General features: G+C 47.5%; 2 protein-coding genes across 5 annotated transcripts; one reads left to right on the top strand and one right to left on the bottom strand.

Annotated features, from left to right (window-relative positions):
- Positions 1-1,269: 1,269 nt before the first annotated feature.
- GDPD5 (glycerophosphodiester phosphodiesterase domain containing 5) lies at positions 1,270-100,537 on the top strand. 4 transcript variants are annotated; one of them, XM_041420989.1, is made up of 16 exons: positions 1,270-1,383; positions 41,749-41,923; positions 72,165-72,268; positions 75,610-75,703; positions 76,260-76,319; positions 78,265-78,363; positions 79,537-79,630; positions 82,181-82,326; positions 86,298-86,380; positions 89,182-89,332; positions 89,726-89,944; positions 90,560-90,717; positions 92,469-92,616; positions 93,520-93,602; positions 97,868-97,980; positions 99,227-100,537. In XM_041420989.1, the coding sequence occupies exons 2-16, from the start codon at positions 41,807-41,809 to the stop codon at positions 99,340-99,342; spliced, it is 1,785 nt and encodes a 594-aa protein (XP_041276923.1). In that variant the 5' UTR covers positions 1,270-1,383; positions 41,749-41,806; the 3' UTR covers positions 99,343-100,537. The 4 variants fall into 4 exon arrangements, with proteins under 4 accessions (XP_041276923.1, XP_041276922.1, XP_041276921.1 ...); XM_041420988.1 differs by lacking the exon at positions 1,270-1,383 and adding an exon at positions 8,890-8,961; XM_041420987.1 differs by lacking the exon at positions 1,270-1,383 and adding an exon at positions 29,972-30,048.
- A 20,089-nt stretch (positions 100,538-120,626) lies between these two features.
- On the bottom strand, positions 120,627-128,532 carry ADAMTS1 (ADAM metallopeptidase with thrombospondin type 1 motif 1). The gene is given in 10 exon segments (XM_041420853.1): positions 120,627-123,389; positions 123,621-123,796; positions 124,580-124,755; positions 124,856-125,042; positions 125,263-125,549; positions 125,777-125,944; positions 126,333-126,465; positions 126,937-127,283; positions 127,528-127,569; positions 127,572-128,532. Coding segments are annotated over 10 exon segments (2,691 nt in total). The 5' UTR covers positions 128,002-128,532; the 3' UTR covers positions 120,627-122,644.
- Positions 128,533-141,005: the final 12,473 nt, after the last annotated feature.

Consider the following 141,005-nt stretch of genomic DNA (forward strand, 5'->3'; position numbering starts at 1 on the left):
AGATTTTCATCAGGATTTAAGGTAATCACAGCTCTCAGGGATGTGATTCTGAAATCTCTTCTGTCAGCAGTGCTGGAAGGAGAAGCACTTGGCAAAGGGCTGCCAGGACAGCTGTCTGTACCTCAACCCTGCAGCTCCTCTGCTGTGCTTGGATCAGACTCTAAATTCTGATTTTTCACCTCCAGTCTTTCCCTACTGCTGGCTGCAGCAGGATTATTTCTGCTTCTCGGAGGAAAAGAGCCAGTTGCCAGCGACCTCTCAGCTTAGTCTGCCTCAGTAAAGAGGAGTCTGGCACTTGGCTTGGGCTTGCTTGTTATTTTGACAGCACATCCCTTCTTTTTGCTCTGCTTGGATCAGTCTCTACTTCAGGGCTGGGCCAAAGACATGGGAAATAGCCAATTTGCAGGGAAAAAAAATGAATCCATTGCTGTCAGCCAAGTGTTTTGTCACCTTGCATCAAGAAGGGCAAAGGATTCACAGCCAGGACACAGCTCAGTTTTGGCCACAGTGCTGGGCAGGCCTGGGCATCCTTCTCATCCCAAATATCTGTGCTGCTGCAGTGTGAGGAAAACAAGCCCTGAGCATGGTGTAGATCCAACAAAACACTCATCCTTCCCAAAGTGCTACAGGAGGGTGATCAGATCCACCTACACACTTGGGAGTTCAAGATCTAACGTAGGACCAGGTGATAAAGGGGGTAGAAAAAGTGATGTGTGAGTGGGAAAGGTGGGGAGAAATCAGGAGGCTGCAGAGCCCAAACCTGCACCTGATCCTTTTTATCCCCCTCTATCCACCCAGGTAGGAACACCGAACTCCCCTCCTACCCCGAGCTATGCCTGCCCCATCCCTGGAAGTGTCCAACACCAGGCTGGACGGGGCTTGCAACAACCTGAGACAGTGCAAAGGGGGGGTTGGAATGCGATGCTCCTTAAGTTCCCTTCCAGCCCAGCCCATTCCGTGATTCCCGGCTGCTCGCTGCCCTTTAGGGGCTCAGCATTCCCGAACCCCCCGGCACAGCGCCAAGCACTCCCCACCCCAGGGGTGCCCCAGCCTTTCCCTTACCCCCCAAACCAGAACCCGCAGTTCTGGTGGGGAGTTCGCTGGCAGCCCAAAAGAGAAGAGCTCCGCACGGCTGGGTGCAGCTTCCTTTTCTTCTCCTCCTCCTCCTCCTCCTCCTGCCGTGCCTGCGCTCCTCCCGGGGCGGAGCCGCCCGGCCCAGCGCCCGCCCCGCTCCCGAGCCGAGCCGAGCCGGGCTGCGGGGCCGGGGCCGTGCCAGCGCTGTCCCTGCGCCCTTCCCTGCCGGCCCTGGCACTGCCCTGCCGCCGGGGCCGGGCTGCCCTTCCGCGGGGCTCGGCAACCCGGCGGATCTCCCGGCGGCAGCAGGTAAAGGGAAGGGGAGGGGAGGGCTGGCTGGGCTGCGGGATCCCGCATCCCCCGGGCTGCGGGGCTGCTGCGGGTGGGACAGCTCTGCCGGGCCGCTCTCACCCCCGGGAGGGGCTGCGGTGTGCGAAGCCGCCTTGCTTTGCCCCGAAAGGTGTTTCTTTTGCGTGCCCCAAAGGCGTTTCCTTGCCCGCTGTGCCCCCTCCCTCCCCGCGGGTGCCTCACCTGGCCGCCAGCATCCCGAGCGGAGTTGGGGATGCCAGCGGGTGCTCCCGCTGCTGGGGGGCGTGGGTGGGAACCCACCCCGGGAGAGGTCCCGGGGAGCCCCTCTGGTCCCCGAGACCCCCAGAGTGTCCGGCTGTGCATCCGGACGCCGCCGTTCCCCTTCGGGTCCTGCTTGTTTAGCAGGGAACGCTTGGTTTTGGTATAAACCGATGGCATCTGCAGTGTTCCACCGTCCCAGGGCTTCGCACCGCTGCTGTACGGAGCTGTAAAATCCTGAGGCAGCCGAATCCCAAGAGGGATTTATTTGTTATTGCTGCTGGTCCAGCTGGAGGAGCGCTCAGTGCCCGTCCAGCTCCCTGAGGATGCTCAGGGATGTCCTGGATGGCTCCTGGCGACATTCCCCGGCAGCAAAGCCTCTGCTAAAGACCCCAAATGCCCAGCGAGCACTGGGCAGAGAGGGTGAAAAAAGGTGAATGTAAGAGGGTGTCACTTTCTCTTGGTTCTTGGCAAAGAAACTTAATTCAAAAAAAGAGTAATTCAGGGAAAAGAGGAGAAAAATCGCCTCGTTGCTGTTTTATTGGAACCCTCACCCACGTCCTTTCTGTTCCCCGCCCGGAAAACTGGGCATGGAGGAGTTGCAGTCGGCATGTGAGGCTTGCTCTGGAAAAGGGCTGCTGGAGCAATTCCTGGTGTGGAAGCTGTGAAATTTCACCCCTGGCCAGATGGAAATGGGGATTCTCCAGCCAGGAAAAACCTGGCTGTGTCAGACTCGCTGTGCTTTGGGATTTTAGGGCTGGGTCCTTACAGCCGCTCTTGTTGTGTGTAATCGTGTTGGCTTAAGGGTTATTTTGGGGCTGGAGAGGGATTAGGGATAGATGTCAGGAACAGGCAGAGCCGTGCTGCGTGTGAAACTTAAAAAATAATGAATGATGGTTCTCTTTGCTGGCTCTTTGTCCTGGTGGGAAGGAGCCCGTACGGATTTTTCTCCATTAGAAAGTTACATTGTACACGGAGAACGCTGGATCCAGGGTGCTGGAGTCTCCTCAGGATGCTCCAGCTGCCAGGAAATTTCGATTGCTGCTGATTAGCAAGTACTAGTCAGAGTGGTGCTGCTTCTTAAAGAGCTTTTTTGGGATTTGGATCGCCCAGCCCCATGCAGGATAACAGCCTTCTCCCTTCTTTCCCCCTTACAAATTGCCAGCTTACACTTGGCAGGTGTGGCCGGGGAAAAGCTGAGGTAAATGGATTTCCTGCCTCGCATTTTGTCTGGCATGTCCATTTTCCTCGTCAGATTGCTATGGAAAATGGTCCATTAATTCATTAGCCAGCCCTTCTCCACCTGAGCAGCGATGCATCCTGACTCCTTAAAGCTGTTATTTTAACATATCCTCCTCTGCCAAGCTTTGAAACATCTTCACGCTGATATCCCATTGTGGAGCTGCAGAATATTTCTCTGTGATTTAGGAGGTTCTTCTTCAGAGGCAAATACAAGCTCTGCTTTGATGGCAGAGTTAATTTTAGAGTGGGTGTCTCTGTCAAGCTGTACTTTTTTTATTAAAGGAGCGTGTTCTGCTTGTTACACTTTTCCCTGCGATGAATTCGGCAAAGCACGACTGGTTTTTGTCTTGGAAGGAAAATGAGTCTTGGTCGGATCAATTGATTTGGTGTCAGGTTGTAGATTCAGAAACTGCTGGCTCAGAATTAATGATAAAGGGTTTGGTTTTTAGCAGGGCAATAAATTGCTTGATAAACCAGGAAGGTTATGAGACACAGAACCAGCTGTGAAGGGACAGCCCTTTGTTGTACTTTTACCCATTAACTGTGTACCCAGGTGTGTTTGATCTCAAGTAACTGCTTTAAAATCGCCCTGCCAAAATCAGCGTGTTTAGGGGTGTTTTTTTGTGGGTTTTTAACGTATGGGTTGGAGTGGCTCACAGGTGCAAGTGCTGTTGTGGGTGGAGGTTGAAGGTGCAGGGAGCAGGTGGCTCCTTCGCCCTCATTTGTGTCAGAGGCACTTTGATGCTCACAGGTGGTGGAAGTTAGGTCTGGGTGCCCTTTAACCAGACACACCTGGGGGGAATATTGTCCTTTGACTCGCTCTGTGAGTCTTCCCGAGGGTGAAGATAAAAGGCAATGCTTGTACCTTTGAAATACTCCTGGTGCAGCTCCGGGCTTGTGTGGGAAGGTGGGGCTGGACCTGGAGGGGCACTTAGAGCTCCTCCTGAGAGCAGCTTTCCTACAAACACAGTGAGGTGGGAGCATGCTTTCCTTGGAGTTTGCAATGCTGGTTTTTAAGTCCTTTTTCTTGAGGTGTTGCTCCCATCCCTGAGATGCTTTGCACCTTCACGCTGATATTTGTGGGATGGTTTGGGTTGGAAAGGACCTTAAAGCTCCTCCAGTTCCAACCCCTGAGATGAAGAGATGGGATCCACCTGGCAGCCACTTTGCTTCATTAGGCTGCAGCTGCTGCTAATTAGGCTCCAGTGAGCTCAAATAGGGGTATTTCACCTTGTCCTGCACCCCAGCCAGTGCTGCGAGGTCTGCTGGAGCTGCTCTGGGGTGAGTGTGTCTCATTTTCCCTATTTGCTGCAGGGTCTTTGCTCAGGGCTCCCCAAAATCCTTGTTCTGGGCGGGGTGTGAGTCCCCTGTGCTCAGGAGAGGGCAGTGTCACACCGAGGAGCCCGTTCCTTATCCACGGAGCTGCCACCTCCTCCAGAGGAGTTCTGCACCAGGCTGGGTTTAGGAGCCAGGCACCTCATCCCCCTCCCTTCTTCCCAAACCAAATATTCCCCCTCCAGCTCTGCTCTCAGTGCTTAACAGCCCTTTGCAGGAACATTCTGAGCATGGTGCTGGGAAAAGGGATTTAAAAGACTTTATGGCAGTTGCTTTTGCCTGTATAAACAGTGATTAGATACAGCTACTTTAATGCATGTCTTGACTTTAAAAAAAAAAAAAAAGCTGCACATTGGTGTTTGGCTTTGCTGCTTTTTCCTCTTTAGCAAACCACTGTGTTCTCCCCACTTCCTCCAGAAGTACCCACAGATACTGGCAGGACAACTGCCTGAATATTTGGTGCAATAGTCTGTCATTGCTCAACAGCCTGACAAACAACAACAAAAAAAAGGTTTTATTTTTTATATGCAATTAAATATTTGTAGAAGATTTCTGCCAAGGAGTGGCTTCAAGGTACAGAGTGTTCCCCTGAAGGGTGTTCAAACAAGGAGCTTTTGGGGTGGCATTTGGGAAGTTTTTTGTGCCTGTGCCTCCATGCATTCCATGTTTGGAATCCATCTCAGGTGGGGATTGAGCTCTTTTTTTGTTCTCTTGGGGAGGATTGGTCCTGATGATGAAAAAACGAAAATGAAAATCTTTCTTTTTGTGCCTATTTTTTGTGTGTGTGGCTCTTGATCTGGTTTTATTTCTTTTTTCTCCTTGCTGGTTGAAGGGTGAACTGGGGATAGGAGAGGGGGAAATTGCACCTTTCCTGGGGTGCAATTTGGGCAAATCTGGGCACCAGCTCTGTCCCCATCTGTGCAGAGCCCTGCTGGTGGTTAATCTCTTCCTTGCAAAGAGCCTGGGCTGGTTTCAGTGTAATTCCTTAGTCGTGACAGACCTGAACCCTCGTGCCCTCCCTGCATCTCTCTGTGTTGGAGCCACGCTTTCCATGAGGAGCTTGGGGTCCAGGCTGCTGGATCCTGGAGGTGATGGACTGTAAGTTTATTCTCTTCTTGGCTGGGAATGCTCAGAAGAATCTGTTTCACTTTCAGAGTTTTGCCACGTGGTGCTGTGCCAAAGCACCTTTTTATCTCCCACTTTCCCCCTTAGATGTCAGCTTGCCTTGAATTTATTTATTTATTTATAATGCTGCTGCAACTTGTAAAACCTCTTCATAAATGTTTGGCCCCTGTGTTTTGCTTCCCTTTCCTCCTCGCTGAGGTGAAATGAAACTTGTCCCTCCCCCAGCCCGAGGTGAAATGCACAGAGCAGAAATATTCTGGTCCTTGGCTGTTTTTAGCTGTGCTGAGTTTCAGGCTCACGTTTGCCCAGGGAAAGCAGCTTGTGACTGAAATAGTCCAAGGTGAAACCCAGAGTTTCCTCTAATAAGTATTTTTGGGTGCAGCCTCTAAAAAGATGTAATGGACTGGTTGTACCCTCCAACATCCACGTGTGTTCTCCTGAGCCACTCTAGGAGATTATATTTGGGCCACTTAGCTGGTATTGATGAATCTCTTGAGCTGACAGTCACCTAATCATAAATCAAGTCTAAAATCAAGTCAGCGTTCTGCAGGATTGCAGCAAAACAAAATGCATCAAATTTCCTGACTTGGAGCAGTTGGGAATTGGCACCTGGTGGTGGCAGGGGGTGCTCAGGGTGTTCCACAAGATTCTTGGGAAGCTAATCCTCAGCAGGGCACTTAAGGGCTTGGAGAGGATTTGAAGCTCAAGTCTGGCTTGCTGTGCTGTGAAATTGCCCTGGACCTGGCCCTTTTGGGGGGTGTCCCTGTGTGTGACCCCATCTCAGCCCTGTGTGCTGACTGCAGGGCTCTTCTCTGCGTAAAACCTTGGGGAGTGGGGATAAAAGTGGGATCTGCATCCCCAGTGCTGCCCCAAGGGGCAGGATGGGGCTGGGGGCTGTCCAGGTTACAGCTTAAACCCAGGCCCTGGGACGGGTAGAGAGGGCTTAGGTTTGTTTACAGGGATTTACCCCCGTGCTGAGGGCACTCTGTGATATTTGGGTGGATTTTGTTGTCTGGATTGGCTTTTTTTTTTTTTTTTTTTTTTTTTTTTTTGCCAAGTGGTAATTAATGCTTTCCTTGGGATTAAAATATTTCCTGCATGTCCCAGCTGTTGGTGTAGCAAAGAGTCATCCAACCCCCTGACCTTTCTCAGAGGATGAAAAGGCTCTTTTGGAGAAGGTGGGAAGTGTATGTTCAAATCCAGGGTGTCTCTCTCATCCCAACTACTCTGAGCAACCTGGGCTAGTGGAAGGTGTCCCTGCCCATGGAAAAAGATGATTTTTATGATCTCTTCCAACCTAAATGTTTCAGTGATGATTCTGTAATTCTCCTTTCTCGCATGAAGCAGCTCCATAAAGAAATTATTCCTCAAGGCTTTCATGTAGCTGATGGTTTTTAGGCAGTTTCCTGATTAAACAGTGATTATTTGCAGATATTTTGGGAATTTTGGTATCCATCTGCCTACTAATTATTCAGGAATCTTGTCACTGAGACTTCAGACTCTCAGTCAATCCTGTTGCAGTTTGAAACCCAGCAAAGAGGCAGCTCCTGGGTCCTGTTTTGGGTGTCCAGGCATGATTTGTTCTGTTTCCCTCAAGCATTTTGGGCTTGGATTTCTCCATGCAGGGTTGATCTTGGAGATCTGCACAGCAATAGTGCCTGAACAGTCCTTGAGATCTGTGCATTTGGGGGGTTTGGGAGCCCTGGAATTCATCAAGCCAAGAGGGGAGGTGAGACCTTCTCCAACACCTATTTTTAGTTGTGTTCCTGTTCACATGCAAATTACGCTCATCATCAAGGATTGCTCTCCACTTGGGACACTGGATTTGTAATCCCTGTTTTCCAGCTCTTAGATACCAAAATGCCTGCCAAAACCACAGATATTGCTGTTTCCTTTTCCCCTGTGCCCTGGAGCTGGGGACTGCCAGCTCCCACACCACTTGCTGTGCTGCATTTGATGCTCTGTGAACACAGAGTGATGGCAGGCTCTCGTTTTTGGGGTGATTTCCCCTCCCTGCATGGGCTTTGGCATCAGTTGGTGGTGGCTGACAGCTTGCAAGATCATCTCCTGCTTTCCTGCCCCTGCCTGGGTCCTGGATGTGCTTTCGGAGTGAAGCAGCTCAGCTCCTCTTTAGCTGCGAGTTAATCGCCCAGAGGCAGAGTGCTCGCAGCCCTCATTAAAAGCCTGATTTAAAGTGCAAGCTTGACAGCTCGGCTGGAGATGCTTTCCCTTATCACAGCTGTTCCCTAATCTGTCTCCTCTGCCTAGGGACGTGTTTGGCTTTGGGTTTTTCGGTTTGGATCTGCAGCTCCTGCTCTGTGCGCTGCAGGAATGTGCTGTGAGGCAGCTGTGGATGTGCAGATGTTGATGTGGTGGGAATCAGCCTGATGCTGGCAGGGACAGCCCTTTGTGCCTCACAAGGTCACTGGGCAGCGTGAAACAAACCCTGCCAGGGCTCCTGGGACGGTTCTGCTCTGCCAAGAGAAATAAAGCTGCTTGTGGGATTAGAGGGATGGGGCTGCTGGCCCTGAAGGAGAGCAGTGTGGGAGGGGATTGTCCTTCCCTGGATGTATACCTGGGCAGGTTTGAGCTCCAAGCCTTGTCCCGGGCTTTGCTGAGCCTCAGGAGCTGCAGAGAATCGTTCTGCAATGGTTCTGGGAAGGGAATCTCTGCCTCAGTGGTGCTGGTGCCCTGTCCAGTGTCACCTGGGGCAGGGGGATGGCTCCTGTGGGTGCTCCCTGCTGGGGAAAGGTGTCAGGAGGAAGGTTGGCTCGTTCTTGGCAAGATTGGATTGGACCTGGGAGCTCCTGCTGGGCTGGAAATCCCTCCTAGGGCTGATGTGATGAGCACCCCAGGGTTAGAGTGGGAATGTGGCTCAGGAGGGAAGCCTGGGGGCAACTTGGGAAGCTCTAACCGGTGTCCAGGCTTTCAGAGCTGCCCTGTAGTGGGCAGGTAGAGATCCACTTCTAGCAGCACAATAAGCTTAAATTTTTGAGTCCTCTGTGTTTCTGAAAGGGTCAGCTCACTCTGTTAAACCTCTTCTGCCATGAGAGTCCTTAAATCCAAATTTCTGGGGTAATTGGTTATATTGAGCTGTATTGGCCCCATGAGGAAATCCCTTTGCTCTCTTGGCTTCCTCTCTCCCAGCTTGGGGGAAATAATGGCTTTTTGCTTATTTCCCTGAACTTTGCAGCTCACCTGCAGGGTTCCCTGGAGGGACAGCTCTGAAGGACTGGCTTGAAGCCTGCTCTGCTCCTCTCCTGGAGCAGTTTTGGGGTGGGATGTGGAGCTGTGGGGGGGACACGGGGTGAGCAACAGGGGCAGCTGAGGCCAAAGGAGTCAAAAACCCCAAGGTGTCTGCTCCAGTTTCTGCACCTTCCCAGGCATTTTGTGCCTCCCCTTATCTGGGCTGATATTTGCAGTGCTGATAAGAGAGGGTCTGTAACAAGTGTGCTGTGCCACAGATAAAACCTGCAGTGCGTAAGAGCTGTTCCAGCTCGGCCTTATCAGCACTATTAAACCTGAATATCAGCAGGGCTTCAGGGATGAGTGAGGCTGCCCTGGCTCCCTCAGCACACAACATCCAAGCAGCAATTGTGCTGGGACTGCTGCTGCTCTGTAAGTCCCCCTACAATGTGCTTCTCTTTTATTTTCTGGCTTTTTCTTTTTTTGGTTGTTTGTTTTGGGATGGTTTTTTTATTGTTGTTGTGAGTTTGGTTTTTTTAAGTTTTTTTAAATTTAAATTTTGGGATCGAGGTTTGCGTACTGAAATGTTTCAGATCCAATTTTGGGATAGAGGTTTTTGTGTCTGAAAGGCAGCTGCCTGGTGGTTGTGTGCTCTGTGTGGGTATTGAGGTGGTGGCTGCTCTGCTCGTGGATTGAACAGGCTGGGTGGAGGTGTCACATCTCCAAAAAGAGGTGCAGATGTGGCACTTGGGGACGTGGTTTAGTGCTGCAACCAGCACAGTCAGGTTCCTGGCTGGACTCGAAGATGATAGAGGTGTTTTCCAGACTTAAGGATGCTGTGAGTTAAATTTAGGGGTTCTTGCATCTCTCCAGGCTGCTCTTTGCCCAGAGGAAGAAATCCTGGGGGTTTTGTGCAGCCACTGAACACCTGTGCAGGCAGCACAGATTTCCTGCACCACCTTGGTGCTCCCTCAGGGCTCTGACCTCTGCAGGGGTGGGAAAACACTGGATTGAAGCTGCCAAAGGCTGAAGTGGTGGAGAATTGCTTGGCCTTGGGCACTGCCAGGGATCCAGGGGCAGCCACAGCTGCTCTGGGCACCCTGTGCCAGGGCCTCCCCACCCTCACAGCCAAGAATTCCTTCCCAAAATCCCATCTGGCAGTGGGAAGCCATTCCCTGTGTCCTGTGCCTCTCAAAGCCAGGCTTTAGGCTGCCTGAGCTGGGTTTAATATGAGGAGCACCAGCCCTGCCTGGAGCTGTTGGAGGAGATGGCTTTGGGATCCAAAGCTGGCTGCTGATCCCTGCTGCTGTGCCCAAGGTCAGCCTGACCCTGCAGCTCCCAAATTGTTCCCAGTTTTTCCTCTCAGCTGTGTGAGCAGCTCCTGGGTTTATCAGCCCCTGGTGCTTCTGCCTGGGCTTTGTCAGAGCAGCCTGATCCCCAAGGGCCAGAGTTACAATGAGTGGGCACAGGAGCTCCTGGGGCTGTGCAATTCCAGAGCCATCTGATTTCCCCCAGACTTGATCTGCTGGTGGTTGTGTCTGGATTGGCTGCAGAGCTGGGGAGAAGGAGCATCCTTGGTGCTTCTGACAGCTCCAGCCCCTCCGGCTCGAGGCACTGCCACATCTCTCTGCTTTAAAAACCACAGCCAGGAAACACAAAGCAGCTCTGGAGGGAAGGGGCTGCAGTGGCTTCAGATCTCCTTTTAACATGGAGAGCTGCAAACTGGACCCCTGACCCAATTCCTGCTTTTTAGAAGGGGTTTTTTGGAGACTTCAAGCTGGAAGTGAACTACAGCTGTGGGGCAGTCTGGAGTCTGTCCTCTGCTTGCTTTTGTCTGGCCACCCTAAAACTTATTGCTGTGTTTCAGCATTGCCTGAAGCTTATGAAATATTCTGCTCCCAAATTTGCCACATTTGGTGACTGAGCCCATATGTTTGATTCCAAATGGCTGTTACATTTTTTTTCTTGTTTTTGTGTAATTTTTTTGGGTTTGGTTTTCTTTTTTTTTTTTTTTTCCTGTGAAGGAAAGGTATGAAATAAATACTGCCTGAAAGACTTGTGGCTGTCAGCTCTTGGACAGAGCTGTGAGGAAAACCCTGTTCTGTCTCATGCCCCATCAGGTTTAATGCTTGCTAAATGGCAGAGCTGGGCTGAGGCACTGGAGCTGGGATTAAAAAAAAAATAAATATTGCTGCAAGTGGCTGAGCTTGGAAGTAAATTATGCTGTGAGTGGGTACCCAGGGACTGCTGAGGTGTCTGGATTCCCCCCAGGGCTCACTGCCAGGTGGGAGGCTTGGGAATTTGGGAAGGCAGCTTGTGGGGAAAGTCCTGTGTCCCAGCAGCAATAAATCCTCTTCCTGCCATGCTGTATTTAAATATTTTTCTTGCTCTAGAGCTGAAACCATTTGTAGAGTCTGATCTTTTGATTTTGCCCATCATTTCCCAATGTGGCCAAAAGAAAAAAGAAAGGGTTTGCCACTTGTCTGGCTTTTAGGGAACTCTAAAGTGATGAAAAATCAAATTAAGACCTGTCTGCCATGGTCATCCTGGAGCTCTGGGGGTTTTGCTCTTGCTTGTGCCATCTCCCTCCTGTTTCTCCATGGGAACAGGGAAGGACTGAGCTTTTTATCCTGCCTTTGACCCTGGAGCACCACAAAGAAAGAATTTATTTGTTGTGAGATAATGTGACATAACTTAGGGTGATGCTCTGATGATGGCTCTGAAAGGAAAGGTGTCAGACATTGAAAAGATTTGGGATCATCCCTCTTTTCCTTGCAGCCATCAGTGGTTTTGGCCAAGAAAATAGATGTGTTTTCTAGTGACCTAAAGAAATAAAAAATAATAAAAATAAAGATAAAGGACGTGGCACTGCCTCGGGGAGGCAAGGTGAGGGTGTGAACACTTGGCTGCTGCAGAAAGGCAGGCATGAGATTGATTTCTTCCCTGAGGTTTGTTGCCATTAATCCACCTTTGTGGGTGCTGCTCTTTGCCTTCTGACAGAACCTCTTTGTGAGGTTTTTAGGGGGTGGTGCAGGCTGAGATGGGGGAGAGGGTCTGGAAAATTCTGGGTGGGAGCTTTTGCCTGGCTCCAGCTTTTTAGTACAGGATTTTTACTCTGCTTTGTTTGTCACTCTTTGCCATGAGCAGTGACACAGGCCCTCTGAGCAAATGGAATGGGACAATGCAATCTGTAGCAGTTTTTCTCCTTCCCTCTTCCTTTCTAGCAGTTTTTCCCCAGTGCAAAAGCCTGGAGATCACCCCTTGTTTTGTGATTGTTTATTATTTAGTTCCCTGCTGTGATGGACATTCAGCAGATACCAGAAATACCTTCAGCTTTGGCCACAATCTGCCCAAAATAGCTGTGGGAGCTCTGCAGGGGGAGGTGTTTGGCCTGAGCCAACAATCCCAGCTCCCAGAGCATCTTTGGGACCACCAAGGTGTGAAGATGCCAGTGGGGAAATGCTGCTGCAGCAGTGACACAGGGAGTGCTTCACCACCTCGTGGGATGCTCACCTGGGGAGTTGTGTGACTGAAATCCATTCCTTTCGTGTTGTTTGTGTTCATCCTGGTGGCTGAGTGCACCTCGGTGCCCTGAGAATGTAACAGAGCTCTCCAAACCCACTCAGCTCCCTGCTTGGAGCGACTGAGGGGTGTGGAGGAGGCATTTATCCCATGGATAAGTGGGATAGGAGTAACATCCCGGTTTTATGGGGCTGGGTGGAGGTGTCTGAGCTATTTTTGGGCACTTTTCCCTGAGAGCCATTGGCACGTGGCAGCTGAACCTGCCTCTGCTGCTCGTCCAGCCCTGGTTCCCAAACTCTGGGGTGGCTCTGGGAACAATTTGGGAGCAGGGAATGTGTTGGCTCCTTGCTTTCCATCTGGAAGTGGCACTTTCCCCTGGTGGGGGGATGCTGAGCACAGGAGATCCTCTGGTTCCCAGGAATAACCTCCCTCTGGTGGTGGAACAGCATGGGGGTTGTTCCAGTGGCAGCACTCAGCTCTCTCAAGTGTTGCTGGCAAAAATGTGCTGCTTCAGACTGAACGTGGGTCTCCTCAGGACAGCCTGTGAGCTGCTTTTTGGGGGAAATAAACCACAGAATCAAGTGAAAACTGGTTTGTCAGAGAGAGTGTGAGGCTGCTCTGGGTCCAGTCCCTGGGGGAATATGCAGCATCCCCAAAGAACTCAGTCCATCCAGACTAAAAGGTGAGAATAAAGGACATTTTCTCTTGAGATGCCATCTCCCCAAGGTCTTCCCTGTGGTGTGAGTTTATTTGCTGCCAGGCTGGGGACAGCAGTGACAGAACTGTGAGTGTCACTCAGGCTTATGGTTTTTTTTTTTCTGGCAGCACAGGACCTTGCACTGCTGCTCCAGTGAGATCCTGACCTCATCCCTGCACTGGGAGCCATTCCCTGTGTCCTGTCCCTCCATCCTTGTCCCCAGTCCCTCTCCAGCTCTCCTGGAGCCCCTTCAGGCCCTGCCAGGGCTCTGAGCTCTGAAGAGCCTGTTAGAGCTGTGGTCTGGGGCTTCTTGTGCAATAATCAAAGGTTAACCCCTGCAGTCCTTGCTGGTGTTTGCCTTTTGCTTTAGAGGAAGGAAATGGGATCCTAATCTTTAGCTCAAATGCCATCTGTACATCCACTGACAAAAGTAAATTTGTGATGTGCTTAATGAAGCCTAGAAAGATGTCTCAGATAATGGACAGAAAATATCTGCCCTTTAAGGACTTCTGCTTCCCAAAGTTATTGCAGGGCTTCCTATTATGCTTAAGGAAGAGAAGCCTTGTTGTTTTGGGGGTGTTTTTTGTTTGGTTGGTGCATTAAACTGGGAGTTTTCAGAGGAGAGAGCCCCCTTGGAAAGCAGATGGCAGAGCTGGATCACGTGCTGCTTCCCTTGACGTTTGGGTGGGAAATGTTCCCTGGAAACGGGGCTCTGCCTCTGTGGAGGTGCTGCAGGGAAAATGTGGGGGAGAATTCCAGAAAGGGGATTTTGCTTTCCAGGGTCTGGCTGTCAGCCTCCCTAACCTGGGAGTGGAGCTGGGTGACAACTGTGCCTCAGCCATGTCCTTCTCCTTGCTGGGCCAGATCAATCCCCTCAGTTGGTGCCTGTTGGGGACAACCACTTCCAGAGCATCTCTAGGAACCTGGGGGTGTGGAAAGAGTGGGGTGTGCCCTGGTGTTGCTGCTGTAGCATTGAAACATGGGGTATTTGTAGGGAAAGGTTTAGAGATAATGGGGTTTGTTGGTGGTAAACACACGTGTCCACTTGGCTTTGGGAAGAGGTGCAAAGATTTGATGTTTCCAGCACTTGGAGAAGAGCTTGGAGGCTCCTGCAGCATTTGAGATCCATTAAAATCCTCTACTTTGAGGGACTGGGAATCATGGAATCACAGACTGGTTTAGGTTGAAGGGACTTTGAAATCACCAGTGCCTGCTGTGAGCAGGGACACCTTCCTCTAGTCCAGGCTACTCCAAGCCCTGTCCAGCCTGGCCTTGGACACTTCCAGGGATGGGACATGAGTGATCCAAGGTAGGGAAGGAGGATAGTGCAGGGCTGGGGAGCTTTGGGATTAGCACTAAATCCTGTGCACAGAAAGAAGCCTGAAGGCTTCAGATGTCTTGGATGTCTGGCATTTGAAGGACTTCTCCTCTGGTAAGGTTTTTGCTGAGCCTGCCAGTGAAAATCCCCGGAATGTCACAGTTATTATTGCATGAGACTTACGCGCTAATAGGATTTAATTTCTGCAGAGCTTCTGATGAGGGGAAGAAGCACCTCAAAGAAGCACAGGTATTTTGGGAAAGGCTTAAGTGGAGTAAAATTCAGCTGCAATCATGTTTCAGCAGGGGAGCTTGGAGTTGAGTGAGATGGAGCAAGGAGTTTTATCACTTCCACACGGGATGTGCACAGCCCTGTCTCTCCCACCTGTGCCTCAGCTCTTCCCTGCTGGAAAGAGAGGGATTGTCTGAGTGAAAGGTCTGCTTGCTTTCCCATGGAAGCTCCTGCAAGGCTTGCAGAGGTCCTGCTGTGCCAGGATTGGAGTTGCTGGCCCGGTGGGGAGCTGCTGCATTTTGCTCCCATTTCCTTACACTGTCAGGGCTCCTGGGGGCTGGAATGAGGAGAGGGCTCAGCCTTTGCAGACTGGAGGGGAAGGGGAGTGTGGAAGGTTTCCTTCCTGGGGAAAAGGGCTGGTAATGCAGCTTGGGGGGAAGAAAACCAAACAAAGCAGCTTCTCTTCCCTTCTGGCTCAGAGAGGGGTGTGATGTCAAGGTGGAGCTGAGCCTTCCCAAAGACTATGGGAATGTTTTTTCTTTCCTTTTTTTGAGGGACGGGGGATTGGTTTGTATGCTTTTCTGTTAAATCTCTCAAACAATGCTGCTTCCCCTTCCTTGGAGCAATTGTTCCCCGTGGCTCCTTCCCCTTCCTCCCCATCGTGGGAAGAGCTCTCCTGATGATGATGGATGGGCTCAGATTTAGTCTCTGCTTTACCTTCCTTTGTCCTGCTCAGCTCTCTTGTTTTCCTTTGTTATTTCTGATCCTCATCACAGGGTGGCCAAAACCAGATGTGTTAGTGCTGATGGAGGGAGTGAAGTGTCAGAGCAGCTTCTGCCTTCACCCTTGAACTTGGCAGGGCTGGGTTAATGGCTCCATGATCCTGGAGGGCTTTCCCAACCTCAGTGATTCCTGATTTTACATGTGACTGCAAAGTCTAACAGGCTTTCTAGGTTTCGTCCCTTCATCCCTGAGTCCATGTAGTCTCCTCCTTGGAGAGCAAGTTTCTTCCTTAGGGGGGGAAAAAAAATTGGTCTTTTTGTGGCCAGCCTGATCTCAAACCTTTTCAAATGCATCCATTTTGGGAGATAAGATTAACTTTTTTAATTGATGTCATTTTTCAATGCCCAAGAATCCCAAGACAATGGTTGGGCCCTGGCACAGGGTGCACAGAGAAGCTGTGGCTGCCCCATTCCTGGAAGTCATCACGAGATAAGATGGGATTTGTTCTTCAGGAGCATTTCCAAGGAAAATCTGTCATAAGAGAGATTTCTGCTTAGACAGAGCAGCATGGGAGAGATGATGATCTCTCCACTTGGACTTCACTGTGGGCACGTGAATTTAAGTCAGAACTGAACAATTCCATGTGCCACATGCAGGAATGATAAACCAGTGGATATTCCAGGCTTAAGGATGAAAGTGACCACCTGATTCAGTAGTAACTCCACTATGACCTGATTCTTCTGGAAAATATCCCCCAGACTCCAGATAAGAACTTCCAGGTCCTTCCAGCCTTTATCAGAGGAGCTTCCTGCAGGGATCTGTCAGTGATTTGTGCCAGGGAGGAAAGGGAAAGGCAGTTGGGAGAATATTCCATGACAGGCTTTGGAGGACTCATGGAATGAACTGGGAAAGGCAGCAGCAGCCTGGGGGGCTCTGCCCTCTCTGCTTTGGAGGAAATCATGTGGTTTTGTGTTGATGAGAGCCTGTTTTAGGGGATTCTATCATGCTTCAGCAGAGCCAGGACAGTCATCCTGCTGATAAGGCCAACACCCACTGTAAACACAGTAATGAACAGGCTGAGCTCCTGAGAGGTGCTCTGATGGGACTGCAGGACAAAATGTGGTGGATATTGAAAGCCCCATTCCCTTGGGCAGGGGTAAAGGATTTTCTTGCATGGAAGTCTGACAAAAACCTCCTTTCTGTGCCCTTTTCTCAGCCTGTGGTTAGGAACTGCAGGTAACCCCCTGGAATAATTACTGACTGGAGACCTGGAAGTGCTGCTGTTTGCTGTTTGTTTTATCATCTTGACAGATGATAAAAGCCTGTCCCAGTGTGATCTGAGCATCTGTCCTTGCTGCAGCCCAGTCACTGAGCCTTCACCTGCATCTGGGCCAAAGCCAGCTGTGTTTTTAGCCAGTGTTTAAATAGTGTCTAAACGGTTTGGTGCTGTCCCAGGGGACAGGAGTGGTTGAACAAATGACTTTTTTGCACTGAGAGCTCACTGAGGGGAGCACAGGAGCAGTGGGAGCTGGGCTGGTGGTGGCTGCTGCAGCAGAAGTGTTGGGTTGTTCTCTGTGATTCCTTAGTGCTGTTTCTAAGATGATAAAGAAAATGCTTCTGGGAGCAGTTTTAAAAGAGATCTGGGATGTGGAAATGGTGAATCTCTCTTTAGCAGGGGGTCAAACACTGAAGTGTTGAGCTGGTGCTGGCCAGGCAGAGGATCTGGAGCTCTTGGTTGATTTCTGGGAAGCAGGGTGAGGTTCCTCCTTCCCTCCTCTTGGGAGACCATAACTCCCATAGTGATGTTCCCCATTGCTTTCCTTGCTGGAGGAAGATGGCAGAAATTTGGGACAAGTCCTGTGGAGTACTGGGCACTCTTCCCAGCACTGCTTATGGCTAAGGGATAACAGCACTGGAAATGTCCAGAAATGGCAAAAAAACCTGGAGCCTGCTTTGGATCAGCAATGCTCCACAGACCCAGCTGTGGCAGTGTTGATTTTCTGAAGCACTGATCCTCTTCCTCCCATTGCAGTCCCTCAGAAGAAAACAAATCCACCAGTTCAGGTGCCAGAACTCGCTGCTGACTCTGCAGAAGTTGTTTGCACTTCTCTTGCATCCCTTTTATTTTCTTGCCCCAGAGTTTGGGCCCCAGGGAAGGGATTTTGGAAAGTCTTCAATGCAGAGCTGATCCAGAGGCGTAGGAAGGAGCAGAGGAACAGAGTTACCAGATAAACATCCCCAGCCTCCAGTTGTTTGGAGACCTCTTGCATCGGTGTGTGATACTCGTGTCCCAAACATAACAAGTGACAGGATGGGAGGAAGTGCTGGGGGAAGTTTAGGTTGGATGTGAGGAGAAATTTCTTCCCTAGAGGAGTGGTCAGGCATTGGGGCAGGCTGAATAGGGGGACGGTGGAATCACAGCCCCTGGGAGTGCTCAGGAGTTGTGTGGATTTGTGGCACATGAGGACAACACTGTGGTGCTGGTTAATAGCTGGACTCAGAGGCCTTTCCCAACCTTAATGATTCTGTTTCAATACAACTTTTGTTCTTGTTTTTGCAATAAATCTTAGTGGAATTTGTTCTTAAAAGCAGATAGCCATTAAAAATCCAGGAAACTTGGTGTTCCTAGTGTGGGATCCTTTGGGCTTTAAAAGATTGTGATTGTTATCAAGATTTATGCCTTGGAGCTGTGTGCTGGCTGTGTTGGACCTGCTGCTCTTGGTGGAACCGTGTGAGGACTCCAGGGGGCTCCTTGCCTCTGGTGGGGAGTTTTTGGCTGCTGTGCTGTCCCTGTTTGGTCCCAGACAGGCCATGGCCAGAGGTGCCACCTTAGCTGGGCGTGCAGGAGGCCGTGGGGAGCCTTTGTGTCCCATCCTTGGGATGGGGGCTGAGTTCCGTGTCTTTGGGGCTGCAGGGACTGTGGTCCAGCTCCTGTTTGTTCAGGCTGCCCTTGGCCCTCTGGATAACCCCCTTTAATCCCTGGACTTACACAAAATCAGTGTCACCAGAGAGTGTCTGAGCAGAGATTAGCCACGGGTGAATGCGAAAGCGCCGAGGGGAAACTGAAACATTTCTGTTGCTAAAAACGACTCCCAAACTCTTACTCTGTGTTTTGGTTTCAAATTTATTTATTTTTTGGCTTGCTGTTCTGAACCAGAGCTGCTCAAGGGCTGTAGTGCCACGGGTACCTCACGCAGAGGCTCCTCCATCCTGAATCAGAAGCGTCTCTGTCCCCTGCTGTCCCCTGCAGAGGGCTGGCACGAGCCAGGTGCCATCGAGGTGACAGCTGGGGGTGGCCTGGCTCTGTGCTGCTCTGGCTGATCCACACTGATGCAGTGTTTGCAGAGTGGAGCCTGGCTTGCTAAGGACAGGCAGCTTTGAGGGAGATAAACACCAGGCTGCCCTGAGCTGTGCCCAGCTCGTCTGACCCAAGGGCAGCTTGACACCTTGTGGTGCTTCCTCTGGGAGAAATCAGTTTTTAAATGGAACTTTTGGAAGGGGAGGGGTGCTTAAGAAGCCCACAGGTGTGCTGGTAGCCCCTCTGAAATGTTCACAGACACCCTGAGTTGGGAGGGACCCGTGAGCTGAGCTGAGCTCAGGCAGGCTTGGCCTTGATGGTTTGTGCTGGCACAAGCTGGATGGAGCTTGGAGCAGTGTGGGACAGTGGAAGGTGTCCCTGCCCATGGCACAGGTGGGTCTGGATGAGCTCTGAGATCCCTTCCAAGCCCAACCATTCCATTATTCTAAGTCATTTTGCCCCTGAGACCTTCCCACCCCCGTGGGATGGGTGACAGGGATGCCCCATGCCACAGGAGGAATACTCAACCCATCACCACCAGCTCTCCACACTTAAGCTCATCTGCTCTTCTCAGTGTTTGCAGCTCAAAAAGCAGCCTGGGAATCCTGACTCTGCCTCCTGGCTATGAATTTAACATGAAACAGGGCTTTTCACATGTTTTAAAGGCTGAGAGGAAAGCTAACATCAGGGCAAACTTCCTGGGAGATAGGAGAACATTTGTTTGCTTTTCCTTTGGTGGAAAGGCTCAGAGTGTGTTTGTAAAACTACACATTGCTTTATTCACTCCCAGAGTCAGGTGTCTCCTGGGCTGGTGGGATCTGCTCTCCTCTGAGGAACTTAAATGAAAAACCAAAAAGAAGTTTGGGAAGATTACAGCAAGACAAGGCACCAAATGAATGTTTGTCAGGAATAACTTCTTGGGTGCCCTTGTCTCTGTGTTATCTCGCTGTGCCTCTGGAGGAATGCTGTTCCTGGAGCAGCAGAAGGTCATGGTGACACGTGTTAGGCTGCCACTGCCCTCAGACTGGCAGCCCTTGCAGGCTGATGCCTGAGGGGTCCTTTTTGTTCAATATCTCACTGGCAGCAGTGGGGCTCTTGTGGCACAGGAAACTTGGAAAGTGTTTAAGAATTTGTGGTGAGCGAAGCAGCAACTGCTGTGGATTCGGTGGACTGGAATTGGTTCAGGGATCAGAGGATAATAGAAAGCTTCAGGTTGGAATGGGCCTTTAAACATCACCCAGTGATGATGGTGATCCACCCCTGCAGTGGCAGGGACACCTTCCAATGTCCCAGGCTGCTCCAAGCCCTGTCCAGCCTGGCCTTGGACACTGCCAGGGATCCAGGGGCAGCCACAGCTGCTCTGGGCACCCTGTGCCAGGGCCTGCCCACCATCACAGGGAATAATTCCTGGCCAATATCCCAGACTGACAGAGGGGGGGATGGATGAGTCCATTCCCTGTGTCCTGTCCCTCCATGCCTTGTCCCCAGTCCCTCTCCAGCTCTCCTGGAGCCCCTTCAGGCCCTGCCAGGGCTCTGAGCTCTCCCTGGAGCCTTCTCCTCTCCAGGTGAGCACCCCCAGCTCTCCCAGCCTGGCTCCAGCCCTGGAGGAGCTCCGGGGCCTCCTCTGGGCTCTCTCCAGCAGCTCCAAGTGCTGCTGCTGTGTCCCCAGGGCTGGGGTCTCACCTGGGCTCAGGGACACAATCCCCTCACCCAGGGCAGGAGGGGCTCTGGTGCCAGAGCACATGGCCAGGGCTGTTCCTCCACCAGCACTCCCGGTTCCTGCCCTGCAGGGCTCTCCCGGTGTGTCCATCCCCCAGCAGACTGGGAAGCACTGGGCTGAGTCCCTCAAGGAATTCCTTTGGGCTGCCACAAGGCTTTCATCTTGTCCCATCTTATTTGTGCCAGGAGCCCTGTGAGCTCTCAGCACTGAGAAGGTTTTCCCCTGCAGAGTGGAAGGGTTGTGGCAGGGATGCAGGGTGCCATTCCCTGTGTCCCAGCAGGGAGGGGACAGGAGCAGTGGCACTTGTGCAACCACCAGGGCACTGCCCGAGCTGCAAACGCCTGGCCTGGCTGTGGGTCAGCTGAGGGCACTGTTTACATCCTGTAATTAGCAGCATGAGCTAATCACCGGGGCTGGCACGCCCCCAGACGCTGGGTTGGAGTCACAGTGTCTGCTCTTTGAGTTGGATCCCTGTCCCAGAGGTGACAGCAGGCCAGGAGCAAAGATGTGTCAGCTTGGGCTGTTGGTGCTAATTTATCCTCCTCCCCTGCCCCGTGTGTGTTTGCAGAACATAAATCACCAACTTTATAAATCACAGCTTTAATTTCTTCCTCTCTTTGGCCTCCTGGAAAACCTGCTTTGTGCAGCTCTGCAGTTTGTTTGGTTTTTTTAGAACAAGTAGAAGGGTTTGGGTTTGGAGAGACCTTAAAGCTCCTCCATGTCCACTGTCTCTTGTTTGGTGAATGCTGCTCTTGCTGGGGCTGCAAAAAAGGTCATTGGTCCTCCTTGGTTTAATGAAAATTTCAGAGGGTGGCATTAGTTTGTCTCAGAAGGATGCAGAAAGGGAAATTGGGGATGGTGACTTAAAATCTCCTCTCCTATTGTGTCCACAGCACAGCATCTTGCTCTGAGCTATGTGAAAAGACTTCATTTCTGATCTAACAAGGCTAAAAGTGGAGAGGAACAAAATCCAGCTTTCTTATTAGATGCAGAAGTGACCTTCTTGTTAAAACCTGAGGCAGTTCAGGCTCCTAAAACTGCCAGGTCTGTAAGAGACACAGTTAATTAACATTGAAGCAGATATGCTTGGGAGTTAATTTCCATCCTTATCTCCCTCAAAATGTTATGGAAGGGTTGGTGTGGCTTTGTCTCCCAGGTGGTGAGGGAGGTCAATGTCTTCTCCCAGGTAACAAATAACAGAACAAGAGGAAACAGCCTCAGATTGCTCCAGGGGAGGTTCAGGTTGGAGATGAGAAAAATATTCTCCATGGAAAAGGTTGTCCAGTCCTGGCAGAGGCTGTGGGGAGTCCCAAAGGCAGCCCGTGTACATTAGTGCCTGAATTCAAACACAGCAGAGCAGCCTTTGGAAAAGGCCGGGAAAAGATCCCAGCTGAGTTGTGGGGAATCTGGAAAAGGAAGGATGTTGTGAAGCCTTATTCCCCTGAGAACTGGTCACATTCCCTGGCTGAAAGAAAGCCTAGGCATGACATGGAAGAAGGGGCAAGTGTCCAGCCTTTTGAGGCCATTGTGATGGGCTTGTAGCTCTGATTTCCAGCTCCATTTTTGAATCTGCTGGGTTGGTATCCCTGAAATCCTCAGTCAGGGTTCCACAGCAGCTGGAGAACTCTGCCTTCAGTCAAAGCTCTGCCTTCACTTACAGAGAGAAACTTGAGGACACAACCAGGGCAGAATGACCCAAAGCTTCTGGCAGTGCTTTGTCCAGCAGGCACAAAATTTCCTGTGGCTCAAAAATCACTGTGTCTTCCCTGGAGCAACAATTGCCATGTTTTCATGGAGCAGGATCAGGGTGATCTTGGCTTTGCCTGCCTCCCTGGCTGTTCTGAGCTGTGCTGTTGTGCTCCTCTGTCAGCTGGTGTTGTTACAAGAAAATAACTTTTTTTTTTTGAGTGGTTGGGGTGTGATTGTCTCTACTCTTCCCTCAGTGGATCTCCCACCATCTCCTTGGAAATGGAGGCACTTTACTTTTCATGGAAGACTTTTTTTCTCCCCCTCCCATTCTTTATACACAACTTGGGTGTCTTAAACTCCTCCAACCCAAAAGAAAATCCACGTGGAGTTAAATTTCTTCACTTCCCAAATGTCTGGTGGGACAGATCTCCTTGGGAACTCCTGCAAGCATCTAACCCAAAGGAAGAGGGGCTTCAAGTGCCTGGGGACTCCAGCCAGGAGCTGAGCTCCCTTCCTCTTGGGTTGTGTAGGAAATCTGTTCATGGATTAGGCAGGAAGTTCACCTGGGAGGAAAACAGGTTTGAAAGTCTCTTCCACATCCCAGGTGCTTGTCTAAACCCTCAGGCTGTTTACAGTCTGGTTTTGGTGGGAAAGATTAGATGTTTTAATATTCCAGCTCTTTTTTCCTGTAGGGTGAGGGACTTTTTTGTCATCTGCATCCCATAGAGCTGAAGAAAGTTTCCCTGCCCGCAGCTGTACAGAAAAGACAAGGAAAAGGGAATTATTCACGAGCTGTTGGAATGTTCCAAACCCTAGGGAGAGGCCAGGAAGTGAGGAATCACCTGGCAGGGTGTGCTTTGGGTGTTTTCCTAGGTGGTGATGAGCAGGATTTCTTGGATGTTTGGGAGGTTGGAAAAAACCCAAATGCTCTCTGTGTGGTTCTGGTTTATTTAAACATCAAAATTCTACCACACGTGCTTCCAGAGCCAGGTATGGCAGCTGTGGATGGTGGAGGAGGATTTTAAAGCCTTGAAGTGATTCACCTGCTCTCCTTTAGGATAAATCAATTCTTTCCTTAATCAATGCTGATAAACAGACTGCAAATTGAAATTATCTTATTCCTTATACTTTTTTTCATTGATTTTTTTTTTAAATTTTCTTGCAGTACAATCCCTGAACAGCCTTTAAATCTGAACCACATTTTTCTGCTCAATGCTCCTGTGGTGCTGATAATTCTTCTCTCCTTGACATTCTTTCATCCCTGGGTATTTATGTGTGAACAAACAGAGAACAACAATTCTGATTTGCCATCCCAGGGCTCTGTGACTATTTCAAACATAAACTCAGCTTACATCTCAGTTCTGTCTTTCCACATAATAAATTACCAGCATTTATTGGTCTTTTGACATACAGGTTTCCTAAGGGAGAAGGAGGAGACTGGCTGAACAAAGCCTTCTCTATAATCTGGGTTTGCAGCAGGCTTTGGACTTAAATTGCAGTTCCTAGCCAGTGCAGCAAGGATTTTATGGCTCTATCTATAATTTCATTTATGCCAGGAGGAGGTTTGGGGGATGCTGGATCCTGTACCTTAGATGAACATGCGTGATCTATTATAGGAATTGCATGCTAAGCACTGGTGAAAACTCAGTGTTTTTATGGAAATCCATCACTGGAGACAGTTTTAGAGCCATGTAGTAATTTGGGTTGGAAGGGACCTTAAAGACCATGTCATTCCATCCGCCCCCTGGCAAGGGCAGGGACACCTTCACTAGCCCAGGCTGCTCCAAGATGGAGAAGACTGGAATGAGCTGGATCTCTGGTTGGGGTGACACTGGTGGCTCCTCTTCTTGGCTGCTGTTATTGTCACCTTGCACTGGCACAGCTCAGTGCTTTAATGAACACCTTCTGCAGTGACACATCTTGGACTCTGCCCTAAGCTGGGGGTTAACCCGGCCAGCTCCCGCCCGGAGATCAGATGGGGTTTTGGCACCTGAAACAAAATTCCGTACTGGAAGGAAGACTTCTCATGGCTCCTGAAGATCACTGTGGTTTTGGGAAGGCACAGAAAGCTTGACCCTTCTGAGATGGAAAGCAGTGCGTGAATCTTGCCTCTGGCTCCAGCTGGGATCAGGAGCTCCATCCTGCTGAGGTGAGGGCAGGATTTTCCTGCAGGGGCTCAGTGCCTCCTGGGCAGGCAGCTCATGGAGGTGTGGCTGAGAGTTTGGGTAATAAAACTGGGAATCCTCCTTGCTGGAGGGGCTGCTGAGCCAAGCTTCCTCCCCTCTGGAATCTCCCTTGCCCTGGGACAGTGGATGGCCCTCATGGAGACCTTGGCTTTCCATGTGTGGCACTGCATCAACCCAGTGTGTCCTTGGCTTTGTCCCTGTCCCTTTCCCACCTTGGGGACTGGCTTGGAGGGAAGGTTTTTGGTTTTTTTATTTTGTGGGAAGGCTCCAGCCCTCCCAGCTCTCTGGAGGATGGTGCTGCTGGGCTCTGGGGGCTGTGCCTTGTTGCCTGGGCAGAAGGGATGGTGTTGTTCACCTTCCAGAAGAGGCATGGCTGCAGCATTTTGGCAGGGCTCCTGCTCCTCTCCTGTGCTTGCAGAGCAGCAGTAGCAGCTGCCTGGTGCCCTCTCCCAGTCAGGAGGGAGAAGTAGGTCAGAATTTGCATTCTTTGCCTGGATTCTCCACATAACTTGGACATTTTTCCCTTTTTTTTTCCCTTTTAAACTCCTTGTTCCTGTACGTGCGTGTGTTCCTCGGGCTCCCCTGAATCAGAGGGTGAAGGCTCAAATTCAGATGTGTAATTGCTCTTTAATATCAGCCTTCCTTTCAAAAACACTTGTGGGAGACTCCTCACATGCTGACAGACCAATCCCAGCATGTAAAACTCCGAAAGAAATGCTTGGGGCAGCGTCTTCATTTTTGGCTGCTGTGTTGTCTGGATCAGGAGTTGAATTTTCTCCTGTAGTTCTTATTTTGCATGACAAGAGCGAGTAATTGGGGTGAAATCATCTGTGCTGCAGACTGGGATGGTGAGATTTCTTTTCAATGCTTCTCTGTATGGTTTGTTTTTTTTTGGTTTTTTTTTTTTAATACTTTTTTTTCTGTTTTGCAACGTCCTGATGGGGTGGGGGAGGAGAGATGGAGCACAGAAAGGATTGTGGCAACCAGAGAAGCATCCAAGCGTTGCTGCAAGGCAGCCAAGGAAGATTTTGGCGTGGTTTTGTGCACTGTGAGAAAAAAAGAGCTTTGATGTGATGGGACAGGAAAGTTGTGGCTGCCCCTGGATCCCTGGAAGTGTCCCAGGCCAGTTGGACACTGGGGCTTGGAGAAACCTGGGACAGTGGAAGGTGTCCCTGCCATGGCAGGGGTGGGGCTGGATGAGCTTTAAGATCTCTCCCAACCCAAACAATTCTGTGATGATTCATGTGTGATTCAGCATCTCTGGCAGATTTTTCAGTAATCTGGCAAAAAAAAAAAAAAAAAGTGAATGTAACATCCTGAGATTGGGTGGTTTTCCAGAGGGTGATGGCAAGGCAGACCTGCTGCACGATTCTGGTCTTTCTCCATCTGTGGAGGTGATTTTTGTGGTTAAATCCTCCAGTGTGCATTATTGTCAGTCTGAAATAAAGGAAATTGTGTGGTCTGAAGGCAGGTGGATGGGTAAGAGGGACAGAATTGCTGTGACACAGTCATTATTTTAATGCATTTTCACCACATTTTTAAAGTCATATTTTAAAAGTATTTTTAAATACTTCACTGAGATTTTGCTTTGTGTTTCTTGTAACAAGTCCACGTTTTTAGCCAAAACCTCTCTTTTCCCGAGGAGATTTCAGGCTGTTTCTGCTGTGTCTGCTTTGTGCTGGTGGAGCTGCCACCTGGATCTGTCTGAGGCTTGTGCAAAGAGCAGGAATTGTCATGGCTGTTCCCACTGTGCCCCCTTCAGCTGCCAAAAAGCGTCAGCAGCTCTGAGAGGGCTCTGCACAGGGATGATCTTTTGGGAGCTGAGCTTTTCCCCATCCTACCTTTGCTGTTTGATCTCTTTCCTTGGGGTTTTGGCGTTTTCAAGCCTTGGCAGTCAGAAGGCTGAGTAGAAGTAAACAGAAGGTTGAGTCTTTTTCAAGTTAAATCCAAGTTTTTGGGCTTAAGTTTTGAGTTAAGCCCTACTTTTAAGTTGGATGAACTTTATTGGAGGGTAAATTTGGGAGTTGCAGTGAAATCACTTTTGGTTTCTTTGTTCCCTCCTGTACCTGCTGTTTGCATTAATCCCACAGATGTCCTGTTGTTCCCCTTGGATTTTAGGCTGTAATATTCCTCCTCCATTGTGTATTGCTGTTTTCAGCGACCCAAAAGGGGAACTGAGTGTTGTTTTTGGAAATGTGGGATGTGGCTGGAATCCCTGGATCATGCTGTGGTCAAACCAGAGTGCTGCAAAGCTCTTGTTATCCTTCACTCAACATTCCTGTCTCCATAAAGAGCTTTTCTTGGGCTGTGCTGCAGCTGACCTGCTCTTCACCTCCAGGTGGGGTTTAAGTAAACCAGTTTATCCTCTGGCTTAAACTAAATCTAGGCCTAAACCTGCCATCCTCTGCCTGGATCTGGAATCTCCTCTCTGTGGGTGCCAGCAGGCAGAAGGCTTGGGCTGCCCTGTGGTGAAGCCTTGGCCACCTCGTGCTTATCTCCTGAGCGGAATTTCAGAGCCCCACAAGATGAAAATACGCAGTGAAGCCTTTTCTGTCCCTAGGACCTGATTTTAGCAGGAAATCAATGTGAACTTTGCCTTCCTTGTGCAATCTTGTCTTGTAAGTGAGGGGTTGATGAATGGGTATCGGCTCAGCTCCTGCCAGGCAATAACTGGAGATCTAATAAACTGCACTGTAACTTAAAGCAAAAATTCAGGCTTGTCAGAATACAAAAATGGGGATGATCCTGAACACTGTGTATGGATCCTGGCTGCCAAGCTAAGAATAGAGCTCAGTAGTGAGAAGCTCTTGGGGAGGGTGTTTGCCCCATAAAGGAGGAGGAAAGCTGCTGACAGCTCTGCTTTGGGGAGTGCAGGGCTTCAGCCTCCACAGCTGGTACAAAGCATGGCTGAATTAAAAAAATGAAATGAAAAATGAAGATTGGCTGGTGGGTGTTGGCACTGGCTCTGCTGGAGCTGATCCTGTACCTGCTCTTATTTTTTTGCTGTTTGAGGTGGTGAAATGGTTTCGGTTTTCTTTTGGGGCAAAAGAGATGGCATGGTTGGCTCTTCAACATTATATGAGACAGCAGTGAAACACTTCTGGTGATTTGTTGTCTCCTTTGTGCTCTGCTCCTTCCTCCAGTAATATCCCTGGATTCTGGCAGAGGCTTGGAGCTGAAGCTCTGAGGTTGTTGCTGTTTGTGTATTTTTGCTCCTCCTAAACTCATGTCAATAACAGGAGGAAGCTCTGAAAATTAGAGATACTTGCTCTTTCAAGGTGCTTAGGTTGGTAGCCATTTAGCTCACTCCTCTTAAAAATAGTAATAAATAATAACTATATAATGAAAAAGTATAAATAAAAATAAGAATAATCCTAGATCTCCACCCTTCTCTCCTTATCTTGACAAAGAATCCCATTACTCTGCATCTTGTCCCATTCCTGAAGTGTGTGAGCAGGGAACAGCTGAGGTGAAAGCTGGTGCCACAGGGTTGGGGTTTCCCAGCTGAGGGTCAGCTCATCTCTTTTGATCTTACTAGAGAAATCAAAAGTGTTTCCCTGGCATCACCACTGGCTGTTCCTGTCTGAAGGCTGAGCAGCCTTTTCCTTTTGGAAACTTTCCCAGAGATCAACCTGGAGCCTGTGGTTCCTGGAGTGGAGAGACTAAAGCAGGGCTGGAAGCTTTAAACACGTTCATGGAATGGTTTGGGTTGGAAGGGAGCTTCAGGAGCATCCCATTCCCCCCCTGCCATGGCAGGGACACCTTCCAATGTCCCAGGCTGCTCCAAGCCCCATTCAACCTGGCCTTGGGCACTGCCAGGGATCCAGGGACAGCCACAGCTTCTCTGGGTACCCTGTGCCAGGGCCTCACCACCCTCACAGCCAGGAATTCCGTCCCAGTATCCCATCCATCCCTGCCTTGTGGCAATGGGAGCCATTCCCTGTGTCCTGTCCCTCCATCCCCTGTCCCCAGTCCCTCTCCAGCTCTCCTGGAGCCCCTTCAGGCCCTGCAAGGGCTCTGAGCTCTCCCTGGAGCCTTCTCCTCTCCAGGTGAGCACCCCCAGCTCTCCCAGCCTGGCTCCAGCCCCTGGAGCATCTCCTTGGCCTCCTCTGTACCTCTTTCCTGGCACCCACCTGTGCTGGAATTCGGGCATTTTTGGGCTGGTTGAGCTTTCCCCAGCAGTGGCAGGGGAACTCCCTGAGCAGGGACTTCAGGATGTGGCCTCCAGCAGCTGCTCTGTGGTGTTGGCTGGATGTGGGGCTGGGAGCAGCCACGTTAGTTGAGGAGAGAACATTCAGAAGCTGGTGTTTAAAATGCCTCTGCTGGGCTGAAGGAGAGATTCCAGAGGAATCACGCTCCGGCCCCCACAAAACCTGAGCCACCTGTTGCAGGGAGAGAGCCTTGGAGCTGGGGTGAGCTGTGGCTTCACACCTGGGGGCTGGACAGGTGCTGGGTGGCAAGGATGATCTGGTGTGGGGGAGGAAATGTCCTTAAGCTGTGAAACAGCCTCTTGAGAGACAGAGAGACAGAGCCAGACGAGACACGGAGCCGCCTCCGCGTCCTCGCTCCGCCGGGCTGTTGTGAAGCCTGGCAGATTTGGGGACCCAAGAGTGGGTGGTGTGTGAGGAAAGCACTTGGGTAATGTCCCTGGAATAGAAACTCAGCCCAGCTGTCTGCCAGAACAGAGATGGGAAAGGTTTTTCAGGGCTTTAGTCGGTCTGCACAAACTGGCATCACAAAAAAACCCCAAAAAAGACAGAACTTGAATTTCTCAAGGGCTCAGCAGTAGGTTGAACAGCAAAAAGTCCTTTTGAGAATACCTGGAATCCAAGTGGATTTTACTAGAAATACTGGGACAGTGTGTTTGTTTTTAGCTCAGTGAACATGTTCTCACCCTCTTTCAAGTGCTGCTGAGGATGAGCCAAGCTGGGGGTGAGGACTTGAACTGAACTCTCACGGGCTCCTCAGGAGAAAAATGAACCTTCTTGGAAAGCAGCACGGCCCAAACCCCCGGCTTGCTGGAATATGTAGGACTCCTTAAGAAGCTGGAAGTGAATAGCCAGGATTAAAGAGGGAGAAGATGATCACTTGCAGCAGTTTGGCCAGTTGCTGGCTTGAAGGATTTCTGCTGGAAAAAAAGAGATTTCCAACCTGAGCAGCCTCGCTCTGTTGGAGTTTAGCTACAGGCTGTAAACCTCAGGTTGTCTGAAAACTTGAAAAAAGGCTTAGCTCCTCTACTGGAAGGAGAGGGGTAAAATACAAAATCCCTGCTTAGTCCTCTTTCCAGTCACTTCCTTACATTCCTTGAAGAAAGTGATTCCTGCTTCTAGAAAATCACAGAATAAATAGTTCAGCTGGGGAGGGAGCTCAGCATTCCAGCCACCTGCCCAGGTCAGCTCTGGAATTATCTTCAGAGCAAGCTGATGGCATCACCTTGGCAGCTGGATCCTGTGGATTGCCAGAGCCTGGTGTGATGCTGAAGGATGTGCAGGCTGACTCCAGAAGCACTGGATGGAGGATGAGCAGGAGCCACCACAACCCCAGTCTGTATCAAAAGAGTGTGAGCCTTTGTTATTTTATTTTTTAAGTTTTATTTTAATATTTTTATATTTTAAGTGGCTTTTTAAAAGTATTTTTAATTTTATTTTTACTATAGGTAATTTCCAACAGAAGTCACAAAAATTCACAAAATTAAATCAAGAATTGGTTGGAAAAGGTGCCTTCCAGCAGTTGCAGACTTTTCTCCCCCTTAGAGACAAAAAGAGTAAAATCACTGGATTTATTATTTTTTTCTCCCTTCCAGCTTTTTATTGAGCTGGAAAGGACAGAGAGAACATGGGAAGTTTAATTCCTGTCTCTCACCTGTGGGCTCAACCAGTTTAACTCAGTTGCCCTTAGCTGGTACAGAGCATAAAATGACTTTTTTTCCCATGAGTGTGGCATCTTCTGTCTCATCCCTCTTTAGGATTTATTGGTCTGGTTCGTGCTGCCTTGAGGATCCATGGATTTGTTTCTTCTCAGCTTTCTTGGCTGAAGATCTGCACTGGGCAGAGGCAGAGTGCTTCAGGTGGTGCCTTTCCAGGAGAAACAATCCCAGCCTGCCTGGGTGAATGCTGTGACCTAATGCCCCAAAAAGTGAGTTTGGCAGGTGAAGGGTTTGGTTGCTGTCTCTGAAATAAGGAGTTGCAGTAAGGCTGGGGTTGGTGAAGGTCTGGCAGAGGTGCTGGTCATGCCAGGAGTGAGGTGAGGGAAGAAAGTTCCTCCTTCCCCTTGTAAAACCCTCTTACACAACTGTTCTAAACCAGCTGAAGGCAGAGCTGGCATGGGGAGGGGAAATAAAAAAAGCACACTAGGGGAAGAGTGCTGATAAGCCCTGAGAACCCAAAAATAGGATCAGGCTCCAGGGAACAGAGGAGAACGTGCTGGAGGTAATAACCTGGAGACTGAGAGAAATTCAAGGGACTCCCGTGAGCCCTGAGCCAGACAAAACTCAATCCTGGACCCTGATCTTGATGTGAGCATCCCTGGGATGTTTATAAATTGTGTCCTGGCTGGGGAGGACAAAAAAAAAACATCTCAAGTTCTGCCCATGCCTCGCCTGGACCAGGATGCTCCCATGGCACGGGATGCAGGGGGGATTGGAGGGATTGGAGGCCTGGCACTGGCTGCAGTGAGGGAAAGGGAATGCTCAGATCCAGAGGATCAGGGAATGGGCTGGGTTGGAAGAGACCTTACAACCACCTTGTTCCCACCAGTTCCTTTTTTGTACCTTGGCTGCTCCAACTCCACCTTGTCCTTGAAAACTTCCATGGATTCCTCTTTTCTGTTGAAAATGGTTCCTGAAACATGGACAAAGAGCTATACTGCCAGATCTGGGGACAAAAAAAGGCTTGACTCTCCCCCCCTTCCCAGTTATTTCCCTTTTTTTCCCCTTCCCTATGACAGATTCACCTGGTGATTTGTTGTGCCATTTCCTTCTGCTTTCGTATAGCAGAAATATTTCTCCTATTTTCTGCACCCAGTTATACTTTGCTAGTCTGGAAATAAACATTTTTTCAGGAAAAACCCCTCCACCTCTCTACCTTTCATTTTCTTTCTTTCCTGGCCAGCTCTTTTCCTGTGGAATTCTGCTTTATCCAGTCTGGATACTGATGGCTTTAAACCCTGGTGTGCTCATCCAGGAAACAGGAATTTTAAAGTTGATTTTCAGTAATGTGTAAGAACCATTCCAGAAAAAAAAAAGGGTATTGCTGATGTTCTTTTTTTGTTTCCTTTGGGTTTGGGTGGGGTTTTTTTGTTTGTTTGGTGGTTTTGGTGTTTGTTTTTATTTTTTTTTTGTTTGTTTTTGTTTTGGGTTGTTTTGTTTTGTTGGTTTGTGGGGTTTTTGTTTGCCTTGGTTTGGTTTTTTTGCTTTATTTGCTTCTAATGCTTAGCCTCATCCTGAAATTTCTTGCTGAAATTCCCCACTCACAGCAATCATTTTTTTGGGTGCTTTCTCTTCATTTGATGAACATCCCAGTATTTTTCAGGACCTTTTCACTCTGTTTAAAACAGTGCCAGGAACTGGCTTGGCCAGCAAATTACTGAGTGTGAAGTCAATTATTCAACACTCTCCACGTTTTCCTACTTAACCCAAAAATATTGACTCAAGAGCAAGCTCTTTGCTGGTTTCTTTGGGACTTCTTTCAAATCTTTAATCTTCCCACTTCCATCCCTTCCCCTCTCCAGCTGTACTCGCTGATTAGTCTTTGACAGCAGCCTGGGCTGGAGCTGCTCTTCCTTTGGGGGGAGGTTTATTTGATCTTTTCCCACCCAGCAGCAGCTCTTGGAGAGCATTCCAGCTGGGCTGGAGCTCCAGGGAATCGCTGCTTGGGGAGGGAAGGAAAGGTGGGAGAAAGCAAGGAACAGGAACAGAGGCACTTACGCAATCACCCTGTGTTTTGGTAAGAAAATAAGCTGGAAATAAAGATATTTTGGCTGGTGGAAGGAAAAACTGTTTGTCTCTTACCCAGACAGTAGCTGCTCTCAAGGCAGGATTTTAATCTGATGGGATGAAAACATGGAGTGGCTTTGTGGAAGTGGGATAAAAACCACTTAATCCTGGAAATGCTGTGTTTGTGTGCAAGTTCCACAGGCTAATTTTCCTGAGAACCTCTTAAATAAATGTGTATGTGATTAATAATATTAATAATAGCTTTTCTTTGAGTTCTGTGCTCTGGAAAGCTCTTCTCTGCTTCCCTGGGACGTGGCTGCTTTTTGGTCTGTGTTCCAGGTGGGAGATGCCTGACCCACCTGGGCAGGGGGTTCTGTCTTCTGAGCAAGTGTAGCCTTGAAAATTGCACTTTCCTCATGCTTGCCTAGGGGCTGGCTCATCAAAAGTGTGCAGGAAACCTTTTTATTTAATTCTTTTCTTGTGTGGTGCTCAAAGCTCTGCCCCGAGCAGTGTCCTGGTGCCATGGATGTGTTTCCAGGATGGACAGAATGATCCATTAACCCAAAAATATTGACTGGATATTTTTGAATGGATGTGTGCTGTGGTCAGTCTCACTCCCTGAGGGATGTTTGCATGGCTGGTGTGGAGTGTGTACTGCTGAGCACCCTGCTCTGCTCCAAATCTCTTGGATTTTTGTATTTTTTTTTTACTCTTTGATGTCACAAAGCTACTTAAAAAAACCCAAAAAAACTTCCAATTGGTCTTTTTTCCTAGAAAGCTTAGAGTGGTGCAGAGAAGAAGACAGAAATGCTGTTGCATCCTGGCCTCTGGGCTCCTGTGGGATTTAGCTGCTCCAGATGTTTGGATAAACTTCTCTGGGCTGGGAGCAGTTCCCACCAAACTGCTGTGTGCTGATGGACCCTTGGGGGTCTTGCCTTGAGCTCATGTTCTCTGGAGCATGGGGCTGGGGGCCATAAATAATGCCCTGGGTGAGAGCAGTGCTTTGAGGAATCCCAGATGGAGAGAGCTTCGTGCCAGCATCTCCAGCCTCATCCTAGCCCCCCAGAGGTTTCTGGATACCTTTGATATCAATCCCAGAATGGTTTGGGGACCTTAAAGCTCTCCCAGTGCCACCCCTTGCCATGGGCAGGGACACCTTCCACTGTCCCAGGCTGCTCCAAGCCTCATCCAAGCTTGAACAATTCCAAGATTAGGGCAGCCACAGCTTCTCTGGGCAGCCTGTGAGGGAACCTGCCCAGGATGTCTGCAGGCATCCCTGTTTCACTCCAACCCTGGTTATATTGCAGACATCATTGTGCTGATAATGTGCCAGTCTGGAAGAGTGTCACTGGTGCTGGAAAAAGGGCACCAGGACACAGGGAGTTAATGCTCAGAGAATCGATGCTCATCCTGTTAAAAGGTCTCAAAAATGACTGAAAGCACTTGGACTAACAGGCCTTGGGTCTGCATCGCTAAATGAGTTTGTGAATCCCTCATGACTGGGCCTTTCCATAAGGAAGACAAGCTAGGGGCTGATGTAACTGGCAGATGGAGCCTTGTTTTTGTGTTTTTATTAGAGCAGGACTCTCCAGGCAGGAGCTGGAAATGTCTGTGACTCCTTTGCTAACTCTGGGAGTGACCCTGTGGCTCAGGGCTGGGTCCCTTCCTGAGCTCACCCTCTGTCCCCATCCCCCTGTGTCAGGGTGACCTCAGCCTGTTTGGAGATGCTTTTTGGAAAGCAAGGAGCATTTAAGGCTGATGCAACTCCTTGCCAGGTCAGTTGAGAAAATTCCTTTCTCCTGAAAGATTGATGCCACAGCAAACAGAGTGAAATCCTTTTGCCCTTATTCATGTCTTCCTAAAGATCAACAGCAGCTTTTGGCAGGATACAGGAATCCCAGTCAGGACAGCCATTTACCTGAGCTGAGTGACTCTGGAATGGGGTTGGGGTTGTAACCTGTCTCTTGTCCCCCATTTGTTTCCTTGGATGCAGTTTTCCTTTCCCTCATGACAGGGAAGCTCTCCTTGCATTGAGCAGAGACTGATTTGTACAGAACTGAAAAAAAAAAACCCAGTAATAACTGGAAGGAGGCTTTAGGGACATGAGACAAACCTCTGCTTCCTTGGAACAGAAGAGGGATAAAGTGGATGTTAGCCTTCCTCTGGCAGAAATTAAATATATTCTGTGCCACAGGGGTGGAGGAGGGGATGGGGGATGCATAAATCTAATTTTTCCCCATATAATTTTTGTTTCCATGTTTTGCAAGCGATCACAAAGCTGTAGTGGAGGTGATGAAAGGCTGACTTGACTTCTTGAACCTCTCCTGGACTTCCTCAGTTACCTCATGGACCTCAAAGCCCACCCAGTTTCACCCCCTGCCCTGGGCAGGGACACCTTCCACTACCCCAAGTTGCTCAGGAAGGCAAAGCCAGATTTTCTTCTTCGTTTATTTAGCTCGTCTGCTACTTGAGAACGTTTATTTTCGTGAGTAATGTCTCCTGCAGCCGTATGGAAGGAATCAATCATAGGAAATAAAGAGCTTGTAATCCATTTAACTAGGACTTTCCACCTCTCATTAAGCCAGAAACATTCATGCCTAATTCTCTGGGTAGCAGTTGCACAGCAGATGTGCGGGGTATCGATTGGAAAATGAGTCTTGCTGGGTTTGTTTTCCTTTTTTTTCCTTTCCCTCCCTTACGGTTTCCATTCCAGTGCCTGCAGTGGGTGTGGAGGCACTTGGCTCCCTCTCCGAGGAGCCTTCCTGGGGTTCTTGGTGCAGTTTTCTTTCCCTGCTAGCAGGAGCCAGGTTTTCAGCAGGGAATGTGTGGGACAAGCCCCTGCTCCAGCTGCTGGCACCATCCATGGGCAGCTCTTCAGGGCTGTGTTTGGAAAGGGAAAACCAGGAGAGGAGTGCTTGTCTGAAGAGGAAGCTGCTTGTCAGGGTGTGCATGTTCAAACCAGCTCTGTTTCCACTTTATTTCTCAGCAAAAATGTGCTGGTAACGGGTGAGGCTTGGTGCAGACTTCTGGTTTGCAGCTTGGTGAGGATGGCAAAGCTCCTGGAGTGTGGGGAGAGGAAAAATGTTCTGTAACCATTTTAATTCTTTAAACACTTTTTAATTCCTTGTTGGTGCATGGGTTTTGTTGAGAATCCAGCTGTTGTCTCCTCGTTCTTCCTGTGATGGTTTTTCCTGTCTTTTTCTCACCTGGGCTTTCTCTGTTGAGTCCTGCTGATTTTTTTTGTCATCACCCAGACCACACCAACATCACAGGACATTCTCTGACTGAGGCTCTTCAGACAGCAGAGGCTGAGCATGGGGTCTTTTCCCCGAGACACTCCCTTCCCATCCTTCTTCTCCCAGTTTGGTGCTTTCCTGCCTGTCCCTTTGGGTTTGTGGCTCAGATTCCCTCCCTTTCCCTGTCTTCTGCCAAGATCAACAGCCCTGTCAGGCTCCTGGTGGTGTCTCACCTCACCTTTGCTGCTATTTTAGATTTTTAGCTGTTGAGCTGTTGGCTTCTTGTGCTGCTCTCAGTGTTTCTGGAACGCTGTTCCAAGGAGTCTCCACCTGACTTAGCCTTGGAGAGGTGGCAAGGTTTGGCTTTCTCTGCCAAAAATGTGACCTCACGCACTTCGGGCTGCTTCACCTTTCTGTTTGCTGCTTCTAAAAGCCAAGAGCCTTATTAGAATTAAAGATAGGAGAAATTCACAAGTTGTTGCCCATCTCTCCAGCAGCCCCTAGAAAATGAAGCTCATTTTAGTCTCAGCTTGTCAGAAATTCTTTGGCAGAGGGGACCTGAACTTTCCCACGTTTTTCCTCGTGTCCCACCTGTGCTTTGCTGCTTGGAGTTACTTCAGAACCTGCTTGTGTGGACTCACCTGGTATTTTTGGATCTGCAGCAGATTCTGGGTTTTCAGAGCTGTGCCAACACCTTGACCTGCAAGGCTGGTGCAGAAAACAGAGATTGTGTTTAATTACTGCCCTGCCAGAAGTTTATACAGGTTTTTCCTGTGCCCTGTTCCTCTTCTTCCACCCTTTCCAAGTTCCAGGCACCCACTCCTGCCTCACTTGGTGGAAAACATTAAGAAGCTCTGTTGCAGAGGGCGTTAGTCCGTCCTGTGCTTATTTATTTAGGGAGATTAAAGTCTAAGTTTTTCTTTTGTAATCCCTTTGAAGTATTTATCTTTTGAAGTCTGAATTTTCATTAACTGGAAGTGCACAACCCCCGAACTACACGCTGCCCCAGTTTCAAAGCTGTAATTTAATTTATTTTTTTTTTTTTTTTTTTTTTTGTAGAAAACATTTAAGAACAATAAACAACAGGTCAGACCCACAGCGGCTCCACATCAGCCAGATCCTATTTGGGATGTGTCTGTTTGGGTCATCCCTTGGCACTCTGGGGACTCCAAGTGGCTCTGCAGGCTCTCCCTGGGTTGGGATGTAGCTATGGATTTTTGGGATCTCAGGAAGTTCCCTTTGTGAGTGCTCTGCCAGACCAACACAGGACCTGTAGACCTTTCTTTCATTTTTTAAATTTTGTTTTTCTCCCCACTCTTATTTTCTGTCATTGAGGCAGCACCACTCAGCTTTAAAGACGAGGCTGTTGTGCTTTCCTGCCTCAGCTCTCATCCAAAATATTCCATATATCCATATGCACATGGCAGAGGATGCTTTCCTGCAGTTCATCTTTTTTGTTTGTTTGCCAGGGGGAAAAAAAAAACTAGATGCTGTCTGGAGTTTTGATATATCTGCTGCTTTTGTTTGTGCAGTATTATCAGTGTAAAAATGAATGTTTTCAGCCTGGAAAAAGTGGGTGGGAGACCTCTGACCCAACCTGATTTCCAGAGTGGGGAATAACAATGTGTGGGGAAGAATAACCCTGCTGGGTCGTTGCCTGGGCATCTTCCACCCCCAAAATGAATCACCTGAGGCTGTTTTGTGGCTTTGGGGTGTCCCATTCCCGCCTTGAAATGAAATCTGGGATCTTGCAAGCTGAGATGCTTTGGGTTTGTGCCAGCAAAATGTGGAAAATGGTGCTCGGTGTGTGTGTGTGCATCTCGATTTCCTCCCGTGGGAGTGGCCAGAGCAAACAGCCTCAGTAATAGCTTGTTATTAAACAGATGGGGATATTGACCCTCTTCCATTTCCATTTTCCCCAACGTGGAAAATGAAATTGCATTACTTTGGCTTGGATGAGTTCAGTCTATTAATAAAAAATTGTCTACGGAAACCAATGGAGAGTGCATGCAAATTTCAAGAATTTAGATAATGATTTCAGCCCAGGCTGGGCCATAGAGATTTCTCTTCCATTTTTCTTTTTTTGTGCTCAGAACTGTAGAATTTGCTCTGGAATAGCTTAGTTTTTTAGAAAGTATTGAAGGAAAATCAGGATTTTCCAGTATAATTAGGGAAACGACTGACAAGCAGCCTTACAAGCATATCAATAGGGCTAATTGATTATCAGGCATGTTCTCACCTAATTGGCATAGGAAATTATTTGCTTAACAAGGTTTTAAGCATAATTAGATTAATACAAGTTTTAGTAGAGATAGAGATGTTGAATTTACAGAGATTCTTGATAAACAGTGATCCCAGGAGTCACCAACAAGAGGAAAAACACTTCCTTTAATATGGAAATCAGTAGAATCTGCCAAAGCTCTTTTTAAAATGATTTAACATAAAAAATTAACCTCAAATACCCCTGTATTTCTTATGTTTATTTGTATTGCAATTGGGGTGAGTTTCCTTGGGCCCGAATTTTGGGAGAAGGGAGCCTGTGTGCTCAGGGCTTGCTTTGGTTTTGAGCATGTGCTTCTTCCCCTCGTTCTCCCCACAGCTTCTCCTCTCTGGAGCCTTGTGGAAGTCCAAAGTTTTCCATTGGATTGGTCTTCCCAGCCGTGGCTTGGCAGGGGGAGATCCTGTAGGACACCTCAGGTGCCTCCCACATCTGCATGGGTGGTGGGTTGTTGGGGAAAAATGTGTGTCTGCCTCTCTCCAAATGCTTGGCTCTGCTCCGACGTCTCCTGAGACTTCAGGATTCCGTGGGCTGGTGTGGACCTGGCAGTGCTGGGCTCATGGCTGGCCTCCACTACCTTAGGGGGCTTCTCCAGCCTTAATGGTTCCATGATTTTGTTGTTTGTAAGCCTCCATCGAAGCGTCCTTGGCTGTGTTTTGGGTTTTCTCTTGGATGTGCTGATCCAAGGCCTCCTGAGCAGTCCATGGTGGGTGTTCAGAGCAGGGCTGGAAGGGCGGCAGAGCTGCCTGGCTTTTAAAAACCACAGAATACCCTGAGCTGGAAGGGACCCACAGGGGTCATCAATTCCAACCCCTGGCTCTGCACAGACACCCCAGATCCCACCCTGAGCATCCCTGGGAGCTCCTGGAGCTCTGTGGGGCTCTGCCCATTCCCTGGGGAGCCTGGGCAGTGCCAGAACCCACTGGGGGAAGAACCTTTCCCTAAATCCAACCTAACCCAGCTCCAGCTGTTCCCTGGGTCCTGTCCCTGTCCCAGAGAGCAGAGATCAGTGCCTGCCACTCCTGTTCCCCTCCTGGGGAAGCTGTACCTGCAGTGGGGTCACCCCTCAGTCTGCTTGAAGGGGGATCAAAGGGGAGCAGCAAGCCTTGGGAAAGGCTGTTAAAGCTGCTCCCCTGGAGCTGCATCCCCACTGTTACTCAGAGCACTTTAGGACTTGTGCTGTTGCTCTTCCCCTCACCAAAATGAGGGCACTGAGATGCTTTAGTGACTGCTCTTGATTGCTGCCTTCCCTCTCCAGTCCAGGTTTCTGAATATTGCCCCATGAGGCTGCAGGGATGGAGCAGTTAACTCAGAGGGAGAAAAATCAAAAATTTTTAGGCCAAATCTCCCCAGAGAGCTTCACTTTTAAATTTGCAACTCCAATTCTCCCTTTTTTTTTCCCCTTCCAAAGCTCTTTGGAAAGGAATAATGTGTAACCAATACTTCAGTATCTCAGAAGTGCAGTGTGTGCTAATTAGGCATCCTGGAGCCTTTGGAAAATGCTCCCATTGTATTTCTAGATGGAATCTACCCTGCTCCCCCTTTTTGGACAAGTAAGCTGGTTATTCAGCTCTGAGAAGCTCATAGCCATTGGCAGATGATGCATCTTGAAAGTCAAGGTTGAGAGCATGAGTGGGTTTGTGCTTTCTATTTTATATCTTCCCCCCTCCCTCCCTCCCTCCTGGTGCACGTTGCTGGATTTGAATAATTAATGCCTGTTGTCTTGCTTCCTGTTTTCATTTCTGTATGTAATGCTAACCAGCAGTGGGCTGAATCATTCATAGGCTGCTCTCTCCACCTCGGCAGCTGGAGATGTCATGGGAACAGTGACTGGGAGGTGCTGCAGACTTTCTGCTGCTCTCTTGACTCCCTTTCTGGAAGCAGGAGCAGTAAGTATTGAGCCCCTGCTCTTGGCCAAGGCGGGCTCTCTGGGCAGATGCTATCAGTGTGGTTTCTCTCCCCGCAGCTCCTGTTACTGCTCAGATGTCCGTGTGCCTGGAGGGGAGGGTGCCTGCTGGCTGTTGTCCTTTCCCACCTGTTTCAGGCTTTGATGGATCCGGTTGTGATGCTCATGGAGAAGAGGGAGTGATTTTTGGCTTGTTGGTTGTGCCTCATGCAATTACATGGTATTTAGGAGTGGATTTTTTAAAACTAGTCTTAGATATTTTTTTTTTGTCATTGTGTTTTTCCTGAGGTTTTATGGAGAGCCTGGAATTCTGGGCTACCACAGTGCCTGCCTTTGCAGTGAGAGGAACCAGGGTGGGAGCTTCACATGGTGTCTTACAGAGCCTTTTCAGCTGTCTTTTCCCTTGGGGACTGACAGGGATCCAGGGACACCACAGCTCCTCTGAGCACCCTGTGCCAGGGCCTGCCCACCTCCCAGGGAAGGATTTCTCTCCTGTCAAAGTGATCAAATGAAATACCCAGTGAAAACTTTTGTGGATGGAGCTGGTCTGTCTGCCCTCCTGCCTTGCAGGACTAAAGCAGGAAGAAGTGGAAACCAGGAGAGATGCTGTCCTTTGGAGAGGAATTAGTGCAGGATTACTTGGAACAGCTACAGCCTTCTAGGTTTTCAGGGTGGGAATAAGAGCTTTGGCTGGGGAGTTGTTAATAGGCTGTGAATGATTTTTACATCTTGTACAGAGCCCTCAGCATCTTGTCCATCACGCTTGGAATCTTCAGGGCAGAGAGAGGATGGTTTAGCCCAAGACCTTTAAACAGCATCTCCAGTTTTGCACATCCTCGGTGTCTCTGTGCCATTGTGACAGGTTTTCTGGGAAAGCTCATTTCCTGGGGATGGTCTTGAAGCTGAAGATGGGGAGGCAGCCTGAGCAGTGACTAATGCTGAGCTTTATAAATAGCAAGAGGAGAGGTGAAGGGCGGGCACAGGGAGGTGACCTCGACACGAGGCCACCGAGGTGGCACAGCAGCAGCACGGGGGGGACGCGAGCAGCAGACAGCTCTCGTGTCAGGCTGGCTGTGCCCGTGCCTCTGTCCTGCTTGTCACCCCCAGGGGACGAGCAGAGCCACACGTGGGTCGTGCCCACCTCGTGTCAGCGCCCCGAGCAGCACGGGGAGCTCTGCTGGGAGCACAAAGCTGCCTCTGTCTGGGGCACAGGGCTCTGGGGACAGCCTGGTGACAGGAGCCACAACAACCTCCTGCCCCTGGGATGCTGAGTCCTGAGTACAGTCAGGGCAAGGCTGTGCTGGGCTGTCAGCACGGAGTGTGAATGGACACAGACAGGCAGGAGCTGGGAGGACTGAGCTCTCTGTGTCCCTGCTGACATTTCCAGGCTCCAGCATCCCCTGGTGCATCAGCTGGAGTGAAAAATACAGTCAGCCCTGCTTTTGGAAGCTTCCTTCCATGGGATGTGTCAAGGAAAAGCTTTTAGGTGGCTGGTTAATCTCCCTAAGCCCAGCCACGCTTTGCTGATGCCAGCGAGGATGTTGCTGCTCATCTGTCACAGCTTTGCCCAAGACCTGAGCCTTGGGAATACCACATGTAAGGAAGCAAAGTGTTTCCCCTGGAGAGGGTGGGATTTACACACCCTGCCCTCTCAGGAAAGGGGGGCAAGCACTGTGCAAGCTCAGCTGCTGTCAGACTCCCCTGCCAGCCCACTGGTGATGCACACAGCACAGCGTGGGGCTGTGAGTGCACACCTCTGCTGCAGGAAGCTGTGGGAAACCTGTGGTGTGGGATCAAGCACAGCATCCAGCTCTGCATCCTGTGAGTGCCTGAGAGGTTTGTGAAGGGAGAGGGAAATATCTGTAGTATGTATTTTGTGTATACACACTCTATATTCCATGTCCTGTGCAGGGCCAGAAGTTTGGTCCTGCTGGATCCCTTCCAGCTCAGGATAGTCTCTGATTCTGTGATGCCCCTTCTGCAAGAGGCATGGAAGTGTTTATTCTTCATCTGGGACTGTTTTGCAGGCTCCATGGGATGCTGACATTAAACTGCTTTAGCTTGGCTCAGCTTCAGCGTTGTGGAGGTCTCTGAATCAATTTTCAGGTTTTCTTGCAGCTCTGCCTCTTTACACTTCAGTCACTCAGAAGAGCCCAATCACCTGGGCTGCAGATCCTCATCCTCCTGCTTTTGTCCTCACGTGGCTTTCCCTGCCAATAACTCCTGCGAACACATTTGCTTTTGGTGGTGTGGGAGAAGCTGCAGCAGGAAACCAAACTTGCAAACTAATTAAACTCCTTGGTCTTGTTGAGTAACGAGTGGGAGATGCTGGCAGGGCTGGGAATAGATGTGATTCCCATCCCTGCTCTCAGTAGCCAGAGGACACGGTTAATTATTAAATTGCTTGCTAATGTATTGAAATATCGCTCGGGATTTTAATTTCCTTTTTTTTTGTTTGTTTTTGTTGTTTTCTCTGCCGCAGGGCGCTCCCAGGAGCTGATGGATTAGTGGCAGCTGGCTCTGGAGGGGCTGGAAGGAGCATGGTTAAACACCAACCCCTGCAGTACTACGAGCCCCAGCTATGTCTGTCCTGTCTGACCGGGATCTACGGCTGCCGCTGGAAACGGTACCAGCGGTCACATGATGACACCACCAAGGTGAGCAGGGGACAGCAGCTGCCTGCCACCTCTTACCTCTCATGCTGGCTTGTGGCTCTTGGTGGAAAGGATGAAAGATTTGGGTTTTTTCCTTATTTATTGGCTCGGATGGTTGATGGCAGTTGTTGACCATGTCTCCATTTGGCTGATGTAGAGACGGGCACAGTGAGGTTGGTCGTGGGGCTCCAGGGGATTGAACGTGCCCAAATCTGTTTCCATTGTGGTAAAGGAAACATTTTCCTTGTGTTTTTTTTTTTACTCCTGCTGGTGCTTGCAGCACCTTTGGCTGGATATGTAGGTCCTGTGTTTCTGCAGCGTCCCTGCCTTTTTGGTGTGACAGTGGGCACGGTGGTATTTGGCCCCAGAAGGGACTTGGTGATCTTGGAGGTCTTTTCCAACCTTTTTGATCCTGTTCTTGTGTGTGACAATGAGTTTGTAGGTAGGTGAAAAGGGTGCCCAGAGCAGCTCTGGCTGCCCCTGGATCCCTGGCAGTGTCCAAGGCCAGGGACAGGGCTGGGAGCAGCCTGGGATGGTGGAAGGTGTCCCTGCCATGGCTGAGGTGGCACTGGATGATCTTTAGGGTCCCTTCCAACCTAAATCCTTACGGGGTTTGAAGAAAGGCAACAGAAGGTGAGAGCAAGCTGGGGGTGAATGGGAAAGCTGTTGGAGGTGACTCTGTCTTCCCCTGGATAAATACAGATTGTAAGAGCTCTGCCAGAGGGCATCCAGGCTCGGCTTGCACCTCCCCTCTTGTTCTGGGCTGGGAGATGAGATCTTGTAGTGTGTTGATAAGAAAAGTGTGAAAATATTGCTGTCAAAACCACCCTGTTACATGTGGGTAAGGATTTTGTTTTACTGTTCTCCTGTACTCCCATGTTGCCTGGGATGGTTTTTTAAAGTGTACTTACAAGTTAAATTTGGTGGTTTTTTCTTTCTTTAAATCCTGTTTCATCTGGAAGTGCTCTCAGGGGACCCTTTGGTTGCCTTTTGAATGCTTAATTTCGCTCTCCTATTGCTTGGCTCCTCTGTCCTGTTTTTAAGCCTATAACCAGGGATCTTCTTGGCTCTGGAGTGCTTTTCCTCTTGGAAAAGCAGCTGTGAAGGAGCAGGCAGGGCTGTGTGGCAGGTCCTGTGCCAGAACTGCTCCTGGTTGTGAATTGCAGCCGTTGTTGGCGGTGCAGCATGGCCGGGAGTTGGAAAGTCACGCCTCGAGTTTGTGCAGCCTAAAAACAAATTTCCTTTTGCAAAGTAGGAATGCTGGTGCTGTTTTCCCTCTGATTTCAGCTTGGTCTGGGTGACCACTTCAAGCCAGCAGAACATTGCAGTTCTTAGCTAAAAATTTACAGAAAAATCGCCATGAATTTTTCAGTGAAATCTGCCTCTGCTTGCATTACCAAAAAATACCAGTGGCAGATTCCAAGTCTGCTTGGAATTTCCATTGGTTTTTGCTAGTGCTGGAAAGGAATTCGTTGTGTTTAAAGGTAGCTGATCCAGGCTTAAAAACAAGTCCAGTCTGAGCTGGTCTTGTTTAAGTCTTTGTGAGGCCTCAACTTCCACTTTGGTACAAGAGAGATGGAGACAGCAGCAGGAGTAGGAGAAGAAAGCCTAAAATGAGCTGCGGGCTGTGTTATCTGCTTTCTTGTTCAACATCAAGCTCCCCAGAATAAAAGGCTTTCATCCAAATTTGGATCATGACCCAGACTTGCCTCCATGGTATCTTCAGCTGATGCCTGTGAATGTTTGTTGTCTCAGTTGTGCTGCACCTCAACAGCCACAATTTTAATGATTCCTTTCTTTTTCCTTCAAATGTGTGTACATCAAGCTTTCTACTCTACGTTAACAAATTGAACAACAATGAGAATTTTAATTGGACACCTAGTTCTAGGGGGTATTTTTTGAGAGGCAGCTTGCTGGAATTGTTATTATCTTTTGCTTTTTTCTGACCTTTAAGAATGAAGAGAAGGGCTGGAGGCACACAACCAATATACTCTGATGTCTTTTTAAAATTTTGAACACTTGCAAAATTCCTTTTTTTTCTATTGTGGGCCCTCAGCTTTAAAGGCAAGATCCCCTTTCTTTTTTTTTTTTTTTAATGAAAGACACATGAAGGAGGAGAAATGGTCTTGCTGAGATTCAGATCATTATAATCTCTGTAGCTGGTGTGAGGAAGGAATTTCTGATCTAACCACAGCTTGTTCATCACATATTCAGCCAAGGATATTATGAAGTCAGTGCATGGAAGCAATTTTTTTTATTGCTTCCAAACCCCTGTTGTTTGTACACAGCAAATATCCCACCCTGGAAATCATCCTGGGTGGGAGAAGGGACAAAGATTTCCTCCCAAAGGAAACAGCAATGATAATTTTTTAATCTATCCAGTAAAAAGAAGCCATCTTTATTGACTGGCTGGGCTGAGCTGTCAAACATGGTCTTTCTTTCTAACACAAATCTCCTAATCCTCTTCTTAATTGCAAGTTGTCTGAACTGTGAGGATGTGGGAGGGGGGAGATAGCCAATAAAGCCTCTCCCTGCCTTCATCTGCTGCTGCTCATGTAGCTGCAGATCTGTAAAGGATATATCGACCCCTTCCTATGAACTGGGCAGTCCCTGTCAGGGTTGATGCCCTTCAAGTGAGATGTGTGTGATTGCAGATAGTCCATTTGGTTAAATGCATCACATGACCTCCAGCTGAGGCTTCTGATGGCTTTTTGGGGTCCTTTTGTGCAGAGATAAACGAGGAGCTGTGATCCATCAGCATAATGAATTGCAGTGCTGTGTCTGGGCTGCGAGTATTAATTCACTCTCTGGTGAAATGCTCTTGTAATTCCCGCTTGGCCAGAGCAGTGAAATGACCTGAACAGATGATCTAAGCCACGGGCTTTGGAGCTGGGACTTTGTCAGGGCTCATTCCCAAATGGCCAGAGGTCACTTGTCACAGAAATTGCTTGCTTTGCTGAAATCTGCCATTAGAGGATGGGCTCATTTGCCCTTTTCCGTGTGTTTTTCAATCTGTGAGGTTTTCAGGCCATAGGCCTGAAGGCACAGGAGCTTTTGAGGGAGAGGGGCTCTTTCAAGGTTGTTTGATTTGAGGCTGGGCACTGAAGCATTGGATGTGACCAGTGACTCAGAGCTGAGTCCCCATGAATGGATGTGTCCAATTGATGGGCTAAATGCAGGGAAATCCAGTCATTCCATTAAATATCAACGTGTTTTTTCTTATTGTTTCTGCGGGTGCCCCCCTCATTAGAGGGGTCTGGGCTAGATGATCTTTCAAGGTCCTTTTCAACCCAAACTATTTTATGATTCTATTTTTTTTTTTCTCCATGATGCTTGGAAATGAAAGCAAAACCAGGCTGTGTTTAGGGTTTTCCACATCACTTAAACATCTTGTAAAATTCACCTTTGAGCCCTTCACTTTACAGGGGGGCTGTGAGGTGGATGATTGTCCAGGGAAGCTGTGACAGCTGAGCCAGGCAGGAATTGCATTTGCTTTGTGTGGTGCCTTCAGGCCAGACTTTGCAGAGTGTTACTGGTTTTAACTGGGAATAGCATATTTTGGCCTTCATGAAGGAGCAAGACCTCTCTTAGACAGGGCAGGATCCTGTGGAGGACTGGCAAGGAGCAGAGAGGTGTTCCAACCTCAGGAACTGGGATTAACCTGCCAGGACCTTGCTTCTCTTTGATTTCCACACCCTTCTAGAAAGGTTGGGATGAACCAGCTTGTTCTGTGTCAAAAAAGGTTCCCTATTCCAGCAAAGCTGCTTTGAAAGATGGGAATTCCCAAGTCCTGGAAACCCCAGGAAAGCCACGGGGTTAGAGCCTAATCTTGTGGTGCACCCTAAATATTGTCAGGGTGAGGATGTCTGATGCTGAATTTGTGGTCTAGTCCTGATACAGGCAGAATGCCTGTGGGGGAGAGTCTGCAAAACCCATTGACTGCGGGGCCTGGGCTGGGATTATGGGCTCAGACTGATTAACATGCCCTGGGATTTGGAAAGCTTTGGAGGTGTCAAAGCTTTTTCCTGCAGAGCATCTGCAAAACCTGGCTTTGGGCTCTGAACAGCCAGCTCTGAACTGAGCTGCAGCTGGAGAAAGGGGGAAGAAAAAGGGGCAAGGAGGGATTTTTGGGCTCTCAGAGCCAGCCATGTGTTTTTACAGGGATTTCTTCCCCCTGGACACCTGGGTACAGCAAAGCTCCTCCACTCTAAGCTGCAGCCACTCTCATAAAATCTTGACTGGTTTGAATGTGCTGGATCAACTGCTGGTTTAACCCACATGGGAAAGCCTTTCCAGACTCTCCCTGTGAGTTCCCTGTACTGGTTTTGACTGGGATTCAGTTAATTTTCTGCACAGCAGCTGCTGTGGTGCCAAAATCTGGTGGATTTTGGGTTTGTGAGCGAAACAATCTTACAGCTATTGCCGGAGATTGTTTACACAGCATCAAGGTACAATATTTTCTGGATTCCCTCCAAGAAGGGGAAAAAACTGAGGTGGTTTTTCTGCTTGTTTTCCTAAACAAGTGTTCTTCCTCTCAGCTGTGTAGTTGTTGTTGTAGTTAGACTTCTACAAATGAATTACATAACTCCTTTTTCCAAAGAAGCAGTGGGAACCTGTGATCCTGTTAATCCCAGGTTAATTAATTGTGTTGGTCTTTACTCAAACATTTAGTCCTTTCCCATGTGTGGAGCCATGAGTGTGAATTTTGAGGAGAGAAAACGAGAAAAGTGAAATGGCATTGACATCATGGAAGTTTGGCTTGTGGGAGTCCGGATGTCAGAAGTTCTGTCTGACCTTGACAGAATAGTGAAAATTTGTGGCTTTTTTCAAGAGGAGCCTTGATTTTCCTCCCCCAGAGGGAAGTGAACGTGACCTTGCTACCCTTGGGTTGGGCTCCAGTGATTTACTTCACATTTGGGGTTGAATTTGACAGTGTCCTGCTTCACCAACTCTGCTTTTCCAGCCTCTCTTGTGAATTCCCAGGTGTCCTGGAATGGATCCAAGGACACTTGGGCTGTGACAGAGCAGAAAATGTTGGAGAGCAACTTTGCAGCTTTGTGTCCTTCCTGGGTGGCTGGATGCACTGGGAGAGTGCAGGGGCCAGTGGAAAAGGCTTTTGATCATCCTTTCTTTTTTTTCTATCCAAGCTGAAGGTATTTTTTCTGTAACTCATGAAAGACTTGGTGTAAGTGCCTCAAGGATGCTTGTGGTTCCAAAATGACCACGAAAATTAACTAGATAAGAAGGAAACCTGGCCCCAGTGGGAGTAAATTAATGAAATGGAAGGAATAGGAAGGAGCAGGGTTAGTTTGTGGTGATGCTCCTTGAGAAAGGTGGTAGAGGTGGAAGATGGGGAAGGAACCAGTTTGGGAGTAGATCATAGAATGGTTGGGTTGGGAAGGATCTTAAAAACCACCTAATTCCACCTTCCACTGTCCTAGGCTGCTCCAAGCCCTGTCCAGCCTGGATTTGGACACTGCCAGGGATCCAGGGACAGCCACAGCTGCTCTGTGCACCCTTTGCCAGGGCTCCCCACCCTCCCAGGGAACAATTCCTTCCCAATATCCCATCCTAACCCTGCCCTCTGTCAGTTCAAAGCCATTCCCCTCTGTCCTGTTCTTCCAGGCCCTTGCCAAATGCCCCTCTGTGAAATAATGGTCAGCAGGGAAGGGAACAACTTGAAAATCTGTGAGGTGTGGCTTTCCTGGCATTGGTCACAGGACATTTCAGTCATCTGCCAGTTTGTAGTTTGGGAGGGGACTCTGCTGCCTGTGAGGTCTGGGTGGGGATCCAAAGTGCTTGGGTTCCAGGAATGCCTGTGGTTTTAGGAATTGGGAACCTCTGTGCTGCTGACATGTTTCATTAACAAAATTGATTAGCAAAGCTGAAAACTATAATGACTCTTCTTTGTTGGCTGTGAAGCTGATCTGTGATTTTTGTTCACTGTCTCGTGTGCTCCTCTGGGAAAGGAAACTTGGATTTAGGAGTGTTTGGTAGCAGATTTAAGCTTTTTCTCCAGGTTGTTTCTAGAAGAAGTGTGGCCAAACTCCAGAGTGGGATTTCAAAGGTATAACCAGCAGCTTCTTGTCTATGGCTAGAGGTTTTAATTGTTTTTTGGTTGTTACTCTTTGTACTCATCTCAATCTTGAAAATTATTCTATTTTTTTTTTTTTTTGCCTTTGTGCCATGTCTACAGTGAGGTGTTAAAAGCAAAGCTGGTGAACTGGTCTGGACCCATAATTTCCACTTGACATGCAGTTCTGAGCCTTTATTTGGCAGATACTTATTTGCAGATGATGTCAGCAAGCACTTGAGAGTCAATTGACTGCAGTGAAGTCAAATGAGGCCCTTTTGCAGGGAGAATTATGGAACAAAAAATGAAACAACTGAGGCTTTGTTTGAAGTGTCCATTTGCAGCCTGTGACTCCTGGAAACTGAATCAACTTCCTTGTGAGCTCTCCTGAAGGCACCTGCAGAGTCAAGGTTGACTTTTGGGTGACAAAAAGCAGTGCCAGTGACCTTGGGTGGTTGTTGGGATCGGGCTGCCTGTGCCAAGGATGGCCCTGGCTCCAAGGAGAGCAGCTCTTGCCTCCCTGCCCATCAGCTGGGGGTTCTGGGGCTGCTGGGCAGCCTCTTGATTTGAGGGTGATGTGAACAGCAGAAGTCTGGAGACTTTAACATCCCCTTTATGCCAAAGTGTCCTTGCTGGGCACCCAAATTCCCAACCAAATTCCAATGGGATCAGATCAGCTGGATGCTTAGCAAAGGGAGAGGAAGGAGACCCCAGTCCTTGTCCCTTTCAGCAGAAACCAACCTTTCTCTTGATTGCAATCAAGAAGAGGCCTTAAAGATGAGGTAATTCCAACCTTCCACTGTCCCAGGTTGCTCTAATCCCCATCCAGCCTGGTCGTGGGCACTGCCAGGGATCCAGGGACAGCCACAGCTGCTCTGGGCACCCTGTGCCAGGGCCTTGCACTCTCTTAGGGAGGAATTCCTTCCCGATATCCCATCTGATGATGCTTGGGGGGAGAGCAGGGTGTTTTTGGCGTTGATGTGTCGGCTCTTCGCTCCTTTCAGCACACGGCTCTTTCGTTCTCGCTCGCTGCTGTCCCCTCGCATTTGACATTTTCTCACGTGACTTTTTGTGGCCTTTCTGGCAAAACAAACCTGGTTCCTGTAATTCAGAGCTCGCTGTGGTGCCCGCTGGAGGCTCTGCTGGCTTTGTCACAGCCACACCACCCCACATCCTGGGCAAACACCCCCGTGTGCCTGAGCCTCCTCGTCTGGCTCTTTTCCTTCCCCAGCACCCTCTAGAGCCCCAAGTTGTGTCAGAAATGGGGGTGTAGCTGAGCACTGTCTGGAAAGCATCTCATTTCACTGCTTTTTTTTTCCTCCTTGAGGTTGATGCAGTTTTACTCTGTGTGTGTTTGCAGGATTTAGTAGCTGTGTGCTCAAGTCCGACCAAATTATTTTGCTGCTGCCATCAGGGATTCCTGCTTCTCCAGCCACAAGTGAGGGATAAACAGCACAAGGCCAAGTGGAACCTATGATGGACCAGTGTCTGTCATGTGCTGGGCTTGAAGTACCAAAGTTTTTGTGTGATGAGCCAGCTCCAGCATTTAAATTTACTCCCAGGATGGCTGATTGTTTATTTTCTTTTCCCAGTGCTTCACCCTTGAGATTTAAAAAATAGTAATGAATAAATAAGCCAAGCTTCTGCCTCCTCTCCAGAGGGATGCTGCCTTTGGACACTCAGCTGCTGCTGGGCCTTGTGGCTTCATTTGGTTTTCCTCTGGCAGTGCAGTGAACCCATTTAAATCTCTCTTAGGGAAAAATAGGTAAATCCCTTCCATATGTCAACTATTAGAAAAATACATGATTTCTTTGACTTGCACAAAGCATCCCCTTGTCTGGCAGATACACGAACAAGTGCAGCCTTGTTTCTGGGAAGACAAGCCCTAACCTCACGCTGGTAAATCTGACATGTCCACAGTTTCAGGCAGTCTCTGCTGATGTCAGCTGTGCCTGTAGAAGCTGGGGAAGACCCTGATTTTATCAATTTTCCCCTCGAAAGAGAGAGGCACTTCAGTTTTGCCTTGCTCTAATTATTTTTTTATTCTAGGCCTTCAGGTCACTGGGTTGCCACCAAAGCTGGGGCAGAAAGCCTTTGGCACATTAGCCCATTCAGTGGCTTTTGTCACCAGATGTGTCTTTGCCCTCTGGAGCATCCTGTGGGATAAATGAGGCTGTGTTGTGATGGGGCAGCACTTTGTGGAGCAAAATGTGAGCACTCAGGATTTGCCAGCTGGGTCAGCCTCGAGGTCACCCTGCCCCACATCCTGTCTGTGCCGGGTCAGGGATGGGATTTGGGAGGAGCAGGGATCAGCCTGCTGTGCCCTGGGCTCCTTCCTGCTCCCTCCTGCCCTGTGCCCATCTGGGCTTGGACACAGATGGGATTTTGGGAAGGAATTGTTCCCTGGGAGGGTGGGCAGGCCCTGGCACAGCTTCCCAGAGCATCTGTGGCTGTCCCTGGATCCCTGGCAGTGCCCAAGGCCAGGCTGGACAGGGCTTGGAGAAGCCTGGGATAGTGGAAGGTGTCCCTGCCATGGCAGGGGTGGCACTGGGTGTGCTTTAATGTCCCTTCCAACCCAGCCCAGTGTGGGATTCTCTGAAAGAGGACTCTGGAAAAACATAAGACACAGCTTGGGGAAGAAGAAGGGAGGATGAAGGGCAAGGAAACGAAGCAGTGCAGTGGTTGGATCCAGTCTGATCCAATATTTGTCTGTTCTTCTTGATTTTAATTAACTGATGTGCATCAAGTTGCCTGAAGAGTGGCTGGAGAAACCTTTCCAGTTTAATAGATAAAACCTGACAAGTATCTTAATTGGAAAAAAGATGTTTTCTAGTGAGATTGCTTTGTGTGGACACATGGACTTCTTAGAGAGATAAAAAGGAATTACAATTATTCCTGAGCACACTCCCTCTGAGAAATGGAGAATTGGAGGTGGTCTCAGGGACCTCCTTCCATATATTGTATTTTCACATACTTTTTCATTTAGGGTGTTGTTCAGCTGCTCTGAGTCTTTTGTAGGACTCAGGCAGAGCTTACCTGCTGAGCTTACCTGGGAGTGGAAACTAATTCAGGGTCATTACCTTTTGGCTGTATTTTTGGCTGAATTTCTGCTGGTATTGCACAAAGATTTTTTTTTGTTTGTTTGTTGATTGTTTTTCATTTTGTGATAAGTAAAAAATGGCTTTTCCTGCTTTCTTTGAGTTGGACAGCCTATGATTGTGGAATGTAAGAGCTCCTTTGGAAGAAAAGTGGTTCTGAAGTTAAATTTCACCAACAGCAGCTGTTGAAAACTGGGGTTGCCACTACTTCAAACTTTATTACTGGTCTTGGGATGGGAGGATTTAGGGATGGGGCCAGTCTGCCCTCTGCAAATGTATTAAACCAAATATACTGGGAGGTGGCTTGGTGTGTTGTATAAAAGGAAACTGAGAAAATCAAATAAAAGGAATCTTTGTGCTCAGCCTGGGCTGAAGTGGCAGCCAAAAAATTTAAAGCAACCTCTGCTTTTATTTTGGCATCTTTGTACCAGTTTCACTGGGATGAGCTCACAGGGCTGAACAAAGGAATAGCTGGAAAATTAATTTCTTTGGGATTGAAGACAAATTCTGCTCAGAGTTGTCTCTCAGTTACTCAGTGCAGCTGGAGTGAGCCTCTTGTTGTGCTTCAGGGCTTTAATTGTCTTTAGTGGGAATAATTAATTAATAGATTGATGTGAGTGTGGTATTTACTTCCACAAGTTTCAGCTTTGCAAGAGTTCTTAATTACAAAGCAATATCTGAAGGGGTTTCAAGAGAGCTGGAGAGGGCCCGGGGACAAGGGATGGAGGGACAGGACACAGGGATTGGCTCCCACTGCCAGAGGAAATAGATGGGATTTTGGGGAGGAATTCTTGGCTGTGAGGGTGTGGTGCCCAGATTAGAAATTAGGATTAGAAATTCTGTATGTAACTGCTATGGAAGCCAATCAATCACCTATAAAAAGGTCAGCCCTGCTCAGGAGCCACTTGGAAAATCATCCAGAGCCTGGCTTTGAAGGCAAAGCAGCTCAAGCTGCAGAGAACACCCTGCAAACCCCCAAATTAGCTGTGATTCCTGGTGGCATCAGCCCCAGTGCCACACAAGTCACCTCCAAAGCAGCACACAGTGGTTGTCAGGAGGTCTCAGGTACCAGGGGGAAGGATGATCCCAGGGATTCAGAATTCCTCAGTGATGACACCAGCAAGGTCTCTTCCATCCCAGTCTATTCTGTGCTTCTGTGGAATGCTAATCTCCAGGTGTTTGGGGGGTTTCTTTAATATATTTTCCCCTTGCTCTCGTTTCCCCCCCTCTCTTGCTTTCCTGGTTCCATCTCAGACCTGCTGCCAGAGCAGCCCAAAATGAGCTGGCAGGAGAAGGAGCTGGGAGCTCTGTTCTGGCCCTGGCTCTGTTGTGCATCCTTGCAGAAGCTCCTTCCTGAGTGGGGTTTGTGCAGCCAGGGCTCTCAATCTCATTTCCAGCTAGGACAGAGCTGCTTCAGTGGGGTCAGAGGAGCTAATGAGGGGTTTTTCCTTTGGGATTCTGTGCCAGCACTCCATCCTTGGAGTCAATGTGTGCTGGGAAAAGGGGGTTGGAATTCAGCAGGGTGACGTGGCAGCCTGGATACCTCTAGATAGCATCATAATTCAGGCAGCACAGCAGTCAGAGGAGCTCTGCCTTTCCTCTCCCCACTTCTGGAGTGTGGGCAGAGCTGATGCAATGGATCTGTTGGGATTTCCATCCCCCAAGTGCTGGTTTGGGTGTAGGATGATGCTCTTAGTTCAACAGCCCACATGCTGAACTCTCACCACTTCTTGGGTGATGTAAACCCAAATGTTTGCATTTGGTGGTTCCTTTCAACCCAAGTTCCTTATTCAGTTTTCTGGATGGATTTGGGATTTGCCATTGTGTGCTGGTTTTTGTAATATTTAATATTCCTCTGGGCTTTTTTTTTTTTTAATTGTACTAAAAGCCCTGAATGATGAATATGATGAGATGAATTAAACACAGGCTTGGCCTGGCCCTTACCTCACCAATCTTTGGCTTTAAAGGTGCCAATTTAATGTTTCTTTTTCATGTCAGTGAGGTGGCTTTTGACACTTGCAGCCCCCTTCCAGGGTTCCCAGAGCAGCTGTGGCTGCCCCTGCATCCCTGGAATGCTCAAGACCAGGTTGGGCAGGGCTTGGAGCATCCTGGGACAGTGGAAGGTGTCCCTGCTCATTGCTGGACAGGTTGGGCTGGATGAGCTTTAAAAGGTTCCCTACAGCCTCAGGCTATTGTATGATTCCATGATTCTCACTCCTTCTTCTAGAAAATCTTGCCAAATTCAGGAAAACACTTTGTTCTGCTCTTGGGAACAAAGCTTTCCTGGGCTGGACTTGTTCCTTCAAAAAAGATTTGTGTGAGAGCATGAAAGCAGCTGGGGAAAAATGATGGAGAAGTGACCCAGGCCACACAGAGCTGTCAGGGTGGTTTAAGGTATTAAATCAGCTGCAACTGCTGCTCAACAATTATATTTTGCAACAGGGTTAAAGTCTGGGGGTTCTTTGCCCTCTCTGTCTGGGGTGATTCGTGACTTAACACACTGCCTGTGCTCCCAAATTGTTTTCCTTGTCACTTGCCACTTGTTCTCCAGGCTGTCACTCCACGGGACATGCCCACAGTGGCATCCCAAGGGGGTGCCTTTGCCTCTGGGGCTGCCAGCAGTGATGGATGGGCTCACCTGGAGCCAGGTGCTGCCTGGAGATGCTCCTGTCACTCCCAAACCTGATGGATGGGGCAGTCTGGCACTGCAGGGGGTGGCCTTTGCAGCAGCAAAATGCAAATAATGCAGATAATGAGTGTGAAAGGGTCGTTCTGACTGTACCAAACCAGCCACCAAGAGTGCCACAAATACTCATTATTTGCAACAAACCAAGCACTCCACACAACACTGTAGCCATACAAGCTAGGGCACTAAGGGAGCAACCCACAAAATCCCAAGATTTTGCAAAATCCCAACTTCCCAAAATCCTGAGTTTAACAAAAGATAAACTCAAAAGAGCCACTGAGGCTGAAACAAAAACTGTTTTTAAAAAGCCTTGCTACTTCACAAGTAGAGCCCATTGAAGGCCATGTTTTAACTATAAAAAACCCAGTCATTTTGTAAAAGAGTGTTCTAAAGCAGTAAATATGCAATATTACCTTACACCCTCAGTGCAAAAAAAAAAAAAATTTTTACAAACCACTGTCACTGTGGAGGCTGGAGGGAATTTCTGGTTGCTTTTCTGAGCCCTTTTTAGGCTCATTTCTCTGCTGTGCTTGAGATGCTCTTGGATCTGTTTTATTCTCAAGCCTTGCACCCCTTCTAATTATTGAGGCCTTGCCAAGCACTACAGGACAGCTTTGGAAATGAAGACTTGTCTTCTCCTCTTTTCTGACTTGTCTCCAGATGGGAATAGTCATTTTACCCTGAAGATGCTGCTCTTACCTGTGCTCTGTGAATGGATCCCAGCACCAAGCTGGATACTGCACCCCAGGGACAATCTGGGAAGCATCTGCTGCTGCTGGCACATTAAGTGGTTATGAGCACTAAAACAGCTTTATGAGAAGCCAGCACTCAGCTTCTTATTAGTCCAGTGCCTCTGTGGCTTGAAAACAAATTAAATTTGAGATTTTCAACACTTGCAACCAATGTTTAAAGCTATTAGAGAGGTAAAAAGCTGAAATGGCTCTAAAGCCTCCATTACAATTTCACCACTGATCGAAGGCTTTTCCAGAGGTGGCAAGAAGGATTTTTAAAGCTTCTTTAGATGGCTGCAGTGAAGCTGGGGAGGGGGGTGAATGTGGTCCAGGAGGAAGTTCTGCCAGCCCTGGTGCTGAAATGCTCCGTGGGGATGGCCCTGGGTGAGGGGACAGTGCCTTTGGAGCTCCAGGGTGTCTGAGGGCAGAAAAAGCAACAGGAGGAAAAGAAACTCTCCTGTTTCTCCACTTCTGCATTGCTTCCACCAGCACAGGCTTGTTCAACAGCTGATCTTGCTCCGAGTGAACTTTTTTCTTCCTTTTCCCCCCCGTTGCTTGGCAGTGAAATGATTCATGGCGCTTTGTGGCTTTTATTTAATTGGCACCTCTTTCCCTCCCTTTTTAACCTGTTCTGGTTTTCTTCCTCTTTCTGTGATCTCCTTTCCTCAGTTTGCTTGAAAAGGAGAGAAATAGCCCAAATCCCTTTCCTCAGAGCTGCAGTGCCACCAGACACTCAAAGGCTTTAAACTCAGATATTTTGTGTGCACCAGAGCTGGCTGAGGACCAGGAGCTCCCGTCCTCTTGCTCCTGATGATGCTGATTTAAAGACAGCACCAGACTAAGGAAGTGAGATCAATAAAGAAAAGATCTGGGTGAATTTCATGGTGCTTCTCAGAATCAGGCAGAGTGTGTATTTTTTTTCCCCCTATATTTGCTTTTTCAGAACTGACATCCTCAGAGGCTGCTGGGTGTTAAATTTGGGTGGGAACTGCTGGTGGAGAAGAGAAAATTAAAATTTCAGATATCATTGTTTCCTCTGGATGTGTTTTGTCCTCCTTGTTGGAGCAAGTTAAAGCTTGAGGGTGCCTTCAGGATCAGGAGATGCATTAAATGCCACCAGTTACCTTTGGAAAGTCATTTCCTGGGTGGAAATTTGATATTTTCTGAATTATGGTGCCTTTTTAATGGAGGCCTTGATCTTGGCAGGCTCCACCTTCTACAAACACCTCAAAAGATCACGAGGAAAGGAGTTAGTAAGGGGAGAAAAAACAAATATGTGGACATACTTCGGGAAAAATCATTCAATTCGTACACTGCCCAATTTTTGGACTCTTGCCTGGCTTGTGGGCTTGGGACACATGAAATGCTTTTTGCACTGGTGGAAAAGAGGCTTTGAGTTTTATAATTCATGTATGGACATCTTGAGCTTTGTTTAAACACTTTTGTCTGTCATCACAGCTCTGGCTTGAAATAGGATTAGGGTTTGTTTTCCTTGGCTTCCCAAAATTTTGCTTAAGGAGGACTTCAGCTCTATTATTAAGCCATGTTTACTGTGTAGGGACACTGACACTGGTGAGGAAAGCTTGTGAAATAAATCACGTGCTCCTTGTGTATTTGGCTGCTGCCTTTTATTCGTTAGGACTTTCTGCAGTGGATTTGCTTTCATATAATTTGGTGGGAGGAGGGTGATTTAAATATGAATTTAATTATTTCCCGTGGTAGGAAAGGAGCCCCTCTGTAGCTGTGTGCTGTCGCTGCTGCCTGCAAAATTGCAGCTATTTATCCTCCTTGGGGTCCTGTTGCAGTCAAATTCCAGATGTCAGAGTTTGCTGGGGTTTAAAAATGATTTTAATTTTCTCAGAGGTCTGGAGAGGGTGTCAGGATTGATTTGCTGTCTGTGAACAGAGGCTTTGGTTTTGTGGCCTCTGAGCGTGAAAGACAAACTCAGGGTCACTGTGTATCTCTTCAGAGGCTTTGTGAATATGGAAAACCCACTTGTCCAGATCAGTTTCCTCTTGGAAATGCTCCTTTTCCTGTGGGGAAAATGGGATGGGTTGGGTTATCCTCATGGAATTGCTTTTGTCTGTAACAAGTGCAGGACCCTGTAGTGGCATCAACCTGAGCAGGAAATATTTGTAATTGTTTTCAGGGCTCACAAAGAGTATTGTGCCTTTTACAGGCAGAGAGATGGCTGTGAACCCCTGAAAATTCAAGATTTTTTCTGTTTCTGAACTGCAGGATAGGGGAAAAAATAAAATAGGGATGCTTAGATGTTGTGTGAAGTTGTTGGTTGCAGCGATTCCTCTGGAAAAGCTTTCTGGGATTGATTTTAAGGGAAAATCACAGTGTTTCCCTGGCCTCACTCTGTGTCCTGGGATGTTCAGTCCAGTTGTTTCCAAGATGATCCTCTCACTTTTGGGCTGCTCCCTGAGCCTTGACACAGATCTGCTCATTCCTGTGCCCTTCCTGTGACTTTTCCTCGGGAGCATCTGGTGATGGTTCACCTTTGGGGAAAGGCTGAGGAGTTTTCTTTCAACATGTTACACTGAAAAAAAAAATATTGAGGAGTGCAAAACTAGGCTGAAAGAGCAGGTACCTGAGGTGGTGGAGGTTGGAGCAGCTGAATTCCTGGTAGGGCATGGAAAAGGTGGAGACTAAATAAGCCCTGACCTGGGGGTGCTGCTCCTGGTGTGCTCAGCCAACAGAGAAAGAGAATTTATTTTAAAAAGATGCTGTTGGAGGGAAGATTCCCAAGCTGCAGGATTCTTAAAAAATGTAATCTTAAATCTTAAAAGTTAAAGCACAGCCTCCGTGTAACGAGGAATAAAAAAGGGAGGTGCAGTGTGTCACTATTTATGGCATTATGGTAATTCTGCTTCCAAAGCAGATCTTTAATTTGTACCCTGCTCGAGTTGTTGACTCTAATTTATAATCCAATAAACCTATAGATTGTTGCTCAGAGCAGGCCAGGGATATTGCATCAGGCCAGACCTAATAATTTAGGAGCAGTTTATTAAGCTTAATAGCATCTAAGGTGCAATTGCTTTTATGGGCTGGCTTATCCCATGTGGCAGCACCTGGTTTGTTCCAGGGTGTGTCCTGAATCCACAGGTGCAGCCTTGTCTGACTGCTCCTGATGGGGGAATTGTGCTGTCCAGTGGTGATCCGAGCTGTTTTCCAGCCCCTCTGCCCCATGGCAGGGCTTTGGAGCTGGGTTTTCCAACCCAAACAATTCTGTGATTCTGTTTGTAAGCCCTGCTGATTCTGAGTCTGTGACTGGTGCTTGTTGAGTTTTGGTTTGTGGGGTTTTTTAGGTTTCTGTGTGGTTGGTTTGTTTAGTTTTGGGGGGTTTTTTGGGTCTGTTTTGTTGTTTTTAGAAGCTTTTTTTTGTGTGTGCCACAGGCCATCCTTTTGACAAGGTACTTTTGATAAGGTTTATTTGCTTTTTTTAAATACCTGCCAGCAGGAAACAGAGTTCAGCCTTCTCTGAGCTACTGTTTGATTCTGTCAGATTTATTTTATATTTCTGCATGACCTCAGGCAGCTGCCACGTCTGTCTGGTGGTTTCCCACATGCATCAGCTCTGGGAGCTGGGAGCACTGCATGTTAATAACTCCGTTTTGCACTCAGCATGGAGCACAGAGAGAAGAAAAAGACTTGGCCACAGAAATCAATCTTCCAGTTCCTCTGAAGTCCACATTTTCTGCTGGAGACCTTCTGATGCAGGGGGGTGTGTGAGGAGAAAATGTCAGGCTGTTAATGGGCAGAGCCCAAACTTCGGGACAGGATTCTCCAGGCAAAACCCCCAGAGAGCCTAAAGGTGCCCCCTGAGCCTCCTTTTCTCCAGCTGAGCCCCTTTCCAGCTTCCTCAGCAGCTCCTGGGGCTCCAGCCCTTTCCCACCTCCGTTCCCTTCCCTGGACAAGCTCCAAAATGTGATTTCTAAATTCTTTTTAATTTTTTTATTGATCATATAAGTGAGCTCAATCTGCTCCTGTAAATGGTCCAGATCTGTTCTCTTGGCCAAGCTGGATGGTTTTGTGCTTGCTTCTGGCAACCATTCTCCTGCTGGGAATGCCAACATCCATCCTCTCCCTGTGGCTTCCTAATCTGAGCTTGGGGGGAGCATTTTCCACCTTTTTCCTGTCTCTTGCCTCCTGCAAGCTCAGCTGTAAATCAGGTTGGCTTGTGGCCACAGCCTCCTTCCAGGCTGCTGCCAGGAGATTTATTGACACTACTTTTATTATTTTTTTTTTTTAGGTTTTTTTTTTTCACTCTGGCATAGTGCAGTAATTGCTTTAGGGAGGATGTTTTGGAGGGGTGGGCCTAGGCTGGAGAAAATCAGTTCTGATTCTGTTTCTTTGATGGATGAACAATTGGTAGGAAAGCTTTGCTCATCAAAGATTTGTGTGGTGGGAAAAATAAAAAATGTAATGTCAGGCCTCCCTGTTTTTGTCCTCTCCATCCTTTGTGTTGCTCCCAGAGCTGCTGGCCACAGCTGGGAGATGCTTTGGGAAAGACCCCCTGTGATGAGACAGGTAAGGGACAAATCAGCCCTGTTTGGGTGTTAAATGCAGCAAGAACATGTAAAAACTCGCATCTCTCGGGGAGAATGCTCCTGCTTGGCTCCAGAGCTGTTGCTTTTCCTTTTCTCCTGGCTCTTCTGAAAGCTGCAGCCTGTTTGGTGCTGCAGGAAAGCCAAGGCCAGGTTCCTCTGGAGCCTGTGGGCTGAAACAGCAGATGCACCTCCTACCTCCGAGCTTCCTGGGCTGCCTTTGGAGAGGAAGGAACAGAGAGTCCTTCTGCATCTCTGTGAAACACTCCTGATATTCTCTCAGCGGATCTGGAGCAGTAATAAGCAGGCTGCTGAAGAGGCTATAAAAAAATCGGAAATATGGCTTAGCACGTGCTATATTTAGAAATTCCATCAGTGCCTCTGAAACGGGAGCTGTGGATAATTCGGATATTTCCTGTGGCAAAGGATTGGATTTTTTGGGGTGGGTGTCCTGCAGGCAGACAGTTGATACCCTCGAGTGGGTTTGTAAATGAGTTTTTACTTTTCCTGTGCTTTGAGTAGGCAATGCTGGCGGTATTTTCATTTTGAAAAATAAGCAGGTGTCTTATACCAAATGTGCCTTAATATAATTAGTCATAATTAAGAGCCAGGACTGCTTTAGCTGTTGATTGAAAAACTGGGTATTTTTCTCACCAGCTGCTTCTCACTGAAGCAGTTTTGATGCTCTGAGATGCGCGGAAAAAACCCAGCCCAGCCAAAGGCAGAACAAGTTCAAGGCCATTCCTCCCCAAAATTCCCTTTCTCAGTGGTACAAACCCCTGCTTAGGGATTGTGATGACAAAGCTCACAGAGGTGACAGATGACTTTGCAGTGACTCTGCAGATGACTTTCCTGCCATGGGTTTTGCTGCACGAGCAGTTTTTGCTCTTGCAGGAAGAAGGAGAGAAATAGGCTGAAAAGCTTTCTTTGCAGGGGAGGTAAAAACTAAATTACTTCAGAAAATTCAATTTTTTTTTCTTTACTATGCATTTATCTTACCTTCCTTCAGGTCCAAGATGTTTGTCATTATCTGAACAGAGTAGGAAGAGGAAAAAATTGGTTTTGAGCATGGTCAGCAGCCTTTAGAGCATTATGATGTCTGCCAAGCTCCCCTTCCAAGCAGCAGATTGAAGAGTTGCTTTGCTCCATGAGAAGAGTGGAGAAGGATCATGGAATGCAGGTGTTATACCTTGGTATCACACAGGTTGTGCCTTACTTTGGGCCATATTCTGTTCCATAAGCAGGAGAGAGGTTGTGTGGTTGGGATAAAACCCATCCCTTTTATTGACACTCTGGGCATGATCTGTTTCTGTGCTTGGAAATATTTTTTATTAGCACCTATCCCAGATGTGAAGCCAAAAGCCACATTTTCTATTGTCTGTAAAAGCCCAGGCTGCAAACCAGTGGTTTTTTGGGAATTCTTTTCCTGCATTCTTCCCCGAGCTGGGAACTGTCTGTCCATCCCTCTCCTGGCCACCACAGGGGCTTTATCTCAACTTGCTGAATCCACGTTGGCTTGTGCAAAGAGGTGAAAGTGTGAAAAGCAGTTTGCTCATCCAAATTGTCCACAGTCATGTGGGAGAGCTGCAGGATTAGCACTTTTTCCCTGGCATGTTTTGCAATCAGTGAGTGATGGAGTAGGGAAAACCTTGAGCTTTGGGTTGTTTTCAGCGCCAGCTGTTTTGAACTTCCAAAAAATGCCCTCTCCAGGTTGTCCTCTGAAGGGGGAGTGGAAAGTCAGGCTGGCTGTGCTGCTGCTTGGACAAACTGTGGAGTGCAGCAAGGTGCAGTATTGTATTTGTGGAGTTCCCAGAGGAAGGAAGGAATGATGAATCTGGCTCCATGTTCTTAGAAGGCAAATTTATTATTTTATGGTACTATATTATATTAAAGAATACTAAACTATACTAAATAATTCAGAAAGTATACAGACAGAAGGCTGAAAGGATACTCATGAAAAACTCCTGACTCCTTCCAGAGCCTCGACACAGCTTGGCACTTGGTCATTAAGTCAAAACAATTCACATGAAACCAATGAAACAATCTCCAACCACATTCCAAAGCAGCAAAACACAGGAGAAGCAAATGAGATAATATGGTTTTCCTTTTTCTCTGAGGCTTCTCAGCTTCCCAGGAGAGAAATCCTGGCAAAGGGATTTTTCCAGAAAATATGACTGCCACAGTGGAAGAGCAGTTTGGCAGATTTGTTATTTCTGTGCCACCTTCCATCGCTTTAATCAACGCGCAGCTCTCGAGCAGAGCAATAATTATTCCCATTTCCACAGAGCTGAGAAGATGAGCCACGTTAAAATGCCTTTTCTGGAACTGCAAACCATTTTGTGGTGAGGAAATGAAGTGAGTTTTCTCTCCGAAGAGCAGCCACCCGTGGTGCTGCTTTGCCTCCAAGGGCGCTCACTGGACATCCCTGGAGATTCCTGGGCTGATCCCCCAGTCTGGGCAGCAGGAGAGGGGATTGTGCCCCTGAGGCCAGGTGAGACCCCAGCCCTGGGGACACAGCAGCAGCACCTGGAGCTGCTGGAGAGAGCCCAGAGGAGGCCCCGGAGCTGCTGCAGGGCTGGAGCCAGGCTGGGAGAGCTCGGAATGCGCACTGGAGAGGAGAAGGCTCCAGGGAGAGCTCAGAGCCCTGGCAGGGCCTGAAGGGGCTCCAGGAGAGCTGGAGAGGGACTGGGGACAGGGCATGGAGGGACAGGACACAGGGAATGGCTCCCATCCATCCTCCCCTCTGTCAGTCTGGGATATTGGGAAGGAGTTGTTCCCTGTGAGGAATTATTCCGTGTGAGGGTGGGCAGGCCCTGGCACAGGGTGCCCAGAGCAGCTCTGGCTGCCCCTGGATCCCTGGAAGTGTCCCAGGCCAGGCTGGACAGGGCCTGGAGCAGCCTGGGATAGTGGAAGGCGTCCCTGCCCATGGTCCATTCCATCCCAAACCATCCTGTGGTTCTACAAAGTGTTAAATTTGCTCTGGTTCTGGAAAGGTGACTCAGGAATTCCTCCCTTGGGAACTCCTCATCTCCCTGGCCTTGCCTCTTGCTCAAAGCCTCCTTTGTGCTTTTGCTGCAGGTGCTCCAACTTTAAATGAAGAGAAATAAACCAGATTTAATAGAAAAGGGCCCCTTTTTTGGGCTTGGCACCACTCAGGGGTTGCCCTGGCCCTGGAAAGAGCAGGGAGCAGTTCCAGGGCTTTTCCAGCTCAGGCACTGAGGCATTTCAGGTTTTCATCACTGAGCCTCTTGCTCCTGCTTCAGACAGGATGGTAACAACTTGTTTCTCTTGGCTGCAAGTCGGCTGCTTGCCTTTCAGCCCTGGTGATGGGTACTGAGGGGAGATAGCTGCAGGGGAAGCCCTGGCTCCTGTCCAGACACGCATGGCAGGGCTGTTGTTACATAATTCAACTTTGCCTTGCCAGAGTTGATAAACATCACAGAAAATGCCCACTTGCAACAGCAGCGATGTGAGTGTGATGTGTCAGAGCTGCTGGGAAGTGAGAAGGGGACCTTGTGTAAGTCAGGCCTTTCACTTCTTGGCTGCAGCTTTTATTGGCCTATAAATTTTGCTTATTTTAGTCCTCGCTTTTGTGCCTCCCAGTGGTTTCTGAATAACACAAGCATTTAGACACCTACTGCTTTAGCATTTTCCTTGCTGCTGTCCTCAGCTGGAGAGCAGCTGACCCTTCAGGCAGAATTGCTAGATGATCAACCCTTGCAAATACTTTTTTAATATGTCATTGCCTGTCACTTGTGCCACTGATGGAGAGAGAAGAAAGAAGCTGTGTGGGTTTCCATGTGGGGAGATGTTCTGGTTTGCCTTTTGATGTTGATGCTCCTGGTTTAGCTCTGTCCTTCTGCACGTGCTGCTGTGGAGGTTCCAGAGGCTGCTGTTTGTAGGGCATACCAAGCAAAGTTTTCCTAGACCCAAACTGGGTCTAATCTGGGGTTTAATCCAGAAAAAGTGGATATTGGTACCAAGAATGGCACCCAGTGCCTCTTCTCCTGTCAGGATTTTGTCTTCCAGCACTGGCTGGCGATGTTCTTGCCCTTTCAACCAGCACAGAAATCCTTGGTTCATTTTTGTTTCTTTTGTGCCAAGCATCATGACAAGATAGTATTTTTAGTACTTGTCTTGCACACATTTGCTGCCAAGGATAAGAGGCGAGGGAAAAATTGTCCAAGGAATAAACTTACTGTCTTTTTCTTCTCCCAGTCCAATCATTTGCCCTTGTATCTATGTGACATCTATGTCAGATTATTTAGGATATTTTATAGAACATTTTACAACAGAATTCCTGCAGACAATTCTGAAATGCAGTAGTTCTCTTTAAATAGAGATAAATATCCAATATTTCTCTCATCCACTGTTCTTCCTTTAATAAGCTGTGCTTATTAAACTCATAAACACCCAAGAGGAGAGAGCTGGGGGCACTTCTGAGCCTGAGCTGGACAAATGGCAAAAGCAGCTTGGGGCCAGGACAGAAATAGGATCAGCAAAGGCGAAAGTGGAGCTGTTTCCCCTGGCACTGAGTGATCCATTGAGGTGCAGGGTGGTTGGGTCACAGCTTTGCTGGGCTTTTTAGAGACTGCAATCTTTTCTAGGCTTGGTATAGGGCCCAAATGTCCTATTTCCACCTGGAGCCAGAAGCTGACCATTAAGGAAACACCTTCCAAAATCCCCAGGATGTGCACAAAATGTTCCTCCTGCTGATGATAATTTTTTTTCGAGATTGCTTGAGTAAAATGTAATACTGAGGCCATTACATTTAACAGCTTTCATTGGCTGTTGCTTAGGTAGATTATCAAGTCCTTTTTTTTTTTTTTTTTATTGAGCCTGCTTTTATTAAAGCTGTTTTTAATCCTAACCCCCTTGCCCCAGGATGCTGGTGCTTTAATTAAACTGAACCATCAGCTGAATGCAAGTCGACAACATCATGTGCCTTTGCCAAGGACTGTCAGGAGCCTGGGATGAGTTAGCAGGAATGACACCCTCAGGAGGCTCTGAGGATGAAATCCTCCTGCTGCTTGATGCTGATGAGAGCTCAGCAGGGATGCTGTGCCCAGCAAGGTGCCCCACTTCAGGCAAGCCTTGGACCTCAGCCACTTGGTCTCTGCAAGAACCTTAGGTTGTATTTTTTTTTTTTCCTTCCCTAGATGAGGCTCATCAGTAAAGGCTGAAAAAAATATGGACCTGTTTAGTCTGGAAAAATTAGCTGTCTCCCCTTGGCCCCCAAGTATGAAAGTGCTGGGTAAAAAAGGATGAAAATGTTGGGTAAAAAAGGAGGTTATGGTGCCTTGTTAGTGTCAGGAATGGTTTGGAATACTTGGATTATTCCATGAGTTTGTCCAGAAGCACTGGTTACGTTGGCTGGGCAAAATCCAGTAGGTTTAAAACCATGTTATCAGGAGCTGTGGAAGTAGAGTAAATCATGCTGTGGGGGATAGCTTGGGGATCCACTCTCACTCTCTTCTGTTTCCTCGTGAATCAGAGGCTCCCTCAGGGATTTTTGTTTACCTCTGCCTTGAGTGAAAGAGCAAGTAATTGCTGGAAGCAGAGCTGGTCCAGGACGTGATTATTGCTGCTGAAAGTCCCCAGGGGCCTCCAGCAGCCAGAGAGAGCCCTGGCTCCAGCTGTGCTGCTGTCTGCACAGCACAGGAATTCATTCCCATCTCGGTGCCATGCAGGCTTGCTTTTTGTGATGGATGCTGGGAACGCAGTGAAATGCTGCCTTTGTTGGGTGCTGGGCACCTAGAGAGAAACTGGTGCTCTGGCAGAGTCTGTGAGGAGGGAGAGGCAGGCAGGCTGGGTTATCCCTCAGTTTGCATCCCTTGATCCCTCTCCTTGCTGTTCAGGTAAGGAAAACTGTCCCACTGCTCCCAGCTTTGCAAGCCTGGAGCCTGGAAGGAATCAGCCCTGCCCTTTGTGGTTGTGTTTTTGGGGGCTGGGAGCTGGAGGTGTTTCACAAAGTGTAGCAATGATATTTTTAGAGGTTTGGCTCTCTTTTAGTTGCATCTGTTGAGCTGCAGTTCAGCTCCAGCAGCCCCAGCAGGAGCGCATATTTCAGGAATATGTTCTCCGCCGCTTTCTGTGACCTGCTAAATGGAATTGTAAATGGAGCGTGTCACAGCTCAGGAATCTCATTCATGGCATTTTCTAACAAGGTGTGCAGAGAGCTATTAGCCCAGTCCTTGCAATAATCAAGCAAGACGTGCCTGAGATGTGCAGTGACTTACTTTAGGAAACATCTGGTTGAGTGTTGAAGCCTCAGCAGCCACACCAGCAGGGCTTTCTTTTCTTTGCTCCTTGCTTCAGACCCATTGTTTGCCGGACCAAATTTCTTCCTTTTTCTTCCCATTTCTTTAATGATGGGCAGGTGCCTCTTATGCAAGACCACAGGGGTTACCAAGGAGTAAAAAACCTCGGCAGTGTTTTTGAAGTGACCAGACTGGCTCAAATTGGTTGTTCTCCCAAAGTTATCCTTCCAGTCACTCCCTCTCCTTCTTGGAGCGGGCTGTAGCAATTGGGGAAAGTCCCATTCCTTATGAAATTTGAAGTACTAAGCCAAGACAGGGGGAAGGCAGAAAGTTGAGGTTGAGGAGTAAAAAGCAAGAGGTGGAGGAGGAGTTCAAGCAAAGCTTTGCACCAGATGGTGGCGATTGTTGGACGGAGAGAAAACAAAGCCTTTGGGCAGGTTACAAAGTCCTGTGGGAGCTGCCTGATGCACTGTGGGGTCTTGCAGTTTCCTCCTGCTCCCTTGGGCTCCTGAATCTTGAGTCCAAGAGAGGGATGAAAACCTGATCCCTGTGCAGCCTTAGGTGAGGGAATTTCAGCCCCGGTGCCTCGGTTCTGCTCCGGATGTGCGTGAGGTCTGTGAGGCCAACATTTGCTACTCGAGTCTATTGATCTGCTCACTTAAATGCTTCAAATCCTTGGAGTGCAAGGTGCTTTCCATTAGTTGTGTCCCTCTGCAATGCCAGATGGAGCTGCTGGATGTGCTTTTGGCAGTGAAGGCTGATTGCACCCTGGGCTGTAACAATGGCAATGCCGGGTGTGGGTTTTCCTCTCCAAGGACACTTGAGGGAAGACATCTGAACACTGAGGGCTCCCTACAACCATGGCAGGCTTAGAACAGACAGAAGTGAACCCACTGGGACCACCAAACTGTTTGGAACAGGAGCCAGGAACAGAGGAGGAAGGGCAGAGAGCTGGGGTTGTGCAGCTGGAGGTACGAGGAGAGAATTTTGCTACTCCCAACTAAGGAGAGACTAGAGAAGGTCACAGAATCATAATTTTTTGGTGTTGGAAGGGACCTTGAAGATCATCCTGTTCCAACCAGGAACATCTTCCACTGGACCAGGTTGCTGCAAGCCCTATCCAGCCTGGCCTGGAGAACTTGAGCCAGGCAAGAGGCAGTGGGCACAGCCTGCATCAGGGGAAATTCCAGCTGGACAGAAGGGAAATTTCTCCCCATGAGGGTGGTGGTGAAACCCTGCAGCACATGCCAGAGGAGGGTGGGAATTCAGAACAAGCCACTGCTTTGAGGACTCTGCATTCGCATACTGAGAGTTAATAAGGAAAGTTTGTCATTTCTCCTTAGGGACTGAATTGTTCCCGTTGACAAAACACTCCAGCTGACACTTGTTCTTGGTGATCCTCAGTTTCTGGTTCTCTTGGGAGATGGAGTCATCTTTCATCCTCAGAGATGATTTAATAGCTTGCTTGAAGAGAGTGTTTTGTTTGTTTGGACAAGATCTGATTGGGTAATCCCGAAATGAGGAATTGCACCGTCAGTTTTCCCTTTGTATTTGCTGGACAAATGTTAACTCTCCTCCTTTCCTCTCCAAGCTAATACTGATAAATGCCTGCAGCAAATTGATTTTTGAAAATGCCAGAAAACAGTGGAGTGCAGACTCCTTAATAAACTCTTTGTTGGATCCAGGAGTGAATTAAAATGGTCTGAAAACACACTTGAGTGATGGTGGTGGTGCTCCAGTCCGACTCCAGCTCCTGGATTTGCTCCTGAGGTAGAGAGCAATTGTTCAGGACTGATCCCTCAAAAACCCCATTGGTTTGCTAAAGGCAGGTGCCTGAGCTGGTGGATATTTAGGGATACAAGGATGGGGTGCACTGCAGGGAGGTATTCCCACACTGGGCTTTGTTGGTGTGGTCAGATCCACGTGCTGCTCTTTTCCATCTGCTTGTGCATGCCCTGCCCAGTGTGCTGCCAGATTTGTGGGAGGGCTCAGGCTCCTTCCAGTTTCCTCTCAGCAGAAATACCATCCTCAAGCCAAGATGCCCTTCAGCAAGAAATTGCTTTAAAATATTAGATTTTCTCTAAAAGGCTTCTGTTTTTCAAAACCGGAGTTTTTCTGATTAAAAAAAAAAAAGAGGGGAGAGGAGGGGGTAAGACATTGTTAAACAGCTTCTTCCTGTTCTAGTTAGATTTTTATTTAGTTATTTCATTACTTTAATGAATGAACAGGAGGTTCACTGTGCTCAGGAGACAGAGAATGGGTAGGGGCCTCCACAGGGACTGAAAGCCATGAATTCCCAGAGGCACTTTGGCTTGAATAAGAGTCTTCTTCCTGTTGGATGACTGGCAGCTCCAGAAACAAGAGGGTCGGCTTCTTCCTCCCCCTCTCCCCCCCTTTTTCCTCCTTTTTTCTTTTTTTCCCATTTTTTTCCCTATTTTTTTTCCTTTTTCCTCCTTTTTTTTTCCCCCCCAATAAAAATGTATCCCAATTTCTGCACTCATCTGACTTAAACTTCTACACAACTTTGGGTTGTTTCCTCTGCCCAGTTTAAGTGGTGGCTCCTTGTAGAGTTCACAGAATCACGGAATGCTTTGGATTGGAGGAGACTTTAGGGATTATCTTGTTCCAACTCTTGTCATGGGCAAGGACACCTTCCACCAGACGAGGTTGCTCCAAGCTGTTGATGCTCTCCAATTCTCAGCCTTTTAAAGAAAATATCTTTAAGTGAATAAGATCCATCTGCTCTGAGGTGGATCTCCTCAATTTCAAGCACCCACAACCTCCTCCCTGTCTTGAGGTGGAATCTTTGTCTTTGGGTAGAATCTTTGTAGGGTGGAATCTTTCTCTCGAGGTGGAATCTTCAGGTGGACTCTGCTGTGGTTTCAGCTGCTCTGGGAGAGCTTTGGGCACAGCGGGTTTGTCGTGAGCCCGGTGCAGTCCTCACACGTGGATGTGAATCCAGGAGGGAATATAAAATCCATCTGTTGCCATCTGAGCTGTGCTGGGGTGAACTGCAGCGCGCTCCAGCAGTGGCATTTGGGTTCCCTCACAGGAAAGCTCCTGTGGATGCAGTTGGAAGGGCCCCAGCTCCACCCACATTGATGGAACGTGTGCTGTGAGCTCATCCCTGTGGGAATGGAGCCCTAATCCATCCAGCAGTGGCATTTCCTCAGACCCATTCCCAGTTCAAAGCAGGTTTCTCTCTTTCCAGTTCCTTTTGAAGCTCTCTGAGGGTTCTGGGTGCCAGGGAGGATGCTGGAGGCGTGGGTTTGCCTGGGAAGGGGTTCTGCTGTTTCATCCCAAGGCTGGGAGATGTAGGTGGATCTCAGGGATGCTAATCCTGCTTGGGATGAGCTGACAAGGACTCCAGCAAGCAGCACAGGTGCAGGATGGCATTTTCAGGGCTGCTGTCAACTGGGGTGACTCCAGCAGCTTCGCTGGAGCAAAATCCTTCTGCTCTGTTGGCTCCGTGGGCTGTCCGGGAATCTGCTGGCTCTGGCCTTGCGTTTTCTTGGCTTCCATGGAACAGACCTTGAGCCAAGAGTGTTGTACTGCCCCTGCTTCCCAGCTGGGTCCAGAGGAAGTGTGAGGGGGCAGCTGAGCTCGTGGTGCAGCATTTCAGCAACGCTGGGGACCTTGTGTGGTAAAAATAAGAAATGTAATATGGTGTCACATGTTGACCCTTCTGTTTCGGCTGCAGGGCTCAGGCAGGGTTTGGGACAGGCTTCTTAATTATGTAATTTAAATCAATGTTAATTGTAAGTATATTTAATTTATTTATATATCCTATCACTATATAAATTTTAATTATTTTACTCTTAATATGTAATATGAAGAATATTAATTATATGGTTGATCTTGGTGATCTTAGAGTTCTTTCCCAGCCTTTCTAATTTTATGATTAATAGAATTAAGCTCAGGAGGACAGGCACATGTAAATGCAGTGATAACCAATTAAGATCAATGCAGTCTCACCCTGTGCAGTCTTGATTTCCAAGATCTTAAGTGTTGGTTATCTGTTCTAACTTCACACCACACTCTGAATCCTGACAGTGCTGATCTGCTTTTTGGGAGGAAAATGGGCAATTTAGATAGCCTGGATTTCCTGGTCAAAGGATTTCTTCAGTTCATAAATGGTGCCATGCTGGGAATGTCTCCTGGCATATGTGTGATCATCTGGAATGAAATAGGTGAGAAATTCCTGCTCCTAATATAGAATTGAGAAAGTCCTTCTAGGAGAGGCTGGTGGGAGTGTGTGTATAGTTAGACCTCATAACATCTCCTACAGATCCTGCAATAAATAAAATAAACTTCCTGAGCCTCTCTGCTTTCCTGTGCCACTGCAGTAAATAATGCTTTGTCTGGCTTGGGGAGTTGCAGCAAAAGAGACTGGCAGAGCCTTCAGTTAACCAAAACTAATCCCTAAATTGGAAAATCTGTCCCCTGTGATACGAATTTCAGTGCTGTTTTAAACAAGATTAAATCTTCCAAGCACAGGAGTGGGAAAAATCTGTGAACCGGCGTCACAGATGAATCAAACATTGGCTTTTCTGCAGCAAATTCCTTTAATATGTGGATTGGGTTTTTTCCCCCAAAACCCCCTAACCTGGAGCTGTTTTCACTCCCACCTGGCACGGGGTAGGAATTGGGGATGTGCAAAAATGGTGGAGAACGTGCGTGGAACACTGATTTATATATTTATTTGTTATTAAAGATTGTGTTATTTTAAGGAAAATTTAAAAATCTGGAAAAGTACAGCTTGGTAGGACATCTCTGTCTTCATTAATTCCCTTTTGGGGCCCTTCTCATTGTGTCTGTTGATCACTGAATCAGAGAATGGTTGGAAGGCACCTTAAAAATCCAATATTCTTGAGTTTTTTCTGGAAGCCCACTGAGAAATGTGCCTGAACTCACTGAAGGATGCCTTGAGACAGAAGAATTTGCCTGGGTTTTCACAAAACCAGCAAGGCATGGCAAGGGCTCCCTCAAGGACAGACCCAAAATAGCTTTTGGAGAGCTTGCCACAAGCTCTGCTGCTTGCATGTGAATAAGGGGGGGAATTATCTTTATATATACAGGGGGAAAAGCTCAAAGGTTTTAAAATGTTTTCCTTGGCTTGTTTATCAAATCAGTGTCATCCAGTGCATGAATATCAGCAAAGCTCAGCCCAGAGTGACCTTTAAAGAGCTGGAGGGTGGGATTTTTGTGGAAATGTTGGTCTTTGGCATAAAAGATGCCTTAAAAGCCCCAAATATATGCAGGAATATAAGCTGTATTTAACTTATATGGGCAAGGAGGTGTTAGACCCAGATGGAGAGGGGGAGAAAAAATCCCAACAAACAGCGGGAAATTGAGGTTTGAGGTCTTGGGGATGTGCAGACTGCCAGGCATCCAGAAGGAGGGGAATGGTTTGGGTTGGAAGGGACCTTGAAGCCATCCAGTGCCACCCCACCATGGGAGGGGACACCTTCCTTATCCCAGGCTGCTCCCAGCCCTGTCCAGCCTTTGGAACACTTCCAGGGATCCAGGGGCAGCCATGGCTTCTCTGGGCAAAATTGGATGTCTTGATTTGGCTTATACAGCCAAGAATTTGGAATTTCTAGCAGAAAACATCATTTTTGGCTCAGAAAAAATGAAATAATTCCAACTCTTTTTATTGCTTTATTTTGGTTTCTTTTTTTTGTATGATGAAGGATACAAGGAGGAGCTGTATCACAGGATTGGTATCCAGGGTGATGCATAATAAAAAATAGTCACAGTTAAAAATAATTATAAAATTAATTCACAGTTAAGTAGATAACTGGTGTTATCTCTTCCCTTAGCATGGAAAGGTAGGCAAAAACTAGTATTTTTTAATGTTTCTGTTGTCACTATGTTGGTTACATTGTTTTGCATAATTAAAAAGCCAGGGGAGTTCACCAGAGAAAAGAGCATTTTCCAAAAAGATCGATGTGTGCTCAGGGTCTGGAAGGGAATTATGATGGCAGAGTTGCTCATTGTCTTTTCCAGTCTTCATCCTTCCTTGCTCATTGTGGGAAGAGAGAATTTGTTGGAATATTTTCCCTGCAGAATTTATTTCAGTGTTTTCCCTGTTGAAATGAAAACACTTGTGGATTGTTTAAGGCCAAGGAGTGAAAACCAACCAGGAGCCCATGGAGATGGTGCTGGTGGGAAGCACTTTGAAAACACTGATTGATGTCCTTGTGGTTTGGGATTTTACCCGTGGTATTGGAGCAGGGGCACGGAACAGATTTACCTGAGGGATTTCTGTGTGTGTTTGTGTGTTGAGTAGGATTTGAAATGCTCCTGCACGCTGAATGTTGGTGCTGGTGTGGTCTGTTTGCAAAGCAATTAAAATACGTGGTGGTGGTGGGAGGAATAAATGGTGGGGATGGGTGGTTTGGCTCTGCAGGATCTGAGCACCTCAGGGGAAGCAATAAGGAGTAGGAACATCCCTAATCTGCTGTGTAATCTTCGCCATGTGATAGCTACTCATTTAGGCTAAGCCCAGGGGAGGGAAGATGCATGAGAATGGAAAAATTAATGAAACAATTGCCTCAAAAAAAAAAACCCCAAAACACCTAAACAACCACCAACAAAAACCCCTCACCAAACAGAACCCCAGCTCCAATTCTGGAAATGTCCCCTCTTCCTTGACAGCTGCAGAAATGCTCCTCCAGCCCTCCATAAGATGAATCTGCATAAATGAGCCCTCTGCCCTGACCAGGGGAAACTCGGGACATTTCCAAATTTGCCTTTGGAAATGCCTCTTTACTCCACTGAGTCTCCTCAGCTGGGATCAAGTGGGATCCTGTTGACACTGACTTCTCTTTTCCTCCACAGTGGGAGCGCCTCTGGTTCCTCATCCTCACCTCATCCTTCTTCCTCACCCTGGTCTGGTTTTACTTCTGGTGGGAAGTTCACAATGACTACAATGAAATCAACTGGTGAGTAGAGCTTCCCTCAGGAAATTTGGGTTTTGGCCATCGTGCACCTGCTTGGCACAGCTTTGGATTCATCCGGATCCTTTGGATGGAGCTGTAATGATGAGAAAGGGAAAAGTGGGGCTCAAGGAGAGCTGCTTCTCCTGATCTGCGTGTAGATGTAACGTGGCCTCACTCGTGGCTGGGTTTTTGTTTGTTTGTCTTGATGGTTGGCTGGATTTGAAAGTGACTGAGCAATTTGGCTGCAGCTATTCCACAAAATATCCATGGCAGAAATTCAGCCTGAAGCACATGGGTGTGGAAAACATTGCACAAAGTTGGAAGGAGCTGAAAAGGAGCTTTGCAGTGGGATGTGCTGGAATTTAGGGTGTTGCCAGCTGCCTCCAGTGCTGGAAATTATTCTCCCTTTTATTATGGGCAGCATCTTAAAACATTTTGACAGCACCTTGGGCTGTATTCTAACCAAACTGCTTTGACATCATCTTCTTGTCAAACATAAGATGTAAAGTGTGTTTTGAAGCACAGTGGGGAGCTGATCCCTTAAGTAAATCATCTGCTTTAGATGCTGGAGCTGTGTGAGGGAGAGTGTTTACCAACATGGTGATGTGAGCTGGCTCCTCCCAGGAGAAAATGGGTTTTTTCTCTTTGCTCACACCCACACTGTGTGAAGTGAAACCAGTACCATGGCCCTGGGTTATTTCTAACAGCAGCATGATAAAAATGCCTTTTTTAAAAGGAAATTTTGGAGCCCCTCTCTTCTTCAGTTTGTACCCTCAGTAAAGGATGTGATTGCTCCAGTGCAAAACCAGCTCTGTCTGAGCTCAAAGTTGTGAGGAGGCTAAAAACATTCCTTCAGAAATGAAGGAAAGCTCTGGGAATCCTGGGAATGGGCACTGCAGCTGCAGTGTTGCCACATTTTGGGTCCCCAAATATTCTTGCAGAAATTGGGGGAGATGTGCAGGTCTGCTCTGGATGCAAGAGGCATTTGGGATTTAACACATCCAGATGTCACCTGCAGCCCAAAACCCTGTCCCTGCCGTGCAGCCCAGGGTGCTGGAAGCACATCCACTGGGAAAGGATTCCCTCTGGTACAGCACAGGTCTGGAAGAGGCTCTCTGGGTGGAAAACAGCATTTCAGTGCTGAGAATGGGCCAGTGCTTTGTGTGTGCTGGAACCCCAGCTAGATCCCTGCTCCACACACACCACCAGAGGTCGAGCAGGGTTCCTGGAAAACAGCTGTGGAAAGGCTGGGGAGGAGGAGGAGAACACAGGGTGGTGAGGTTTTAATTACAGCCATGCCAGTTCCAGGCAAGGGGGAGAAATAATTTCCATTGGGTCCATGCAGGCTGAGCCTGGCCCTTCCCTTCCAGCACAGCTGCATGGGCTCTGTGAAAGCAGAGCAGTTTGGGGCAGACAGGGTGTGAAGGACTTGAAAGCATCACTTTATTCCCAGCAGGGCTGTGAACCTGTTGCTGATGAGGCACAGTGAGGTCCTGGTGTTTGGAAACAGCACCTTTGCTGTTCCTCTGTCGTTGTCACTTCTGGGTGGTGTTTTTGAACAAGATTTCTTTGCTGCTTGCTCCTGCTGCCTTCCTCTCTGCTCCACCGATTTCTTGGCAAGCTCTGGCAAGCTCCCAGAGGAGGGGAAGGGCTCTTTGGGCATGGCTCAGTGTGCCATGCCCAAAGAGCTGCCAGGGCCTTCCAGAGGAGCTGGGAGAAGGAGTTGCTGTGATGTTGGTGTGAGGAGCTGCTGAGCTCCTTCCTGCCCTCCAGAGCTCATCCCTGGCAGCTCTCCTAGCTCCTGTCACCTTCAGCCTGTCCCACCAGGTGGAGAGGGACTGGAGGAGAACTTCCTCCATCTCTGGGACTTGTTCCAGCTCTGCACCACCCACTAAGAGGAGATTTTTCAACCCAAACCTCTGGGGGCCTTGACTCTCTGCCACACTTGAGGAGCTTTTTCATCTTTACACCTGTGTGTCAGGCAGCTTGGGCAGCAGCTAGGACATTTCAGCTTGTAAGGACCAAAGTGCTTTTCTGGGATTGAAATGGATTTTAGAAGGACAAGGCAAAATTTTGGGTCAGCATGTGTTGCTTCAGGCTTTTAACATTGAGGTCCTTGTTAGTGAAGGTGCTTTGTGCCTCTTAAATATTTTTTTTAATTTATTGCTTTTGGTATTTCCCTTTGTGGTGTCTACACTTGATCTGCACTGAGGTGTGTAGTGCACCAGAAGGCTTCACTCCAGCTCAGGCAGGCTGTGGGGATGCTCTAATTTGTGAACCTGCCTGTGTTCCCCCTGGAGCAGGACCATAAATGCAAGTCTGAGTAGCAAATGTTTTCCTCCTTGGTTCTGGAGAAAGCTCATCTGCTTCCTAGCTGCCATGGACCCAGCAGTTTTAAACAATCATTTGCACATCAAGGGAAGGCCTGGTGCTCTCAGGGGGGCATTGAAGGGACATCAGAGCAAAAGCTTAAATGGACTGAGGGCTAAGGAAGCTCTGGGTGGTGGCATCAGCACAGACTTCAGAGGAGCCCTCTTTCCTTTCTTCCCTCTTTTTTCTAGCAGCATGTCTGGATCCCTGCAGATCCCTGGTTTGTGCTCTTTGACTCCCTGAGCAGAACCTGGACCTGGGCCAGAACCTGGACCTGTTGAGCCCAAGGATTTGCTCTCCAGGTCCCACAGGGGAGCTTTACTCCTGGACAGAATTAGAATCAGGGAATATCCTGAATTAGATCATGGAGTCCAGCTCCTAGCTCTGTGCAAGACAGCCCCAAAAATCACCCCAGAGTTTGTCCAAATAGACCAGAGGGTCTGGCTGATGAATGATGCTGGATTTGAGTGCTGGGGAGGAGACTGAGTCTTTGACCTGCGTTTATATAATGCAGCATTTCTGTCTGTGACAAAAAAAAAAAAAAAAAAAAAAAAAAAAAAAAAAAAAAAAAAAAAAAAAAGCCCAGACAGTTCCTTGAACGAGCTGATTCCACCCCAGAACCATCCTGTCCTTGCTGTGCCAAGTGGTTTGCATGGAGATAATGTCAACCCTGATCCAAGCCAATTTAGGGATGTTGTTTTGTTTTTGGTTTTTTTTCCTAAAAATCCAGAGGGGAAATTTGAATCCAGGTCAAGTCTGAACTGTCAGAAGCTGCAGGAGGGGTTCTGGGGTTTCTCTGCCTCCCTCTATCCAGTTAATTTCCATAAGGGAATAAAGCACTGGGTTGTCACTTGTGCTTTTTGCTGCCTATCTCTTTTCTGGAAAGATCTGTTTTCTAAAGTCTTGTCTAACCCCACTGGAGCTGTTCTGGTGTTGAATCCCTTCTTAATCTCTCCTTCCCACTTCTCCTCCAGGTTTTTGTATAACCGAATGGGATATTGGAGTGACTGGTCCATTCCAATCCTTGTAACAACTGCTGCTGGCTTTACCTACATTACAATGTTACTGGTGAGTACAGTGAAATCCCATTTCTTAGAGGTCTGTGTGTTGGCTTTAAAAAAGCCACGAGCTCCTCAGGCCATCAACAACTTGAGGAGTTTTCTCTCAGAAGTGACTCCTCTCTCCTTCTCTTTCTCTTAGCCTGAAGTTGCATAAAATCCAGAGTGAGAAACTGATGGTCTTTGAGTTCAGATGCTCAAAAGTAAAAGACAGATACCCTCAGGAGAGGAAAACAGTTTTGTTATCCATGGTATGGCCCAGTTTCCACTTCTGGGCACAAGTGGCAGTTGTTTCCCTTTGTCCCAGGGTGCTGGGACCTTCAGGGAGGTGTCCATACAGGTGGCACTGCTTCCTGCAGCCCCAGGATCTGTGAGCCAGACTCTGAACTCCCTGCTCCTTGGAGGGCAAAGCTTTTTCCTCCACATCCTTGGCTTTGGAGAGGATCTGCTGGCCCATCCTGCCCCCACTCCTGCTGTCCCCTTGGTTGGTGACGTGTCCCTGCTTGCTCAAACACCACAAAGGGTGGTGATGTGCCTCTGTCTGACTCTCTGTTTGTCCCTCCCAGATCCTGGCACTGTGTCACATAGCGGTGGGACAGCAGATGAACCTGCACTGGCTGCACAAGGTAAGTCTCAGCTCCAAGGGGAGCAGGGTCTTGGGAATGCCTGGACCCTGAGGAGCAGGCAGAGGGTGGCACTTCTGTCACTGAGTCCTTGGGAAGAGCATGAAATGTCTGTGGTGCGTGTGCAGCCTCATGAGCAAACTGCTCATCAAAGCCTGGGGGCAGAGAATTTGGTGAAATGCTTTTGTCCCTTGCTGGTAGAGAGGCCACCTGTGGAGATGGATAGAGCAGCCTGATTCAGTCCCAGCTCAGGTGCTCCAGGAACCTCTCTGGGGCTCCTTTCTGTGCTGAAGCCAGCCCTGCAGAGGGGCTGAGCAGGGGTGAAGCCGTTCAGAGTGTGCTTGGAGGGACCAGCTGGGGAAGCCTTGGGAGAAGAAGATGTAGGTGTTGGAGCTGAGGGTGTGCAGGGTGAGGTTTGCTGGGCCCAAGGGGATTCGTGTGTGAAGCGATTTGGGAACCACAAGAAAAGATATTTGGAGCACAGAAAGGGAGGGGAAGGGGGTGCAAGGAGAGAAAATGGGTTGGCAGGATCCCATTGTAACTAACTGGAAATGGAGGGGACCAGTCCTGACTCTGCCAATACCCAGCTCCTCCTGGAATTCTCTACATGATGTAGGATTAGAGCCTGAACCTCCCAGGACAGGGAGAGCAGGCAGTTCCCCACCCTGCCTTTTTCTTTTCCTTTTTTTATTTTCCTTAGAGATTACAGAAACTATGCTTCCTCAGGGGAAGAGGATGCAATCAGAGAGAGGGGGCAGGGACTGTCTGACTGCTACTGCAGCAAATAAATTATCAATTCCTGAGTCTGACATAGGTTTCTTTATCAGGGAAAATGGTATTTTTCAGATATGTTGGTGGGCTGAGATGAGTAAGTCCAGAAGAGGGATGTGCTGGTGATCAGTTCTACCCTCTGGACTCCTACCCTTCCTCCCTTTCTTCCAAGAAGCCCCTTTTTCATCACAGCTCAGATGTGTGGCTCTGTCTCTTCCCTTCCCCACACCTCCCTCAGCTTCCTAAGGATGCTGAGATACAAGGCTGGAATAAGTTAATATTTTTCTGTACTGTACTGAATTAACTTCAAATATAGATGAAGGTGTGTGGGAAAGGCTGGTATGGACAAAGCACACAACTCCTTCCAATTTTCTCCTGTAATTCTGTGCAGAGGGTTGTAAGCCAAGTGGAAGATGAGTGTGAGGGGAGAAGAAGCAATAAATTGGATCTGATGTGAGGAGTGGAGATTTGTGTCCTGACACATCTGTGCCACCCAGCATGGCCACACCAAGGGGAATTAGGGCTCTAGAAAGAGAAATCCTGTCTACATGTAGCAAAGGGGTTCTGTAAATGTTGGCAATGTGGGATTTTATTTGCTGGTCCAGGTATTAAACCTGACATTGGCCTGGAGGAGCCCTGTGCGCCTGGAATGTGATCCATTCATTTCTGGGGATCAATTTTCTGCCAAGTGTCCCCTGCAGGTTTTGGATCTGCAGCAGCATCCTTTGGCTCTGGCAGAGCAGCAGAGGCTGAATATCAGGCACAGGCAGAGAGTGGGGAATTATTTTTAGACAGACAGCCCAGATTTTCAGCCTTTGCAGCTGGAGTTATTTCCGTGGCACTTTTCCATGGTTTGAACTTTTTACCTTCACCACGGAGGTCGCGTTTTCTTTTTGGCTGCTTTGCTCACACCTCTGAGTGCTTCCACGTGAGGGGGAGGCTGGGGGAGGTCCTGGTGGGCTGAGGTCTGTCACCTCAATGCCACCACTGTCCCTTCCCCAGCCCCAGTGTCTGTTCTAACACGAGCCCAACCTCCTTCCCCATGAGTCTTTTTTCAGACCTTTTATAACACGCAAAGCTTTTCTCTCTCCATTTCCCAACCTATAATATATATCCCAACCTAATTTTTATAATAACCACAGTCCCCAGCCTGTAAATACCCTCTGGTTTCTTGCAGATTGGCCTGGTGACAACCCTGATAACTACTGTGGTGACCATGTCATCGATAGCACAGCTTTGGGATGACGAGTGGGAGATGGTATTTATTTCACTGCAGGTAAGTTGTCTGCAAGGATGCTTCCCTGGGGGAGGAAAGGGGCCAGTGCAGCTAAATTCCCTGGGATTTATGTATTTCTGTAGGATAAAACTCTGTCTTGATGGTTGTCACAGCCCAATTTGAAATCTTGGCAATGAGAAAATTGTTTTAAGGAAGACTTGTGGTGTCTTGCAGGGCTAGAGAAGTATGAAAGGAAGATACCTACAGACTTAATTTCTTACAGTTCCTTTTTTCCCTCCTTCCTCAAAAAAAGAAGTCCAAAAATATTTTGCCCATTTTGCTTAAGAGGTGCTTGCTTCTGCTGACGTGTATTCGGGAGTATGCAAATCTATGCAAATGCAGGGGGTGGAAATGGCATTCACACAAGTGACTAACATTTCTCCCAAGTGCTTTATTTTATTGGGATATTTTAAAGATTTAGGCAGGGAGTTGGAGAGCAGAAGCACCACTCAGATGATGCATCTCCAGCTTTGTGTCATGGTGCTGCACCCTGCTGATACAGTCCAGAGTGTTCAGAGAATTCCAGAAGAGTTTGGGTGGGAAGGGACCTAAAATTCCATCCAGTGCCACCCCCTGCCATGGGCAGGGATACCTTCCACTAGCCCAGGGTGCTCCAAGCCCTGTCCAGCCTGGCCTTGGATATTTCCAGGGATCCAAGGACAGCCACATCTGCTCTGGGCACCCTGTGCCAGTGCCTGCCCACCCTGATCCTGAATTTTTTTCCTTATATTTAGTCTGAACCTACACTATTCCAGTTTAAAACCATTCCCTCATGTCCCACTGCAGCTGACCCTAATAAAGTCTGTCCACATTTTCTTACAAACCCCCTTTAAATCCTAAAAAGCCACAATAAGTTGTCCCTGGATTCTTTTCCAGGTGAACTCCCCAGCCTGGTTCCAGAGCAGAGGGACTCCAGCCTTGGAGCAGCTCTGTGGCCTCTTCTGGACTCCCTCCAGCAGCCCTTTTCCCAAATATCTGTGCTACTGGGGGAGAAATTCCCCTAAAAGGGGGTTAGAGCTTTCCTCCTTTCCCTTCAGAGCAGCCTAAATGCCAGAGGCCATGGCAGGATTGGGAAGAAGCAATGGCCAAAACACAACCTGCGAAACCAACACATTTTCGAGGTGCTGGGGTGTTTTTAATCACATTTTCCTCTCCTGTTCTTGTGCCCTGCAGGCCACAGCCCCTTTCTTGCATATAGGAGCCCTGGCAGCTGTCACAGCACTGTCGTGGTTGGTGGCAGGGCAGTTTGCACGGACAGAGAAAGCCAGTGAGTACTCCTGTGTCCCTGCAGGCTGGGGACTGCCTGCTCCTCTTGTTTCTCTTCTTTCCCCCCTTGTTTCCCTTTCCCCCCACCCTTGTTTCTCTTTTTCCCTCCTCATTTCTCTTTTTCCCTACTTGTTTCTCTTTTTTTGTTCCCCTTGTTTCTCTTTTTTCTTCCCCTTGTTTCTCTTTTTTCTTCCCCTTGTTTCTCTTTTCCCCCTTGTTTCTCTTTGCTCCCATCTTATTTCTCTTTGCCCCCACCTTGTTTCTTTCTTCCCCCATGTTTCTCTTTTTCCCCATGTTTCTTTTTTTTCCCCTTGTTTCTCTTTTTCCCCCCTTCTCTCTTCCCCCCACCTTGTTTCTCTTCCCCCCCCTTGTTTCTTTTTTTTCCCCCTTGTTTCTCTTTGCCCCCATCTTATTTCTCTTTGCCCCCACCTTGTTTCTTTCTTCCCCCATGTTTCTCTTTTTCCCCATGTTTCTTTTTTTCCCCTTGTTTCTCTTCCCCCCTTGTTTCTCTTTTTTTCCCCCCTTGTTTCTCTTTTTTTTCCCTCCTTGTTTCTCTTTTTTTTCCATGTTTCTCTTTTTTTCCCCCTTGTTTCTCTTTTTCCCCCTTCTCTTTTCCCCCATGTTTCTCTTTCTCCCACCTTGTTTCTCTTTTTTCTCCCCCCTTGTTTCTTTCTCCCCCCCTTGTTTCTATTTTCTCCCCCTTGTTTCTATTTTCTCCCCCTTGTTTCTATTTTCTCTCCCTTGTTTCTCTTTCTTCCCCCCTTGTTTCTCTTTTTTCCCCTTTGCTTCTGTTTCCCCCCCGGCTTGTTTCTCTTCCCCCCTCCTCTTTCCTCTTTTCCCCCCCTTGTTTCTCATTTTTCCTTTTCCTTTTTTTTTTTTTTTTTTTTTTTTTTTTTTTTTTTTTAATTATTTCAATAAGCCAGGAAGCTGTTTTTCCCTCTCGCTTTCTGTTCCTGGATTATTTTGCTTGTTTTAAGAAAAAACAGTGCTATTTCTTGATCTCATTTCAGACTCATTTGACTCATGGAATTTATCTTACCTGGAAGAGTTTACAGGCTTTTTGGTGCAGACATGGTGGTTTAGAAATAAAAGAAAAAAAATCCAGAATATCCATGAGAACCTACAGTCACTTTTAATGGAAAATAGGATTTTAATGTTTTTGAAACATCTGCAGGCCTTGGTGCAAGTCTATTCTTGCCATTTCTTTGTGGCATTTCAGCTTTTTTTTTCTGAACAAATTTTTATGGGTTTTTTTTCTCTGGTTAAACTGAATTTTCAGAGCCTGGTCGGTGTTTGGGTGCTCCTGGGTGAGGATCCCATTCTGTGTCTGCTGCAGGTTTGGGTGCTGGTGACACCTTAAGGTGCAGGACACAGCATGAGGTCCCTTAGCCAGGTGTCACTGAGTTCCTGGATTGCTCCCTGAGTGATGGAGATAAAAATCCCTGGCAGGGTTCCTGGACTTACTTTCTGCCTTGTGGGAACATGTGTGAATGAGCCTAATAGATGCTGGAAGCAAAAAGGAGCCTCTTTATGAGTGAAACCAGATCAGCTGTGGCCAGGAGCTGAGCTGGCCCTAAAAATAAAAAAAAACCACTGCCTTCTCTATCTTGCATCCATTGCAAATATTTGTTTTAAGGGGTTTGGTTTAGGTTTTTTTTTGAGGCAGGGGATTTTGTGTGAGTTTTGGGGTTTTTTTGCTGTTTTTTTATTATTTTTTTAAGGTTATCCCTTGTATTCCAAAGCCTTCATGGGTTTTCAAAATAAATAATAATTTTTAAAAAATTAAAAAATCAAGTCTCCTGTTGCAATATCTGTGGTTTCAAGTGGCTCCAGGTATTTTAGGAGTTCAGAGCTGCCTGTTGTTTTTTAGAAGGAGCACACATCTGTGGGGCACAGGGCATGATTCTGTTGTTCTGTCAGCACCTTCCAGAGATTCCCAGGGAGCCTGGGCTTGGTGGGAAGTCACTGATAAACGGAATTTGGGTGGCATGGGAGGCAGTACTGCTCATCTGGCCCCAAGCACTGCAGCTCTGTCACAGCCCAGGGATTTATTTAAACATCTCCAGCTTGCTCAGTAAAACATTATTGCATTTTTCTGGTGCACATCTCAAGGCAGAAGCAGCTGAAGTGGCTTTGCCCTGAAGTGGGTGCTGCTGGTGAAGCACCAGTATAAATTTTAGAGGCACTGAGGTGGTGCCATGGCTTATTTTTAGCTGTGTGTGACTGGTGAATTATTTCTCTCGTCAGGCAGGGCAAAATTTGGAACTGTCCCACCCAAAGGGTGGAAATGCCAACAACATTTTGAGCTGCATTTCTGGGAGTTGAAGCAATTCACTTATTGTTTCCCCAATACAAAATGAAGTGAAAACCTCTTTCAGCATTTGATAATTTATTTTTTTTAATGTTTTTCCCTGAACACAGAGCTCTGCTCTCACACTGCAGGCACTGGCAGCAGATGAGCCTCGACAGAGGAGTCCTGCCTTTGTTCCTGTGGCATGAGGAGGTCAGGGCCAGCCTTTTGAGCTTCTCTGTGTCTCTCTGTCCACCCCAGCCTCGCAGATGCTGATGTTCACTGCATACCTGGCAGTTGTAGTTGCACTTTACCTCGTCCCCCTGGCCATCTCCTCCCCCTGCATCATGGAGAAGAAGGCCCTGGGACCCAAGCCAGCCATCCTGGGGCACCGAGGGGCTCCCATGGTGAGTAGTGACCCTGTGCTGCTGTCACCTGGCACTCTGCAGGGCATGGGTGACAACAGATACAGTCTGGAGGCACTCCTGCTGCCTGGGATTGCTGTGGAAATAAAGCAGGGCTTGGGGCAAGTGACACCCCAGATGTTTGAGGTGCAAGCAGAAGGGCAATTCAGGCTGGTTTGTGCCACTGCATTCTGCTGGCTTTCATAGAATTGTGGAGTCCTTCCCTTCATCTTCTCTTCCATCCTCATTCTCTTCCCAAACATTGCCACCATCTGTTTGGGGTGGCTTTTTTCTTCAGGCTTTGGTTTGTGCTGATTTGTGCAGGTGAAATTAAGAAGCACTTGCTTTGCTGCACAGCTTCTTTACATATCAAAAATGAGAGCAGTTAACCTGGCTGCTGGCCTGATTGATAGCAGCAAACCCTCACAATGAACATCTTCTGCCAGAGCAGGAGAAGGGCTTGTCTGGGAAATAAATCTGTGTCAGGTCAGATCCTCTTTCATGAAATCAAGCTTCAGCTTTCTTGTGTGGGCAGGACAATAATCAGGTCTCATCTCCTGCATCTAGTTATTAAATCCCTAATGGCTTTTGCTTATGAGTTTATCCTCTTGTCCATTGTAGGGTTGGTGGTTTGTTGGTTTGGTTTTTTTTGGGGTTTTTTTTTCTGGTTTGTTTTGTGCTTTTTCACTATTTTTCAGTCAGGCTGAGGAGTTTACTGAAAATCTGGGTCACAGAATCCCAGAATGGTTTGGATGGGAAGGGACCTTGAAGACCACTGAGTTCTGAGCCCCTGCCATGGGCAGGGTTAGTTATGGATGCTCTCTAAAATACGGGGATTAAAGACATGTTTTATTTTGTGTTTTAAACAGAACTCTTATTGCCTTGGAGTGTTACTCACCTGGCATGATGGGACACTAATGCTGAAATCCAATGGCCTGGCAGATCCCCCACTAAGCCCCACACAGGGAATTCCAAAGGGCATAGTTTTACACAAAAGAAAATTTCATTTCTTAGGTATTACTTTAATCCTACCTTGTAGGGTTTTTTGGTCCAGTTTGTGGCTCACAAGGAGATAAACACTGGAGAGATGAAGAGGAAAAAAAAATCTAAATGATGGCCATATTTCCAAAAGGACAAGAAAACTCCCTTAAATCTTGTTGATGAAACAAAATATCAGATTCTTTAGTGCATAATCACAGAATTCCAGAATGGTTTGGGCTGAAAGGGACCTTCAAATCCACCTTGTTCCAACCTCTTGCCATGGGCAGGGACACTCTCCCCTAGACCAGCCAGAGGTTTGCAGTGGCAGCAATTAGTTGGGAATAAAATTTGGTTCTTCTTTCCAGGCTTCTTCATTAACCTCCCCACCAAATGATGCCATGAGTTTATTTTTTAAGGCCTGGCTAATTAAGGGAAAAACACAAATGTGGTGATGTCCAGCTGCTCTAACACAGCTGCTGCTCTAAGACAGTTCCAGAATCTTCTCTAAGGAAGGTCCCCAAAGCTCCTTTCTCTGTTTGAATGTGTTTGCAATGGATTTCTAAGCACAAAAATAACCAAAATGAGTTCGTTTGTGGTAATTTTCTAGAAATTACTTGCTGTGTCTCTGCAGCAGGAAGAAATGAATAGTAGCCTGATTTTTGCAGGGGATGAGTCTCTCAAACCAAGCACAAGAGGAGGAAGAGCTTCTAGAAATCCTGAGCTGGGTCTGTGTGGCTCTCAGTACCTGGGCAGGGTTTATAGAAGAGAAGAGGTTTGGAAATCGTTGCTTTATGCCCCAAGGTTTCTTTCCCTTAATGAACTGGTTGTTTCCCTTGTTATAAACCTGGATTTAGGTTTTAGACATAGCATGCCTGAATTTATTGTACCAAGCAGGTATCCCTTAAAAACACCTGTAGAGATACAGAGAGAAATACAAGCAGAAAGGTTGTGCAAATTTTTTTTTAGCTACTGCAGTTTGGCTGTAAAGCTCTTTTTGAAAAATAACATTAATCTCAGCAATTAATTCCTGTAACAGCAGCTGCTCCACTTAGATGCATCTTTGCCTTAAAAATGCTTAATCTGGGGCTTCAGCTCCCTCCTTCTTGGTGGAAAAGGTTAAATTTGCTTTCCTGGCTTTCTGGTTGATGTTTGCTGAGCTGTGTCAGGGGTGTCAGTGGCTTGTGCAGAGGGAAGGTTTGGATGGACTCCCTGGGAGAGGCAATTTTTTGTGTCAGGGTGACAGCCTGGGGACTCACCACCTGCTCACAGGGAGATCAGGCTTTGCCTGAAGGCAAATCACAGAATCACAGGATGGGCTGGGGTGGAAGGGACCTGAAAGCTCATCTCATTCCTCTGCTCTGGAATGGGCAGGGACACCTTCCACTGTCCCAGGCTGCTCCAAGCCCCATCCAGCCTGGCCTTGGGCACTGCCAGGGATCCAGGGGCAGCCACAGCTGCTCTGGGCACCCTGTGCCAGGGCCTGCCCACCCTCACAGGGAACAATTCCCTCCTAAAACCCCATCCCTCCCTGCCCTTTGGCAGTGGGAAGCCGTTCCCTGTGTCCTGTCTGTGTAAAATTTGCTCTCCTTTTTTTCCAGCCCCCTTTAAGGCTGCAGTGAGGTCTCCTGAGAGCCCCTTTAGGCGCTGAGATCTCCCCAGCTCCTTCTCTTCTCCAGGCTGCACAAGCCCTGCTCTCCCAGCCTGCTTTGGAGGAGAGGTTTTTTTTTGGGCTGCAAAAGCAAAGTGGAGGGAGAGGATCACCTCGCTGGGGTACCCTGGGGAAGCTGCTGACAGCATCCCAAGGCGATGTGAGCCAGTGGATTCTGCAGCTCCTTGTGGCTGCTGCTCTCTGCTGACAGTTCTGGGAATGTGAGCAGAGCTGCTCCAAACCCAGCCTTGGCTGACCCAGCCTCTGCCCTGGCCTAAACAAGCCTGGCTTTGGCTGGGAGCTGCTCTGTAAGATGATGTGGCTCTGTGCTGCCTTGTTGAGCAAACAGAAAGAGGAGCTGGTGCTGATGTGTGGCTGGAGGCAGAGGAGCCCCGTGCTGAGAGACCGGAGCTGGGTGAAGGTTGGGGCTGACATTGGCTCTGATTGTTTTACCCCAAAGCTTTGCTTGAGCCTGTGATCAGAAAACAAATGTCTCTTACAGCCACTCTAAGTGCTTAAGCCGGTTTTTATACTTATTTTCATTATTTTATTATTATATCGTGCTTGCATAGTGCAGCTGGGCCTTTGCTGTTAATTATTCCCCTTTGCAGTAAATCATGGATTGTGAATGCTCGTTGTGTCCTGATGGAACTGATCCTAGTGCTGGAAAAACAGGATGTTACAGGGTGTTTTCTAAACCTGAAAAAAAAAAAGGAAAAAAGTAATTTATTTTCAAAAATAACTTTATTTTGATGTGATTCAGTGCAGAAAACCTGCCAGGTTTTCTTTCTGTAGTTATCAATATTGTTTTTCCTGGTCTGCCTGTTGTTTCATAGGTGTTTTGGGAGTAGCTACACTGTACTGCTTGTGTAGAACAGCAAAGTATCTGTCTTCACACCATTTTTATTTTAAGCAAACCCTAAGTCTTTTACCATCTGCTCCATTCAACAGGGAGGAAATTTCAAATAAAATTTGACTCCTTCTCTCTGATAGCCACAGGGAAAATTTTTCTAGGCTTAAGGCTATTTTTTAAATTGTTGGTAAAACTAACTAGAACACTTGTTATTAGAGAAACCCTCTGATTTTTAGACTAATAGATTACTTTATGGAATGAGTAGAAGTGGGAGTAAAAGGTATCTTACAGAAAGTGTGGTCTAGTTGTTGTCTGTGGTATGGAAGAGACAGGAATTTTTGGGCACAGATAGACGTGGAATAATAACATTTTGGATCCCTGATATCTCCAAACCCTTCTCCCAGCATCCTTGCTGACACTGCTTTGTAAACTTCCCTCATGCTGCTGATCTCTCACTGCTTTTTTTTTTTTTTTGGTGTGTTTTCCTGACAGCTGGCACCAGAGAACACTCTGATGTCCTTCCAGAAGGCAGTGGAGCAGAAGGTGTATGGAGTGCAGGCTGATGTGGTGCTGAGGTAGGTCAGTGCTGGCTGCTCTGGGGCTGCCTGTGCATAATCCAAGCCAGGAATGGTCCAGCAGATCCAGAGTCTGGGCACTGCAGCTTTTTCCCACTGGGAAGGGCTGTCCTGGAGAGCTCATCCAGTAACTGCTGTCCCTGTCAGGTGCTGCTGATGATTTCACTGAGGTGATGGGGAAAGGTGGACTTGTCCAAATGAGGGAACCTGGATCTCTTTGCTGTAGTTTGTCCTAGAGCCTGGTTTATGCCAGTAGAACACAGCCAGAGCTGCTGAAATGTGACTTCTCCTGGGATAGCCCGGGTGCAGACAGAGCAGAAATTCCACCTTGACTTTGTTGCACAGCAGAGTTTTCACCAACCCTGACAAACCATCCCAGTAATACACCAGGAGGAAAGCCTTCCTTCTCCTCTTCCTCTGGCATTAATCTTCAGGGAAGGAGGATGCTCATTGTCAGAAAGTCATTCCTTGCTGGCAAATGTTGAGCTGGGTGGCCAAGACCCATTAAAAATTAGAGAGGGTTATTTCCAGAGCCGTGCTTTGTTCCAGTTCCTTCATATTCCTTAATATTCCTGCTCCCAGTTTGTCCCAGTACCACTTACAAACACAAGAAAGACTCAAAGCAGATGTTTATTTTTTTTCCCTGACTGCTTTGGCAGTTTGATGGACAGATATTTTTGCCTGGTAGAAGGAAGTTTTATTTTTAATTGCTTTTCTTTTTACTTTGCATAATTTTTTTTGAGAGAAAATGATTTAAAAACAGAAGGAATTTCTTCCCACTGCTGAGTGGAAGGTCACTGTGGAAGGATGGAGTATGAATTGGGATATGTTACACAATTTTTTGTTTTTCCCAAAACGAGTTTGTCATCTGTTGTGAGGGCACAAGTACTTGAATGTCCAGCTCCCAGGTGAGCACTTGGCTCACATGGCTGAATCCATTAACACTGGCCAAGGAGAAAGGTGGGCTTGGGGAGGAGGAGAGCTGGAAAAGCTCCAAGATCCTTCCCCACTGCCGCTCATCAGCCATTCCAGAGGAGCACTCCAGGCTTAAACAATGCCCTTGGTGGCCCAATTTCCTGAGCCTTCTCCAAGACACCCAATTGCCTTCAGAAAAAGAGGATTCCATTTCCTTTCAGACTGAGAAGTGGGATATTGGTGCAGCTGGCAGCACCCTCGGGGAGGGTTTGCAGCACAGCACCCCTTGCTGTCCCTACCCTTCAGGAAGATGCTCTTTGAACCTTGGCTGGATGGCTCCATCCCTCCTGGAATATTTCCATATTCTAGCATGGGTGGGTAGCTTGGACACGCCCTCAGAGCCATCACATCCTGCTCCACACCCACCCCACATCCCAAACCAGTTGGAAAGCCAGCTTTGCTCCAGGCACCAGGAATTGCTGCCTTTTCCTCTCTCTCTCTCTTCCACCCCTCCCACATCTCTTCCTCTAAAGCTCTGATTGCTGTCTCTGAATTCCTGCTTCAACCCTGGCCTGCCAAGACCCTGTGGTTAGCCCTGAGTGGTGCTGGGAGGGGAGGATTGGAAGGAGGCAGCGAATGTCAAGAGCCCCATAGGATTTCTGCACTGTGGTTAAGCCTTAGCTGTGCTCTGCTCTTCTGTGAGATGTTAAACTCGAGCTCCTGGCGCTTTTAAACACTCCACACTCTTCATTCTGCAGTTCCTTAGGGTGGTTTTATTTTTTTTCAATTTTATTTTTAACTGTATTTATTAAACCCTTTGACTGCAGCAGCGTGGGATTGCTGTGTCAGCAGGTTGCTTTGGGCTGGGGGAAGGAGGTGGCACAGCACAGAAATAGCAAATAAGGTGCCAGTGACCTTTGTAAGAAGGGACTTCTGAGGGCAGTGGTAAAGCTGAGGCAACATGTGCTCCATCCTCTAAAAATGGGTTTCATTTTCCCTGTGGGAAACAGCTCTGGGTTGTCTCCTAATTCAAATGGGATTTGTTATTTCACCCCATCCTCTTTGCAGACTTTTTTGGAGTCTCCTGTTAGGAACATGGGCTCCTTGCTTTGGAAAATGTCACTGCTGCCAGGCTGGCTGTCCTGGGTTTGTCCTGATTCTGGGTGCAGACAACTGTTCCCCTGCTTTTGATAAAAACTGTCAGTACCCTGTGTGGTTTCACCACTGATCTGGTCACAGAAAACGGAGTGGAAGAAAGTTTAAAGAGTTTTTTGTACTTTCCAGAGCCATTATTCTGTAATATCCAGATGGCTTAAAAACCCCAGGGCGTGCATTTGCCTGCTTAGTTTCATCTGAGAGGTGTGGGGTGGTTTTTTTCTTTTTTTAGCATGAACTTAACTCATGTGGGCATGAAACCAGTTTTCAATTGGAGAAGGCAATTTCAGAGCATTTTTGGTAGTTTGGAAGCCTTGCATCTTGCTGAAAGCCTGATGTTCACGTACAGTGTGAGAGGCTTTGAAAATTCCCCTCCTTTCCTGCTGTGGAGAGTGTGTGTGTGTGTCCGTGCTTCCAGGGAAACCTCTGATGTTTTTGGGAGCTGCAGAAGCTGAGGAAGCTTGGATGAGCATTCAGGATGGGTGTTCTTGTCAAAGCCACCTGAGTTTTACATTTTTGAGGGGATAATGGGGAGAAGTGGCATGGGCAGTGTTGTGTCAGTGTAGGAGTGGGTGCCAACACCCAGCAGGTATCTAAGAGAGATCTTCCTCTTGAGGATGCTGGGGATTTTTTCAGGCTGGTTGAGATCTTCCCAAGGATTTTGATGTGAGAGAGGCTGGAGTGGGAAGGGGAGTTTTCCACTCCACCTGTAACAGGGTGTGTGTCTGCAGCTATGATGGGGTGCCCTTTCTGATGCATGACAAGACTCTCAGGAGAACGACCAACGTGGAGGAGGTGTTCCCAGAGCGGGCCTACGAGCACTGCTCCATGTTCAACTGGACCGACCTGGAAAAGCTCAATGCCGGAGAGTGGTTCCTGCAGGTGGGTGCCACATGGGATCACAGCTCCTGCCCAGCTCCTCTTTGAGGGTGGAAGGTGTAGATCCATCTGCTTGGTGGTGTGGTGCAGCTGGACCAAGTGTGCATGGACCATGTTTAGTTCTTGGCTTGGCCTAAGCCACGTTGTCTTTCTGTGCCCCTTCTGGAAAAAGGGGCCTCAAGCCTGGCTGGCACCACAAAGAACTTCAAGACCCCAAGATCACTTTTTAATGTGATTATAAAAAAAAGATAGAAAAAACAGCATGTTATACACTGTTCCCCTTTTTTCTGAATTTAATTTTGGGGCAATCATGTCCACAAAGAAAAAGTAAGAAAGTCTTTGCACTGGGAGGGTCTGGGCTTTGTGGCAGTAATCCTGGGATTGCTTTGCTTCCAGAATGACCCTTTCTGGACAGCAGGGTCTCTCTCAAGGGCTGACTACTTGGAGGCTGCCAACCAGTCAGTCTGCAAGCTGGAAGATATGCTGGAGGTGATCAAGGACAACACATCCCTCATCCTGAACTTCCAGAACCTGCCAGCAGCTCATCCCTACTACAGCACTTACATCAACATCACCCTGGAAACCATCCTGGCATCCGGGATTCGGCAGCAGGCTGTGAGTTCTGTGGGCTTGGGGAAGTTTCCAAAATCCATATGGTTTCCATGAATCCTTGTGTGTCTCCAGTGGGGCATCACTGGAAGTTGTGCTGGGCACAGAGGTTGGAATGGAGCACCTGGCACAGCTCAGGAGAGCTTCTTTCTCTCTGGGTATAAGGAAATTGATTCTCCCTCTTTTTTTTTTAAGTCCCCACTAAGGCCACAACAGAGATGGAGATGAAGAGCAAGAGAAAAATTGTTAGAACATCGATGTGGGGATGTGAAGTGGGATTCCTCCCTCGGATTTTTAGTTCCCTATTGAAAATGCATGTGGCTGCTTCTCTGGTGCTTTGGTGGATGAGCGTCACTGAGTTATTAAGACCAGGCTGGTTGGGGCTTGGAGCTGGAGAAAGGTGTTGGAATGGCAAGGGGTTGGAATGAGATGACTTTAAAGGTCCCTTTCTAGCCAAACCACTCCGTGGTTCCGTGACCCACTTTACCTCTTGCAGCTGAGAGTGAGCTGGTGACTTGACATGGTTTGGAATCACGGTGTGAGCTCAGGGAATTCCGTGCCCTGGGCTGGAGTGTTCCCAGATTTGGGAGCCACATTTGCCCTTTCTTGCTCCCCCCACAGGTGATGTGGCTGCCAGACTCGGAGAGGCAGCTGATCAGGCGGCTTGCTCCTGGTTTCCAGCAGACTTCTGGCCTCAAGCTGGACGCAGAGCGCCTGAGGGAGAAGGGCATCGTGAAGCTCAACCTGCGCTACACCAAGGTCACCAACGAGGAGGTCAGGTACTGCCCTCTGCCAGAGCCCTCAGCAGCCTTTCCTGAGCATCCCAGCCTGTCTGGCTGCACACAGGGATCTTTTCAGATGGATTTGGGCTTGAAAGCTTGAGCTGGGCAAGGTTTTCCCTAGCCATCATCCGGAATCCAGGCTGTTTCTGGGAACGCACAGCTGCCTCTGACATCTCTACATGCTGTCTCAGGATATGATGAGCCCCTTTGAAATACAAATGGATGAATTGGCTGATTCTTATTGCACTCACAGTTCTGGGAAAAAGTCAAGGCCTTTCACACTGAGTTCCCTCCAAGTGCTGCTTCATCCTCATTAGCAGCTGCCCTTTTCTTCCCTTTGTCTGCTCCAGAGCTGCTAGCACGGAATTTTGATTAGCCCAAAGTCTGGATATGCTTTCAGAAATTTCTCTTTGCAGAAAGAGAAACTCCTGTCCTGTGTCATCTGTTTAGTCTGATCAGCTCTTCCCTGTAATGGCCCTGGCACAGCAAGGGGTTCCTGCCTGCCTCAGCCTGTATGTGAACTGTGTGGTATTTCAGCTCCCAGCTCTGCCCCCTTTCCCAGGGAGGGCAGATTGTTTCTAGTAGGGCTTTTCTGGTTTTTAAAATTTAAAATGAACAGGTTTTCAGAAGAGAAATCTCTCCAAAGGAACTGTCTGGCTGCATGTTGGAGCTGAAGTAGGGAAGAGCTGAACCTGCAGCTGTTTGGGAGCCTGGCCCTGTTTGGGGTGATCCAGCTGTGTCCTTCCATGGCTGCCAGCAGTCAGTCCAGCTCCTCACCCTTAAAACCAGGGTTATGCTTTACCTGCAGGATAATCCCTGCTTATTTTTCCTCTTGTTTGCTCTGCCCCATGGAGAGGACTGCATGCCCAGTCACTCATCTGCCCCAGTTCGTCAGCCCCAGTCTCCCATCAACCCCACCTGAGCTGTCTCCAAAATAAGAGCTGTCACCTGAATGTTTCCTGAACCCTGTGGTGCCCAGCCAGATGTTGCTGCAGCCCTGGTTTAACACGGTTCTCTCAATTCTCCCCAAATCCAGCACCTGGATGCAACATTGCTGCAACCACCCCTGCCCTTGAGAACCCCTTAGGAGCACCTTGTTCCTGTGGAGAGCTGGGAGATGTCCATGTCTTGCACTGTGTGCCCTTCCACCTCAAAGTGTTAAATTGCAGGGATTAATCTGTGCTGCCCATGTGAGGGAGATTGTTGATGCTTCTGCTTCATAGACGAGGAAATAGAGCAATTTATGTGAATTCCCTGGGTACCAGGTAATTGCCAGTGCTTGGTTTGCTGCTGGCAGTTTTAGCTGCTTGGAAAATGACCTCAGGAGACTGGAAGCTGTAACTCTGCAATTGTCCCCAAAACAAGGGCATGGAATTTGCAGGAGGTGATGTTGGAGACAGGTCTGCCAGTGTTTAATTAAGCAGATTGCCCCCGAAATGTTACAGGCGTCTGAGGCAGATGCTAATTTCGCATCAGCACGATGAGATGGTTGTTCCAGAAACACACCATGTCCATCATTCCTGGGGAAGCATCTGAGATGGCCTGTGGCCTGTGCCAGACAGCAGCCAAGAGGTGAGGAAAGCTGTCAGGATCAGTCCATTGCCCTGCGGTGCCCTTGGCTTGCTCACGGGGCGCCCACAATGTTAAAAACTCTTATTCCCCCCAATCCAAATAAACCTAGCTGTGGCTGATGGCAAGGGATGAGGTTTGGTGGGGTGCTGCATGTCACCCTGTGTGTGCCTTGGCAGGGACTACGCCGTGGCCAACCTGAGTGTGAACCTGTACACGGTGAACGAGCCCTGGCTGTTCTCCATCCTCTGGTGCGCCGGCGTCCCCTCGGTCACCTCCGACAGCTCCCACCTCCTCCGCAAGGTGCCTTTCCCCATCTGGCTCATGGTAAGCCCTGGGAGGGGCAGGGAGTCTCTGGTAGGAGGAAATGAACTGGGTGGGTGTGGAGGGGAGAGGTTTTCCAGGGAGGTTTGGCTGGGCTTGAGGGTTTTCCCGCTCTGTCCAGCTGAGCCCTGAGGTGGTAACGAATTGCTGTTCCTCTTGCACAATCCCATCGGTTTGGGTGAGATCCTTGAAGATTGCATTGCACTCCCTGTTCAGCCCACGTGATTTTTCCAGTTCTCCTCTGAGGGAAGAGCACCTTTGCAGACCTGCTGAGCAGCTAAGAGTTGCAGGAGAAGCAGGCACACAGGTGAACCAGCAAACCGGGCCTCTGTGTCTTGGCCAAGTTGTAAAAGGTTTTTGCCTGTTCTGAATCCCAGATTGAGGATTTACCTCTGCCTACCCCATTGCTGGACAAGAATAAGCAGAGACCCAGTGATGGTGCTTCATCTGGGCTCAGCTGCTGTGATTGGCAACTGGAACCAGACCTCCCAGTGCCTGAAAGGACAGAAATCGCATTTATAGCATGGGGCTGTGCCTAAAAGGTCCCATCTGCACTTAAAATGGACCCTACATGGATATATTTCTCTGTTTTCCCCCAGACTTAGATTGCCAAACAGCGTCTTGCCCTCACCCTGAGGTACAGCTGAGATAGGAAACTTTCAGCCCAGAGAAAATGTCAGCACACAAACAGGAGGGAGAGTTTCAAATTGTTCCTGTTTGCAGTTTCCCCTGATAGTTTTGGATGACAGCCTGGCATTAGGAAGGTCATAAATATTGTGATTTATACCTAACCCCTGCAGCTCTGTGCTTTTCTTGCTCCTCAGTGGTAACTCCAGCCATGTGTGGTCTCCCTGTGATTGCACAAACCCAAATGTTTAAGGTCTGCTCCTGTTTTCTGTCTTGCAGCCTCCAGACGAGTACCACCTAATCTGGATCACGTCTGATCTCATTTCATTTCTTGTAATTGTAGGAGTTTTTATATTCCAGAAGTAAGTTTGTTACAGCTCTGCTCTTGTGTGTTTGTGACTTGTGTTTTTGTCCAGATTGTCGGGTGGAGGTGGGAGAGAGGAATTCCCTGAGCCTCAGTTCTTGGATTGCAATAGCAGGGGAAACATTCATTAAAAAACCCTTGCAAACAATAATTCCACTCCCAAGATGGAATTATCACTAATTAGCAGTGTCAGATGCTTTCCTTTGCTCCTAAAATATGTGGAAGAGAAACTGTAAATGCTTTAGGGAAAAGGATGTTGAGAAAGACATTAAAGTGCTTTAAAGGAAGAGGGGGGGAGGGATTTTGAGATTCCACCATTACAGTGTTCAAAAAGAGCATGTTACAGTTGTCTTAAATCAGTTTGTTCCTCCTTGGAGATAAAAATATTATGGAATCATGCAATGGTTTGGGTTGGAAGAGACCTTAAAGATCATTTCATTCCAACACCCCTGCCACAGGCAGGGAGTTACTGTGGGAAACGTTATCATTCTGCAAATCAATTCAGGTGCTTAGTTAGAAAGAAGAAGGAGAAGCTCTACTCCAGAAGCTGGAATTTTCTGCAGCAAAGGGCTTGCTCTTCCAAGAGCCTTCTGCAGGACAGACCCCTTTCCCTGATGTTGCAGTTTCTCCACCACATGAAAGAGTTGCCAGCAGGGTTGAGGATGTGTCAAAACCAAATCAGAATTGCCCAACTACCACCTGCTGATGTGATTCAGCTCTGGGGAATGGGCCTTGGCATTTGGCCTTCAGTGTCATGGTTGGTTTTTTGGTGTGTTTTTGGTCGCTTGGTTTGGTTGTTTTGTTTTTTTCCTCAAGTCCTTTCTGGGGCAAACCAGAGCTGCTCCCTTCATGCAGGGATGAGGGGGTGGGTGGGAGCAGAGGCACTGCTTTAATGTGCTTGTCCTCTGTCCTCTGCATGGCTTCTCTCTCCTCAGCCATGGTAGGGACTGCTCCTGCTCTTCTGCTCCAGCCCTGGTGACAGGATCGTGGCAGCCTCTCCAGAGGGGAAATACCAACTGTGATGACTTCTGACTAACCTTTTTTTGCCTCTTTGCCTTGTTTATTTTCTTACTGCTCTGACTGTTGTGCATGTTCCTCCTCTTTCTCTCTCTGCTGCATTCTGGCATCTCACAGCTATCACATGATCAGGTAATTCTGGTGCTTTCCTCCTCTTTCTCTTTTTCATTCAACCTTCCTTTCTCTCTTTCTTTCTCCCTCTCTGCTATGGCTTCACTGCAGATGGTCAGGGCAGGGTGCAGCTTTTCTGATGCTTTCCAACATCTGGCTTCAGGAGGGGACCATGAGGGTTTGGACATTGCATAGTCCATGGCCACGAGCACCAGGGAAGTCTGATGCTGAAGCCCATGGATGTTTTGAAGGCAATCTGACCTTCTGTGGCAATGATCTGAGTCAGTGCCTTTTGAAACAGCCCAGTTCTGAGGTCCCAGGGCACACTGTAATTGGGAGATTCCCAGAGGATGTAATGCTTTCTCTGTGGAAATAATCCCATGCAAAATATCCCCTTCCTCCCTGTATTTACCAGAGATGTTTGAGACCAGCCTCTATCCCAAAGAAAATCATGGAATCTATTCAATTATATAAAGTAGCACTTCTCTGAATTAACGGGGCTGATAACTGGAAAGGTTTGGCTCATCAATTGGGATCTATCTCCCTGAGCTGCACCACTGGGAAGCTGGAAATACAGTGTGAGAACAAAGAGCACTGCAGCAGGGGAGGGAATCCAGCCTGGGGTGCTGGATTTGAAGCGCCATCAGTCAGAACCCCAGATTTCTCCTCGTTCTGGCCCTTCCCTCAGCAGTCATTCCCACCCCTTTGGAGGGAAGAGCTGGCACTTGTCTGCACTAAAGCCTTCTCTGCCTCCCCGCTCAAAGCAAACTCCTCACGTATTCCCTTCTCCATCACTCCTGCTCTGTGCCATGGGCTTGCATTCCTAAGGATTTGCTTGCCCCCACCCACTGCCTCGGGCTTGGCCCCTGCAGGTGTCCATGAGGTGTTCTGAGCCTCCTGTGGGTGAGGGAGGTCGGGTGGTCTCCCCTTCTCGCCTCCCCTTGCTCGTGGATGAGGAGAAGGCAGCTTTAGGCAGGAGCAGGCACAGCAGGGGGACTGCAGCTGGCTTGGCTCCGTGCTTGCTCCATCTTACCGCCTCGGTGCTGATCAAGCCCATTTTCCCCTCGACCTGCCCCTCTCCCACCCCCTTTCCATGGCATTGAGCATCTCCCCTCCCACCCCAGGGTCTGGCCGTGGCCCTAACCCGGTGTATGCTGTCTCTGTGTTGTTGTCCCAGTATTTTTTAGTCCGTTCCCACCCCGTGTCCGTCTGGTCTGCTCTGACGCCAGCCTCCCAGAACAGGACCTTCCTGCTGTCTCTCTGGCCTTTTTGCACGCTGCTGTCCCAAACCTGGTCCATCACAACAGAGTCCAAGGGGGTAGGAGAGGTGCTCTTTTCTATTCAACCAGCTTTTTGGAGACCCCGAGGCTTCTGAGCGCAGCCCAGAGTGTGTCACATGGTGTTGGTCGGAGTCGAAGCCTTCTTAAATGTACTGGTGGCCCTTGTGAGAGGCTGTTTCAGACTGGGGTGACCCTCTCCTGGCTCAGTCAGAGCAGAGCACCCTGTGAGAGGAGCCATCATCTCCTCGTGTGTGTTTTACCACCCTGGGTCTGCCCACAAGGTGGAGAGCACGGAGCAGTGCTTGCTCCTCTGGGCAGGAGGAGAAGAGCCCTTGGTCCCTGCACACGTGTGAGGCTGGGCTCTCTGAGCCTCACAGTGACCCTGGGATAGCTGGGCTCTGTGGGTAGGAGGTCACTTTTGGTCACAGAGTGACTTGATGCTGAAAATCCTGGTGTGGTGGGCAAAGAGAAGACTTGTACCGATGTGTTTTGGTTCCTGATTTAGAGTTTGAGGAGGATTTTATCCTGTGAGATCTTGCCATCACATTAGTGGGATCTGCCTGCAGGGGATACTAAGGTAAAAAATATGTTCTTCCAGGTCAGAGTGGCTCAGTTTAGATAATGATAGAAGGAAAAAAAAAATTATTTGCTTTATTCTTCAATGTTTTTGCCTCCTTGTGCTTCCTCTGCATTGCTTCTGTCCATGGGTCTGTGAGTTGTGCTGTGTTGCCATCCCACCCCTTCTTTTCTGTGTAGCCTTCATCTGTACCCTGGTCAAAGCCTGATTCAGGTCATCCAGTGTCAAGCACTGGGACTTGGGAAGGGGGTGGAAACCCTACAGAACTGACACCAGCTACATTTACCTGTGGGGAAAAACAAAATTGCAGAACCTCCTTTGTGGATGTTGATTTGTCAGGCTGATGCTGCAGACCCAGGCTGGAGATTTGTGGGCTCCTCAAGACTTCTGCTCCTGGGCTGGCTAGGGGGTTACAAATTGAAGAGGTGATGGTTTTGGACACCTTCTCTTGTGTGGGTGAGCCACTAGATGGTGCCAGCAGATCAGAAACCTCATAGGCCACCCTAAATCCGGGCTGTTTCTTTATCAAATAGCTTTAGGGCATCCCTGGCTCTGGCAGGGAGAGTGGGACTTGCTGATGGCTCAGTGGGGCATGGGCTAGGAAAGCCTGGCCTAAATCTCTGGTGGGATCCTGGGAACAGCTGCCTTGGCTGAGCCCCCCAGGCTGTTTTCCCCTATTCCAGCAGCCCACCTTGCCCTCCTGATGAGGGTCTGCCACATCCACGTGGATGTTAAATCCCTCCAAAGGTGGGCACTCCACCACGGCCCTGGGCAGCTGTGCCAGGGCTGGAGAGCCCATTTGGGGCAGGAATATTTCCTATACCAAATCTAAACCTCCCCTGACACAATCTGAGGCCATTTCCTTGCCGTGTCTCAGGTTTGAAACTTTAAATTGTCTCTGAGCTCTCATCTCCCACAAGCCTGACCATGGCACCCAGTGAGGGAAAATTTGAAGTTTCTTTACTTGGCTGGTTCTCTTATTCTGTTCCCTCTAAAAGTTTAAACACCTCCATCTCCTTTGCACAACTGGGGAGGGCTGTGAGACAGCTGCAGCCCTTGTGGAAATTAGTCGATGGATTTGTGAATCCATGGGTTTAATTCCCAGGTGGAATTAGCATGCAAAAGGTGGTTAAAGATGCCTGAGGTAACACATTCGTCTCTGAATTCATTCATCCTCCTGCCACGTGGGGTTGTGCAAGGGAGCAAAGGGTCTCTTGCACTGAGGGTGCTGCTGTGTCTGGAGAGGCCAGCCCCTGGAATGCTGCTCCTGTCTTGCAGGTGGCGCCTGGGAAGCATCAGGACCTACAACCCGGAGCAGATCATGCTCAGCGCCGCCGTCCGCCGCTCCAGCCAGGACGTCAAGATCATGAAGGAGAAGCTGATCTTCTCAGGTGGGCATGGGGCTGGTGGGTGCCTCCCTCACGGAGGGAGGGGCTGCTCGTGGCTCAGGGGGCTTTTCCTGCTGTGGGTCAGGGCTCTGGGCTGACCTTGCTGCACTGTGCTCTTGGATATGGGCATGGCTCAGCGGGGTTGGAATAGGACGATCCTTCAGGTCCTTTCCAGCCCAAACTCTTCTGTGGTTCTGTGGCCCATCCCAGCACTGATAAGCTCAGGAATCCTGCATTTAGTTTCCTGGGTTATCCCATCTCACACTGTCCCACATCTTCTCCACATTGTCACTCACCAAAAAACCCCACTAATAATGGCACATGCGACCACAAATATGGTGGTGAGGTTGGGGTAGACCTGGAATTCAGTGGCATCAGAGGTTGTGGCATTCCTGATACCCTCATGCTCCTCCCAGAATTTATTTCTGTTGGAACACATTGGTAATGTGTCCATCACACGCCACCTCTAAGAAAGATAGCAAAATTGAGCAAAGATGGAAATGTTTAGCTTTAAAAGGTTAAATGTGGTGCATGGAGCTGGAAAGCTCACCTTTGAAGGAATGTGAATATAATCCCCCCACCCCCTGAGCTGTGTTATGGGTTTTCTTTTTTTGTATTTAGGGTCTGGAGATGCCCAGCAGGGATCAGGGTTTAGTGCTCTGGGCACAGACAGAGCAAAAAGGCAACACTGCTTACTGTGTGAAGTGCCAGCCAGAGGTGGTGAGAATCAGGTATAAATCCAGGGAACCCAGACAAGGAAAACAGGTTGGCACGGCAGAACTAAGCTTCCCTAACATGTCCTAGACACAAAATCCCTTAGAGCTGGGGGGTGCAGGTTGAAGTTTTGTGCCTCTGAAACAACTATTCCCGCTTAGGGTGGATATTTGACCATTAAAGCATTGGTGAGTGCAGGTTTTTCCCAGTGGAAGCAGTGGCTGGAGGAACCAGTCCTTTTCCAGGATGGGTAGGGATCAGGTCCAGGTACTTTGTGCCTCTCTCCCACAGGTGCCTTGCCCAGCCTGTGACAGTGACATCAGGTGTAGGGGGATGGGGAGGGGATGGCAGGGGGATCCAGCTCTGCTCTGGTGGTGGCTGGAGTTCGTAGGGCTGAGCTCCAAACCGGAGGCAGATTCCCAATTCCCTGTAGGCTCAGAGGGATGCCGCGTGCTGGGATCGCTCAGCACCTCAGTTCCCCATCCAGGGGGGGAAGCTCCCGTGATGACCTCCCCGCTTTCTCTGCCCTTCCCAGAGATCAACAACGGCGTGGAGAGCACGGACGAGCTGTCCTTCTGCTCCGAGAACGGCTTTGCCAACGAGATGGTGACGCCCACGGAGCGCCGCGACGCCAAGCTCCGCGTGAACTGAGGGCTGTGCCCTCCTGCCCGCCTCCCGTGGGCTGGGAGCCTCTGAGGAACTGCTGCCGGGGCAGAAACCCGCTCCCTCTCCCCACCACTGGCTGCTCCACCTCCCTGGTTGTGAGGCTGGGGGGCTTGTTTTTGTAAATATGTAGAAAATCTGATTTTTTTTGTCTTTTTGGGTGTTTTTTTTTTTTTTTTTGAGTGTAATTTTTCCAGGGCATGAATGGAAATACCGTGTTCATTAAATCCTCAACCTTACGGCTGAAGTTCTTTGAATCTTGATGTGAGAGCCTGAGTCCCCTTGGGGGGGTTTTGGGAGCAACACGTTGGACCTGTGTCCCATTTCTCCCCCTTCCCCTGGTGCAGCGACTGTGTAGCTGAATGTTGTGATGTCCTTGTGAAGTGTTGATTTTGTTACGGTTTCTTTTCCTTCGTTTTTCCCCCGTTCCCCTTTTCCTGGGCAATGAAATTGTAGCTCTGATGCAACAGGAGGCTGTTGGGAGAAGAGAAGCTTGCCTAGGAGAGGAATTCTCGCTGCTCTTCCCTGCTGAGGTTCAGAGCCAGGGAAGGGCTTGCACTGGCTCAGTCACTTGGGCACCTGCTCCTTGTCCCATCCTCCTTCCCCAAAGCCTGGATGCTCGATGGGGAATGGCCTTCTTGGAATGTCCTGACAGAGTTTTGAAGGCAAATCCCGAGCATTGGCTGTGGATTGTTCTCTGCTGGCAGCAGTTCTTGATTTCTATTTTTTTTTCCCCCATTTTTTCTCTCTTCTCCCCAGGCTGGGCTCTGCTGGGAGCCCCGATGGCTCGTGACAGGCAATGCCATGGGCACCATCACTGCTGGCATCTGGCTGAAGTGCCTGCCACTCCAAGTGGCATTTGCAGTCACTCCTTGCTCCCCTGCTGGAAGAGGAGGTGGTGCTGCACTGGGAGCTTCCCCCTCTCTGGGCCCAGGAGATGCCCGTGGGTGAAGAAGCTGTAAATAGTCTGGAAGGCGAAGCAGCCCTGGGATATAATTTATTCCTGCAAGGAGACCTTTGCTCCTTGCTGTGAAAGCAGGATCTGTAAAGCTGCACGTCCTCCAAAGGAGTGATGGTCTTGCAGCAGATGCTGATGGGCTCTGAAGGCAGAGGCTCCCATCAGCAAGTTTCCAAAGTTTCCAATGCAAGAGGCTTTAACCCAAAATCTTAGACCAGAGGTTAGCCAAAAATTTTGCAAAGGGGTAAAAAAAAAAAAAAAAAAAAAAAAAAAAAAAAAGGTAAAAAATAAAAAAAATAGAGGAGGAGAAGGCAGTCTTGGGGATGCTGATATACATCCCATTCCACACCCAAAGCTGTGAAACAGCCCTGAGCAGTTTCTTCTTGTTTTGGAACTGCTCTGTCCTTTTAGGCTGAAATCCAGTGGCATTTTGAAAGCCTGAAGTTTGGGCTCTGTGTGTAAGAGTCAGGGGAAAAAGTGGCCAGCTTAACTATGTGAAAAAAACCCACTTAGATAGTGACAATGTGAATTTTGGTGCTTTAAAAAGCACCACCCAAAGTCAACTGCATCTCCCCCAGGTTTTTAATGAGTGTAAGTGGAACAAGCCCCTCCTCTCACCTTCCCCAAATACTGCCTTCTCCATGGTACTCTCAAGTCCCTGAAATGCAGCGTGTCTTGTTCTGCAGAACTGCAAGATTTTGGTGGGTTTGAAGGTATTTTGAGAACTGAGTTGCTTCTCCCTTTGATGTGGTGCTGTAGTGAACCATTCCTGGTGGGTTGTCATTGCCAAGTGAGAGATGTTGTTAAACCTCAGCATCTGTTGGTGATCACCTGCATGTTCTGTTTCTAGCCTTGGAGATGACTTTATTGAAAGGTTAAGTGCTTAAAAACTTGGAAGTGATAAAAGCAAACCAACAAAGAGTTGTTTTCACAATTAACTTTTTTCCCCTTTTTTTTTTTTTTTAAACAAGACCCAAATTTCATGCATAATGCACTGACTGTTACTGTCCTGAATATTTGCTACCTTTTTTTTGGAAAAAAAGCAGAGGATGATACTTTTTGGATGAGACTAGAGCTAGATCAAAATAAACTCTGCAATGCTCTGTGAAATAAACTGTCAGTATTCCCCTGCCAGTCTGTCATTGTTTTGTGTTATGGCACTACACAGAGGTTCCCACTGCCCGATCCAGAGAGTTTTCCCATTATTTTCTGTCGTTCTCAGCAGCTCATTTAAACCCCCAAAGGTTGAAAATCCCCTGGGAGCAGTTGAAATCAAGAGCAAATCACACAAAAACCAGGCTGGGAGAGAATGTGAGACATTCCAAAGATTTACTTTTCCCAGTGCTTTTTAAATTTAACTCAGAGTCCCTCTCTTCCCCTTAGACACCATATCTTTTAATTTATTTTTTTTTTCTCGAATTCCCTGCCTAAGCTGGGAAAAAAAAACCCCTCAATATTATTTAGGGGTCTTTGGGACATGGGTTCAGTCGGTTGCTTGGAACCCTTGGCAAGAAATTCCTTATCTCTTGGGTTCACCGAGAGGCTCACCATGAACACGAATTAATAAATAATAATAATAATAATGATAATGATAATAAATAATAATATGTATTGAAGCCCCAATGGCGCTGCAGTTCCGCCGCTGCCCACAGGAGGGCGCTGCCCTGCACCGCCGCGCTGTGTCCGCCAGGCGACGCCCGCGGGACCGCGCCCGCTCCCAGCCGGGATCCCGATCCCGATCCTGGTTCCGATCCCGATCCCGATCCCGGTTCTGAGCCCGGTCCCAATCCCGGTCCCGAGGGTTCGGGACCCGCACTCCGCCCAGCAGTGCCGTACCCGATCCCCGGGCCCATTCCCGGAGCGATGCTCCCGCCGCGCGGAACGGGAATTGCGGTTTTTTTTCCCGTTTCAAACCTTCAACTTCCAGCAGCTCTTCTACATGGAAAAGCTTCTAAAAGCTTGTAAATGACACCGAACACTCCGCTGCGCTGGGTACCTCCCTTCTCAGCTACCAAAATATCACAGAGTCTCAAGCTAAACCGAATAATTTCCAGCTAAAACAAGGAAAACGTGCCAGCTCGCAAAGCTGCCGCTGACCTTCCCCCTTAAAAATGATAACTTGAAAAGTTTCCAGCTACATCTTGCAGAGATAAACCGGGACAAACCGTTTGCTCACATCCCTTATATTTGCAAACCTCTATTCACCCCACAATCAAATGACAATTTTGCAGAGTCTGCCACAAAAAACGTGCCAGGACAGACACAGATCCATCTCCCTTTCTCCTTGCAGCCTCCCACGAGCACGCCACACCCCGGGGCTTTGCACCTTCCTTCTCAGCTCTGTGTGCCTTTTGCACTGGCAGATCCCAGTTTCCGACCTCAAAACGTCCAGCATGCTCCCAATTTAAAATAAATTAATATTTAAAAAAAATTCCACAAATATATATACAAAATAAATATATATATAAAATAAATATATATAATTTTATATATCACTATATATTTTTATATATATATACACCACTATATATTATATATATATATATATCTATATAAAGTGGTAGAACAAAAAGCCAGGACAGAGAGCTCGCCCGGACTTTGCCCATGAGCTTGGGGAATTTTTAATTTGCATCACGACCCAGGGACAGTCACCCTGTCCTGGCAGGACAATCGGGAATTGCAGTCCCGCTCAGCTAAATGTCACCCAGTTTCTGTCACCAGATTTGTGCCAGGACAGAAGCCACAGGAGGGAGATTCCTTCTCCTGGCTCCTTCCTCCTCAGCTCGATTCCACCCCCAAAATTCAACCAAAATCCAAGGATTGCTCCCACACAAAAGCCAGCACCACCGACCTCAAAATTCAGTATTTAAGGTCCCGTTTAATCCAAACCATCCTGTGATAATTCTGTGAAGTATTTGGGTTTTTTTTTTTTTGCCCACAGACAAGGAAAATCTAGTTCTGCAATAAGCTATGTTTGCCTTCTTTTTGTGTGTAATTTAGATCCTTGGCACCCAAGTAGGAGAGAAAATAATTAGAAGTGAGTGGAAATCAGAAGTGGGTGAAGAAATTGAGGTGGAGCCTGAAATGCAGGTGTAGGAAAGGTACAGGAGGGAGGCAGGAGTAAGAAAATGAGTAAGAAATAAAAAATAATCACAGCAGGAATAAAAAATGTAAGTAAAAGGACATGGAAAGGTGGGATGGAGAAACTCAGATGGTACAGAAAATTAAATACATTCTTAATTCTTCAGCCTCTCCTTTCAGGTCAGCCTAGAAGAATCCCAGCAGGAAATTATTAAACTTTGCACTTTTTGAGATTTCACTGAGGAAAGAAGCTCCTGCATTCTTTTGGCAACCTTTTAAAACCCCAAATTTACCAAAAAACCATTTTTCCTTGCCCACACAATTTGGGCTCCTACCTGCAGCTTCAGAGATGTGTGGATCTTCCAGTCCTGCGTGATCTGCCAGCTCCAAATCACCCTTGAAGGAACAAAAAAACTGAAATACGCTGAGGGCTGGGTATTTAAGGACTGAAACTCGGCCCAGGTGTTCAGGGTGCACATTTTATCCAGGAGCCAGCTGCAGCCCATCAGGAGAATGAACAGCCTGCAGCAGGTGATTCATTTAACTCATCAACGCTCCAAAAACCAGCCTGTAATGGGTGGGTTTTAATTTAGGAGCTGAGCCTCAGACAGCTGAAACAAATCAGATTGTAAAAGAGATGTGCCAGTATCTTCTGCAGCTGTGAAGATCTGGAAATTTCATATTTTTCTGCCTTAAAGAAAATAGCAAGGAAAAAAAAATAGTGACAATAAAAAAGGCAGAATAAAAAAAGCCCAAGTAAAAAAATATCCCAAACCTTGAAAAATCAGATCATAGCTCCTGTTCATTTTTTTTTTTTTTAATAGGCAGTCTTATTCTCTTTCTAACAAAGTATTTAAATCAGAGAACACCAATAGCATAGGCAACGTGACTTATTTAGCTTTAATTTGTTTTCTTGTTTGCTTTCTTTGCACCAGGGTGAATTGCCCCTCGCATGATGGTCATTTCAGTGGCCTTAAAAAAACAAATAAAAAAGCCAAACAAACAAAAAAAAAAAAAAAAAAAAACAAAAAAAAAAACAAAAAAAAAAAAAAAAAAAAAAAAAAAAAACAAAAAAACCACCAAGAAAACCCAAAACCACCCCTAAAACCAAGGCTGCAAATTGACAGCGGCCTGAACAAAAGGCAGGGACCAATTATTGTGCTACCACGTGTCAAATTATATTTGTTATCATGCATGCCTGCATACCTAAACCTCAAATTTTGCAGAGAATTTCAAGTAAAGAAATGGAAAAAAAAAAATCCCAATTTGCTTGGTGTATAAATAGATAGATATCAGAACTAGAGAAAGGTGGAAAAAAATTGGTTTTCTTGCAATTGTGTACAGTATGGCTGCTAAGAAACACAGACTTTTAAAGAAATAGCTGTAACAAACAGCTTCACATTCCCAGAAGATCAAAGGAATGTTAAATGCTGCCATCTAATGCAGTCAATACCCAAATCTGAATGTACAGTAGCACTGATTAATAACATCAATTAATCACTGTTTTTACATCGGCTAAGCTAAAAAAACACCAAAAAACCACACACAAAACGAAACCAACGAAAACCAAAAAACAACAAAAAAAAACCAACAAACCCACCAACAAAAAAAAAAAAAAAAACAAAAAACAAAAAAAAAAACCAAGACAAAAAAAACCCAAAAAAACCCAAAAAAAACCCCAAAACCACAAAGGCCCCAGCCTTTTTTTGCAGAGGTTTCGGAGAGCCAGGAGGTTTTTGGCTCATTATTGACGCTTTTTTAATGAATTTAAAGCAAAAATGAGGGCGCCGTGCCCTTGCTGCCCCCTGGCGGCCGCGGGCCGCACCAGCACCCCTCAGATAATTAAAATGTAATTACAGGGTCATTAAAATGTCGTTAAAATTCAATTAAAATCAGTTAAAATGTAATTAAAATGTAATTAATCACCGGCTGTAGCAACGGAGCTACAGCGACCCTGAACTTTGCCGTGCTGTGCGTGTGCTCTGTCATCACTGGTCAAAAACCCAGCTGGATTTTGGAACAAATTTAAATTTAAGCCTGGTTTAAATGTGTCTCCTGTGCGTGTCGGCGCTGTGTTTATTTATTAAAGTTTTTTTCATGTTGCTGTGCTCAGGACAGGAGGACAGGGAGCTGCCAGAGGGCATCCAGCTGAGGGATGCAGGGATGCTGAAGGGACTGGAGCATCTCCCTGCTGAGGGAGCTGGGGCTGTCCAGCTGCCTGTGCAGCCACTCGGGCAAACAATACAAATTCCAGAGCACAGGAACCTCTTGCTTTATTTATAGCTTTACAAATCATGCAGGAGCTTTTATTTTTGATAAACACCGGATGCATGATGCTGACCAAATATCCTGTATTCGGATTGTTTTGCTAAAAATAGCTTCAGAGAAAGAAGGTCCAGCACTGGCAGTGGTTATTTGGACAAACCCCTGGCCTGGCTGTAGCAGAGGATCCTTTCTGAACCTGCACCCACAGTGCTGCTCAGCCAGGTGTTACACATCAATAGTTAACTTTAATTTTCCCCACCTTTCTGTCTCAAAAAGAGATTTTGGTTTTCTTTGATGTAGGAGTATTTCTAGTGCAAAGTTAAGAACACATAGCATCTGCTCCAACACTTGTCCTCTGTATTTTCCCATCTGAAAAACCCCAAACAAGAAAATCCCTGGAAAACCCCTCAAAACACTGACAGACACTCACAGGGCTTCGTGTCCTGTTCTGTCTCTTGACACTCACATCCAAAATATTACTCATGTTGTTACAGATGCAGGTAAAGAGTAATAAATGGAGATAATGTATAATATGACTTATATGTAGATAGAGAGCTATAGTGATCTGTAATGGTAGAAAGGCTTACTGAGATATTATTATGTTTTATTAGAACAATAGGGACCTGGGGAAAAAAAAACCCACACAGGCTTTTCTTCAGGTTTGAAATGTGTAAAAACCTTTGCAGCCCGGACAAATTTCACCAGCAAACGTCGAGAAATTTCGATTTCAGGGCAGACAAAACCCTTTGCCAAATCTGAATTATTCACCATCAGTCAGGGCCAAGAGGAGAAAGAGCTAGAACGTCAAAAGGATTTATCTTGTTTCTCCTGAAATGGAAAGAGTGAGCGGAGTCATAAACAACAGCCCTGCCACGGACACACAGACACACGGACAGACACACGGACAGCTCTGCTGCCGTTCTCAGGGCAGCACTCCCTGAGCTGGAGCGGGGCAGCTGCGAGCTCGGAGTGTCCTGCTCGCTGATTTTTCCGTGCACAGCATCCCGAGTGTCCCTGGGCCGTGCTGAGGCTGCTGCTCTGCTCTGCTGTGTTTTAACCTCACCAGGGAAGGGGAAGGAGTCGAGCTCAGATTTTGTGTGACACAGCCAAAAGTGGGGAGGGGGAGAAGGGGTAAAACGCCCACTGTAAATGCATTTCCGTGCCCCAGCTTTTAAAAAAGATCATTTGGCTTTAAAATAATATTAATCAAAAGTAAAATACTTTAAAAACTTCAACTCCCTTTTGTTCAAAATACCTGTTTCAACATGATGTTCTAATATATGTGCAGCCACCCACATGCAGCAGCATTTCTTGCAGAATTAAATAGAGATTTTTGAAAATTGTCCGTTTTCAAGCCATGAGTTTGAGCATTTTCATACGATTGGAATCACCAAAGAGCCAAGGAGGACCATGAAACAGAGTAAGCAAAATAGATATTTAGATGACATAATATATTAAATGAGACTGATTTACTGTTTGCAATTTATAAAAAGGGAATAATTCCCAACAACAGCATTATGAATCTTGGTTTCTGGTGCTTTTTTAACCTCAGGAGATAAATGCTGTACAAAATGAACTCTTGAGCTGCTAACCTTTCTTGGGTTGATAATTGATGAGGCTTAGAAGGGTTAAATGATCAGGAAGACAGATTTTTTTTTTTCCCCCTGGCAAAACAGCAGGAGAAAGTGCCAGGGATATTCTCCACGGCCCAGAATTTTCTTTTTGGACTCCCAAGAGCTCATTTTCAGAAGGGAGAGCAATGACACAGCAGCGATGTCTTGTTCCCGACACCTCCAGCACACATCAGACAGGGAAATCAGCTTGCAACAAGCAGAAAAATATTTCCTGACCCAGATTCAGGCACTTTATGAACTTTGAGCCTCTGGCTGGCTGCTGTGCTGAAAGCAAGGAACACTGAGAGCTGTCAGAAGCAAAGGTCTTTGCCCTCCCTTGCTGTGTGCGGTTAAGGGAATTTACATGGATCTCACAACAAAAATCAATGCATTTTTCTGTCCTGAGAGCCTCTGCACTATTGTTCCATTGTTCCTGCCGGGGCAGTGCAGCCCTGAGTGCAAAATGTTCCACAAGGAGTGTCTGCTGAGTGCTCCAGCTGAGCAGAGCAGGGGCATCCTGGCAGGGACACGTCCTGCTGCACCCCAGCTGCTCCACACCCCTGGCACTGCAGCACCAGGGACCAAGAGGTGTCTGAAGGGGGAATTTGGGGGGGTTAATTAAAATAAAACAAGTCAGTGCTAAATAATCCCCATCTAAAACCCAGGTGACAGAAATTACCCCGGGCTGTTGTGCTTTATTTCGAAGCTGAGGAATACGTTTTGTTGTGCTGCATGTGGAAATATCCTAATGTTTTCCAAGGACAGATGTTCAGTTTTTTGAAGAAGGCAATGAGGTCCATTACTGGCCCCGTTCACTGCCCATTACAAGAGGGTCTTTATACATGTGGGGGAAGTTGTATGGGATTGGCTTTAGAAATTATTTATTTGTTTGTTTGTCAACAAAGTGTTCTGTATTTACTCCTTCTAAACCGAAATTATTTGTTCCAAAATTCTGATGGCAGCTCTGTTGTGTCCCTGACTTCACAGCTTGCTCAGTTTTTCCTGTCACTGCTAAGATAAAATGCACCCCTTTATCTCAGCCAGCACGAGTGATAACGTTTGGTTTCCCACTTCCACATCCCAAATCCTTTTCCTTTTTCCTGTTGAGATTCCCCTGCTGCCCATCCCTGGGTGGTCCAAGCTCTGTCCTGTCCTGCATGGGATGAGCCCCACACTCCCTGTCTGCCTGGGGGGAGCTGTTCTCTGTGCCCTGCCCAAATGTGTCCATTTTTTCCAAATGGAAAAAAAAAAAAAACCCACCTGAGCCAAGAGGGGCTCTGGAATTTTCACCTGGGAGCCAGCAGGTGAAAATTCCCCTCGCTTTCCCTATGGCAGGGCTGTGTTTCTTAATAAATGCAGTAAAAAAAAAAAACCCCAAAAGAACCAAAAATGCAGCAGGGGCTGAAAATGACCCAGCTGAAAGAGTGTAATTGGATTTGGAGAGGGGAAGCCTGTTTCAAAGGAAAATTCTTGGGATGCTTGTTTTTAAAGGGGTAGCAGCAACCTCCAGAAAACAAGGAAGCAGCTGCTGGAAAATGAAGGGTAAAGCGAGGTCTGACCTCAGGACTTGCCCTGGCTCTGCAAATCTCTCACATCCTTGGGAGCAAAATAATCCTCAGCTCAGCAGAGCCCAGGTGAGCGGCTCCAGACACTGCTGGGAGCACGAGATTCCCACTGGGGTAAAAAGGACAAGGGCAGAACAGGACAGGGAATCGGCTTTCGGCCACCTAAGGCAGGGAACATTTCTGGGATGAGTTTTTAATGGGATTTTTTTAGGTGCTTTGTGACTTAAGCAAGTTCCAGTGCTGCTGGAAGCGGGATGTTTGCATCCTCCTGAAGGAGCAGGGCTCCATTTATGCAACAATTCTGTGCAACCACCAGCTGAACTATAGGATAAATGCTAGAAAAAAATTATAAATCTACACAAAAAAAGGCAGGCAAAAAAAGTATTAATGCTTCATCTTCAGAGCAAGAGGCTGCAACAGAGTTGAACTGAAATTGAAATGAATTTGCTGAATTGAAAGTAAAAAGCTTCCAAGAGATTGCGTAGCTTTGTTCAGGGAGAAACAGGGTGAGCCAAAATTAGAGGCAAATTAAGAGATGGCAAAGTGCTGAATGTCTCTATTACCCAAGCAATTTCTCCAGAGGGCCAAATGAATTCTAACCTCTGGGGGATTTAGGTCTGCTCTACAGCATCCATATTTTGTACAGGAAAGCCACAGTTAAAATCTGCCTCGCTGAGGGGTTCAGTGAATGCTTCTGCAGAGCAGCCAGGTTTTTTGGGATTTGCTTTTTCTTTTTTTTTTTTTTTTAATCAGTTGATTTGCTTTCAGATCACACATGGTAGCTGCAGAAGGGTTTTTTACTGTAAGAAAGTCCATGAAAAGCACACGGAGGAAAAAATTTCATTGCTATTAGGCAGAATAAATGTCGGGGAAAACTGATTTTCCTCGTGATATTTGCTCTCCACAGGCCATCGCTTTCAAGTCAACTGTATCTGCCACTGTGCTAATTCATAAATTCATCATGCAAATTAAAGAATTTCTGCACCACAGTTTTCAGCCTGGCCACAAAGACACCCTGTGTTATATACAATTTCCTGGTGCCAGGGCACAGCAACGAAAGAAAAAAACAATAGATGGATATATTGCAATATACAGACATAATAAAAAAGAAAAGGCTGATAAAATCTTTCGATTCCAGCAGTTCCAGTATATGGTTTATGTTCACTTTTTACTACACCCTTTTCCTGTTTGCTTGAGAGCTTATCTTTGACGAAAAACATCATTGTTTAAGGTCTGACTAATAGCCACAAAAACAAGGACAGGCTGAGAGGGACACGAGAACTTCAGATTTCTCTACAGAAATTGCATAAGTTAGACTTTTTTTTTTTTTTTTTGCCTAGAGTAGGACCACTTTTTACATATATAAGTAAAATTTATCACCAATTATACAAAAGCAAACAGTTCCTATTGGGTTGCTTGCAATGACTAATGATAAGTGTGTCCCTAAGTCTCTTTGGTGTGGATTTAGGCTCGTGCATAAAACAGGGTTTTGCTTTTCTTTAAGACCTGAGGGACATTTAAAATCAGGCATCTCAGCAAGCTTTTGTACTATGGATTTCAATATTTATTTTCCCTAAATAACCTCTTTAAAATTTTCTGTTTCTTCGCACTTCTCTGCAGGAAAAACAATTTGCTAATATCCAGCATTAAGGGAGATTTGCACAGGAAGAGGCAAATCAAATCTCTGATTTGTTCAAACAAGACACTCCCTTCCTCAGTTTCCTACCTCCTTTCATTGAAGACTATTAAATTCAAATTACATCCTACAAATTGAATGAAACAGAATTCCTCTCTTACCAGTTCCAGCTTCACGAGTAACCCCACAGAGACACGCACCCAATCCTCTCAAAATTTATACAAGGGCTTAGCTTCAGCTGTGTTTGCCTTCAGTGCATTTACTCCTGTCTAAATGCAAACGGCTCCCAAAGCACTTAAATAATCAGAGGTTTGAGCTGCCACAAGCGCTCCAGTGCTTCTTTTTCCTTTCCTTTCCTTTGGAATTCTCCCTGGCGGGCTGGCTGTGTGTGAGCACGCCCTGCAGGGTCAGACGCTGCCCTGCACACCCACACTGAAATGGGACTTTTCTCTCTTTGCAGCCCCCCTGACAGGTTTGTCACAGGACACGTTGGGAGAGCACCCAGGCGCTTCACCAGGAGTGAAAAAAGGGGTTTAAAAGAGCCTGATTAATTGGATCATTCATCGCCAAAATCTGTCTTTAGAGCATGGTCCGTGCTTGCCTCACAGCTGATCATTGGTTATTTTATTGGGATGAAGAAATGTAGTCAGAAATAGTATTGTTGTATAATTTTACAGTTTAGCTTCTGCACTCTAACATCTCTCTTTTTTTTTTTTTTTTTTTTTTTTTTTTTTTTATTACTCTGCATTTTCCCAACCTCTGTCTTTGAACGGGGAGGAGTGCAGGACTCTGGTCCCCTAGAACTCACTGGCCAAGCTAATCCCTTTAAAGAATAACCTGGCCAAGGCTCTTCTGGAGCACAGCAAGGATTTGGCACTGCCAGCCTCCTGGAGCATCCCGTGCCTGGAGTTCAGGGGGCCAGAGGTCACTTCTGAGCCTCCACCCCTGCGACAGCAGCGCGCAGAACCAATTTCCTCTGGGCTTTATTTAGCAGGCACGTGGCCAGCAGGGGAAGCAGATGTGCAGAATAAAAGGAGTTATTTATCAGTGAGCTCCGGAGCCAGGCTGTGGGGAGGACAGAGCAGCGTTCTGTGGGGCACAGCAGCTCTCCTGTCCCTGGAACAATGCCTCACAGCAGCCACGGGGAAGCTGAGCTGTGCCTGGAGCCTGTTCTCCTGCCTGGCTCACTGATTTGCACCCATTTGTCACCAGGATTCCTGGAGGAATGGGTGGGTTCACAGGGAAAGTGGTGGCATGTCCAAGGTGAGCAGCCGAAGGGACCTTGGGGGACACCAGGGGGTTCTGACAGCCCAGACCCCATCTCTGACCATTCCAGCAGCTCCATTAAAGACCAGCATTTTTCTTCCCATAAAACCTCCTAAAACTGTGGTCTTCTTGCTCTCATTATTAAAAAACCCCAACAAAATATATATATATTAAATAATTCTAAGCTCCTTTCCCAAAACAATTGGCTTTCTCCTCTCCCACTCTTTTCCTCTGCTCTTGTTTTGCATAGGAAAAATACCTCAGATATAAACCACGAGATTCTTCTGGGACTAAGAGGACCACAGGTATTAATCCATGGTAAATAGTGGGATTGGCCAAATTCTCTCCATTAGACCTGTTTCAATATTCTCAATTCTGTCCTTCCCTTCTCCCTCCCACCTGTGTCCTTTACAACCTCAAAGAGCAAAAAATCTCTCTTCTAGAGCCTTGCAACTGTAAGAAATAAAACCAAATATTTACTGATTTACTGAACTGACAGACTGAAAATATTGTAAAATCATCCTTCCAGCACTTCCAATTAGAAGAATAAAAAAAAAAATCTGTCTGAAGCAGACATTAGTTTAAGCAGGACATTTCATGCCTGGGACTGTAACTGAGCCATCCTAAACTTTCAGAGCCCGGGTTTTAAAACAAATCCTTGCAGATGGCTTTGAGAAATGGATGTCTTTTATCCTCATTTTACTAAATTCTAGAGATTTTTATTTTTTTTTTTTAACTGTAGAGCATTTCAATGCATCTAGGCCTTGGTCAGAAAATTAGAGCTACAGAAATCCCAATCTCCTCTCCCAGTCCCATCAGCTCCATCCTTTTTCTGGGACATCATGACACAATTGTCTTGAGAACAGATGACTTCTTTTTCTTTTTAATTTTTTTTTTTTTTTTACTTTTCTATTTTTTTCTTCACACATGGTTAAGAAACCACACCAATAGCTGTAAAATGAAACTTCAAGTATTCACTGACTGAGACAGAGGCTCGACACAAGAAAATTTCAGAGCACTGAAAAATAATTTACCCCAGCAGGAGCAGGATTTTACAAGGGCAATTATTGGCAAAAATGTAACTCTTGGCAGCACTGCCAGCTCCACTTTTAAGAAATTAAGTTCCTATGCAAATCAGCCAGCTCTTGAAAATCCACAACCCCCAAACACTGCACCTCAGTCATGCAGCCAAAAGGAAAGGCTATTCCTTCAGTGTCAGCCATATTTTGAGTCATTTCCAAAAGGATCCTTTTATTTCTTTGGCTGAATTAGAACGAGGGAAGAGGGATCTCTGCACCCTGATTCTGCTCTCAGGCTTTCTGCAGTGCCATTTTTCCCTCTGCCTCGCTGCTGAGGCCACACCTGTAAGGTCACCAGGGGGAGGGCAGGGGCTCCAGGGACGTGGGGATGGAGAGTTTTGGCATTTTGGGATTTGCTTGGCTGAACTTGGCTTGTCCCACCAGTCCTGAGCAGTGTGACCCCAGGAAGGGAGGGGAGAGGCAGAAGTTCTGACAGTCTGAATTTCTACACCTCCCTCTCCTTCCAACGTGCCCATCCTTCTCCCCTGAGGAAACTGAGAAGGGCAGTTTAGGAAGAGAATTAAACACCTAAATCATTAAATAAATAAAATCAACAATTAAATACTTAAATACCTTAAATCATTAAATACCTCCTGTGCAGCTTTCCTCCCTTCCTGAAGTGCTGGCCTTGCTCTCCACTCAGGAACAGCTGAGGGATGCTTGGTTTGGCTTTTCCTCTGTCCCAAGGCCTCAGTCTCTGTGAGTTTGGATCTGGATGCTGCTCCCTGTGGATCTTCAGCAGCAGAGAAGCACAAAGGAATCCCTGCTTCCCTTCCAACCCCAGCCAGTCTGTGATTAAAAGTCATATCAATACGCAAATTTAAAAAATGAACGCTTAATTCTTCTGCACTGACAGCAGCATCTCGATAATTTTAAAATTACACTCATCCTTAATCTCGCCAGGGAGTTTGAATTTTTGCTTCGAAACAGCTGTCACATTATCTCACCTTAAATAAATCAATTTTCCCTCTCACACCTTTTTATTTAGCCCAAGAAAAGTGCAAATTTCATGATGGGAGGACGAAAAAGACAAAAAGAAAGCAAGCAGAAAGAGAATGGAGGAGAAAGAGAAGATCATATGGCTCAAACACCAAGGCAAACTAATGCTCTGCTCCTGTGCTGGAATAGCACAAGGACATTTTGTTAAGGTAGAGCCCAGCATATCTGAAAGGCCTACTCAGCCATGGAAAAACGTGACAAAATCATCTTCACCAATTTTAAACCAAAAGCCACAATAAAAACAAAATGCTTCCTTATTTGCGCCACTACCGGGATTAATTATAAATTAATATAAACCGTAAGAGATAAATTATCTTTACCAGCCGTTGCAATCCCCAGTAATTCTTTTAGCACCTGCTAACAGCTTTTAAGAATACCTGATGTTTGCAGCCTTGCACAATATTTACATTTCAAACAAAAACAGGAAAGCTTCCTGCTCTCAAAGTTTCTGATAAAACCACTTCAGATAATACCCTTACCTCCTGATCCCAAACCCAGCAGCGTCATTTCGCCACTCAGCACGCAGGCAAAAAAACAACAAAGGCACTAAAGGTGAGCACCTAAAAGGCAGGGAATTTAGTAATCACAGAGTGCATCACAAAAACACCTTAACCCCAACACTTACAGCAAACACTGCCTGGGATGAGCTCCAGCGCTGCAGCACAAAGAGCTGCGCAGCGACAGAAAGTGCAACTCCAAAGGCAGCCAGCTGCTCCTCATCAGCCAGCCGGGATTTTCTTCCAGGGCACCTTGGCTGGCTCTGCCACCTGGGCCAAATTAAACAATCAGCAGGGAAGGTGCAGCAGCCTCCTGCCCGGGATGCTCTGTGTTCTCCCTGCTGCTGTGCCATCCTTGCCCTGCATTTTCCTGCTTTTTCCCGTTGCTGTGCCATCCTTGCTCTCCCTTTTCCCCTTGCTGTGCCATCCTTGCCCTGCATTTTCCTGCTTTTTCCTGTTGCTTGCCCTGCTTTTTCCTGCTTTTTCCTGCTGCCGTGCCACCCTTGCCCTGCATTTTCCTGCTTTGCCATCTGTGCCATCCTTTCTCTGCTTTCTCCCCCTCCTTTTCCCTGCTGCTGTGCCATCCTTGCTCTCCCTACAACTGGAGCAGATTGGGGAATGTGGGATATTTCGAACTCCACTCCATAAGCGTTTCTAGTCACAGTTTTGAGTTCAGCATTCCTGGGCTGAAATCTCCTTGCTGTAACTTTGCCAAGGGGAACGGGCTGATTTTATTCCATTTATAAAGTGAATTTCATTGACCTCGGGAAGCTTTGCTGTTATCAGTGTGTCCCCAGGCCCCTTAATCGAGACACTGATGACTGCATTTATTGTTACTCTGTAATATTACCACATGCATTTCACTCCCCAGTCTCTCCTCGTTCTCCAGCGAGCAAAGTGTTGTGGAAAATCACTTCATCAGGAAGGAATCAAAGGCCATTGCGAAATTTTCCTTGGAGTAATCGGGTAATCTGGCAGTTTTCTGGAGAAGCTGTGCATCTGTGATGTGCAGACATCTCATTGCTAGGGAACAAAGCTCGCCCATGGTTACTGCTTGATGTTGAATTTCAGCTCAAACAACACTGCTGTAGCTGCTGCTCCTGCATGACACACACTTCGCGTTTGTTTGACATTTAATTGTTTAAACCCAGCCTTTATTGTTTCCCCAAACAATGCTGCCATTCTCAGATTTTAAAGTGCTGCTAATTGTGCTTTTTCTTCTTAGGCTTCCTCATCTTTTCCATCCCAGACCCTGCTGAGGAGCAAGTGGGGTGAGTTTTATTGTCTCCAGCCGGCTCCAGTGGCAAGTGAGGTGAAATTTTGACTCTCCAGGGTGTTGGATGCTTCTTTGTGACAATCTATGTCCGTCAAGGCAGAGGCATCAGCAAACCTCGTGTTCTACTCGGTTCCTGAAACATTCTGAAATTTCTGACAGCCCAAATATTTATAGGCAGTGGATATATGTTAGAGAAGGTATGTAACACCCACCCTCCTTTGTAGGTTGACATGAGGGGGAAAAGCAGGATTTTTCCTTCCCAAAAGCAGGAATTTTCCTTCCCAAGAGGATTTCTGATTTTTTGAAGCACACCAGAAAGAACGATATTTAATTTTCTGCATGCAAATGCCTTTGCCAACACGCCTTTAACCAGTGAAGCTGTTCCTGTCCGTGCGAAAATGCAAATCTAATTCAGTTCAGCTAACTAAACTGCCTTGTAGGTACAGCTCAGAATGCTCTCGGAACAGAATAAAGGATTTGGGCCAGTGTAAACGCATCTCCATTGGGATTTTTTGCCGTTCCAGCTATAACAAATGGAGCTGTGCTTTTCCTGCCCGTGTTCTCGGTGACACGACTATGCCAGCAATGCTTTTAAGAGCAAGCCTGACTCGGGCAGGTCTTGTGTGAGTCTGTCAAACAGCCCCCAGCAAAAAAAGCAAACAAGCTCTCACAGTGAAACAAGAAGAGAACCGGCCACAAAACACATCAGGCTCCACTGAAGGGAAAGCATGAAGGAGATTTTGGCCACTGGACCTGCAGGATACTCAGGCAAAACCCATGTGAATTGTGTCAAAAAGCAGCTGAGCACCTCGCCCCAAAGCTAAGGGCTCTCCTCTGGACCCCAAAAACATATGTGCCAAACACTTTATCTTTTAGCAGCTCAGGTCTTGAGCAACAAATTATTTCCATCCTTTGAGGCACTTTCCTGGCGTTCAGTTGAAATTGAGTGTGAACTGTAGGGTCTGTTTTTCCTGGTGCTGAAAAAAAACCCCAGCATCTTTTTGTTTTCCACCACGCTGCCCCACAACAGGCCAGTGGGACCGTCTGGAAAACACCAGGTCAAACCTCACCCCTCAGCTCGGTTCTCCTAGAGGTCCCTCCTTCATCAGTGACATTAAAAAAATAAGTGATTCTCCCTCAAAACAGGCAGATGAAAACACCTGGACAAAAAAAAAGTAGAGTTACTTGATGAAGTCGCGTTTTCTGCTCTCTGACAGCGCTCCTCTTCAGGTCAGGGCACTAAACCAGAACTCTGCTAAGCCTAAACTAAATTGTGTCCCCTCCTGATTTACAAGGTCCTTTACAAAGCTGTTTGAGCTGCATGACTGGGAGCTGCTCCCTGTTCTTGCAAATTGTGCCCTTACCACTGTAAAAGCAGATTTTCTGCTCCACAAAAACCCTGTCCAGCAGGAAGCTCTTTCCTGCATTCTCAAGGGAATGTCGTGTGTGAATCTGGGCTTCATTTTTTGTTATTTTTTGTTATTTTTTGGGGGTTTTTTTTGTTGTTTTTTTAATAAATAATCAATGATGCCAGACACTCAATTCTTGCAGTAGCTCTGAGCCCAGAGCAGGTTCACAGCAGGGCTGGGGTGGGTTTTGATCCTTCTGAGGATCAGGGACAGCCCTGCATCCCCAGGAAAATTCCTGGAGCTGGGAAGGGAAACCTGGCTAGAGAGGCTCCTCTGCCAAGCCCCAAAGTGATGTCAGCAGTTTGCTTTAAGCCACCTGATGTTGCCAATATCTCCATCTCCTCCTGCTAGTCCTGACACATCCCTCTCAATACTCGAAAGCTTTTGTCCCTATGCAAATGGAAGAATTAGCTCTGAATTGCCTGGATTTCGCTAGTTTAGACCAGACTCTAAAATTATTTTATGCAGGATTTTGATATTTCTATTTTTTTAATGCCTCTGACCTTCTTGTCTGCCAAGCAGCTGTTGCTCTGGGGGCTCTCCCTTCTGACATCAGCTCTTATGCCTTTAAAAGTGCAAATAAATAAAATTATAAATTAAAAGAGTGAAGAGGAAACGTGCAGAGGGCTTTTTAATTTATTTTTTTTAATTCATCAAAGGCAGCTGAGCCCCTCTATGCTTCCACGTTGTGCTTTGCATTTGTTGCAGCAGGAGGATAATGAGAAATGGAAAACACCAGTGTTCATTATTTTAGCATATTCCCTAATGTGTGTGCTGGTCCACTGGGAGAGAAAAAGGAGAAAAAGGACTTTACACTTCTAAATCTGCCCAGGCCTGATTCTTAAATCGAATCTCCAATATCTGTTTCAAAAGTTTCCACAGTTCAAACTTTCACAAAAATCCTCTTCTCTCCCTCTCTCTTCCCTTTTCCTCACACAGTTTCATCTCTATGAAATATTCTCACCAAAGCCTGACCTCTGGGGTTAATTCAACACGTAATTAAGACTCAGACTGAACACAAGAAGGCAAATTTTCCCTTGGTCTCAGGTTTAACCAGGGCTGTCCTGAGCCACAATGGGTACAGGTATTCAATTAGAAAAAACAAATTAAAAAATATTCCAATATTTTAGAATCTTTAAGTTAAATTGTGCTGCTTGACAGAGAAATTTTTAACCAAAATGTTTGAGTTACAGTTGTTTTCTCATCCCTAATTTCATCCCCAGTTTTGTACATGAGAAATGGCACAAAGTGGCAGCAGACATTGAAATTGTTTGGGACAGGCATATTGTCTTAGTTATACTGGAAAAAAAAATATATTTGCTGCACAATTAAAATGGCCACTGCTCTCAGCTTGCCTGATTATAATCTCTACCATATGACTCTCCCCTTGGAACATGCAGCTCCTTGTTGTGTTTGCAGGAAAATATCTTACAGCTGAGAGCAGCTAAAACTGGAGAAAATACTAACTTCCAGCTGGAATATCTGTGAGGGATCATAAGGTGGGAGAAATTCAGATTTGCAGCACTATGACACAAGAGCACAACATATTAAAGAGGATAGATTTAGCAACTTAGGTTCGGGATATTTAAATTTAGGTGCTGTCCAGGGGTCTGGAATCTCATCAGCTGCTTGTCCTGGGCTGCAGCAGGGCCAAGGATGATCCTTTATCCCACGGATGCTGTCAAGCACAGCTTCCAGGCAGAGGGGCTGCAGGAAACTGCACTTCCCTTGCCCAAGCTGAAATCCCTTTTGCCCAAGTCCCTCTTGCTTGCTGCGGGCTGTAAAACCCATCTGTGAGTCCAAAACACTGCTGCTCTCATCTCCACAGCAATCCCTCTGCTGGCCCAGGCTTTGGGACACCCACGTTTGTTAAAACACCCCGCTGCAAGCACCACTGTGAACCTGATAACCGTGTTTTGACTTCCCTTCTGCCCCTGTTTTGTGTTCTGGGAATGTGGGCAGGAGGGAATGTTTGGAGCTGTTTTGTTCAGAAAGCACAGGATAGATCACCATGGAAGGGACATCCAGCAGTGCAATCTCCCCACAATAACTATACACCAATAAAGCTTATTTTAGTATCCCCACAATACTCATTCCTTTAATTGTGATAGACAATCTTCTCATTACTCATCTATAACACTTCTGTCCATGTTTTGTGTTCTGAGGGGGGATATGGGGCAGGAGGGAATGTTTGGAGCTGTTTTGTTCAGAAAGCACAGGATAGATCACCATGGAAGGGACATCCAGCAGTGCAATCTCCCCACAATAACATAAGTATACACCAATAAAGCTTATTTTAATATCCACACAATACTCATTCCTTTAATTGTGATAGACAATCTTCTCATTACTCATCTATAACACTTCTGTCCATGTTTTGTGTTCTGAGGGGTGTTATGGGGCAGGAGGGAATGTTTGGAGCTGTTTTGCCTGGAAAGCACGGGATAGATCACCATGGAAGGGACATCCAGCAGTGCACGGGAGAGATCACCATGGAAGGGACATCCAGCAGTGCAATCTCCTGGGCTGCTCTCCCTCTGCCCCCACATGTTGTAACACAGAGCTCTGCTTGTGCAGAACGGGGCAAAATGCAAATATTCCAGCCAAGTGCTCTCTTGCACTCCTGTTGCAGCCCGGACATGTCCGTGGGATCTGGATCCCTGGGCTGCGTTTGGGTGACCTTTGCTAGGGATAAAACTTCACCTAATTACACCTCCTTTGCCCGGAGGGCTCAGCAGGCAGTGGCCACATCCCACAGGAGGATCTCTGCTCCAAAGGGTGCTCGGCAGGCAGGTCTGCCCCTGCAGGGATTGAGGAGACTTCCCAGCTGGATGAGCTGGGAGCAATTTCACAGGGAGCTGATGAGCACAGCCCAGCCAGAACTCTGGTTCTGGCAGCCCAGGTTTTTTCTCTGATGATGCCTTTCTGAATTTTTCTGTCTTTCCTTCTGTATTTTCTTCTCCATTCCCTACCTTAGATAGTGGGTGAAGATATTTTGCCTAAAATATCCCGATTTGTCCTAAAAAATTCACCAAATAACACCACTTTGCATCTGCTGACCCACTTGTGATGTGAAAATGATAAAAGCAAAAGTGTCACTTTTTCCTGTAACCTCTCCAGTGTTTGGAGATGTTGATTTTTCAGTGAGTTTTAAGGGGCTTTCCCATTTACTGCTAGGACAATTTCAAGCACCAAATCACATGATTATTTTAACCGTGCCAGAGGAAATGAGCTACTCCACATTTTCTAGTTACACCATTTACAGTGCTCAGCCAGCACAGGTACCACAATTTCCCATCTCATCAGCCTGGCAGGCTCCAGGATAACTCTTCTCTTCAAACTCCCAGTTATTTTCTAACCTAGACGGTGAATGAAATATATATGCACATATATATCGATATATACAAATAAATTGTTATTTCTTGTATTTATAAAGAACTATTTATAAACCAGAAAGGGATTGGCTGCCTCCTGAATAATGTTAGGAATAAAATATTCCCCAGCATTTCTGCACTTCAAAGCAAAGCCCAATGAAGTGTGATGTGATGAGAATTCTGAAATTCAGAGGGGCCAGGACTTTATCCATAGAATAAAAGAGGAACTATTTCTGCAGAGACAGAGTCCAAACTTTGGCAAAGGAAGTTTTAATAGATTTTTACATGACACAAAGCCAAAAGTATCCAGAAATGACTGATGTCTCAAATTCCATGGCAAAAATCCGATGGAGCCCAACAGATTTTTCTCTTGAGTGCAGTGGTGATGAGATCAGGTATGAGGGAGCAAAAATCAGCTCTTGATGTCTAGTATCCATTTTAACATCATAAAACATGTTAGAACAGCTCATTCACACAGTGCTTCTTGGAAAAGCAGCAACAGGAGAAAATTAGAGAGGGAAATTCTGCGGGAGTTGGTGAGGGAAACCCCTGACTGCTCATGAATGGTTCTGGCTTTTGGCTGCTCCTTTCCCACCAGTGAGGCAAAACTGCTGCTTTTGTACATATTTTGTTGGTTCTGAACACGACTGACAGTGCTGCTCCCTCCCCAGGCTGTTATTCCAGCCAGTGGCATCAGTATGGTTGCACTCCATTTTCTGGCATAGATGAGTTAGTGGTTAAGTAATAAAATACAAAATTACCTCTTTGAAGGTGGTGTGTGACATTATGGGGAGAGTTTTCCAAACCTCTTCACTAACACAGGTAATTAGTTGCCTTTTGCTTAGTATTTTCTTCACATTCCAAGCTCTTTCTGCTCCACGGACTGGTTTTAGTCCAGTGAAATAAAGACACTCCATTTCCAAAATTTATAGGGTTCATTTATTACCTCTAGTAACATATTATACTGTATAAATACTCTATCCTTGTTATATGTCCTTTTAAAAAAGCGATAACTTAGAAGATCACATTAGACAAGAAGTATAAAAATAAATACGCTCATTATATGCATTTATTACAAATTATAACCCTTCCCAGAAGGGAGAGAAATAGAAAATACTTATGAAGTATATAAAATCTATAGTAATATATTTTACTATATACATATGGAAAGCCATATTCTCTCATGGTCTATGGACTGGCACAATCTTCAAAGATGTGAATGCTGGCGTTTCGCTGTGGATGGACCTGCTATCCCTCAGCTTTGCCTTCCCACCTGATCAGTGACTGAGCTCTAAAACCCAGCAGAGGCCACTCCCATACATAATGGGATTATTTTTTTTTTTCCTTTTTAACTCAAATAATATCCATTGGCTGGGGTAGGGCCAAAGGTTTGAGTGTGAAAGCATGACTGGAATGCTCACACGCTCCATGGATCTGTTTGGCAGGAAGGCAGGACCAAGCTGGAATCAGAAAAGCCAGTGGAAGGTACGCAGAAGGCACAAAGAGCAATTATTCAGACTCAGATTTCCACTTTTCCAAGCCTCTGGATTACACATGTCACCACAATGGCACTGGAGTGGCTGAGAGAAATGGACAGGCACATTGGGATGACATAAAGGTACTTTAAAAAGAAATATTAAATTCTAGTGATTTGTGGAGTTGATATTTGTTCTTGGTATTACTCTTGACAGGTAGAGAATATGGCTTTATTTTTATATAAAACTATTCTCTGAAACAATAGCAGCCATGAATGACATAGTTAAAGCTCCTTTTCCAATCTTGTTTTTTGCCCTTTGTGAGGTAGGTAAGCCCTGACCAATTATTTTAAGCTATCTTTTTCCCTCCCCTTCCTACACGTGGGGATTTGATCAGTACCACAAGATAAATCCAAAAGAAGGGAGAAATAACCGAACCCCAAAATGCTTGCTGAAATGTGTCTCACTGCTCGCATTTGGCTTAATTTATAAAACACTTTATAAAAGGCAATTCTGATGCCTTTGGGCTTTATCTGCTAAAGAGAAATTAAAGACATGGGTCTGCTACCCTATCCAATTTTCAGCTGGCAGGGGATTTTTGGGATGCAAAGCCAATTCAAGCTGTTTGCACTGTCCCACCTCAACGGATCTTCACCGTGAATTTTTCACGTGAAAACACAGGTGCTGCCTCTAGCCCTCTTTTGTGTTTTTCAGTGCACTGGTCTGAAGGAAAAAAATAAAATAAAATAATAATAATAATAAACAAAGGTTTTAGCTTCTCCCAAGCCGCCCTATATCTAGCTGCAGTCCGTGGCGTTGCAGAAGTCTATCAGGTGCTTGGGTTTCTTGGAGGGCTCACAGCTTTCTTGGGGCAGCACGCCGCCGTCGGAAGAGACACATTTCAACAACCTCTTCTTGAAGCCTTTCCCACACGTCTTGGAGCAGGGGGACCAGTCCCCCAGCTGCCACTGCGGGCAGGGCACGTCGGCGCAGGGCCGCAGGTTGCTGGGCTTCAGCTCGCGGGCGCAGTCGGCGGCCGGCCGGCCCCGCGGGTCCCGGCACTCCACGGCGCGCCGCTGCCAGCCCGAGCCGCACGACTTGGAGCACTCGCCCCACTCCTCGATCACCCACTCCGAGGAGATGATCTCCCTGATGGCGTTGAAGGATTCTTTCTTCCTGCCCGCCGCCGCTTTGTCCGCGCCGGGCTGCGCCGGCTTCTTGACGAAGTAGGTGAACTTGATCTTGGGCTGCGGCAGGTCCCCCACCGTCAGCACCTGGATGGTCAGCGGCTCCTTCAGCGGGCTGAAGCTGCGGATGCGCTCCAGGGCGGCCGAGGAGCCGCTGTAGCGCAGCACGCTGCCCTTGTAGGTGATGTCCTGCTCCAGCGTGGACAGCGTGTAGTCGCCGTTGAGGACGTAGGTGCCGTCGGCGGCTTTGATGGCCAGGAAGCTGCCGTCGTGCCTCGCGCCCCGGTGGTTCCGCTGCTTCACCTCGATGTTGGTGGCCCCCGCCGGGATGGTGACCACGTCGTGGTAGCCAGGTCTGCCCCGGGAGAAGAGAGAAACACTGAGTCCTCCGCAGGGAAAGGGGAAAAGCCTCCCAGCCCAAGATTAAACCTTGTCTGAAGCCAAGGCGTTTAGCTGGACAATGGACGAATCCCACCCACGAGGACAAGGTGAGGCAGCAGCCCTGTCGTTAATGGATGAACCCACCCACAAGGACAAGGTGAGCTGCTCCCCACAAGGACAAGGTGAGCAGCAGCCCCACACTCACTTGGCTCTAACGAGGGTGCCAGACACCTTCTTGCAGGTGGAGCCGTTGCCCCCGCAGATGCCGCACTTGTCGAACTTCTTGTTGGAGCCGATGGTGCGGTCGCAGCCCGCCTTCACGCACTGCCCCTGCACGCACACGGACGTGGAGTCGGGGCTGCACGGGGTGCCATCCACCACCTTGGGGACACAAGGAGCCTGGTTAGAACGCGCATGGCGCTCTGAAACTGCGTGACACAAAACATGGATGGGTGGAAAGCCCGCAGCACCTGCTGTTTTCAGGGCTTTGGAAACTAAAAAGCAGAGCAGCCCACAGGCAGTCTTCTCACTTGCCAAAATGATGCCATGGTAAGAGGAGAAAACAATCTCACTTTTCGTTAATACCTCCCCATAAAAAGCTACTGTTCACTGATCTCACACAAAAGAAGCCCCATTGCTTTCTAGTGTCACTAGAAGGCAGCCCTGTCCTCAAAGCACACTGCCAGCATTGCTTTTAATGCTGTTCAGCACATCCTTTATTTCTAGGAGTGCTGTTCCACAAAAACCCTCTGTGTCATCACCCTGGTAGTTCCTGGCTCTCACCATCTGATGACAGCGAATTCAAGTAGCTATGCAAGATGAACATTTTTCCTCGTGTTTATTTTAAGCTGTCAGCATGTTAGTAACCAGTATGAGAAAGCACCAATGTTCTGGCAAAGATCCCTCAGAGTTTTCCAAACCTATCTCAATGCAATCAGATTGGTGGAAGGAGAGGGAAGGAAACCAGTGGAGCGGGTAGAGGAGGTGGAAGGATTGTGCCAAAACACTTAAAGCATGCTTGCAATGGTCCTGCTGTACATGGAGGAATAATCCAGCTTAAATATGAACAAGCTAATTTCGTATTTCTACACTGCTTGACTCTTCGCATACAGAAAATAAAAATCCCCCTCATGATCAGCTGGAAGAGGTGCAGTTTTGAAATACCTTTGGCTGTAGAACAAAGAAGTATCCTGTTCCTTTGGCTCTGCAAACCAGCTTGCATCTGTCCTTTGGAGACACACCAGCAAACTTGGGTGTCCACTCCACTGCAGGTCCACTTCCAAAGGCAGACTTGGAAAACTCGTTGTGCTTTTCACACTGTTCCTCCCTGAACGTTTTGCCTGCAGGCAGAGAAAAGACAGGTGGCCATGAGATCATCTCCGTCCGTGCTCTTCCTCCCCAGCACACCAACCCCGGCTGTCAAAAATAGGGAAAAATTACCGTTGTTGTCGGGGCAGTCCTCGATGTTACAGGACCGGTACTGCACCCTCTTCCCTTCGCAGTACTTGCCCCCGTTCCTCGGGACGGGGTTGTCGCATTCCCGGAAGGAATACTGCACTCCCCCGCCGCAGCTCCGGGAGCACTCGCCCCACGCCCCCCAGGAGCCCCAGCCCCCGTGCACTGGCGTCTGGAACGACAACAAAAGCAGGACACAGGTTAAATACAGGAAAATCCATAGAAAACCACACCACAAAAGCCATCATCACGCTCATTTTTACCCAACCGAGCTCATTAAAAACCCTGCCCTGGGTTTGTTCATTAGCAGCGAATCAACCCCACCTAGCAGATCCCTCCCGCTGCAGCTCTGCAAAACCCAAAAAAGCGCCCATTTCTTTCTCACTACTTACATCATAATGCTTCTTCTCAGTCTTATTCACACACTTGCCGTTCATGCACCACTTCCCTTCCCCGCAGCTGGTGCCGTCTGCCCAGGGGAAGTGTTTGGTTTGGCACACCAGCAGCCCTCCCGAGGTGCCCGTGCACCACAGCGTCGTGCACGTACTGGCTGCGTCGGGACAGTGCTTGGACTCATCTCCAAACGTGAACTGGCACTGCCTGTTGGCATCGTACAGCGTGCCAGGCAGGTCCGAAGGGAGCTGGATGGGCCTGTGGGGCTTGTCCAACAAGCACTCCCCTGGAAAAGTTGAAAGGAAAAGGGAAAAAAACAAGTCAGATGATGCTGCGGGGTCAGTTTTAAAAAGGAACTGCATTTGCTCTTCTAAATTCACTGACAGCATGCAAAAGGTTAAGTCTGCGCTGAAGCAGAAACACCCTCAAAGAAAAAAAAAATAAATAAAAAAAGCAAAGCAGTAAAGCACAAGGGCTGAAACGCTGCATGAATGGAAAGCTTAATAACCTTACCATGACCGTTATCCAGAAATGTTGTAATCATGTAGGCACTGCATGGAGACCAGGGCTGGCTGCGGTCCAGGTTGGAGAGCATGGATGCCATCATGTGGAAATCCCGGCTCATTCCATTGATGCCAGCACACTGCTTTGCATCGTCATGAGGCATGTTAAACACGTGGCCTTGGAGAAAAGGAGAAAAGCAAAGCCTGTGACTTTAGGAAGTCTGTGCTACGCTCTACCAACAGTATTTTAAATATTGCTCTAGAGCTGCGCATAGCCTGGTCTGTAATTAATAACTCCAAGCTGAACACTCCCAGATTTCAAGCAGATGGCACTGGATCTTCTCTCCCTTTTTAAGTTTTGTTGGTTTTTTTTTTTTTTCTGCAGGCACACACACAGCTCTTGCAGACAATGCTGTGCAGGCCGGATTTGCTTTCCCGAGTCCAAGCCTGCTCCAAGACAGGGCTTTGCCTCCTCCCGACTGCTCCGGGGAGGTGCAGGCTGGGCTTTACGGCATCAAGCTGGCTTCAATTAATCCCAGGGAATGCCTTTGCAAAGTTTCAAGTACCTAATTCGTGGGCTGTTGTGAAGGCAGCCTGCAAACCATCGTCTTCTATGATAGAGCAACTGCGGTTTAGATCACAAACTGTTCCCACATCAGCCATCCCAAGAGTATCACATGTCTTGGCACCGCACAGGTCCTGTAAAAAAAGGCAGTTTCATTATTAATCAGATCAGAGACTTAACCTTGGCAAGAGCCATCCAGCCCTGGCAGTTTGCCTTTACTTATGGAAAGAGCATAAATATTCAGCACTTCAATGGGTATGATGGCAAAAATCTGTCTCTGGAACATAGGCGAGGGTTACACGTAGAAATGAAATGCATAATTTCCATCTGAAATCTGCTAAAAATATATGGGGCAGGAACACAGTGCACAATCTGCGAGTTTACAAAGACAGTGCACAAACTGTGAGCTTCACCAGACATGGTGCACACAGAAAAAAAAAAAAAAAAAAAAAGAATACAACAAAAAGCAGCTCATCTAATTTTTAGCCTGCCTCTCTGCAGCTGTGGCGACACACGGCTGTCTCTGGACACTTTTTCGGAGGTCTCCTGGCAGAGGGGGCAGGGAGCAGTGGGCGTGGGGCTGGATGTGACTCGCTGTCCCTCACCTGCCTGGTGAAGAGGATGGCCGTGTCGTAGTGCTCGGCGTGCCGGTCGCTGGGCGGGTTGTGCTGCTTCTGCCAGCTGCAGAAGTTCCTCAGAGTCAGGGCGGCGTTGGAGGAGATGTCCGGGCCCTTGCGCTCCTCGTAGATGACCATGATCTTCACCACCACGAGGCTGATGGAGTTGCGGATGCTGGGGTGCTTGTACAGCTTGGCGGCCACGGAGAGCAGGGTCAGCAGGTAGTGCTTCAGCCCGCTGCCGTGGAACTCAGCCATGGACTGGTCGGCCACCAGCATGGTCTCCACGTAGCGGGGGCTGGACACGAACCTCTTCTTCCTCCTGCTTCTCGTTTCTGCGTTAAAAAAAAAAAAAAAAAGACAGGGAGGGAAAGCGCAGGTGAGCACAGCAAGAGAGCACCGTTCAGAAGCCCAAACCCGCGGACGCTCAAGATGCGCACCCCTGCTTTGTGCGACCCCCGCACGCAGGCGGGCACCTCGGGGTGGGACGCGGGGCAAGCAGCGCCCGGGCATCCCCTCCACACCCCCGCCCTTGCCCTCCCCGTCCCCGCGGCGGGCGGCGCGGCTCCCCCACGCTACCTGCGGGCTCGGCGGGCTCGGGCCCCTCCGCCCCGGCCCCCGGGCCCGCGGGGCGCCGCGGAGGCGCAGGAGGTGCGGCCCGTGGCGGTGCGCGGTGCCGGGCGCGGGCTGGATGAGGTACTGGCGGCCCCGCAGCGAGAAGGCGCCGCGCAGCCCCGCGCACAGGCTGAGCGCGGCCGCCGAGCCGGGCTCCCGGTTCACGGTGCCGGAGTAGAAGCAGCGGGAGAGGTCGTCCTCGGGCGGCGGCGGCGGCCCGCCCAGGTACTGCAGGGTGAAGTCCGGGGCCAGGAAGCTGCTGTCGGGCTCCAGCTCCAGCGTCAGGCGCTCCCCGAAGGCCTCCAGGCGGAAGCGCTCTCGGGCGCCGGGCGCGCCCAGGCGCCGCGGCAGCACCAGCGCCCTGCGCTCGGCGCTGCACAGCCCCAGCAGCGCCGCCAGCACCGGCGCCAGCGCCGGCAGCCGCCCCCCGCTCCTCATCGCTCGGCGCAGCCCTTCTCCTCTCTTTATTTCACTTTATATAGGAATGGATATGGAAGATGTGGGTTTTTGCTTTCAGGTTTTGGGGGGTGTCTGAGTCTTTTCTGCCGGCGGAGGACCGCGCGGGAGCCGCGTCCCGCGGTCACTGCAGAGGCGGCGTCGGCTTCCCCATGGCCGGGGCGCGGCGGCGATGCCGGGGAGCGCGGCTGTGCGAGGGCAGCGCTGCCCCTCGCTCCGTCCCTCTCTCTTCTGTCCTGCTCCGGCTGCCGCTTCTCCTGCCCGCCTCCTCCTCCTCCTCAGCCTTCCCGGGCTGCAGCAGCAGCAGCGGCGGCGGGCGGGGAGGACTCTCCGGCGAGTCTCCGGCAGCCCCGGCACGGTCCCGCCTGCACTTCCGAGGAGCCTCCGGTCCTTTGCGGAGCGGAGCGCCGCGGGCCCGTCCGCCTCCGCCGTGCGGGGTGAGTGCGGGAGCGGGGCTCGCCGCCGCCCTTTATGGGGTCCGGCCGTGCCGCCCCCAGCCCGGCGCTGCCGCCGCGCCCGCGCCGCTGAGATCACTGCGTGCGTAACGCGCCCGCGGGCGGCCCCCGCCGCGCCGCCCTCCCGCCGCCCCCGACGGGGCGGGACGGCACCGGCACGGCCTGGGGTCGGCCCCCGGCTGCCGCAGCGGGCTGGCCCGCGCCCCTTGACTTCCCCGGGGGTGCTTTGCGCCCGGTTGGGTCTCTCGTGGATGCGCTGCGGGTCCGTCCCCCGCTCCCGGAGCTGCGGAGCGTCCACCTGCCGCTGGCCGAGCCCCGCGGGGCGGGGGAGGGAGGGGACGCATCCCTGCTCGCCTTCGTGGCTTTTCCTTCTATTCTCCTTCTTTTTTTTTTTTTAATTTTAATTTTTTTTTTTTTTTCATTTTTAATCCCCCCCTTCCCAAGCAATTCCTGCCCTTTCTCGGCCCTAATAGCTGCAGTCGGTCATGCACCTGTACTTCTGAGAAATGGTTGCTTTCCAGTCGCTTAAACAGAGGCGTTTACGTAGGTGCAGCTAATGTTTTGCTTTGAAGCCATAACCCAAGCATGGTGGTGCTGCTAATCCCCTTAATTCTTTATGTGCACGGCCCCAGCTTTCTGCTTCTGGAGGCCTTTTTGGAGGAGGAGGGCAGAGAAGTGGCGAGTAAATGTGTGAATAAAAACAGAATGTGTGTACCTGTTGGTGACAACTCCTGGGCTTCCCAATTAAACAAAGATGCTTCTGTGTCTGTCAGCACATTGTTTAATAGAAGTATGAAACTCAGGGGCTGAAAACAGAAGGAGCAGAACCTCAGGATAGGGCAAATCTTTCTAAAATTTTATGTATCCACTGTTTGCTTGGGATGGAACATCCCATTTATGCCACTAAATCTAATAACCCTAAGGCTTTTCTTCCTAATTTAAACCATGTCAGACAAACTTGGAACCACATGTGTGTGTCAATAGCACAGTCTGACTGCCTGCTAAGTTCTGACAATGCATCCATTTCCCATGGCGTCCTGTAAATCTTACAAGCTTAGAATTGTGCATTGTTTGAAGCTGTGCAGAGAAACATAGGAGAAGATGAACCCAATTTCTCAGCTACTTGCTCAGCAAAGTGCTCTTGTCACAGAATGATGAGCAAAATCAGAAGTAGGCCTCAAATGTGGGATTTTCTTTGGGACACAGCAGGAAATGCTGGACTGACTTCCAGAGGCTGCGACTGCTGCCCATTAATACATCAGCAGCAGAAAAATCCATTCAGTTGGGGCTAATTTTTCACTTGAGTTGGAAATGTGTGTCAATCCCTACCCTTACCTTTGAGATCTGTGTGTGCCCAGCTGTGCTGTGCTTTTTCTAGGACAGAACACAACAAAGGTACCGTTCATTCGCGCTGTTAATTAATTTGGTGTTGCACATGATACCTAATTTAGGGAATTACCAGTTTAAAAGCCTGGAAATAGAAACGTGGAATTGAAAGGAAAGCATCTTCATCATTTGTTTTTCAACTTGCATTGGTTCAGGATAGAGACTTGCAAATATATATGAATTAAAAATAGGAAAATTATGTCTGTCAGCATAATCAGCGTCACTCATAGATCATCAGGGACCAGAGCCAGGCCACCAAACGTGTGCCCACCCAGCTGCCAGATGCACCTTTGGTTTTGTTGCTGTTTTTTTATGTTAATTCTCTGATTTGAAAAGATCCTGACCACCTTAAAACAGCTTTTTCAGGCTGAAAAGTCTTTTCCATATTCCACCAGGTGGCACTCGCCTATAAAAAATTGTTATGGGAGAGTTCCATGGTTCGCCTCCCAGCTTTCCTGGTGGAAAGGCTTACATTTTAGTAAGCCTTTAGTAACTTTACAGTGCCCTGATTAGGACAGAAGTTTTCCTGGCCTTTGTGTAACATCCAGGGAAGTGTTTCGGCAGAGAACTCAGCTGTTCTGTTGCCCTACCTGAACACAAATCGCGTTGGGAAGGAGTTTTTACAACAGGTTTGCTGCCTGTCACACCTGGATCACCACCTGGATCATCTTGTGAGTTCTTAAATTGCTTCCTGTGAGTGAGTTTAGCTGGATTATTCAGGGCACTGAAACCTCTGTGTATGTATTTTTAATCTGTATTGTACCAAATGTGTGCCAGCTCTGATCAGTTTGTGTGAATCAAGACTTAGAAAGAAACACACTGACCTTTCTCGGGATTTCACGTCGATAGAGACCCAGAAAAGGCATAAAATCGGTCTTTAATTTAAAGAAATTTCTACTGCTTGGAGGAAGAAAGCACGACCTGTCAGGAGTACAAGACAGCGTAATTCCAAGTAAGCCACCAGATAGCGCCACCACATCATCGATTTTGGGTCAGATCGTCGTCTTTTGCTCGGCAAGAACAGTTTTTATGGCTCAGACCCAAGTGCTGTCAGTCTCTGAGCAGGATTAACAATGCTGAAGCTTTAATTTCTTCACTACTGTTTGCAATAATGGCTGCTTCCAATATTAAAAAAAAAAAGAGGCAACACAACCAACCGCCCCAGCCTTATTTGTTTCAATGCTGCAGAATGATTGCTTCTTCTTTCAAAAACTGTTATAATTAAAATTAAATTAGAATTAAAACAGCAGATGGCACATTAGGCCCATTGAATAGGGGATAAAAGACCTGATGCTGTAGAAAAAGTCCTCTGAAAAACACTTCCATGGGTATTTCTGGCAATCGTTTCTCTGTGATGTCTTTGTGTTTTGCGTGATTAATTTATATATTTCCATTTATTGTTCATTTTGAGGTCATTAACCATTGGGTTTTTTAGTAGGGTAAGAAGGTTAAGAGAGAAAACCTCTAATTTTGCCTGTTTTCAGCAGAAATGGGAAAAAGCAAACCAGTGTCCATCATCACTTTAATGAGAAGTACACATTTTTATTTTGGAGGAGAATCATGGGATTTAATGTGGTGATGTTTTTCTCTGTAATTTCTGCTTTTACATTACTGATTATCCAAGTTGCTTTAAAAAAATAGATGCAGAAATTTGGGCAGCCTCCAAATTTTATTGCTAAACAGCCCGTGCAGGCCTGTGCACTCAAATGAGCTGCTCCCAGTTCTTTCTACTTTCCTTTATAAACTTTTATCGAAATGGGATTCAGCAGGAACTTGGACTGACACTTCTGGCTGCGTGAGTCAAATATTTTGCATGAGAATGTGGATTCAGACCTGTCCATACCCTGCAGAAATCCACAATAAGTGGTTTAAAAGACTGTTGAGGTCTGACTTTGTGTCTCACTTTCTGGTAGTAGAAGAATTTGCGCCACCATCTAAATATCTTGTGAACAGCTGACCTAAATCTGAATTTTCATGGTCAAAACAACTGCCAGGGATCAAATACAAGCAATCAGGCAAAGCAAAATGCTGCTTTATGGCACGTCTGCTTTAAATGTGTTTCAGAAGTTAAATTCAGCTTTAACAATGGCTCCAAAGTCCCTTGGCAAATGGCAGGGAGCACATTCATAGTGCCCTGAGCTCCACTGACATTTTGATATTTTTATCACACTGGGATTTCAACAGATCCCTCACTTTCTCCTGTGCTGTGGACAGAGGATTTCACAAGCCCTGCAAGACATGATACAGCTCCCATGGAATTCCTCCTAATGAAAACTCATCCCTGCACCTATTAATAATTTTTTACCCTTGAGATTTCTGTGTGTGTGATGCCACACTCATTCCAAAGCCACTGTCCAGTAAGATTTCCACACTGTCCTGGATGTGCTGGTCATTCTTTCTGACCACATTCCATATAATGCTGATACAGCTTACAAAAAGTGTCAAGAAATTTGAACATTAGCAGCAAACATTTTCAGTGGAGTTAAACATCAGCTCCCTCACCCTGGCTCATTCCTTCTTCCCCCACCCTTCCTCCCTGTTATGCTGGATAATCAAAAGTTGATTGGCAGTGAGTGTATTTAACAAAGGGCACAAACCTTTAAGGAAAGTGATTAACCACTTTCCACTCTCCAAACAATTTATGCACATGCTTAGACTCATCTAATCCATGCTGTGCTAAAAGCTTGGATGGGCTTTCCTCTTGGTTTGTAGGAATGGGGCTCAAAAGAGCAACTCACTGCCAGTAATGGGTATCTCCTAAATTCCCCTCGAGAGCTTATCCTTCTTTAACAGGTAAAAACCTGAGGTACAAAGGGATTTAGCCATTTTTTAGCAATAAGACAAAATACCTCTGTTACATCAATGCAGTTCTTAGACATTTGCAGAACCTGTAGCTCTGCCATAATTTTCAGAACAGTGCTCATGATGTTGCTGATTGGTTCTTGATTTTTGGCAAATTTTATAAACATTTTGAACAGGACGTGGGATGGTTACCTCTTGGGTTTTTTTCTGCTTTCAATCCCCCTTATTTCCTAATGTTAGGCTCTCATTTCAGATTGAGTTTTGCTTCTCTTGTAATGTTGGGGATGAAGTGAATGGGAAATCTTTGTTTGCTGTCAGGTAGAAGGGCATGTAAGTCAGTAAGACTTGTTTAGGTGTCTTGGCATGGAACAAACTCCAAAAAGGTCTCCCTAGATCCTGGATTTATGTTTTCATAAATCCATATAATTTCTCTGTGTCATCACTGTTTTAATCACAAGGTCAGCTGAACTGGAGGCAAGACATCATCACATAATGTGGCTGACACATTGGTATGCTTAATATTTCCATTTTATCAATGAAATGAGAGAAATAAAAGGTTGTAACACTGATCTTAGACAAAAGAACTGCAGGGTATCTGGTGGGCTGGATGTCAGCTGATCCCTCATTCCTCCTCAGCAGAACAGGAGGATGAAAACAAGATGGAAAAGCTCATGAATGGAGATAAAGGCAGGGAGCTCAACTACCAGTTACTGTCATAAGCAAAGCAGAGTTACCTTGGGGAAAGTTAATTTAATTTACTGCCAATTAGAGTGGGATGGTGAGGAGCAAAGACAGGATATTGCCTGCTTGCCTTATTTTTTCCCCCTTAATTCCTGACTGCTCTGCCTTGCTCTCGAGTGGTGCAGGAGGATGGGGAATGGAGGGCTGTGCTAAGCCCAGGAGAGCTCCTCTTTCACACTGATTTGCAAAAAAAAATCTGCCACCAGGAGCTGACAAAATAGATCAAGCTGTTTCCATCGGGTTTGAGTTGATGTTTCCCCTTCCTGGCTGTCCCTGGCACGTCCCCAAGGAGGTGTGTGAGGTGAGGAAGGCTCTGGCTGCCCAGGTGGGTGCTGTGAGCAGAGGAGAGCTGAGCAGTGGCAGTCAGAGCCTCCCTTCTGTTTTTGTTTTTGGAAGGTTTGACCTCTCTGTGTGTCCCGGTTCCCTGCAGAAGCCTGGTTGTGTCTCCCTGGCTGAGCTCAGGGAGCCCCTGTGGCACAAAACCTCTCTTGCACAACTGCAAATCCCACTGTTAATGCCTCCCACCCCAGGAGCAGCCCCCGTGCAGGGGCACAAACGGGAACAAAGGGGACTCAGCAGACACACAGGCCCCACTCCTGGGAATATTTATAGTCAGGCTTAACTCCCAGCATCGTGCTAACCCTAAAGCTTCATAAAAACTTGGCTGAAATGCTCTGTTTACAAATGGTATGGAGAGGAAGCATGTGCAGTGTCTTCTGCAAGAAGTGAGGCTTTTCAAACAAAACACCCATCCATCCCCCAGGTCAGTTTATCCCACGGACACAGCAGGAAATAAACAGACAGCAGTAATCCAAGGCAAACCAACTCTGTATTTTCACTCTTGTTCCTCTAAGGTCTTCTGAAAGAAACATTGTTGCTGCATAAGACCAAACATCAAAAAGTCAATTTACAAACTGTGTAACTTCCGTTCAGCATCACTCAATTTCTCCTCTTGCTTTGATATGCAATCCCTTATGCAAAGCCCTAAAAAGTGAGGAAAGGGGTAAAATAGGCATGGGGAAAGCTTTTCCCACTATTATTCTATCTAATCTCAGTATTTTGACTCATTCTCTCTTAGTTGTTTTCCACCTTCAGTTTAATCAGAGGATTATAAGTTTTAATTCCAAATATATTTAGATGTGCAGGCAGAAAGATGCAGCATTGTTTCACAGGGGATATTTTTTATCAGAATACTTAATTTCATTGCCTGCCAAGCTCAGCCTTCCTTAGTGACCATAAGATGGACATGGCTGGAAGGTGGACATCATGTCCCCTTCCCTGCTGGCATTGCCCTCTCCTGCTGGGAAAAAGGCCTGGTCTGGTGCCCAGTTGGGGTCCATGGGGAGCACAGCTGAGGCAAGCCCAAATTCTTTGCGTTGCAGCTGGCTCTGGCTGCGTCAGCTGCACATCTGCATGTCCCTTGGGAAATGCAAGTTGGGGAAGAGGGCACGGAGTCCTCTGCGTGGCTGATCTGGGTGGTTTGGGCTCAGGGAGCTGTGGTTGAGGTCGTGTGGCTGCTGCTGGGCTCACCATCAGGGGTGCACTGGCAGGAGCAGGGCTGGCCCCCATGAAGTGTGGGATTTAATGGGGGATAGGGACTGGAGGAGACTTCTTGGGCTTCTGAGGCTGACATTCCAATTTTTCCAATAACCATTCTGCTTGTATGTTATGTGTCTTCCAAGCCATCTAGGGAAACCCCTTCCCTGAGACCTCCAAAGTCCCAGAGTAGATCAGCACAATTTCCAAGCTTCCCTCACCCACTTTTCCTTTCTTGATTATTTAAAAATCTCAGAAGCTCTTGCTCAATACCATTTATGAACTGAGTGTGGTATAAAAATCCCAGCTCCAGTGCAAATATGCACAGCTGTCACATAGAGCACACTTTTTAAAACCAAAACATCATCAGGTATTTTAGCAAACAGGTAAAAATTTTCCACTTTATAAAAACATACATTTATATAAATCTAGTGATGCCAGCTGAGCTGGCTTTGCTTTATATGGTAAATACACAGCTAAAATAGGTTGTGCAAAGAAATTGCTAATAAGGCAGAAAAGTGAACCCAAATTTAACTGAGAGGGCCCTGCCAGCTTTGCAATTTGGATTTCAGAGCTCTCCAAGAAAAATATTCTCTTTTTACCTCCTCAAAAGGATCCAAACTCAAACATGGTGTCGGAAACAAATTGAAAAGCTATAAACACTCCAGCTATGACATCAGGCACTCAGAAACTGCAAGGAGTGACAACATTAACTCGTGATTTTTGCTTGAGGGAGGGCACATGTGTAGATGTGTTTTCCAGCAGGAGGGATGGAGACAGAGAGCTGTAAAATTGAATTTGATGAATTTCAGGGCTGAATTACGTGCGGCTACCTCCTACCCCAGCAGAGGAAAGGATGCACTGGTGAAGGAAGCAGCTTCCAGCCCCATGTTCCTGAAATGCTGCAAACCACCCGTGCATAAACTCCCTGCCTGAGCTTGTTTCAACATCCAAACAAATTTGCGAGCAGTTTTGATTATCCAAGAGTAGGGGAATGCAAGCCTTCTGACACTTCCAGAAAGCCTCCAACAAGCACTTGGAGCAGGAAGCAGTGCCTGGGGAACATTACCACACAGAGATAAGTTTAATTACAGACATCAGCATTTTGCTGGAGAGGCTGCTGTGTCCAAAATGTTGCTCTGTGTGTCGTTTCAACCCTCACAGATAGCACAAAAAGGATCAGCTGGTGTTCTAGACTCCAGGGCCAAGTGCTGTAAATAAATGCTGCTCCACACATGAGTAATTCCTTTGGCTCTGTGTGTGCTGCCTTGGGGCAGGGAACACAGGACAAACGCTGAGCTGCATTTTGTGCTCCTCAGGGGCACCAAAGCCCAGCTACCTCCAAGCCCTGTGCTCTCCCCAGCAGGTGAAATTAGGCTTTGCTGTGGCAAGTGTCTCATTTGTCCAGGAATGGGGGTAGAAAGCCCTCTCATCCCATTAAAGCAAAAGGAAAGCATTACCTACTTCAGTACACTCAATTTCTTCTTGCCTAAGGTGCTAATAGTTGACCACCAACCTTTTCAAAGGGACATTGTAATCTAATCCTATTTAAAGGCCTATTAAAACCTTTGGTTTATGACTAGATTTTGTAATTGTCATGTAGCAGGTACCAGAGAGCAATATTTTATATGTACTTTTAATTCTGTGTTGTCAGGGCAAGTGTTAAGTTGGAGTTTTGGATGCTTGGGTTTTGTCTGGTTTTGACATGGATCTACTTTTAGGGCTAGCAAGGAATATTGAATAAAGACAGAAGAGAAACAATTACGTTATTGAGTTTATTGTCAGTCTTATGTTGAGAGGCAGGAGAAGGAAATGTGGTGCTATAGGGTGTGACTGAATACACAGATAATTATCTTATAAAATAGCATGAACATTGGCCAAAGTTGGAAAAAACCCCAGTGTTTCTAAACAGGAAAATATTTTGCTGCTGGGGATTTGGGGATTTGTGTGCTAAGAAAGGGCTGGAGGGGGTGGTTCTTTGTGCAGCAGGGAAATACTCTCAGCAATTCCTGCTCCCATTGAGTTTGTGTCATCCCCAGACTCTCTAGAAACAAGTAACACGTGGCTTCCTAGGCACAGAAATGGTGGCAAATCTATAATTGCTTTGATTAAGCTGTTCTGTAGTATTAGGACCACCCAAAAGATGGCACTAAAAAACCTTTAGTCCTGCTCACAGGCACCCACACACACAAAATTTGCTAATTATATTCAGAAATAGCTCTGTAGCTTAATTCTGTAATTTGGTGTGCAAAAGTAGGAATAGTTTTAGATAATTCTATGTTAGAGCAACAGGAAAACTGGGGAGACTTTTATGTAAGCAGGTAAACTTTGCACTGTAAATATGACTTTCCTAGGCCCACATGAAAGCATTCATGTTTTTGTAAACATGACAATGTGACATTTGGTGAGCTGTAAAAATGGGTTAAAATTACCCAGGAATTAGGCACTGCACTTAAAGTATTTGTTTCTTTAGAAGCTGTACATTGACTTTTACAAATCTGTGGTTATTGGGCCCAAGGTAATTTTATTTATGTGGGTGCAATGTGGAGCCACCCACCAAAGGCCGTGGAGCTACATGGAATGACAAGTGTTAGCAAGGGGCTGGTTGTCACTCCCTTTTTTAATGGGTAGGGCTGATTATTTTGATTTTTAAATTAGCTTATTTTCTGCAGTAGGAAAAGCGAGACATGTTTTTGCTAGTCACTTCTCATTTTATGATGTAATAGTTGAAGGAGGAAAAAAAACACCCCTTTCATATTTATAACCTCTAAACACTCAGAAGTGGCCTCTAATTTATACCAAACCATAAAGATGAGAGTGTTCACAGAAAATGCTAGAGGAGGAATCCTCACATCCTGTGGGAGTAATTTTCTACAATTACTTCAGTTTCATGATTTTAATCAAATACATGTTAATAATAAATGATACAAATGAAAGAACACTGAGCACCACCTTTGCTTGGAGCAGCAATCATTTGGGTAGCAAAAGAAGTGGAGAGATCCAACACCTTCCACAAATATTTGACTCCCCTTTTTATGAGGCTCCTCTTTTGAATGCGGTTGCCTGTAAAACTACAGCTAAAGTAGGAGGATGAAAAGAAGCTTCCCAGGAACCAGACACGAAAATTTGCACCAGTTGCTCCCAAGCTTGTCCCTTTCATGAGTTCAGTGATTCGCTCACTTCTGCCTTTCTTACTGCCTAGCTATTTGGTTATAATAGAAATAAGGAGTTTGGATGTTGGGGTTTTCTTCAGGGAATGAGCTGGAGCACACTGAAGAGAGCTGAGTGCTACCTGCAGAAAAACTGCACTGACATGAAAGCAGCAGCTGGCTCAATTGCATTTATTCACCATGGAGTAAAGAAGGCAGAAGAGGAGAGACAGTGGAAATACACACAGAGCAAATGGGTGAGGAGCTGGGTTCCCTTTGTGCTGGTAGCGCAGCAACAAGAGTTCCTCACCGAGAGATTCTGCACAATGCAGAGCAGTCAAAGCCTCTGTGTGTTTCATGGCCACATTTTGGATCTCACAGTCCCAGCTCCTTGAAGCTAAAGGCTTGCCAATATTGGATGTGCAATAGGGATACTGAGTTCTAATAACTACTGCAAATATGTAATTCAAGAATTGACTCTAAAAGCTCTGTAGTTACAACTTTGATGTTGGGTATCAAGGCCAAGTGAAGCAAAAAGTTGTGCATCTCTCCAAGACCTTCCTAATTTGATTTTAAACAACTTCATATTTTAATTAAAGAAAAAAATCTGAAAAGAAGTTGCGGCATAAAAACTAGATCACTATGCAGGAATATATTTTGGGCAGGGGAAGGTGAGCAAAGCATTTTTCTGACAATCACTGCATTCTGAGGGGACTTGAATGCACCGCAGATATTTTCTATAGCAGAGAGGAGGTACAGTTTCTTACTTTGGGCTCGAAGATAACTTTGCAGTGAAGTAAGAGCTGGAGGACGTCAAGGGGAGGGATGATAGGGAGGGAGAGAGGCTGAATTGGAACATTACTAATTCTCACAATGGTAGCTCAGTGAAAAAAAATGCTGCAGAACAAACCTGCCTTCATCCAGTCAATTTTTGGAAAGAATTATGGCCATTTGGAACTGAGTTCTTACTTGAAAACTCTTTGGAAACAGGATACTGCTCCCAAGCACTTTGAGCCCTTTGAGACCTGGAAGGAGATTCATCTCACTCAGCCTCAGACATCTGCATTGTGGCTGTCTGCATCTGAACCCCGTGTCCCTTTGTCACTGGAAAGGAGCACACATTTGGAATGTGCAATCCAGCTGACCCACTACGGACATCCACTGCAGGCTGAAAATAAAAGCATGAGTGAAGTTCCCATTCTCTCCTTGCTGAATCCAAAGGGCACCTGTAAACACTGTTCAGAGGCACATCCAAAAGTCCTGGGAGAAATCCCTTCCCCTGTGTCAAAATATTTTTTTTTTACATTCTTGAAAGTCCGTTAAACAGTTGTGACTATTTTATATATTTAGACTTTAAAAAATAAATAAATAAGAGCAGCAGTGTAATGCAGCCTTGGCAGACAGCGTGCCACTGGAATAAATTATGACAGCAGTCTTCATAGATCTACTTCCAGAAAAGTCAGCCATTGTTCCATAATGCAGCTTGTAGAGCAATCTGAGCCCAGGGATGGATTTGTCTGGTCAAAGGGAGATGCATTTTCCATCTATAAGGACCTGGGGAGAACCAAGAGCCTGTGGGACACTTCATCTGATCCTAAGGTCAGGAGCAAAAGCCACAAGCATTGTACCTCTTAGGTGCCTGCTTTTCAGTCCTGTTTGATATCTTCAGTCCTGTTTGATATCTTCAGTCCTGTTTAATATCTTTATTGATGATCTGCATGGGGGGGAACAAGTGCAGCCTCAGTCAGTTGCCGAAGAAGTCAAATGGGGCAGTTCTGTGCCCTGCACTGCAAGAAGGACTTGGAGGGGCTGGAGGGTGTCCAGGGAAGGGAGCGGAGCTGGAGAAGGGGCTGGAGCCCCAGGAGAGGCTGAGGGAGCTGGGAAGGGGCTCAGCCTGGAGAAAAGGAGGCTCAGGGGGGCCCTTGTGGCTCTGCACAGCTCCTGACAGGAGGGGACAGCCGAGGGGTCAGGCTGTGCTCCAGGGAACAGGGACAGGAGGAGAGGGAACAGCCTCAGGCTGGGCCAGGGTGGACATCAGCAGGATTTTCCTCATGGAAAGGGGTTGGACATCAGCAGGAATTTCCTTATGAAAAGGGTGGTCAGGCCTTGGAAGGGGCTACCCAGGGAGGTGTGGAGTGCCCATTCCTGGAGGTGTCCAAGGAAGGCACTCAGTGCTCTGGGCTGGTGACAAGGAGGGGATCAGACACAGCTTGGGCTCGATGGTCCTGGAGGTCTTTTCCCACCTCAGTGATTGTGGGATTCTCTGTCAATTAGCAAAGGTACCTGGTTTGACTAATTAAAGGTGCTGTAGGCAGCAGTGCTCTGTCTGCAGTGTGGAGCTGCTTCTGTGGATGCAGCTGCAGGAGGTGGCTGGAATGAAAAAATGACTGCGAATGTAAACCTGATGCTGAAAGCAGCTGTAAAAAATCCTGGTAACAGAGGAACAGTTGTTTTATATCACTATTTTGGAGCCTAGAAGCCCACGGTACATTCCTGGCTGTGGTTCTGCTCACTGTGTGACTTAAACCAGGATAATTATGACTTTTATGTCTTCCAGTTGCTTCAGCAGGGAAATAGAGGGAAGGATATCTTCTGGTGCCTATTTGTCACCACTTCATTTGACCTGTGCAAGCCTAGACAAATTCTGAAATCTTGCAGCTCAACTTCACAGTTAAGGGGAGCTTGGGGATATTTCGTTAGGATTAGGCTTTGAATGGCAGCACTATCTTTTAGCTAGGCTAGGCCTGGATCAACCCAGCGTAACTTACTTGGGAGAAAATCCAAGCAATGAATTAATCAGTCAATCCTTGCAAATGCAAACATCAGTTATTTCATGGCATTTTATGTATGAGCTTTGCCTTCTCATTTCCTTTGGTTCTCCTGTTGCTGCAATGTGTTGCTGAATCTGGAAGTAAAG

Source organism: Onychostruthus taczanowskii, unplaced genomic scaffold (assembly GCF_017590055.1).
Source record: "Onychostruthus taczanowskii isolate IOZ18803 unplaced genomic scaffold, ASM1759005v1 scaffold67, whole genome shotgun sequence".
Lineage (NCBI taxonomy): Eukaryota > Metazoa > Chordata > Aves > Passeriformes > Passeridae > Onychostruthus > Onychostruthus taczanowskii.

Coding starts and splice junctions, on each gene's coding strand:
- GDPD5 (XM_041420989.1), top strand. CDS start 41,807: ATGGTTAAACACCAACCCCTGCAGTACTACGAGCCCCAGCTATGTCTG. Junction 41,924..72,164: donor CACATGATGACACCACCAAG/GTGAGCAGGGGA, acceptor TTTCCTCCACAG/TGGGAGCGCCTCTGGTTCCT. Junction 90,718..92,468: donor GTCACCAACGAGGAGGTCAG/GTACTGCCCTCT, acceptor GTGCCTTGGCAG/GGACTACGCCGTGGCCAACC.